Genomic DNA, 138,596 nt, shown 5'->3' on the forward strand with positions numbered 1-138,596 from the left:
GGACTCGTATCTAGCGGGGCTCTTTTCTAGGTAGTTGTGCTCATCAGATCCACCTTAACCTCCCATTTTGGTAAATTTGTAACAATAAACTTTGTGTAATAATGCTCTCAATTTTATAGTGGTACAGTCAAGATGACAGATAAAGAAAATGAAACAATTTTTTTCTTCTATTTCGTGGAAATTCAACAAAATTTAGTTTTACAACAAATATTCGGTGAATATATATTATAAAATGTAGCCTCAAAATATCATCAACATCTCAAGTTTATCAAAACTTTTAAACATTAACAATTCCCCCAACACTGATCCGTAGAGTTAACTTATATAATCTAATTAATGTATATAATACTTAAAATTTGCTGGAGGATTTAAATTTAACTCGGATAAATTCAATACGTTACCTTTTAATTTTATCAAGTGTCTTTGGCATCATAGATCTGAAAAAACATGACAAGCGAAAGACTCTCAAAATCTACCCTGAAATTTTGGCTGCAAGCAACGACGGTATGTTTGGTGAAGAAAAGAAATTTCAGTTGATGATAGCTCCTCTTTCAACAACAATGTACACGATCACTAGCTAATATTTCTTGGTAATTTGAGCATCAAACTAGGTTATAATTACAAAAAACTGACTAAAAATAACCCAATATTATAATCATAATGTACATCTATTCTGTCAAATATAACAAGAGACAAGCACTGTGATACAGAGAGAAGATAGAAAACATCTCAAATTTTAAAAACACAGATAGAGGAAATACAGTTCTCTATTATCGAGTAGATATTATCATGTAGTTCCAAAAACAAAACCCCTCGGATAAAAACGTTTTCAGAAGAGAGAAAAAGTTTTCTAAAGTTTAAAACTCAACCGTCTAGGTCTGTTTATTGTCTGTTTTTCAGATCAAGAGATTTTAATATGCAAAACAAACGATGTAATGTACCTTGAAATTGCTGCGATTAGCCCGGAAAACATTAAGCCCAAAATATTGCACCTCATGAAAACAATGCCTGATTCCAGGAAAAACAACAAATTTAACTCGGCGAAATAATATAAATCTTGCTGTTGAATACTTAGGTACCGTGTTTAATGGAAGTAGCAAAGTGATGTTTTGGAAAGTAATTTTAAGCTGACAAAATGAGAAGGATAAGATTTTCTAATAAAAGCTAGCATGAATTTTCCGCGTTCCGAACAATGGAAACGGGAACAAAATTTCAATGGGATAAGTTATCGGATAACCTAGTGTTACAAAGCATAATTAAACATCAACGAAATTTTCGGGAAAAATTAACCATCATATGGACACAAATATATAATAAACCTAAATTTACAAATTCAACGTATCATCATCATCATCATGGTATATAACATATCAAATGTTCTGTTTCTATAGCTGTTTCTATAGCAGGGTCTCAGGATGGGATAAATTCTCGGGGTATGAAGACTTTCTGCCCGCACGTAACGCATCTCATGGTACAGGTAAAAGTTCAGTGCGTAAACACAATCCGGCGTCCTGGGACCGCTGTTTCTCACAGTAATATTAAAGCATCATGAAACAAAATGTCGGATTATTCCACTAAAACACACGTGCAGACATGTTACGTGATGTCCACGTGCAGTCCACGTGCAGCCCAGCACGGCTCAACTTATCTGAGTAATCTCTCTAGCTTCTCGGGCCAAAAAACCAATCAAACTGACGGTAAAACATCGCTACATCATCGTCACGAAGCAGGGCAAAGTTCAACTGGCACATTTTTGATTCCTCTTCAGTCCTCAAGTTTGATAAAACATCTATTCTATAACTAATAATTAAATTAAAGTACCAGTGGAGCTTTACCTATGGTATAATTTATATCACTGCATCGTGATCGACGATTCGACGCGAATTATCAATAATATTATGTCAATAAAACTAAAATGTAATCGTCCCCAAATGTGCGGTTGCTACGCAGCGGTCGGCTACGGTTACAGCAAGCTTTCTTCAAATCAATGACGTCATATCTTGATAGCGTGACGTCATCACGAAATCGTTGCTGCGCATGCGCGGCGTTGCCATGGTGATGTTGGAAGTGTGGGCGTGCACTTCCGGTTTCTACTTCTGAATACAGCCAGCTTTCGAAAATGATATTCTCAGGTACTGTCTGCCAGCCTCTGTGATGAACTGAAAGAAAGGAATGAGTTAGAAATAGACGGTCTATCCATTGTGTTGTGAATGATATAATTTTAAAATGCAATTCAATTGAGTCGACTTAGTTATTTTACCACATTGGATTGAAGGCGTTTCCTTTTCAAAATTATAACCGCCATTACTTAGATACTACCAACAGTCATCACTAACAACTTTTATCTCAGCCATCTCAACTAATTGATCTATCTCAACTTTCTGAACTTTCTCAACTATGAACTACCATATCAATATCTACAACTAACCTCCTTGTTGTGGAACTGCACGAGACCGCAGATAGCGGAACTGGTGTTGGTGAACTCAAGGAGTGCCATCTGTTTGTCAGGACGTTCTGAGGTCAGGAACCGGAAGTTCACAATAGTTCCGCAACTCTCAAACATCTTCTTCAACTCTTCTTCCGTTACTTCCGCCCTGAGGGTGATAACAGAGGTGAGAAATAGGAATGCTAAAGAAGAACTCTAAAAAGGAAGACTGGCAAGTTTTCCAAGCGATTCATATGTATAATTTGCAAGTGTTTCTAATAATAGAACTATTAGTATAACTAGACGTCAGGAACTTACGGGATATTCGACAGGTGAAGACAAGGGCTGGGTCCATAAACGTTTTCTCGAACTTTCTGGTTCGGTTTCTGGAAATGAAACATTTTCTAACATGTTTAAAATCGACAGCTTACTAATCAAGGATCTCTCATCAACAAATTTCTTAATTCATCAGGTTTCTATTCCAAAATTGCTGGATTCTATTTCCCAATTTCCTTACCCTAAATCTGTGGAGAGGAGAATCAGAAAAGTCTTTCGTGAGATCTTGTGCTTCGTCCGTTGGTTTAGGCATCTGGACCTCCATGTAGATGGAGTAGGAAACGTAAATCTTCTTATCTCCGCATACAACTCCATTCAGTGATAGAAGAGCTGGAGAGATGTATAATGTTACTTTAGCTGGTTGAAAACTATTATTTCTCAATAAAACTATTTCAATTTCAATCCCAAAGAACCATAGCCCATAGGCAATAGGCATAGAAGGGTAAACCATAAATAAATAACGTAATAATGGACACGGTCAAGTTGACAGACCTTGCTGGGCAGAGATAGGATCCTGCATTTGTACCAGAGCAGTATCAGGCTTCTTGTAGAGAATCTTGACTCTCCTTACATCACCGTATACTCCTGCAAACACGCCAAAATTATACTGACTGTTCCGCGAGGTTTTTAATTTTGTGGGTGGTAAAATTTAGCAATCTTGAAATTTGCTGCTCAATTTTTGGTGAATTGTGGTATAATGGGAACACTGGCACAGAAGAGCCAGGTTTGATGATTTTATCAAGATTTAACCTCGATTTAAAAGAATTGTCGACACAATCAAGATTTGGTCCTAACGTTAATGTTACAAGAAAGGAAAGAAAGAAGAAAGACGAAAGTTCTTATCTTACCAAATAGTATAAACAGTGCGTCGGGCGAGGCAATCTGAAAGGAAGAGAAGATATATAAAGATATAAGATCTTAATCCAGCAGAATTTAAGTAAGGGTGACAGTAACCGGGATGCATGCTCATCGCTAGAAAGCAATTGGTCGGAACTTTCGTCGGAACTTTAAAAATTGTTCAGTTTTAAATCTCCATAAACTATGCAGTTTAAGGCGTATTTTATGTTTGAGATGTTAAATATCACGTTTTCGGAAGTCTCGCTTACGGAGATTTAAAACCGATCAATTTTTTGGATCAAACTATCGACCAGTCGTTTTTTACCGATGAGTATACATCTAGGTAAGTCTCATTTTAGCTCTTGTGCTCAATTTCTGTCGTTAAATTAGTTTTAATGATTTGATCTAGCAAGGCAAGCATTTCATTATGATTAAGTCAAATACAGCAACCAAGTTTTTCAAGCTCATGCATTATCTATTGAATGGGATTTCAACAGAATATTATAACCCACTAGAAGCCATGCATCTAAAATTATTCAAAATTATTCAAAATTATTCAAAATTGAGCATTTATCAAATGCAAATGCGCTTGCTGATCACAATTCCAAATTTCAAGATTTAAAATATATTCGGCAATTTGAGCTGAAAAAGCTAAGAATTTAGGCATTCTAGCAGCACAATAATTGAGGGCCTTGGACATACATAGTATATACTATATATTATATTTATCTTAATTTCGTAAATAAGATTGGAGCTCAACTAGAAAGTAGCTGTACACGAAAGCGGTGTGTTACGATTATAAATAGCAAATCACAGCACGATGGATGATCGATTGAGAGATCAGATTATTTGTTTCGATATTGATCACATATCACGGTTCATGACAAGACTGCAAGGTAGTATCACATGTACAAGTAGCGAGAAATAGACATTGATACTGATGGGAAGCGACACACGTGCACTTTAAACAGCGTGCACGTGTTTAAAGTGCACGTGCAGTACGTCCCCACTAGTAGCCTCCTGATAGTAAGTCAGTGTAATTGAAGGAGAGGTTGGTAAGTATGTGTGTTGAGTACTTACACATTCGGCTAGATTACTGACGAGGAGGACGGAAGAGATGGAGTATCCTAGTTGAGGATGTGGAGGTAGCTGAGCTGCTGTGATAACTGGGAATTAACTTGTTACACATTTATTGTTAATAATTACTTTTAAGCCGGAAATAGGAATCAAACTTGATGTCTGTCGACGCAGAAACCTTCCCTTTTGAAGGAAAAAAGACTTTGAAAAATCACCATTAGTAATTGGTATCTATCACTAACATATAATATAATAATCTCTACTATAATCCAGAGAATTCTTTCTGTATGTGGTATGCCCACGTGCAAATCAGACGAGAAATAGGAAGTTGCATAGCAACCATGGTAACGGTGTTAAAAGTGCACTTGCACGTGCAAGGATTTGAGAGGGGCATTTTGATCGTTTTTTTTGTTATTAGGTGGTGTTCAGTGCGAGCAATATTTCAATTGGCTGTATGTTCGGTTGTGATGAATATTTGTTGATGCTATAAAAACTGACTACCAAAGAATACTATTAGCTTCCTCCCTGTGACCACGGGCTTTCTAGTAATATATATAATCACTATATCAATGTATACTTACATTTAAAGTTATTAGGCAGTATCATCTTATCATAGTTCAGTGGCGACAAGGTGGGGGTAGTGATTGTACTAGGAGTGGTAGCGATCGTCTGAACTGGGTTTGAGGCTGCGGCTAAAGATGGGTAGGCGGTCAGCTGAGGCTGGATCATCTGTGTGTATTGGAGTCCCTGGAGTCCCTGGAGTCCTTGCATTGCACCTGGGGTCTGCATTGGACCTGAGGACATTGCTGGGTTATGCATTTTTCAAGATTTAGAGATTAATAAAGCGGAATGAAAATGTTTTATATAAGTCAAACTCTCCAACAAATTCAAATTAAAAACACTTGGTGACTCACTGAAGATAGGAATGTTGTCCATCCCCAATCTGGGAGTGCTCCTCATGAACTGAGGAGGTTCCTTGGTGTAGTCCCGGGCCTTGTCCGAGTTACTCTTCACGTCCAGGTCCTTCATCTTGGTTTCGGAGAGTCGGAGGGTACAGCATCCTGAGTACACGTTCTGGTTGTTGAGTGACTGGAAGGATAGTGAGCGGTTATTTTCATGTTAGGTAAATTATCAATTATTGATAATTTATTAGTTTATCTATTCACACATCGAATTAAGAGTTGATACTAGGGAATAGACCTGTTACCGGTTATAAAACACATTTCATCCGGCTCAGTGTAGTGGCAAAAAATGTATCTGCAAGGCTATAAAAAGATAAAAGTAAAGAAGGCGCAGTACGCATGTGCCATGCAGGGATATCACGAACACACTATATTGTTTCCGTTAAGACCTGTCAAAAACCCTGTTTAACAAGGTCAACGTGCAAAAAGTACGTGTTTTCAGCTTCACGGTTTTGTTTCAAGTTTGCTTTTACACTTGTTGACATGATCGGAAAAATTACCAGGATTATGAATAAAAACAAAAAATGTATCGGGATTTATTCATAACTATTTGGGTGTCACCTTGTGCCGGGAGTAAAATAAATAAATCAGATTAAAATTCTTCTTTTCTTCTGAATTTTCAGAACAATGATTTGCTAGCGAGTAAAGAAGTCCAGTAAGAGGTTAGGTGTTAAACTTAGTGGAAACTAGAAGCAGAGTAAATGCAACATTGTTGTTACTTACGTTCAGGGCAGCCATCGCTGAGAGCTGGTCCACATATTGGACGAATCCTTGGAACTCTGAGTTCTTGTTGAATGTCACGATCTTTGCGACAGGGCCGAACCTACGGATATTCACTTATTATATTATATGATATCAACATCAGATCATATTCACTTTTAAATATCATTATTTTACTCTGATTAAGTTACTCGCATTCTTTAATTTGGATTGATTATGTACACAGATCTTATCCATGTAAAATTACAATGTGTGGTAAAAACCTTGAGAATATCTGATATAGAGTATCGAGTGTAACACTGTAGATGGCTCTCTCGATGATGAGATGGAGAATACAACCCTCTTGTAGGGGTAACATCTGAGCGGTGGAGAGGGCGGAGGAGGAGACTATCTGGGGGATTGCAGGGGGCATGGCGTTCGGAGTCTGTGCTCCCGGATCTGGAGAAGATGGAACTGTTTGAGGGTTAGAACTGGAATGTGGGAAAATAGCGAGACTTATGGGGATGTAAATGTGGTTAATTCAGTTTGGAATTTAGAAATGGAATCAAATCAGGGAATTTCATAAGATGATGTTACTGTGATCTATTGTGTGATAATAAATTAATGATAGGTACTCACAAGAAGCCAGTGCGTTAAGGGCGGCCTGGGTGGCACTCTGGGACTCAGCATTTGTCTTCAAGTGACTGTGCGTTGATAACTGTATGAATACGTGCTTGTTCCTGACAATGGCCGGCACGTAGTTGTGGTAGTTCACGAACGCTATTGCCTGAGATTCCTCCGCAAATTCTATGAATGCCTGGAATGTATAGAAAATGCTAACGACAAGAAAATGGTGGAGCGAATGGGATAAACGGGGGCGTACCGTTTTAGCACCCACTGACAAGTTATTAGGGGAATAAGTAGTGAATGGGGCCGGGTTGGGGGGTAAGGTTTCAATTATTAGGACCCGGCCTCAAGCTCATTAGGTTAACACCCCCTTGTCATAACAATGTTACGGAAAGAATTTTTCGGGGATGATTATTAATTGGAGAATGAACTGATAATAAAGGAAACGGAGGTATGGAATGTAGTTTCTAGTTCTAGTGGTCTTTGGTACCAGGCTCTATGTTCTATCAATAGGCATGTTTAAAGTTTCATTTATAGCGCATTTAGACAAATGACACAAAGTTCGGATATTTATGCCGGATAAGGACAACGCATGGAAATTATCCAATATTTTGTAGTACTAAAACTTTGATTATAACAATGAGGGCCGGTGTTCAGTTGGAAAACGGATTGAGATGTCATTAAAATTAGTCTAACTCGTTAGCTTAGTCCCACCTTAGTGGGAGACAGGTTGGGGCATCACGTAATAATTTAGAAAGGCACAGTTTCATACAGAAATAAAAATGAATAGTTTGCTAAAAAGGGCTTTCCCCTATCAGAAGCTACAGTTTCCCATTTAAAAGGCTCCAGCACTGACCTGTCCCTTTTGTCGCATGATAAGGGTATTGATGACAGTCCCGAACTTCATGGCCAATATACACAGGTCCAGAGCGGATATGTCCTCCGGGGCATTCCGTACGTGCACCACTTGGGTGGGTTGGATCGATCTTTGCATGTCCAACTTCAGCTGAAAACATTGAAAACGTCAAATTACATGAATTGGTATTGGTGAGTTTTTTGTGCTTTGATGATAGACCGTCCTATGAAGATCGAGTTTGGGAATGCTGTAACTGAGTCAGTGGACAGGAATGTAGCTGTTTCCGCCACTGCTAGCGAGTAAAATAGCAGAGATTCGTACCGGGCACAATAACACGTATATTGAATAACACGTACATTGTCATGACCCTGACCGTAGACATAATACACGTCATACAGCTGGGACGGTGTGTCATTAGGTTGGGGATAGTGATCTGGAGTCACGTGGTAAGTATCCCGGGGGTCCTGGTGTGGAGCGACAGGACGGAGCTGGTAGCTGCCAGTCTGGGGTAGAGAAGTAGGAGGAGGGGTTGGGAAGTGTTCCATAGGATGTGTGGGAAAGTGTTCCATAGTCGGAGCGGCTGGGAAGTGCTCGATAGAGTTCATGTCTCGTCCGTGAAGAGGAGGTTTATACTAGAAAGATCTAAAACAAAGAGACTGAAAAAGTGAGGAGAAACATTGAGAGCTGGAGTGTTGACTGGAGATAGCACGTGACGGAGAGAGACCAATCAGAGAGCTTGGAGCTCATCACGTGACTTGTACTGTCCAATCAGGGGAGAAGAACCCCGACTTGTCATCGAAAATGTAGATTTGTGTAATGATCAGTGATGATGATGATAGTTAGTTTAATATTCTCTACATATACAGCGCTTGGCTGGCTGTAATGCTGCAGTGGGGTCGTATGAGTGCTGAGAAACTTAACAAGTTTAATGTTGGCTTCACCTAGATTAGAGCTACTCCAGTGACTGCACGTGTAAGCATCTAATTTATTCAGTACATGAAGTCAACTTGATCTGTCGTTATGATTACCTCATTATCTTCAAAGTTTGAATGTTGCAAATCCAATTATGGAAATCCTATTAGAGAACCATTAACTTTATCTGATTATTTAAAATTAATGAAGCTAAGACTTGTAACTTTATGATTATAGCGATTGAATATAAAATACATAATTAAAACGGTTAGCCAATAGATTAGATTACGTAATGGCTTATGATAATGATATGTTAAATATGTTAAATATGTTAACATTACTAACCTTTTTAGCCTCATTAGTTTCAGCTGGGTCTACATCAAATGAGACATTGGTCTTTCTGTTGACTATCTCTATGACCGGCCCTAGAATAAAGTGACATCATTAGTAAACCGGAAAAGTTAACAAGTAATAAGAGTCAATGTTATTCTAAACGTTTCTAAACCGTTAGACTAATAATTACGATAAGGTAAACTTGCAAATTGCGTAGAATTAGTTGCTAGAAATCAGGTCAAAAGTAGCAAGAATTTACGCGGGCTTCGTGTGTGTCAAATAATTCTGTTCGGCAGAAAGCAATGTTGAAGAGAAAAATGTGAAGAGAAAAACGCGATGAAAATCAGTGCACAAGTTCGGTGTGGAGGAGGACACAGTTGGAATATACCCGCAACTAAGTACCTCGAGATTTCAAACGAAGGAGCTGAGAGTAAATAACTCAGATTTGAGTGTTTCACGAAACTTAGCCAAGTGAGAAGATTTCTATGTCGCTCCTCCTCCGGTTATACACACGGAATAAGAGAGAGAGAGAGGGAGATAGAGAGATAGAGAGATAGAGAGATAGAGAGAGATAGATAGAGAGAGAGAGAGAGAGAGAGAGAGAGAGAGAGGGGGGGAGAGAGAGAGAGAGAGAGAGAGAGAGAGAGAGAGAGAGAGAGAGAGAGAGAGAGAGAGAGGGGGGGGGACGAAATAGAATTAGGAATAGAGCCCAGTCAAGGCTCATGATAGTAGACAGCAGCAAGGTTTCAAAGGTAAAAGCATTAGGGTGACTGAGTGTGAAGAAGTATAGGGCTTATAGCTGATGCTCATGAATTAGGGGTAAATATCTAGGATATTTGACGGTTAAACACCGCCTTGGGTAAACAGATTACGATCTTGCTGAGACAGACTTGAAAAATGCTTAGTTCCAATCCGTGCATCTAATAGGATTAATTTTCTGTTGTAACCCTATTTTTCCTCCACTTTTACATTTTTTGCGTAAAACAGATATCTGTCTGTCTAAATTCGGAAGAAAAGATGTTGTCATAGTTGTTGCGTTAGTCGTGAAGACTGCACTAAGGATGAAAGGACTTGATGAAATATTTAGATCACGTGACACGCTCAATACCACGTGATACGTACAATTAAAGGAAGAGCAGCGAGTATGGAGTAAGAAAGATAAATAGAGGTGTCAAGAGCGAATCAGCAGCTGGAGGTTCCTAGGTCCGGGCAATTTAAATCATGCATTTGTTGTTGACTGTGAAAAGGTTTGTCATATCTATGCAGTGTACATCAGAAAGTTGCAAGACGATCAAATAACTCTGATATCACATGAAAATTTGCAGTTTGTCAAACACAAAAATATAAAATAAGCATAGAGCGGGACCTAGGAACCACCTGAAAAGAGATACAGTCTTCAAACTGATAGTAAGTGTTTGGGGTGAGATTGCAAATATTAGAGGCTGTATATTCAGGTTCAGCGGCATAAGCCTACCATTTTGTGGGGCCTGGTCCTCGGCAATGAAATAACACTGCATGGGTGCACTTGACACAGCCGGCATTGACGGCACACCGCCCCCTGGATAGAGCAGGGGTCCTGCCAAGTTACCCAGATTTGGAAACGTGCCACCAAAACTTGGCACTGTGCCCAAATTTGACGGCATGATGGTCGGATAAGTCCAGCTCATTATTGTGTGTGTTCTAGTGTGCGTCACTTACTGAAATAAAGCAGCTCAAGATACAAAAGACAATTTAGAAACTAATACTTATTATCTTTACTGTTCAGTGACCGAAAGATTTTCCTTTCAACATGGTATCACACAGGTTCCCGCAATTCGCATTCTTGAGTCACACACACACACTCACACACTTTCACAAACGCTTTGTTTCGTGCAGACTCAGTGCATTGTTCTACCTGGCTATCTGGCTACATGAGCCTCATTAAACCAATACTGGTGCCAGATCGTGGAGCTTGACTCTTATAATAATACACGCAGCGAGCTCACCGTGATACACTGATTATTATAACTTGAGGGTCAGAGAGTGGGTCTGTATTCATGAAAGTATATTATATATATACATTTTTTGACATAGAGCTACTCGCCACTTATGTCCAGGATCATTATAATATATAACGCCGGACTTCTAGGCAACGTGCTTGGTTGTGGGATAATCCATGAAAGTAAGAGAACAGATATTGTTGGTACAGACATGGGAGATGCTGAGTGGCGGTGGGGTTAAGGTACGTGGCGGTGGGGTTAAGGTACGTGGCGGTGGGGTTAAGGTACGTGGCGGTGGGGTTAAGGTACGTGGCGGTGGGGTTAAGGTACGTGGCAATTCTTACAGACTTATTAAGTGATTTTGACTAACGGTACAGCGGAAACAAGGTAAAACCTGCAAAGTTTATCACTATTAAAAAATAAAAGCCCGCCAATAATAATTCCGATATTAATGGCCGCTGGCTGACGTGCAAAGGGCAACTTGATATAGCGGCGATTAACAACCAATACAGCTAACTGGATCTGTGACAAGGGCAAATTTACAGTGTTGTCAGAAAAACACACCACCCTACAACCGACAGCAATACCCTGATCGAGTCTAGCCGTCTAGAACGGGATTAACTGGGATAGAAGTTACAGAACATGCGAGGAAAAGTCTAGGATTAAAGTTGAGAGGGAGAGAGCGAGGGAGAGAGCGAGAGAGAGAGAGCGAGGGCGGGCGAAGCCCCCCTTATGCTCTTGGTCTGTCACCACCCCGCTCCGTGATAAGAATCTATTGTAACCCCGGGTGTACATTCACTGTACACTGTACACCCCGTATTAAAGGCACATTCGTGTCAACAGAATGTAGTGCTGAGCTCAACTCCCTCACTTTCTAATATTCGCACAATTAAAGATGTGATATGCGTCTGGGGGGAGTTCTCTCTCCTGCGAGCTGCTAATATAATCGGAGCTTCTTCGGTACGAGACTTTATGTCACGGATATTAGCAAGACTTCGTCGGTTCGTTATAGTTGGGTGTCACTCCGATATGTTTAACCAATCCTACCGATATGTTACGAGTTGTTGATAGAAGTTGAGCGAAGACTACACTTGTTAATACTGGGTTTGGAGCTATGAATAAATGGGGTGACTGGAGCGAATGCCATGCCATATGAAAATAACTCTATACGAGCAGAATGTTATGACAATGCTGGTAGTCATAGTGCGACTCATTGCAGACTGACGAGGTAAACGGCTCCATGTTTTCAGTAATTATCAAATCATAATGACCACAGAGACCCTCACCACCCCTCACCAAACGGTTAAAAGATCATCATAAAATCTAATTTCTGAAAATTAGGTCTCAGAATTTGCACCTAACATGTTGGTTCGTGATCGTGAAATTTCCATACCTAATGACCTATGTTGTTGTGTTGTCGCTGATGAGTAATTACATAAAGACATAACCAGTGAAACAGAAAATATTCCCCCGCATAGATCTTTATAAATATAAGTGAATTCTAAGGCAAATAAAGAAATATAATCACGGCTAACGAACTGAAACCCTCTTCGAAACTGTTGGTTATAAGGACCAGCTGAATGAATGGCGCTCAGGAGAACAATGCCATGATGACACAGAGGCACAAGAACGATTATAACCGGTTATAATGCAACCTACATAATGTTTATATAACTACTGCAAAACAAAATACAGTAAAAATAAGAGTCCGAGAAAGCTCGGTATTTGGAGAGTAGGGATCTCTTGGGTGTAATTAGGTCGGAGATCATGTTACGAGGCATTACCAATGATCGGAGGGAGAGAAACGTTGTATATGTGTCAGTGTGTGTGTGTGTTTGTGTGTGTGTGTGTGTGTGTGGAGTTATGGCAGCTGCATTCCTCAGCTCTCATTGAACAAGGAGCTGTCACGTGACAGGGTGAAGGCTTCTGATTGGCCAAACAAAGGGATTACCGGCATCGCTAAGGAGCGAAATAGTGTCGCAATTATATGCAAGAGAAAAAGGTAATCGACTGGTCCTGACTAAGGAGGGCGTAATCTGGACCTATAATTTGTTCAACCATATGTTGGAGAAAATTTGGGCACGAGGATTTAGATTCTTTATTTTGACGGTCATTACAGTGCTAAAGATCAGTCCGAAGTCAAATCCTGGGTTGATAGTCTGGCATTACCACCAAATAGCACTGTATTAAACAACCTTGAGCAATAACTGGGGTGGCCCCCTCTGTTCTATATTTAGAAAGTGCCACAGGTGTTCTGATACTTTATTTCCGCATATCGTCTGCACATGGTTTGAGCGTGGATAAATCAGAGATGCGCGCCACTATGCGCGCACCTTAGCAGCATGTTCTTAAAATTACAGTTGAAATGTCTCCACTAAGTTTCAAAGTCAGCGCCATACGTACAGTACCTCACACTGGCAACTCCTTCGGCCAGTACAACCGCTAGTAATCTAATAGTAGTTCAAGAAGGGAACAGGCCTAATTTCTAGACGCAAGACGTACATTATGACCATATTGTAGACAATTGTAAATAAAGACCGGGCTAGCCGAGGTCAATCTCTCAAGTGATTCGTAACATAACAAACCAAACACCAAAATTTATCCCGACTAGATTTAACCAAGTCTAAATACTAAGCTACCCTTCAGGAGAGTGTAAGTAGCAGTAGCTTCTACACACACACACAATCAAACTCTCTCTCTCTCTCTCTCGCCCTCTCGGGGTGGGAGCCCCTTTTCACAGCAAGTTCACATGTCCCTGTAGTAGTACTACGTGCAACAACCCTGCTGTAAGCCACACAACCTCCCCTGTGTGTGTTGACAACATTTGCCCTGTTCACAAAGAGTCAACTAATTTGGCGACAGATTCACTCACATGCCTTACATGTTATATAATCTCACATCATCACATCTATCTCGTAGCAGCATCAGCACTACGAGAACCACAATATATAATATATATTATATATATTATATTATATCGCCAGGCACACATTTTGTTAATGCATTTTAAGTAAGATCGATATGGATGTCGTGTTATAATATAAAAGCTAAATCGGTAAAAGGCACATTTTATAGCCTTACAGAAATTAGACCGTGTGATTTCCAACTACATATCCTACCTGACTGGAGATATTTTCAACAAATCAACAGGTTCCCCCTATAAAGGTCTACATACCGTTAAATGGAAGCAAGACAAGGGCTTAACCTAGCTCACATAGTATAGGGCAATGCTTTGTAGTGTCCCGGTATTTGGGCTATAGCTGGATATTTTATCATGTTTGGAATTATCTGTCATGTTTCCTAATTTTACCCGATAAGAAATTGTCGCAATTCCTAAGACGAGGTATAGTCATAATATATAGGATATTTTACATCGCCAGAAAATATACACCGCCAACGTACAGATAGTTCATAGTATTTGTAGATATTGAAGTAGGGAACTCGGCAGTCGGCTATTACTGTAAAAAATCTCATCATCAACAATCATCATCTTCCAAAAACTTGTTAAAAGGGCCTCAAAGATTTACAAAGGAAACTGCAATCAAATTTATCAAAATCTTTAGCTAAAAGGAGATCTTACGTAAGGAAACAATCAATAAACCACATAATTCGTAACACCTCGGCCACACCGATACAAAACACTGGAGAAACAACACTGACTTTAAAAACAAGCAAACCTACGTAATATATTCCAAAAAGTATTTACGTTAAATTATGTTGTTTAGCAAGTTGTATGATTGACTTGAAATCTCTGCTTCAGATTTGCTTTCAAAAGTCAAGCATGAAGTCGTGTAAATTTGTAATGCAATGGAAATTTCCAGCTCAAACAATAGTCCGCGGTAAAAAAAGCAGTTTTACTTGGTTTCCGGTGCTCGTGCTGTTTTTTTTCCTTTGCTTGAACTTTTCTTGTCAGAGAAAACTTAGACTTCCTCAAAGTCAAAACGAAATCTTACACTAACTTTAATCAGTAAGTAGGTGCTGATAGCGCATTCCTCGCGAGTAGTACGGGTTTGAATCCTCATCAGATCAAAGAAAATCTCAGTTTTTATAAACCCTTCCTCTCCTCATAAATTCTTCGCAACAACAAAAATTGATCCACGGACAATACCAAATTTGAGTTATATGGAATTAGACAGTGAGTCAGCTAAGCTTTAAAACTGAAGTCTAAAAGTTAAAACAGATGTCTAAATCATCTGTAGAGCACGCTAATGAAGCTGCTGATTATCAAACCAACAAATACCAAGACATTGTTACTAAGAGCAAATCCTTACACAAATCCTCAATCTGTACCAAGCACTGAAAACCTGGCACGATCCCCAATACCGGACCATCTTTATGATCGATTATAATATTATACTATCTGTATGATCGATTAAACATTATTTGGCTTTTGAGACGCAGGTACCGCGGTACCTATGATAAACTGATACATTGTATTAATGAACACACTATGATAATTAGGCATGATAAATTAGCTATATTCTTGAAGATAATGTATAGTCATTAGAATCAGGTGACTTGGAAATTCATCAGATTGGCATAAGAACGTGTTGGCTGGGATTAAAGTCTATTTATAAGATTCTTTTGCTAAAGCTTTCATCTTTATCTTAGGACCCAAATCATTGCTAAATACCGAGAATTAACGGGAGAATTCTTTCTGCTATTTCAGTATACAATGAACGACAACAGCGGACTAAAACGTACCTTTTAAAGCTAAATCGTTATCAGACTTTGTACGTGCAGCCTCCATTTGAAACGTCAGCAAAATTATTCTTAAAAAGGCAACAACAGCACTTGAACCAGGATCACAATCACCACAAAAGAGTACAGCACTATTATATAGGAGATATTATCTCATCAAGCTACTGCTGTCACCACAAAAGACTTCCCACAGATCAGGGGGACTCTCTCACAGTCTCCTCAATTAACAGCGTCATTCGAAACTGCTACTATCAGTGAGGCGGTAATTGGGTAATTAATGATGATAATTGGATCGTTATCGGGTGGAGTTTGAGTTTGGAGCTGGATTTGTGGTCTTTTGTGACCCGTAGGTCGCTGTACTGGATTTGACGTATGTGGGGAGGCACTTGTTAGAGCTTTAGAGGGAGTTGCAGGTCGGATACATGACTTTCCTAATTATCAGAGGAAATCGTAGAATTTAATGTAAGCACAGAAGTCATGTTTTGCATACTCTGCTCGACACGATCAAACAGACGCCACCACCAGGGGACACAGATCCTGACTCTGCAATTAGTACTTCTACAATTATGTATTTTAAAACAGATATAATTAGAGACCTTGACACAAACATCATGTACATCTTCGATCCGAAACACACAGTCCACTTCATATTCCTACGCTGGCTTCTCACATTTAAATATCTCTCGGGAAAATTTTCAAAAATCTGACTCATGTCGACTGATTGGACGGAGGCGATTCGTAACTAGGCCCTGCTATCAAATTCTTTCAACAGGTTTCAAGAGTTTAGGTTTCCCTAGAATTGGAACGGCTTTGTACCAAGCGAAAAAAAACCCGTTTGTGTCAAACGAACAACTTTTAACATCGGAAATTTATCAGGTAGGCACACGAAGACATGAGGTAGAGATTTGCAAAACCCTGCAGAAATGTAGGAGGTAACCAAACCAAGATAAATTAATCTTATGTTCTGTTACAACGTAATCATGTGGGGAGGATTACATCATCACTGAGCTGGGAGAAACACCGGAAATAACGTCAAAATGTACGCCGGCACGAGATTGGAATGAGTGGAATATTTGAAATACCTAGAGAAATAGGATGTAAAGTGATTAAAATAACTAAATGAATTGGATATTCAAAATAGCAAGTAAAGTAATTCAACTTATTTAATGAATTGCAGTAGTGGCCAGTAACGGTAAGGTAGAAAGTTTGTGACGGCTCAGCAGTGAGGGAGTGTGATCGTAATAAAGATGTGCCTTTTTTAATAACTAAATTGAGAAACTTCACGGCGATATGATTTCAATTCACGAACGCTATACATAAACCCCAACATTATTTCAATCCTATATCTACTGCCAATCATAATGTATTCCTCTTCAAATCATAATTTCTTACCAGCACAACCATCTCAGATACATCACAGAATCATGAGCTCTACGGAAAGCAACTCCTAAAACCCATATAACGTATTATCCGCGACATGTACCGAGGGTGATATGTCTAACCCCACTTTTAAAGTCGGTAACAAGTCATTCCCGGCGACAACTTGCGCTGGAAGCTGTATAACCTGTAGTTTATTGTAACAGTTGACTTTTATGTAAGCTTTACTTATGAGTAATGGGACAGGGAGTGGGAGTTTGAAATGTTAATAATATTATAGTAATTTTACTTTCCGGTTCTACACTTTTATCTTGAGAATATGTTATCTGCACTGTTCGTGTTGTAGGGAGCATGTCTTTTTAAAACAAAGGTGAGCCGCCACCCTACCATGGCAAAGTCTGTCAAATAAATGCGAAACAAGTACAGTTAAGTTACATAAAGTTCAGTATATTACAGTTAAGTACTAGCAAGTACAGTTAAAAATAGTACTAGTTCTGAGCGGCGGTACATCGCAACCACATCCCGACCATCCGTACTACTCTCTCTCTCACTCTAACCGGATAATAGTTAAATTGAAACTCAATCTCTTATTAGATCAGAAGGCTGATAATCGCTAAAAACTCGATTTCCCCGACAATATAATGGTATTAGCTGGTGTCTGACGTACGACACACACTACCCGGGGGACCACTCATGTCAAGTTCAGGGGTTTTATTGGGGAGTGGAGGGGAAATTGAGTTGTTGTTAGTTTTGGTTTTGGTTACACGAGTGCATCGTTTAGGAGATTTGGGAGAAACGAACGAATCTTTTTTTTTCGTGGCTGTTTATAAAATTTTGCGGTTTAGCAGGTTGCTGCGTGTATGAATTAAAACATAGAAAAGTGCGAATTCAAGTTTTAACTGTCAGAAACAACTGCCAAGCACTCCAGAAGCAAAACTTCTGTTTGATCTTTTCGATTACTTTCACATAAAAAAAATCGTCCATGTGAAAGCAGGAGCCAAAAATCGAGCAAGACTATTCAAGGAAATATCGATGAATAAAATTAGTGGGAAAAAGCAAAGCTAGTCAAGAGTTACAGTATTTACATAGGTGTTGCTGTGTTGGCCGTGATTTTTCGTGAATTACCTGAGCCTTACAAATTCCGGAAACCCAATCTGAGAGGATATCAAAGAGGAGTCTAATTGTATGCGGTTTTAGTTCAACTATGCAGCACTTTAATACCATTACCAACTTATCGGATGCCCCTATACATATCTCTGAATAATATTATATTTTATGCAACATATCAAAAGACTAAGGATCTATAGGGCAATCATCAAAAGCAATCGAATTTGAAGATTGCTAGAAGTGTTGATTAGAGTTGAGGAGTTTGCTTTTTGTGAGGATGAGAATTACGTTTAGGTACACATGCAGCAAGGATTGCTTTGTTGAAAAACTGTCAGGATAAACATTGTGATTGGTGCAGGGTCAGGAAACGGACTGACGATAAAGTTTATGCAATGTTTGTGTTGACTATAAATGTTGTGCACGAATAATCGTATCAGGAATACGAAAAGTAGAACTTAGAGGATGTAGTACGACACTAATGCCATGAAATGTTGTCATGGAAATAAATAAATATATCATGACTACTACTATCATAGTAGCTTTTAAATTTTTTTGGTATCCCATAAAAATTGGTCTGCGATAAAACAGGCAAGGACAGCGGACTTCAAAGAATCGTGTGTCTGTTGCAAACTTTAATATCAAGTTTGTAGGAATGATCGAGTGGTAGTATCAAAGTAATGAATGATGACAGCATAATTAATTGCGGATCCTTCAAAAAGCGGGCCCACATCGAGTATCTTACTAAAAATATGATTTGAGAGCAAAAAAAGTTGACTGAACTTTTGGCTCGGTGACAGAGAATTTTTCTGTTGCATTCATGTGTTCATATTAAAATGGACAATGTTCGACAGCACATGTAATGTTTTATGAAATGAAATGCCGAGTAGATACCTTATACAGTGTTCTAGATGCAATTTCAATTGATTCCGGGCACAATTTTCTACTACTATTATAAGATATAACCATAGGATCATGTTGTCCACAAAGGTGAACACAACATAGTTCCACTCGTCCACTGTTAATGCAATATCAATCTCAACTGTATCGTGCAAAAAAGTCTGAATCATCATTTCTTTCAATCAACTGCACAAGTTCTTCTTTGATTGTAAAGCAATTGTGGATTTACCGACGTTTTCACGACTCTGACACTAATGCACTGTCCGAAATTGTATTAACTTTTGTTAAACTCACATCGCTCTAAATTAGACTGACTCATCGTGCACATTTTTGAAAGCTATATATAACTACATATAACCGTACATTTTAATTTTCAAGCGGATGAATTTCCATAAACAAGATATTTCATTTCCGATTCATTTTCTCTGACGGCAGGAAAATAAGGAATCAAATAACAAACCAATCAGAAGACAGATAACTGCCACGTGACATGCTTCAACCAATAGGAAGAGAGGACCAGATGTGCGCGGGCCAATAGAAAACAAGGACCAGATGTAAACACTGGAGACAATTATAAGGTTACACTGGACGCTTATCCCATCATATTCCAGCAACCAATGATTCGCAGTAGATCCAGGGACCAGCAATCAGCATATCTTGCATATTTAGCTACCAGAATATCTTGCATATTTCTTACTTAGTTACTACAATTAAGCTCTAGATCTAAAGATCTCTCATGTTAGAGAAACTACCTTTTACTACTCGTAAACATATCTTGCGAACTCCATGCATATCATGCTACATTTTGAATTCATAATACATTTAGTTAGTCAATAGATTATCAGCTGTACATTAGCATGTACTACTACACTAAATCTTACGTATAGAAGTGAGAGTACACTATCAAATTCCGACATTTCTCAACAGGAACTGACATGAGAACATAGCTTCCAGCGGCATCAAGCTCAGGAACATATTTAAAGAAGTACCAGCAATGTTCTGACCAAATGCCGGAGAGAGAGGCTGTGCTTTCCCTTTGAACGGGTCTGATAATTGTGGAAACCTTGCTAAGCACCCCATTTAATGAAGGTGGAGTCAAAGCGATATAACTACGAGCCGGAGTGTGAATCTGATAGCTGAGTAGGGGTTCTCTTATGGAAATTATTTTAAATCATCTCTCCAGCCATTGGTCGGTCTCGGGCAGTGTGACGCTCTGATTGGTTTTCAAGAGTCACGTGATGTCAGAGCTTGATGTTGATTGGTTAAATCGTTTTGGACGCGGCAAAAATTCCACTTGAGAGAGATCAGCTTTAAATCACTCACGTTTTCAAGAGAATTGAATTCCTGAATAATTCCGATTTTGCCGAGGTCAACCTAACGGGGTTTTCTGATGTATCTGTGTTGAGTACATTAATAGAACATTAGATAACTGCACATTGATCACCACAAAACTCAGTAATTATCACGTGGGTCACCCCGAACTAATGTGGGTACATTGTACAATGTACAATGTATAATGTACAATGTACAATGTATAATGTACCTTTGTCAACTTGTAATCTGACTGCCAAGGGTGGCTGCTTTTACCTCAGTCCACAAAATGAAATAACGGCAGAATGAACCACTGGTTTCTAGTCAAACGTTTCGGAAAGCTCTCGAGAAAAGTTTAGTCGGATTGGGTTTACTATCAGGAAATCAGTTACATTAGCGAAAACATTCACTGGAGAAACTGGATGGGCAACAAATTACGACGAATCCGCCAGAAAGCAGGATTTCAGCATTTAAGTAGGGGTAAGTACTAAGTACTAAGAACAAATTGTTTAAATATACCAAATTCCTTAAATAAACCAGCATATCCAGCGAATTACAGGTCACCCAACCGGCACCAACCCCTCATGAAAAACAACGGAACGTATCCTGAGTCCCGGCTCCGTAAGTAAATGTTTATGAATCTCTTTGACCTGATTAGCTCTGATAAATGACGATGTCTCTTTGGTTGAGAGAGTAGCGGTTCCTTCCTAAATTGATATTTTCTTGTAGGCTATTTATTTACTCAGATTCCCAGGAATAATTTAAGATTTTACATTTCAGCGATAGGACCCAGATTTTAGAGAAAATGTAGCTCTAAACTCCTCTCGTAGACTACAAGGAATGATGTTTAATGTAATGAGAGTCTACACCCACCTGAGTCTGTATTCCCGCCCACAAAGCGCACATATTGTATTAAGTAAGAGAGTATAGGGAGAGCAATGATCAGGGGTAGAGAGAGATAGAGGGGGTAGAGAGTTACACAGATTGACATCTCACGTACACTGCCTCGGAGGCTGCTTATTCAACCTTTTCAACTACAATGGCATGCTAAGTACATGCTAATCATGTGGTAATGTTATGCTGGCATAATTATGCTAATTGCTAATTGTGCGCTTGATAAATAGAGTTATAATATTCATAACATACTATAAATATGTTTATTATAATATATGCCAGAATATAATATATTTATAGAAATGAAGCCCCGTGTCAACACAAAACAATTCACTAAAACAATTCACGACACAACTGCCGTAACAAAGTGAAAATTAGCGGGAAGTTGTGGTGAAGTGAACGTTCTCCTCAGACTCACCAACTATAACAAGTCTCACACTAACAGGCTAAAACACAACCTTTAAATAAACCCGCTCCCTGCTCAATTACCCTTGTTACCTCACTACAAACAATACCCGTTACAAGCTAGATAGAATTCCTGTGTCCTCCTCTCCCTCATTCTTTCCTCGCATTCCCCGGGGAGACAAGATTCTGTGTTACAATAATTCTCTTTGTGTGTGTAGTTATTGACCGGCTGAGGTTTAATGTGGCTAAGTTAGTGTGTGTAGTTCTGATAGTGCGGACTGGGGAGGCGCCCACTTGGAGTGTACTTAACAATGGTATCAGATCCTTAACTTTATAAACTTTCTAAACATGGCTACAAATTTACAAATGTGAAAATAATTTTAGAATTGCGAATTAGATACATGACGTTTCATCATGTCGAAAGAACAAAGATCTTAATGGATTCAAGCGGCTAATTTTCGAAAATTACGATTCGCTATATTTTATCTAGATTTATCTAAATAATACCGAATAGTGGAATTTCCAAAACAAGGATTTCAAAACTACTCTGCTAAAGTTTCAAAATAAACAGATATTTTTCATAACAAATTGGTCGGTTTAACACATCTAGCACGGTGTTTTCAAAACATGGTAATTCTCGAGGGAAAAGACACCTGTTGAACTGATAAGGATTTGTAATGGATACAACCAACGTTGCCAAGGAGACGGCCACAGTATTTTGATCTTCTGAACATGCAGACTTACAAGGCTACGACCGTGTAAACAAATAACACACTCTACCTATGATCTACTGTAGATATATCTATGATCTACTGTAGATGACAATGTGAGGGTGGATGGCAATATTATCCAGGCTCCGGACGATTGACCAGAAAATTCTGCAGCAAAGCAGTTGCAGAAACGTTCTGGAATATGACGTTTGCGGCATGCTTTATTGCAGTAAAAATGATAATCAGGTCTCCCAAAATTCACGAAACATAAGATGAGGCATCGCTACCTGCCAATAATAAAATAGCCGTGAGTGTGACCGCTGTAGCCATGAAGATAATAATGTATAGATTATAAGTGTTCTCGAAAGTAAAAGTAGGGTCTAGATCTTCAATCATATCATCATCATGTGTACACATCTCTCCAATGTCACACCCATAAGAATATTATTATTATGTGGTGGTAGGATGCAAGGCGTCTCCTTCGTAACACCACTACATAACTTTAAAACATTTCACAAAACCCTGATGCTTTGCAACCAGCTGCTTGCAGGACTTGTCACCCTGCCAAGTTATTTATCCAAAGAGTATGTAACTAAGAGTGGTGTGTACCCGCTTATATTCTATGGTATGTACTATATGTGATATCGTGGGAAAGAGAGAGAGAGAGATAGAGGGAGAGCTGCTTCTTGATTGAATGATCGCAACATTCCAGGGCTCCGTCACTTACCACAGTAATAAGATCAGTGAATGTGGTGGACAGTTGGGGGAGAGGGAGAGCCGTGGTCGTGCGGTTCCGGCCCCGGTTCTGTGTTATCGTGGTTATGAGGGTCACAGTGAGTGGAGCCAGTAACGTCAGGTATACTGTGAAGTTAATGGTTTGGTTTGCCCACAAGCTTTCATGCAAATCTGATAGGATAAATTTTGTGAATTCTTATCGGAGCAGATTGCCGGATAAAAGAAATTTAAATCTCGTAAACCGATACATTCGCAAGGAATACTTTGAAGAATCAAGCTAGAAAACCAACAAGATCATGTGAAAACTCTATGAAAGTAGGTAGGGCATATAAATAGCTTGCTTATCAGTGCTTACTTGATGCGTTCACAAAACATTCTCACTTTAAAACTTCAAGCACGACGCAAAAATAAAATTTTATTCATGCAAATTTATATCCTTCAGGTATACAAAATTTGCACGAGTCGCAGAAGAAGTCTCATGCCTCAAGATAAGCCTGGGTAAATTAGCAGAAGAGAAGAAATGTATCCAGGAATTAGGAAGGTGGGATAAACACAGAAACAAATTTTATACCGGTTTCCAGTCTACCGTGAAACTTTAGGACCACTAACAGTCTACAATTGTGGGATTGGTCGGCTAGTTCTAATGCCAACTGTCTAATTCACTTGCTCTGAAGACCGCCTTGAAGACAGTGTGGACCGGGAATGTTTTATAAAAATCACTATCTCAATATCGACTGGAAATAGGCCAGAACTCTACAAATCCTCCACTGCACTCTGGGTTGAAATTTTTCAGCTGTATTCGGTAAAAAAAGATGGCTATAGCTAGTTTCAAGGTAAATATCGTAATTTCGCCAACTTTGACCAATGAGTGACCACAAGTAATCAGTAATGCAATATCCACCATTATTCAGAAAAAGTTATAGTCAGTACAGTTTCAGATTAGGTCCAATAAAACTGCATTAGTTTGAAGAGCAGGTCGATCAGAGAAAATAAAAAAGGTTTTAAGTACTCTGTCCTCAGAACATCTTTGTACGACTTTAAATCACTGAAATTATTGGTTCCCACATTCATTCCCAAATACCGTGGTTCCTTCACCTCTCCCCCAGAACACCTGGAATACTACTGGATATAAGTACTAATTCTCTGATTGAATTAACTCTCTCGAACTGATATTATTTCAGTCTCCATAGGAACAACGACAAGAAAGTAACGTTCCCCTTTACAAGCGCCAATTACGAGCCAGCAAGCAAAAATTCCCGAGTAATTGGCCCGACAAGTAGAGGTACATTAGACCAAGCACCTCCCCTATCTAGCTGAGAGCTAGTCACGTGACTGCTATATTGTACTCTGGAAAGTTGCAGCACTGGTTCTGACGGTGGAGGAGCGTGCATTCATTGCAACCACTAATTGCTAGCACCAAGGTGAGACGTTGAGAACTTTAAGATGAAATAAGGTTGAAGACAGAAGTCGCTGGGAGTAGAACTAGAACTGGACCGTTGGGATATAATAAAGATGTAAATAACCGTTAAACTGAAATGAAACGAACGACAAATTTCACAAGCTTAAAACTGACTGGTTTGTGAATACTGAGCACACGGTAATTGGATGTTACTCGCACGTCAATGTTACCCGTATTAATATTTCTAGAAACAGATGAAGGGGAGTTGGAGATATTGTAAAATCTAATCATCTATGGCAGATGAATTGGAAGAATCTCTCCTGGTGTTAAATCAGAAAACAATCATGATATCTCATTATCAGTATGATCATTACCCACTGTATGTTATTAAAAGTGTTATCAGCAGCTGTAGACACGTGGTATTAAAACACAGCGACAAATAACCAGCGCGCCACTTACATGTGAGACAGCAGGATCTTGTAGAGCAACAACTATAATTCAAGTACTTAGAACTGAATTACGCGCTCTAGACTCTCCCAAAGACAAGGTCAAAACATTTGGTGGCAGTTAGAAGAAGGGGGTGTAGTAGGGAGAGTCTAGATGCAAACAGGGCCCCATTGTCCTAAATGTCCCTGTGCTCTGTTACATGAATCAGGGAGCAGGTTCTAATAGCGTGCCTAATGGATGTTTCGTTTAATTTGTTTTGGGCGACCTCAACTTCTAAAGTTAGCGTTTAGGTTCAGGTGTTGTTGAAGGGAGCTGACAATGAGGGGGGAGGTGTTGAGTATTCATCAGAGTGGTGTAATCTTAGATGTTACGCTTGATTACAAAGAGGTTACCTTGTAGTACAGTGTTTGAGGTATTACGCAACAGTGCAGTGAGACAGGAGTAACAAAAGATCTAGATCTAGAGATGATGGGTATTCAATATTCATAGCGGACACTAACATTGCTGTTACATTAATGATACTTGCAGGAACCCGTCTAATCCTAAAGTGGTGTCAAGAGACAGCAATATTCATCTATTTTGTGATTTTTATGCTCCAAAAAGCTATAAAAGTATTCGACCAAGCCAAAACGTTTCAATGGTATAATATCTCTCACGGTTTTCACGGAAAGTTATGTTAAAGTTGATACGACATAATATTGTTGTGGTGTCAGTAAAATGGCAACAGATATAATATATGCTGACGTAGTGGAGGTGGCAAAACACACTGGAGGGTTGAAAGAATGGAGATTAAAGAACTAAACGGTCATGGTTATTCAAAATATTCACGTGAGCAACGCTGGTTAATAATCAGTATGAAACAAGTTAACTATGCGTCGAGAGGAAAAGCAAAACGGTATGAAGGACTCCAAGCTTCACAATCAAGTGAATGAAGATACAAAATATAGACAGGCTATGTAGGAAAATAAATCTTCTATTTTGGATGGTTCAATAGATACACTCCCCTCATTATTGTTGCTATGGGATTGTAATTGCGGTTACTAAGATAAAGACTCTGCATTGTATAATGCTCACCAAATAAGGCGTGTGAATAATTCAACTTATTCAGTGTCAGTTATAGCGGTGGCGGCGGTTCAGTCAGGATAGCAGCCGATCCATCCATCCCAGTGTTCAATCCAACAATAACCTACCGTGACACGTGTTTCTATGACAACCAGTCACGTGATGAGCTCCAGCCAATGAGAACCGGAGTAGTGGGGTCTATCTATTGTGGTTGTAATAAGGTAAAATAACTGTATGTCAAGAGTACAGTGCGCTTCAACTAATGATATGATTTGTTAAACTGACACGTGGGCGAATCTTTGGCCTCTGATTGGTCAGTGAGAAGTCACGTGGGCAAATACTGACCTGTGAGCGGGTGAGCGGGTAATTCAACAGAGCGGTCATTTTAGCGTGGTATCCCTTGTGTATACGGTGTAATACTGCTGTAAAGCCCGGCTTTGTTTGAGAGATATTGTGAAAAGTGTACGTGACAACTGGTGTATCTTCCGACTGGAATGACGGTTATTTCGGCATACAACAGTTGATGGGATCAATAAACTAGGCAAAAACTCATTAAGCAAGCTCATTACAGCTCCGCTTAGTAATGCAAACAATAGTACAATGTGTAACAATGATATAAGGAGACAAGACAGAATCCAAAAAGTGGTAACAACCTCTGCAGTACCACGTCCACAAAGAGTCGGAAAGGACTGAAGAGCTGAAGTATTGATCGGAAATGATTCGTATTTCACACTTTCATTGATCGATTTAACTGTGACAATGGATTCAGCTGGGGGCTCGCCTAGTCGTCAATCAAGTCTCAGGAATTTCAAAACGCATGAGTAACGACAAGCTCAAATATCAGGCTCTAAGTTATTTTGAGTTGGATTAAACGAGGTTTATTCATCAGGGGCCCTGTCTTTCAATCTTTCATAACCAAATATATAAACTTCACGCTTCGCAAACTAATAAGTTAACAGATGAATAGATGTTTCACTTTCAGCTTGTATATTTCTTACAATCCTGCATAGCCGCTCACCTACAAGCTTTGGCAAAGTGCAAAATGCATACGGTTAACGGTAATTACCAAACGGCAACTTTACAACCGAGTAACACAAGTCTTGACATTGTCCCAGGAGAGATTGATGCAGTTTCCCGGTCCCTATATTATTATTTCAGTGACTGGTCCTACCGTAAAGCGAGCATTGGATTTCTACCCTGCATTGTCCCGACCTCCACTTCAACAACCCGGACAATGTACTAGACACAAGTCAACACTAGCTCTCCTGGACGAACACCTTGAGCTAGACTAACGTTCAGCTCTACTACCCAAGAGGGTGCTAGTTGCTACCGGGAGGGTGCTACCGGTGCTACCACTTTATTCTTTTATTATCAAACACAGTGTTTTCAAGGTGGCGTGTTATAGTGATGCTAGCTTGGAGAGTAACCGCTAGGTGGGTGGCCACATTATGCCTGCCTCTTATATAATATGATACAATGGAGCAACTTGGAGGGGTCTTTAGTTCGAATATCGACACATTTCTCCTTTGATGCAGATGAAGTTTGGGGTTGTGCCAGCAACTACATGATATTATATAACCCTTAGTGTTATCGCATTGTGTCTTTTAGAAACAAATGACATGATCTTTCCCTTTGATCAAAACTCGGAGAAGTAAAACAGGTCATTGTGTTTTACCTAAAACTCCATAATTTTCTAACACGATGGCTATAACTTGTCTTTAACATTGTGAGGACAGATCGTGCAAGTTGGAATAGCGAGTGGCGTATGTTCGCAGTTCAATATATCTTCTAATTTAGAACCCAACCAAAGCTTCGTGTAATCAATCTAGAATTAATTAATTAGACCCCATTCTTTGAACTACCACTCACTCACTCATTGTCAAGTTAAGTAGAGAGGGTAGCCCAGAGCCCTGTTCATGATGTACCCTCTAAACTTTACACTGTTGACGTAGACAACACATAAAAAAAAGGGTTATTGTAGAACATATTGGAATACAGCGAAATAGAATTAAATAATTTGCCGGCACTACTCTGAACGTAATTAGGGGGTAACTGGAGGGTAACTTTCTGGCGGTAAAAGCGCCGGTAGAGAACCGGTAATGTGGCGGTAAATGCGGTTCGGGTCTTGAGAAGGATCGCGGAGTCTCTATTTAACTAGTCGTATCAGTTTAGGGAGTCTACCGCGCAATTACTCTGTTGAAGTTTAATCAAGTACTACATCAGGTCTACGATATATTATATTATCAGGCAACATTAAAACATTTTTACTTCTTAAAATCGGTTCGAATATTGATGATCTAACATATTGTTGAAGGCACTGAGACTCTTCACTCCACAAATAACTTATGTCTGTTATAAATATAAGCTATTTTCACAAAATGTTGACAACAGTTTTTTTACACTACTCACTAAAACTAAGATGAGCAATGTTAACATAATTATGTCTGAAGTTAACATAATTATGTCTGACTGTGAATGTAGAGGTCATTACACTCTGAAAATGTAGGATAATATAAACCTCACATCTCCCCGTCTCGACAGTATATAATATGTCTCAAGACTGAAGCTTGAGCAGAATTAATTACCATCTCTGATGTTGTTATGGGGATGGTTGGTTGGCATGGTAGTTACTATGGGCATGGCTGGTAGCTGCTTGAATGAGCTTCAGGGCTGCTCTATTAATACAGCATGGTGTGTATACACTTGTGGACATGTCTCCAATAATGTTATACGACGTAGGACCTGACCGGCTAAATGGTAAATAGTATCAGGGTCATAGATTTACTTTTGTGTTTGGCGGATAATTCACATGGCGCTCATACGTAAGACGATAGGAATGTACAGGTCAGAGACTAATTTTGGTTGAAGTAAACTTATTTTCACCACTATGTTTTCACTTTATAGACGTCGATTCTTTCAACACTGTTTGTTCACGTACTTTTCCCATGACAAAATAAACACGGTCAAACTGACCATTATAACTCCCCTTCTATTCATGGTGTGTCCGAAGTGTGTCCATGGTGTGTCCATGGTGTGTCCGAGGTGTGTCCAGTCAAACCCCACTGAGTGTCATGGGGTATTCTATATAGTGTACATTAATAGCCTCGTATCTGCTTCAAGCTGAGACCCATCTTAAATACCTTCCAGAAGACTGCAGAACTTGAGCATTTTTTGAGGGACATTTAGAAAACTTCTCATTCTTTGTTGTCTACTATAAACTGTAAAGATGGATTCCTTTGCTAATTCCATAAAGAAGAAGCCAACGAGCACCTGCTTTTTAACAACTGCCAGCAAGTTTTAGTTGCGGGCTCTTTATTCAGGAAAAGATATTGGCAGAATAAGTATCACCGTTACGATGTAGTTTATTGTAGCGGAGCTTTATCTTGTCAGCTCTGTATTCAGCAACCGCAAAGCCGAGATGGCGGTGTAACTATCTGACTTGCTCCTTTCAACATCAAAGTTCTAATGTGTTGCCAATAGACACGTTTACATGGTTACATGGATATAGGCGGGCCTGATTGAGGGGAGAGGACAATGAAAACAGTGGTTCGAATAAAGCGCTGCTCACATGTTCTTTAAAGCACGGATCACGTGATCTAGAATAGTGTCACGTGACACGCAGATACAGTGTAGGATTGGTCAATCCGGGTGGAGGTGAGGCGACCTAAAGTTGATCCGGTAATTCGGGCTTTGTCTAGGAATTAGGTGTTGAATAGCCCTCGATCAATAGAAAGCAAGATGTGTAGTCGATATTTAATGAATCCGATAAATCGTTGACAAAATATGGGTGTGAATGTAAAAGATTTCTATAGAACTATCAGTATATTGTCGCTGGGATGACACAATGAAGAACAGCATCAGATAAACCTTGCTGCGTGTGGCTATATCTGTGTGGAGCAGTCTAATTAAAATAAAGAGGGACCAGAGAGACAATATTTATATATTCTCAATGGAAAAAGGGGAGATTTAGAAAAAATGATTATCGTAGGGGATACTACGTCTACAAGTACAAAGGATAAATAAATATACAATAATTTATCGATTAATAGCCCAAAGATGACAGTGTGCAGAGGCGCAACACATCAGATAGTTACAACAAACAAGTGTCTCGCACTACTCCGAATATGTAAATGAGTACACCGGTCAGAGGCAATGAAGAGACCGGCCCGAGCACGCAACACGACACCAAACATGTCACCGTTATAACTCCCTTCCCGTATATATTAGTACTATATGATATAATATCTTGTTATTAAATACGACACTATCTCCTCAACATCAGATTTATATCTTTGTCTAGTCTGTTCTACTTGGTTTAGTACCCGTTTTGTAGTGTACTGTGTGCCGAAACTCTAGTTCAAGTACCCCCAAATATTGAAAACGGGTGGGTTTCTTAACAATTCCTGCCCATGTCAGAAATGTAAAGTAATTGTACCATGTAGGTGGAGTATGTAGTATTTTGTATGTGTTTTGCCACATCTAGGTAGTAGGTACTGTCTACCCTGTCTGCACCTTTACTCGTGACTCAGTTCCTGGCACCCTCATGCACCCTGAATTATATTATACTATTGGATATTATTCCTTATAATTATCACCCTAGTCCCTATCTCTTCGTTTATCTTACTAGCTCTATCTCTCTTCCTGTACCAATGTGGGTTCTTGCAGTTACTAAAATGATGATATAAAAACCCCTAAAACCGTTCTTTTTCCCCACAACTTTCTTTTCAGGGATCCACCCCAAGCTTTGCCCTCAGTTTCAAGACTACCAGAATAATCCCTGAACCCAGATTCTCACTTCATTACATCATAACCACTCAGCAGCAATGACCCTATATTGATATTCTGACATCTCCCATCCTATCTTTGAGAGGTTCTAGTTCTGTCAGCAGTGTCTCTTGTTTCTCCCAGTGATGACATGTTCCGGTCAACCTCTCCGTCTGCGCACGTGGGCGCTCTGTTCACCACCCCCAACACTTTGAACCCCAACTATCATGTCATTCTCTCCCAACACTCACACATACTGGTACCTAGTACATGTGTGTAATGGGGCGTGTCAATGTTTGAGAACTTGAACTGAAGTTATATCACTGCACAAGTCAGGAGTATGGATAGGTTTCAGCCAGACATTTCTTTAGAGAAAACATAAAATTATGCATTGTTCTCGTGTCGTATGTAATAAGCTGTACTCAAAACTCGCGAGCTTTTTTCTCTTCTTTAAAAAAAAAAGAACTGATTAGAGATGTTTCGTACTTCAATGTTTCATCACACTAACACTTGACTAACTTCAATAGACCAATTCAGAGAGTAGTAGTAGTAGTAGAGCTCCTATATATCTGTCAACAAATGCCTCTCTCCTTCCCCGATCAGAATGAATCATACCATCACTATTTTTCAGTGCACTCTAAATCTTATCCTGATGATTTATACTACATTTACGCAGCGTACTTATCTACTGTTTTCTCTTTCTACACTCTTAGAAAGACACTGTTTTACTCTCTTTCTTCACTTTTACTAAGACTAAACAATGCGAGCCCCTCATCGTGTCCTCATAGCACTAACTCTTATTATACCACCTGGAAACACGATCCACCACACCGGCCCAACCTCCTAATAATCTGCTTTTTAATAACGGTCCTTGCAACTAATGCAACAGTATATTTATTCAATTTAGTCTGCATTTAGCAGAGAGAGAGAGAGAGAGAGAGAGAGAGAGGCGAGGCTGTCTTAATCTCTACACCTAGCTCGGCTAAGGCTCTTGAAAAATGTTAAGATCAGGGATTGTGTTAAGGTTTTATCGTATTAGTGCGGGGATGACGTGAGGGTTTGGTCACGTGGGGTGCAAGATAGAGAGGTTATAATTACAATGTGGAGCTACCTCTGAGAGTGAATCTACTGGTTTCATGATAGTACCAGGTACTTTCCCTGAACTGCAGTAATGGTTATTAGTATCTGCCACGGAGATTCAATCTTTCAATTTATATATTAGAGCTTCTTAGTGGAGAAGAGAAGCTATATAATTGTGAAATTGAGCTTTATGTGATCTGAGAAGCGTCAAAAATATAACCATTTACCAAGGGTCTAATCAAATAATTGGGGAGAAAACCCCGCGCAGTTCGGGGACCTAATTGTAGCTGATTATACCATATAAGGCATGATTGTTCTGGAGGTCTACAAGGTACTGAGTCTTGGAAACACGGACTTCTCAATAGTTAGAGGGGACGGCGCTCTTCTCAGCAGAATGATAAGCTGTTCTTCCATCATAACTAAATATAGCACAGGGCAACATATTCTCTCGCCGTATTAGTCAAGAGGTACACGGTTATTGTTCTTTTGTACAGGGATTGTTCATGGTATTGTCAGCACTTTCCAAGTTACATACCTCTAGTATTGATAGGTTACAGGCAACTGCAGCACCAGTATTACCGGCAAACGCCGCACTTTCATAAAAAACGTGAGCACTACCCTGCACTACCCTGGTCGGCTGGTCAGGCGGGTAAAACGTTTTTATATTCAGCACTTCAGTCTAATTCCCCCACTTTTTGAAGTGATCCCCTCTGCAGGCCTTGAGGGCACGACGACATTCCAACAGTGGACACCCAGCTAGCGCCTCTATCTTCTCTACACCGCACTACACGCCAGTATGTAACAGCTAATAGCTGGCAGGTACGCTCAGCTCCGTAAATCCCGCCTCAAAGCAAGTTCCAAACCCTACATAACTAGAAACATTTCTACTGTTTCAGAGCTCTCTCAACCGGGCAGCAGTTCAGCACCCTCGACATATCCCGAGCCGAGAAGTAGTGCTTCTACACCCCACCATGTGATAAATGTCACGGAGCAGGAGCGGTCAACTTAAACCGAGCTACGCGAAACATGCAGTTCCGGCAACAATTGTTGACACAGTCAGGATTTGGTGTTGAAAAGTTCGGTCCGGCGATACTCTGTGACCCGTAATATTCTATTTCGGATGGAAGATGCTATACAAGAGAGTGCTTTATCCTCATAATTTTATATAAAACGGAAAATAAATTTTTATTACAGTGGATGAGGAGGAGGAGGAGGAGGAGGAGGAGGAGGAGGAGGAGGAGGAGGAGAAGGAAGAGGGGGCACCGTTCAGTACAGACGTCTGAGTATGTTTCTAATTTCACATATTATTCCCAAATTAATTTGGGGACGTGATGTACACTGAAACAATCCTAGGGTTGAGGTCAGGACCATAATGTTTAATTATTGGGTTTGAAAGAAATAAAGGATCCGACGGTAATTTTCTTTCGAGTATTTTATGAACACAATAACACACTATCAATACTTTTAATCGCATCATAACAATCAGGCAGTTGCACAGCCCATTACCCCAACTTGTACACACACACCCCCTCACTCATTACACACTAATCACTCTCCATTACACCCTAATTAGCTAATTAAACCCTCATTACATGGCTCAGTCAAACCACCAGCTCCCGGACTGGGTATCAAGTTTCGTGTGAGTTGATATGAGCACTATTGTTTATTGACTACCACTGGTCATTAGGGGTCACACTGCTTGTGTGTGAAGGTTTGTGGGGGAATATGTTATTTACACGTACATTCCGATCTTGAGCCACGAGGTGGAGCGGAGGGTGACAATTGGAAATGAAATATTAAAAAGTAGCGAATATTAGCATCTGGTTTGGATATTGTGGCAGTATTAATTTGGGGTAATGGTCGATGCAGATCCTTAGTGTTCAGAGCTAGGAGCTGTATATATATATAATATAATAATATATATATGTAATGTTGATAGCAATAACCATTACATATGTCTTATAACTAGTCCAGTATTAATAAGTTACACAGTCAATGCTAACTCAACAAAATAGAATTATAAAGGAACGTTTAGCTGGTAATAACTTAATATTGTTGTCGACAGCGTTCTGTAGCTTTGACCATGACTTAACAGCGTAGCTATTCGGTTGAATGTTCTGTGTGCTGATAATATGCAACTACATAGAATGCCAATACCTGGACTAGTCTAGATGATGCATACTCATCTTCATTTCCAGATTCCTGGAGAAGTTGTTAAATAGGGGGGCCGACTACAAACTCTCAGACTAAGTTAAACTACCATTGAGTGGGAGAGAATGGTTTTAAACTATGATAAGCACCGTTCATGTCACACACACACTCTCACCGCCTAATAACGAGCTATTCTACGTGATTGACGACACACAACTATAATATCTCTATTATATAACTGCGACACTTAAAAGTATACTACTACTTTACTTGTTAAGTGTTATAACACTATTAATACCACAATCAGGATATACCGACTAGATCACACACCCCCCCTTTCAGCGGGTATCTGAACTGTTAAAATCCCTACAACACTTTCATTATGCAGCTTTGACCCCTTTGTAATCGGTTATAAAAACAGTACAAAAGGATCATCCGCAGCGTTTTCAACGTCACACCAAAAGTAAGTTCTCACACTCCCGCCACATGATCAGTGCCATTCTGAGTTTTAAATACTTATCAAGTGTTAGCTAGAGTTTTATAACGTTTTGGAGTAGACAAAGCGTGTGCATTTTAACACTGTACTGCTTGCCATTCGAGTGTTTGTACATCTAGCATCTCTAATACAATTTTAAAGGAGTACATTTGCATGTTAGTTGATCATGACTTGGAATGGTGGTAATTTAGTGCATATTTTTCTGTTTTATCCAGTACAACGCGATATAGAGCGGAATGTCTCCCGCTGTAGATAATATGTAATACATCCACGGATCAATAGAATTATCGGAATCTGAAGTAGTCCAGTTATCATGTTCTTAAAAGGGCATGCATTTGCAATTCACAGTGATCATCATTGCCACAAAGCGACAACCCTCGGAGTACTCAGTACATGTTATGACGGTGGAGGCATCACGTTACAACCGTGTACCACGATGGAAATCCGACTGGAGCAGGCCTAACTGAAGTTTCGTCAGAGCAAGCGCTTGTATTGAGCAGAATAAATCATGCATGTTATTGCAAGCATCGACTAAACACCAGTTTCAACTGCGCTCACTTTCTTACAGCCGTGGTTAAGATAGAGAGCATCTTGCTCATGTAATATATTTTACTCTTACAAGTTATATTATATCACTTATTCTGTTTATAATTGCTAAACAAAAACTGGAAATGCCAAGAAGAATTATCGTAATTATGATAACGTATTATACTTAGTTACTTAAGATTGTCATCAGTTATTAAAAAGATCTTGGATACAAATTTAAGTCACATAATAAAATAGAAATTTGAAATTACTCACCGAGATGCAGCGACATCAATGTTTTTGTATCTTCCTAAAATGAGGGGTGTTTATTAAGTATTGTAAGTTAAAATGAAATGAGGTATTTAAATCCCGATCATATGATTAACCAACAAGACAAGGAAGGTGATTGACCTTGTCAGAGCCGCTGACTGTAAGAGATGTGTAAATGCGTAAACGCAAAGTTAACACAAAAACAATAAATCCATACTTTAATGTTTCAATACAAGACTTAGACAATACAATAGATCAAGCTCTAAAAGTATAAGAAAGATTATCAGAGATTATAAATGCCTGTGAATTTCCAATTTAAATTGTACTGACATATAATAAACTTCAAATGAAAATCATTCCAATATCTATTAATAAATAAATTAACATAATAATATATTTGTCGATATTAAAATTCATTGCGAGTCTTCATTAAAAGTGGATTTAGAAACTTTTAACTGGTAGAAAACTGATCTTTAAATTGGTTTTTAAAAGGATATTTAAAATAATTCTTCTTCTCAACACAAGTGAGTAAAACATTTGTACAAGAGAACTGCAGCAGGAATAACATATTTCTTCGCATAGTCTGGCGTTTTATGGAACTTTCATATGAATTGAAACACATTTAAGCTGCAAAAAAGCTTGAAAAAATAAGTCAGCAGATACTTTGACACTTCATAAAAGATCCTAGCAAGAAACCATTTCAAACCTTACAAATATCACACAAACACTACAAACTTTAAGTGTCACAAAATAACAAATCAATCGATCATCATAAAACTTATTTAGTGCTGATGCTCTGGTGTACATTGTCACAATATGTTAAGATAATAATAAGATTCCACACCACTCGAAGAGGATAAGAGAGATTATATTTTGCTTTTTCTTCAGAAAACTTCTTACATAGGTTTTTGGCCATGTTGGTTAGTGGAAATAAAATTGAAAGCTTATCTGCACTGAAGCCAAGAGGGAAATCGACTCATAAATATTATACCATACAGAGCATTTTGTTCTGTGCAGCCTCATTGATTACCCATAGTTATACAGTTGTTAAAGTTATGGCGATCACTCTTTTTAATAGTTTAACCTGAATTGATTGTTTGATCGGCCCTACACTCTGTGCACTGATTAACTCTCATAGTACATCTGACGTGTTGTCATGGTAACATGAATTATTTGTTACTCGTAGTATGGTACAAAGATAAACAATTTTTAATCTATGTTAATGATTCAGTGATTAACATCCCGTTGACTGTTCATCGATATGGTTGGTGTGTACCATTATAGTACGTGGGTTTTCTATTCTTCTATTGTGTTCTATAATCAGTAATGTTGCCCTGTTCTGCATCTTAAACCAAAGGCAAAAGCATTATGATTTTCTTGTTAATTTGCAACTTGAGTCCGAAATCTTTTACTTTTATTTGCTGTGATTGTTGGAAACTGTGAAGTTTTGGAAAAATGCCCGCTTGTGGATATAAAACATATCATACTCGCCTCGCGGGCAGAATTTCTTAATATAGCATTTTGGCCCCACGGCCCCCGAGCTATATGAAGAAATGTCGTCCTCGGTCTAGCGCCCTCGAGGACATAAATAATATATTGCACGCATGGGCTGCGTTGATATACGGGTATCGGCCTTACAAAATGACACGAAAAAGGAGATGGCTCTGAAATGCACAAAAATGAGTTTTGTTCATGTTTTATTATCCAGATAGGTAGTTCAACAGGTATATTTTTCTTCCCGGGGGTTGATTTGATTGAAAAACCGTAAATTTTGCGATAAAAATTGTCATCTTTGAAATCTTCCAAAAAAGCATGCCTTACAAAATGACAATTTCGTCACGGCTGTCATTTTTTAACAGCAGCCTATATAAAATTTGATTTCACCTAGGACAGTTAGATAAATATAATAGATTGAAGATTAGAATAGCTTTTACAGGAAAAAGGATGATTAAAAAAAGTTGGGCAATTTCGCGTGAGATAGTGCCTTACAAAATGACAACCCAAAACGGCATCACTTCAAATCCGATTTGGGAAAAAGTTTCATTATTCTTTCACGTGTCTTACTGTTAGATATATATGTTGTTTATATTATACCAGTTCTGTTTTTACCAAAATATATTTAAAAAGGAACATTTTTTATACTTTGAAAAAATTTAAAAAATGTCATTTTGTGAGGCGTTAAAATCATTTTTTGTTTTCATACTTGAACACAGTATTTGGTTATATTTGATATTTTCTATGACTGGATAGATCACTTTTCAGTGTTTAGTTAACGTTTGACATGTTTTAGGAGTTGTTATTACTCTCTGCTTTCACAAAATAGAAGCTTTATTTCGTTGAGTTTTAAAATCAGAGTTTGAAATCAAAGAGTTTGAAATCAAAGTTTTGATATCAGAGCTGCACTTTTGTAATGCTACTTGATTGTTAACTGTCAGATTATGATTATTTTTAACTCCTTCTTGTATTGACTGTTTCTGATCCATTTTTGATGATGAAAATAATTCAATCTGAAACATTGTCATTTTGTAAGGCTTTTCGGTGTCATTTTGTGAGGCATTTTGATCAAAATTGATGATCAAACAAACACATTTAGGCTCATCATGAGCTTACTGGGTTTAAGAATACCAATAATTAGGCAAGGGGCATCCAATATAAATATGCCATCTTTGTATCATAAAATAAAACTGTCATTTTGTGAGGCATAACACTGTCATTTTGTGAGGCTAGGTCATTTTTTTGTCATTTATTCTACCAAAGTCACTAAATCAGTTTTTTTATTTGACCAGAGTAGTCTTTGATTGACATAAGTCATGGTAGTACCTGGTTTTCTGGGGTTAAATTCAAAACTTTGGTCTCCATTCTGGGTAACAGTTAGGCGGGGCAATGACTGAACAGCAAAAACGTCCATATTTATGTAAGAAATATAGATTCTATGTCATTATCATTCCTTGGGAAGTGTTAATTAATGCTTTTTCTTTCATACAGTAAAAGGAATAGGGTTCAATGTATAGGGAACCTAAGCTACAGCATGGTCTATGTGGGCTGTCATTTTGTGAGGCCTGTCATTTTGTAAGGCCGATACCCGTATATATATATATTATATATACAATGTGTAATGAGGTCTGATCGTCATCTTCTTACAGCGTTCGATGTCTGTGTGAAGGTAAAATGGTGATATCCTCTGGATCAGGCAGAGGTTGAGTGTTATCGGGATTATTATTTTTTTAGTAGTGGAACAGCAATACTAAGGTAATGGGACTACCGCAGTAGTCCCATTACCTTAGTATTGCTGTTCCACTACTAAAAAAATATACAATGTGTATTGCGAATCTTACCATAAAAAGCAAGAACTTTGTTTTCAAGATAAAGCATGTTAAACTATGATACATAAGACAAATCAAGAAGACATCAAATTTTTTTCAATAAAAAACAATAGTCCTTTCCAGTGGCGTAACATTGCCTGTTGGCCCCCCCCCCCCCCCCCCCCCCCCTGCTGAAAAAGCACCCCCTGTTTGGTGCATCCTCCCCTTTTGGCGCCCCTCCCTAAAATTGAACAAATTAGTAAAATCTCTTAAAAAAGTGTGTTTCTAGAGCAAAACGCTAGCACTGTAGATAACTTTTTCGAAATTGTCCCACATTCAAACGACGATTTAGAGCCCCCTAAGATGCCCGGCGCAGCAGAGTTGGCGTGGCCCTTACGCCACTGGTCCTTTCAAACCTAGATTCTTAGCTAATTTCAGCAACAGGCATCCTGACCTGTGGAGAACTTTGAAGATCAGAAAGCCTGAAAAGAAAAGAGGTATGAATGGCTACAAGTAGATAAAGACAGCAGGCTGGAAAAAAGAGACTTCTGCGCACAGGGGAATCAGAAGATGATCAGTAGCCCAGAATACCGAACTGTGGACTGTAAGAGATAATCTTTACCTCATTCTTCAAAAGACAAGCTTTAAGAACTCTTAGATAATATGTTTATATAAGTTTTGTCTTTCTTAAATTTTATTGCCATTACAATTAATATCATAATAGATAAAAGTAAACATCCGATAATAAACTTGCTAGAACCAGTATAGCCCAAGATGCTTTACTAACAAATAAAAAGAACTAGCAGGTTCATGGTCCTTCGAACGCGCATACATGATAGGCCATACCGATCATGTAATTTTTCATTTTAAATATGAAAAATTTAAATAATATCAACATTCAATAAATATTTTATCATATAATTTTACAGATAAATGATGCTGGGGGACTCCAAACCCACAGCACTTCGTCGGGTAGTTGATGCAACTTTTACAAACAAGAGCCACTTGCTATGAGGTGACTTAGCTACATGGGGTCACCTTTTTTAATCAAATAAAACCGGTGCCGGTTATATATGATTACCACTAACAATAGTAAGACCTCTATAGAAGTACAGCAATAGCAGCAAATCTGGGGAAACTTTGAAATACACCAATTTGAAGCATTTAACCCCCCCTTAAAAATCAAAGATTATGAATTTTAGTAATCTGATCATTTACATAGGTCCAAAAATGTCATAGCTTCATGATAGTGCAACGAAAAAAATCTCAGAACATTTTGGTGCTGAGTTAGGTGGTTAAGTAGTCGAAAAATGACTGATTTGTTAGTGGACATTTTTTATACCTCTAACACCCAAACCCTTACTACAGTGAAGATATAAGTACTACAGTTAATATTGATGGTCATTATTGAACAAAAATGGTTCATTGACACATAGTTGAAGAAGGAAATTAAAAAAATTAATAAATGTGGTCTGTGGAGTGGTTTATTTGTTTATGTTATAGTGTACGCGTGCGCGCGCTAGCGCGTACTTAACCATCTGTAGGCCAACATATTTAGTCTAGGCTTAAATTCTTTATATATTATGTCACCACTATGGTGCCCAATACTTTTAGTGAAGGTTTGATGTAGAACAGTTAACCACCAACTGTGGTATATCAAAAAAACCATGTTTGTACGCGTGCGCGCGCGCTAGCGCGTACTTAACCACCTGGTATGGCACAGCATTGAAATATCACTATAATTTCAAAAGCAGAGGTCACCATTCAGGTGCCCAAAACTTTTGACTATGGTCCCAATACCATAAAACCTTAGATGTGGCCTCAATGTGGTTAAAACATGTTTATTTTGGACTTTCGGTCAACAGAAGCCATCACAAATTAACCATTATTCAGCAACCTCCGAACTTTTTGTGCCTTATTTTGTTTTGATATTTGATTATGAGAGATAGCTGGAGGATAATAAGTGATTTTAAAGATAATGCAACAAAATGTGTGGCCGTATGGTGGTTAAAACGACCAAAAACACTAATTTTGGTCAATTTTAGACCTTTATTAACCATGATGGACGCAACATAGGACTCAGCAATGTTTCTGGTCATATAAATGAGCAGGTAGTTATATCTAGATAATGTAGCATGGCCAGCTATAGCTTTACAAAGCTAATATGTGCTCTAAAAATGGTTAATTAGTGCAAATATAGGGTATTTTCGAGACATTTTAACCACCTTAGCTGCACATTGATCGGAATGCATGAACTTGGGGTCAATTATGCATTTGCAAACAAATATACACTCATTTGGATAGCAAACCATTATCTGAAGTTCATATTGTGGTTAATTTTCACTTTAATAGATGCCTTGTTCAACAGCCTAGCAAGTAATATAGCCCTTTTAACCACTTTTATGACAACATTTCTTGAAAAATTTTATCAAGACCCTTCAAATGTCCTTTGTTGACCATAAAATGTCGACTAAAATCATTAATAATGTTTTGATTGGTGGTTAACAACAAATTTTGACATTTTAACCATCTTTTTAGCACTTTTTACGAATATTAACAACCTCAAATCAACCATACTATTAAATTGCACATTTGTGATAAAAAATTATCATCCATGCACAAATGAACAACCACCACTATACATCTATAATCGGAGCAATATTTATAGCTCACCGTTCATCTTCAATTTAACCACCATTAGGACCACAAAATGCCCCCCATGAGGTTTGAAAACTTTTGTGATAGTTGCACCATGATATGATCTCAATATAATGACTACTCAGTTCATAATATCATACCTCAAAATGGTGGTTAACCCTAAAACTGGTATTTTAACCACCATAGTGGCCACATAGATGACCCATTAACCACAATTATTCAACATAACCGTACTGCAGTGTTTTGTGCACCAGAAAAACATCACTCCAACATTGAGATTAACCACAATGAGCTGCAACATAATGTTGAAGTCAACATACTCAAATTGTGTGAAAAAAGTCAATGTCCACCAAGTTTCCCCAGATTTGCTGCTATTGCTGAGTAGGATGTCGGTTTTTTACCACTTCCTTAACATCAGGAAAAGAGGGCACTGATACAATGGCAGTCTCCCAAAGGTTCCTACACTATCTGGCTCGGTTGCTACAGCAAATCCTGGAGTGACAATAATCACAAAGCAAGTAACCGAAAGACCTAGCCCAGTTTTATCCTGGTGAACAGTTCAATGAAACAAGAAATTTAATTTTAGCACATTTTACAGAATCAACACATTTATAACGATGAAAATATAATGCTCATTTGGTGTATAACTTTCTGTCCTTCACTGCTAATTGGGTTGTAAACGGAGAGGCAACTAACAGGGCAGCAATGTGCGGGCCTGAAAGCTTTTGCACACACCGAAACGTTAGTCTCAGTTACCTAGGGTCGTATGATTGAGCATATGGCGGAATGAGCGACGACCATTAAGGCAAATAGCTAAATGTTGGGCTCTTAAAACGGTGTTGTAAGCTACACTCAGGCTAATAATAACACAAAAGATACTCATGTCTGCCATACTTGTAGAATCTGGCGAACTCTATACTATATATTCACAGCTCAGTTATTCAGTTAGAGAGACAAAATTATTTATGATCTATCAAGGATCACTCAATGAAACAATAAGTTTTTTAACTGGTGATACTCGTAAAATATTTGTTCCATATATTGGACTGTCGACGAGTCCAACTAGGCGCGCGTCCTGGTAGGTTGTAAACCTACAAAGAATGGACAACTAATTTGTAATTTTTATGTTTTTATTTCATTTAACCTTTCTATTCTAGCTAATAACGAACCATGGCGAAGTAACAAGTCACTAGGTTCCTTACTCTGCACTGAGAAGGACATTCAAAGAAGGAGAATCCTAGCTGAGATTGCTTTTAAGAACTTTGGAAAAGTATGGTTGTCCGGTAAGAAAATTTCCCTTGAAAGAAAGCTGAGGTTATATGATGCTCAAGTTGTATCTGTATTGATTTACAACTCAAATAGTTGGAGTCCTAAGAAAGCAACCATGGACAAAATGGACACACTCCATCGTAGACACCTCAGGTCCATTTTAAACATCAAATGGCCTAAAGGTATGATAAGCAACAAAGCATTGTATGAACGGTGCAAAGTTGAAAAGTTATCCAAGCGTATTGAACACCAGCTGCAGTGGAAGATGTTTGGACACATTCTCAGGAGTATGGATCGAGAACACCCCAGCCCAAACGGCTCTCTCTTTTGCAATTTTTTTTTCAATGAAACAAGAAATTTAATTTTAGCACATTGTTACAGAATAAAAGGATGTAAAACAATTCATAAATTATAATGCCCTTTGGTGTATGACTTTTTGTCCTTGACAGCTAGTTTGGTTTCGGAAGGACAGGTAACTAACGGGGCAAGGAATGCGCGTGCCTGGAAGCTTTTACACACCAAAACGCTAGTTCAGTTAAGTTTATCATTTATAGAGACAAGGCTCAGATTAGGACTAGAAGAAAAATTGTTATCAGACATTAGGGGTTTTGTTTATAGTTGTTATTATAGGTTGCAGTCTTGTTGTGACAAAAAGTCTACACTAAAACATGCTTTAGTTTATATTGTGTAGTTCAAGGATATAAAATGCAGCTTCAGGGTGGATATTGGAGAGCTGGCGAAAGATTTTGGCCTTTGTATCAATGGTTATAATAAGCTAATAATATCTTAAACTATACAGTGCTAATTAAAAATTTATTTAAACTTCATTGTTCATTCTCAAATTAGATTTTATTGAATCAGATAATTTATTCATTGGTATATTGGGGAGACCTAGAATGAACTTGTTATCGGTTTTAAGAAGTGATTTAAGTAGTAGAAATTTGCAAATGGACAACTTGCATGAATTTTGTATCACGTTGTGACACCCACGGTCGTCACACCCCTTTATCGTCCTGACGATACTTGTATCACGTTGCGACCCCCACGGTCGTTTCACTATGTGATACAGGGGGAGCCGCGCACTTCGTGCGCGGCGGGTCATACAACGTATGACAAGACGATACAGGGGAGCCGCGCCCTTCGTGCGCGGCGGGTCATACGACGTATGACAACATGAATTGAACGAAATTAGAGATATAGCTGTATGCAACAGATGTTGGGTTAGTGGTTCGCGCTCAGCCTGTTATGTCATTCCGCCGAATCTCTGTTATGTCATTCCGTGGTAGGTTTACAACCTACCAGGACGCGCGCCGAGTTGGACTCGTCGACGGTCCTCGTCCAATATATGGAACAGATATTTTACGAGTATCACCCGTTAAGTCATTCCGCCGAATCTCTGTCATTCCGCCGAATCTTTATGTTTATGAACATAATAGTCTGAGGTCCCCAGGTAAATGTTGGGAAAATCTTTTTCAAGGGTACAGTTTGATTGACAATGTCAATCCGTCGATATCGTTGCTCTGCGAAGCAGAGCAACGATCGACGACGTGCTAATTCGATGCGAAGCAAGAATGCTAGTTTGCGCGGCGCGTCGAAGCGGCGAAGTCCTCCAAGGGTACAGTTTACTATACCGCATTAAGGTATTTTTAAGAATCATTTTTGTCGGTAAGATCCTGTTATGTTTTATAATAATCATAATAATTCTTTACCTGGGGACCCCAGTGTTAAGAGGCGTACTCGGGTTTCAGCACGACAACTTACTTAACGGCCTATTTAATGCTCCAATTTTCCATGACTTCTAGAGATTATTTATTTATTATATTTCATTAAATTGTGATGGTATTAATTTAACTACGTATAATGGGCTCCTTTTAACTAGAGTATGGAAATTCAAGTTCCGATATTATGGAATACCTCCCGGTTTGAGACTCACTCAGGGCACAGTTCAAACCCAAACTCTCTTTGTACGGATACATTTTTAGGACAGTAATTTCTATTGTAATTATGGACTTCAGAATTTTATGCGAATTTGTATCTGGAAGATAACCAATTAAAACAAGTTAATAAAGGGTTGTAAAATAATTGGGTTAAATAGGACTACAATATTAATTTAACTCTCATATCTCATAACTTAGTGTTAATGTCCATTTACCCCAATAATTGAAGTAGTAGCGAATGTGGCGAGGGTGAAGCGATTAAATAGGATGATTCACGAGGTCGCTGTTCCGGTTCTCTCTCTCTCTCAAGGAATAAGAATATAAAGTGGCGATCTGGTCTTTTCATATAGTGGAATGTCAACTAGAACTGAACCATCTTGCATGGTCATCTCGAGGATCTAACATAGTGACGAACGGTTCTCGAGGAAGGAGGGGGGAATCAATGAAGCAATACGACTGGTGGAGCTTAGGTGAGGACAGGCAGAGCAAGTGGGGTGGGTATCACCGTCATATTGCCTCAGGAAAGGAACTCCATAGCCTAATAGTAATTCTGGAAGGATCTATCGGGAACAGGTAGTACTAGTAGTGCGAGGAATCTGATGAGATATTATGTATATTAACAGCATATTAAGCATTATACGACGGAAATTGACCTAAGTACGAACTAATCTTTAACGTCAACCTTTTGATACGAATGCAATCAATGACAATAACATGATCAAGAACTTAATCTAAATTACGAACCTATAATAGAAATGAGTAACATGTGGAGAGAGAACGGATACAGCAGAGCAAGACCCCGGGCCATGATAGGAACAGGTGAATGCAGAAGGCGAAAGGCGGAAGGCGGCGAGCAGCAGGCGAGCTCCCCTTTTTGTAGACTGCTGGTTGACAGGTCTTTGGGGAGTTGAAGGGGGAGTTGATTCTCATGGCACTCTTGTAACACCTCGGCTAGTTCGTCAACACAATAATCAAAAATCAATGCTGTTAAAATAATTGTAAGTATTCTTTTAACTATAAGTTCTAATAAATTTGAAACTTTAACAATCTTCAAGCCACTACTTTTCCCACCGGGAACGTCACAATTCCAAATAACTACTAATTTACAACGGCTTAAAATACTAACTACAGCTTCACGCCGTGGGACATTGCAACCCTACCGATAAAGACTTCAAAACTAATCTGACTACCAGTCTAGACCGACTACCAGTCTTTTAGTAAAACTATTCTATAAATTACTATAATTATAATACAGGCCGTTAGATATTGCAAACCTGAGATATTGCAAACCTGAGATATTGCAAACCAGTTCACCCTCAATTCACTATACCCCTACCTAACATCTCCCCGATCGAAATTTAATGACGACCCCGTCATATTATAATATATAATTTAAAGAATCCTTAGTTACATACAAGACGTTCTAAATAATGAGAAAGAGTAAAGAATAAGGAATAAATTTTGTCCGTATATACTTCCATTTCGGTACATTTAGATAATACTTTGTTAAATTGTCTAATAATTTTTTAAATTGTTTAATAATTTTTTAAATTGTTTAATAATTTTTACGATACATTAATTAAATACATTTATCGGATCATACCCTTACAAACAGCTAATAGGTAACTTAAATTAAAATTATAAAGTGTCTATCCTTAAGGTTTCTTCACATAACTCTACTTCAGCGGTAATTACAGCACAACAATTAAAAGTCTGTACTCCTCCCGATAGAGAGACCACCGTGTCACAATACACGTTAAAACAAAATTTATAATTTAAGCTTGTTATCAATTTATAGTGTTATTATCGTTTATGTTATTATTATATCGGATCTTTATAGAAATAGGAGGTTTCGACTGTTTAAGCTCACTCACATAGTGTATACTTCATAACTTAAGAAATAATTGAAATAAAATTTCGACCATTCTACTTTTTATCTTCTTACTTACTTATCTTTATTATTATTATTATTTATTTTTTTACTCTTTTTTATCTTTTTTTTTTTATACATTAAACCATACTATAATGATTCTACAATTACATGTTATGATCTATAAAATTTCTATAGCACATTTTCTCGCAAAAGCACGACAAAATAAACTTTCAAAAAAAAATTAAAATACGAAACTCTACATTGGCTATTCTTCGATCAGCCGTTTATATCTTTAATTCGCGCAATTACTTAATCAATAATACATACTTCTTAATTCGAATACTACAACTCTTAGCTAAACTACTTGACTTTTAAAATATAATACTACTAAGCGGCTATACTTCGATCAGCCGACGGTACTACTTCACACAGCATAAACAATTCTAACACAGTGCAAAAGGATTTGCTGCTACAAAGGGCAATGTTTCTAATTTATTTATTATCGCTACAACATCTGCACTTCTAAGTTCTCTCAACTTGTTCGTAACTTTTTCGGTATTCTGCGGAGAATAAAAATAATCTTAGTAGTACTTACATATTTCTTCATAAATCTATAAATGCCTAATGCAGTAATTAATGTGCAGCCACCAGCCATATTTCACAACGTAAATTACCCCAACTTCAACAAAATTTGTATCCCTTATTTCCCAGCATGATTCCACCATGCCAACTTTAACAACATCACTTCTATATCAAATCACTTCTCTATGTATCTACTTCATTTAAAATATCTTCCCTTCTTCTTCACGTCCGCATACCCTATTACACTAAATCATCTTTATTTTTTAAAACAACAAACCCTTTATCAAATCTCCCTCTGTCTCATCATAATTCAAATATCTTCTCTTTTTCACGTCCGCATACCCTATTACGCTAAATCATCTTTATTTTTAAACAACAAACCCTTTATCAAATCTCCCTCTGTATCATATCTTCTCTTCTTCACGTCCGCATACCCTATTACGCTAAATCATCTTTATTTTTAAACAACAAACCCTTTATCAAATCTCCCTCTGTATCATATCTTCTCTTCTTCACGTCCGCATACCCTATTACGCTAAATCATGTTGCCAATCTTAGTTTCAAAGTTCAAAGGGTCGTACTGAATCCGAAGTGTTTCTAAACACCAAGAGCTCTTTTGGCAGTATCACAACACTCAAATAACAGATAAGAAGCCCATCTACTAATTAAAACTAACACCTTGTCAACAACCATTATAGCACCTCCTCCCAATAAACTTCACAAGATCTTCTAAACCCCGTATCCCTTAGCCGGCTAATAATTTATACTGCAGTTTGATATATCTCCCCATAATATAATTGTCTCACATTTCAAAATCTCATAATAGCATAATCTCATTATCTCGTAACATCATACATCTCTCGCATCATTCCCATCTTTATCTAATTATACGGCCGTATATTTCCTATAATATATCACTTCTTTCTCTTTAACATCTTCTTCTCTTACTTCTCATTATAATTACATCACTTCTTTGTCTCTTCTACCTACTTCTCTGTTGTGACTTCATCATTTTATGGCTATGGCTGCAACAACTAATATCAATGTAAATAAATAAATTGCACTAACGGTGCACTAACAAAACAAACTAAGGTTTGGTGTCTCTTCCAGATTTTTTGAAAATTTTGCTAGAAAATTTTGTACAGAGAGAGCCGCATTAGGGCTACATTGTTAAGAGGCGTACTCGGGTTTCAGCACGACAACTTACTTAACGGCCTATTTAATGCTCCAATTTTCCATGACTTCTAGAGATTATTTATTTATTATATTTCATTAAATTGTGATGGTATTAATTTAACTACGTATAATGGGCTCCTTTTAACTAGAGTATGGAAATTCAAGTTCCGATATTATGGAATACCTCCCGGTTTGAGACTCACTCAGGGCACAGTTCAAACCCAAACTCTCTTTGTACGGATACATTTTTAGGACAGTAATTTCTATTGTAATTATGGACTTCAGAATTTTATGCGAATTTGTATCTGGAAGATAACCAATTAAAACAAGTTAATAAAGGGTTGTAAAATAATTGGGTTAAATAGGACTACAATATTAATTTAACTCTCATATCTCATAACTTAGTGTTAATGTCCATTTACCCCAATAATTGAAGTAGTAGCGAATGTGGCGAGGGTGAAGCGATTAAATAGGATGATTCACGAGGTCGCTGTTCCGGTTCTCTCTCTCTCTCAAGGAATAAGAATATAAAGTGGCGATCTGGTCTTTTCATATAGTGGAATGTCAACTAGAACTGAACCATCTTGCATGGTCATCTCGAGGATCTAACATAGTGACGAACGGTTCTCGAGGAAGGAGGGGGGAATCAATGAAGCAATACGACTGGTGGAGCTTAGGTGAGGACAGGCAGAGCAAGTGGGGTGGGTATCACCGTCATATTGCCTCAGGAAAGGAACTCCATAGCCTAATAGTAATTCTGGAAGGATCTATCGGGAACAGGTAGTACTAGTAGTGCGAGGAATCTGATGAGATATTATGTATATTAACAGCATATTAAGCATTATACGACGGAAATTGACCTAAGTACGAACTAATCTTTAATGTCAACCTTTTGATACGAATGCAATCAATGACAATAACATGATCAAGAACTTAATCTAAATTACGAACCTATAATAGAAATGAGTAACATGTGGAGAGAGAACGGATACAGCAGAGCAAGACCCCGGGCCATGATAGGAACAGGTGAATGCAGAAGGCGAAAGGCGGAAGGCGGCGAGCAGCAGGCGAGCTCCCCTTTTTGTAGACTGCTGGTTGACAGGTCTTTGGGGAGTTGAAGGGGGAGTTGATTCTCATGGCACTCTTGTAACACCTCGGCTAGTTCGTCAACACAATAATCAAAAATCAATGCTGTTAAAATAATTGTAAGTATTCTTTTAACTATAAGTTCTAATAAATTTGAAACTTTAACAATCTTCAAGCCACTACTTTTCCCACCGGGAACGTCACAATTCCAAATAACTACTAATTTACAACGGCTTAAAATACTAACTACAGCTTCACGCCGTGGGACATTGCAACCCTACCGATAAAGACTTCAAAACTAATCTGACTACCAGTCTAGACCGACTACCAGTCTTTTAGTAAAACTATTCTATAAATTACTATAATTATAATACAGGCCGTTAGATATTGCAAACCTGAGATATTGCAAACCTGAGATATTGCAAACCAGTTCACCCTCAATTCACTATACCCCTACCTAACACCCAGGCTATTTATATGTTCGGCGGAATGACGGGCTGAGCGCCGCCCAGTAAAATAATTTTAGGTGAATAGAAAGGTTGGCATCGTCAATCAAATGAATGATTGATACCGCCAATCAAATGCATGCGAATAAGCACAAATTTTATTATTTCTGCAAATTCAAAGATGTGAACTTTTATTTGGCCCAAAACGAAAAAGTTATTTTTACGAGGCGCGACAACAACAAACATTTTGCAAAAAACCGGACGTCTCTAGCTCTTTTACTTTTGGAGATAGGCCCCAGCCAGTAATGTTTCCTGGGCCGGTTTATATGCATATGCACTGCGCAAGTAATCAGTGATGGCACAGGTTTTGTATTGCAATAGACTACTGTACTAGTACGCGTTGTAGCGCCATGCACTACTGGGCCGCGCCGCGCATATTCTCTCAGCCACATATCCGTAGATCGGCGAGATGCACCACTGGGCCTCGCCGAGCTAGGAAGGATTGACATTTGCTCTATCCAGAGCCCTCTCGCCGATCTACCGAGAAGAATTATTTGATGCGCGGCGCGACCCAGTAGTGCATCGCGCTACAAGCCAAATATATACTTTAATACTTTCAACACTGCTATATAATGAATAATTTGAGAATGACTGTTATAAAGGTATATTTTTACCGACATTTGAAGTCAAAGCGTTGTTTTACTGACAGTAGTGGCTGACTAATAATTTGATTGACGATGTCAACCCATCAAAATCGTTGCTCTGCGAAGCAAGAATGCTTATAGTTTGCGCGGCGCGTCGAAGTCCTCCAAACTAACAATATATTTATATGATATTGACAAACGTTGCATGCCACTTTTCGCGCGCGTAACATTTATCAAATATAATAAGTCGTCACTTTTTTATATTTTTATCAAGAAACTTATTTTACTTTGGTGTATTCCAACAGCCACATTGTTACACAACTGCAATCAGCCAATTACAGCTAAAGTCGAAGCCGAAGAATTTATTTGGCCAGTGACGGTTAAGGTAGTGTATGGAAGCGCATGTGTGTCAAAAAAAATAATGATACACATGCGCGCTAGCAGGTTTATCATGTAAATCATTATGTGGCCCATGTGTGTCATTTCAATTTGAGACTTATTACGTAAGGGCTGGGAACCCCCAATTCGGTTTTCTATGATAGATATTGTCATAAGCTAGGCCTAGAGGTCATCGAAAGTCGCACAAAATGACCCAGGTTCATAGAATGAACGGAAATGAACGGAAATGAACAGAAATGAATTGTATCCCAAAATTGCTCATAATGGTTCAAAATTGGTCTGAAGAGTTTGGTTGGCCCTAGGACCACCCTATGACATGGATATGACATGGTTATGACATGGTTATGACATGGTTATGACATGGTGATAACATGGTTATTGGCTATGACATGGTTACAACCAAAACTCCTTCAGACCAATTTTGAACCATTATGAGCACTTTCAGGATACAATTCATTTCCGTTCATTTCGTTCATTCTATGAACCTGGGTCATTTAGTGCGACTTTCGAGGCTTAGTTTATGACAATATCTATCATCAATCATAGAAAACCGAATTGGGGGTTCCCAGCCCTTACGTAATAAGTCTCAAATTTAAATGACACACATGCACCACCAATTGATTTACATGATAAACCTGCTAGCGCATGTGTGTCAAAAACAAAAGTGACAGACATGCGATACCAGGTTTATAATGTAAATCAATAGGTGGCGCATGTGTGTTATTTCAATTTGAGACTTATTACGTAAGGGCTGGGAACCCCCAATTCGGTTTTATATGATAGATAGTGTCATGAGCTAGGCCTAGAGATCATCGAAAGTCGCACAAAATGACCCAGGTTCATAGAATGAACGGAAATGAACGGAAATGAACGGAAATGAATTGTATCCCAAAATTGCTCATAATGGTTCAAAATTGGTCTGAAGAGTTTGGTTGGCCCTAGGACCACCCTATGACATGGTTATGACATGGTTATGACATGGTTATGACATTGTTATGACATGGTTATGACATGGTTATGACATGGTTATGACATGGTTATGACATGGTTATGACATGGTTATGACATGGTTATGACATGGTTATTGGTTATGACATGGTTACAACCGAAACTCCTTCAGTCCAATTTTGAACCATTATGAGCACTTTCATGATACAATTCATTTCCGTTCATTTCCGTTCATTATATGAACCTAGCTGGGTCATTTTTTGCGACTTTCGATGACCTCTAGGCCTAGCTTATGACACTATCTATCATAGAAAACCGAATTGGGGGTTCCCAGCCCTTACGTAATAAGTCTCAAATTTAAATGACACACATGCGCCACCTATTGATTTACATGATAAACCTGGTAGCGCATGTCTGTCACTTTTGTTTTTGACACACATGCGCTATCAGGTTTATCATGTAAATCAATAGGTGGCGCATATGTGTCATTCAAATTTGAGAATTATTACGTAAGGGCTGGGAACCCCTAATTCGGTTTTCTATGATAGATAGTGTCATAAACTAGGCCTCAAAAGTCGCACAAAATGACCCAGGTTCATAGAATGAACGAAATGAACAGAAATGAATTGTATCCTGAAAGTGCTCATAATGGTTCAAAATTGGTCTGAAGGAGTTTTGGTTGTAACCATGTCATAGCCAATATTCATGTCATAACCATGTCACTTTTGTTTTTGACACACATGCGCTAGCAGGTTTATCATGTAAATGAATACTAATAGGTGGCGCATGTGTGTCATTTAAATTTGAGACTTATTACGTAAAGGCTGGGAACCCCTAATTCGGTTTTCTATGATAGATAGTGTCATAAACTAAGCCTCGAAAGTCGCACTAAATGACCCAGGTTCATAGAATGAACGAAATGAACGGAAATGAATTGTATCCTGAAAGTGCTCATAATGGTTCAAAATTGGTCTGAAGGAGTTTTGGTTGTAACCATGTCATAGCCAATAACCATGTTATCACCATGTCATAACCATGTCATAACCATGTCATAACCATGTCATAGGGTGGTCCTAGGGCCAACCAAACTCTTCAGACCAATTTTGAACCATTATGAGCAATTTTGGGATACAATTCATTTACGTTCATTTCCGTTCATTTCCGTTCATTCTATGAACCTGGGTCATTTTGTGCGACTTTCGATGACCTCTAGGCCTAGCTTATGACAATATCTATCATAGAAAACCGAATTGGGGGTTCCCAGCCCTTACGTAATAAGTCTCAAATTGAAATGACACACATGCGCCACCTATTGATTTACATGATAAACCTGGTAGCACATGTCTGTCACTTTTGTTTTTGACACACATGCGCTATCAGGTTTATCATGTAAATCAATAGGTGGCGCATGTGTGTCATTTAAATTTGAGACTTATTACGTAAGGGCTGGGAACCCCTAATTCGGTTTTCTATGATAGATAGTGTCATAAACTAGGCCTCAAAAGTCGCACAAAATGACCCAGGTTCATAAAATGAACGGAAATGAACGGAAATGAACGGAAATGAATTGTATCCTGAAAGTGCTCATAATGGTTCAAAATTGGTCGGAGTTTTGGTTATAACCATGTCATAGCCAATAACCATGTCATAACCATGTCATAACCATGTCATAACCAATAACCATGTCATAACCATGTCATAACCATGTCATAACCATGTCATAACCATGTCATAACCATGTCATAACCATGTAAGAAAAAGGCGTCATAGCCATGTCACTAGCTGACCACTATGATTGCATTAACAATAAAGCGTTATTCTAAAAATAATTATGAATTACAAACGAGAAAACACGTTTCCTTTTTTATTATTCTTATTTTGTAAATGTGCTGTAATTATTTTGTAATTTTCACGCAGTACAGGCAATCACGGACAAAAGAAACGATGTTTTATATTATTAGTCTTAGAAGACTGACATGATCAGCGCATCAAATAATGTTTTTTTCTTGATCGGCGCGATGCACAATTTATTAACTGGGCCGTACTGCCAGCTTACTGTGACATGTAAAATATTGACGTTGTTTTTTATTCGTTCGTAAATGATAAACGGTTGTGGGTTGCGGAATGACATTGAAAAGGCACAGGCTGAGCGCCGCCCGGCCAGTAACACAAACATTTCGCTTCGAAAAGAAAGTTGTTCGTGTTACTTCGAAAAAATTTAGACAAGCATCATCTGTCGACATACCGGCGAGTTCAATTTCCAATCCTTTCTTTAACGGGTGATAGTATCACTGATACTTGTAGTCGTAAAATATTTGCTTCAAATATTAATCAGGACCGTCGACGAGTCCAACTCGGCGCGCGTCCTGGTAGGTTATAAACTTACAAGTCACGCGTCGCGATCCTCATTTGTAATTCATTTCGCCCCCGCTATACCGTGGCGAAAGCCACGATACGACCGCGCAGCCCACAGTTGTAGTGCGATGCGTTACTGTGCCGCGCCGAGCTGCCATGAATTGACATCGTCAATTAAAGCCCACAGGCTAGATCGGCCCACTGGCTAGATCGGCGAGATGCGCTACTGTGCCGCGCCGAGCTGCCATGAATTGACATCGTCAATTAAAGCCCACAGGCACAACGAAGGGCTGAGGGTAATTAATTTACCGGATGGTGTAGGGAAATTGGTAAAAACACGACTTCGATTTTACATTAATTGTATAAAATTCTAATTTCAGGTAAACAAGCAAAGTTTGTTTTCAATTATTACATATAACTATTAGTTGACGGATGTTACTCGTTTGGATTTTTCGATGCGAAGTTTACTCAGCCTCAAGCCTGTCATTCCGCCGAATTTATATGATTATGAACATATAAATATAATACAAAAATTAAGTGCAAGTAAGTAAGTAAATATTTCATGCTAGGCATGTAGCACCCATTACGGTATGGGTAACCACTAATATAACCATCCATTGAGTCTTTGCTTTTTCGCTTTGCATAGCAGCTCAGCGAGGTCCGCAGGGCACAGGGGTGCTGGGTGCATTTTGCCTATATCTAACGACAAACAAGGTGGCCTTACAACGAGAAGCATTATTACTATTAGATCGATGCGCAGCAAGCTTGCTAGTTGCTACGAAGTATCCCGAAACGGGTTAGTCCATTATCTTTTCTAACAATAAACACATTTTTGGCACTTGGCAGTTGGCTTGATACACGAATAATTGCATTTCGATCTTCGCGCACGAAACCAGGACACAGAAGCTTGCCTGTCATGCGTCGGCGTACACGCTTCAATATGCAATTCTTGGTAGCTGTCATGCTACGCGCAGCAGGCAGCTTCATTCCTCCATAGCTCCATTGTCCAATGAGTATGTTTATAAATATTATAGCTTGTAGCACGATCCGTTACTGTGCCGCGCCGCGCATTCAATTATTGATTATTCTTCTTGCAACGCTAATTCGGTGAAATGTGCTACTGTGCCTTGCCGAGCTGCGATGAATTGACATCGTCAGTTAACATTATAGCCTGTGCAGCAACAGTACACGCGCTTTAACCTAACCATGTGCTTTCGCGCCACTGCAGCGTGCAGGCGCGCTCGTTTCACACGGGAGGCGATCGGCGGAGAGGAGTTTAAAGATAAAATAGAGATAAGGATAAAATACATATATAAATAGATCAAGATAGCGATTAGAATATTGAATAGAGATTTTACAGCAATTTTACAAAAATGACACACATGGGCCACATAATGATTTACATGATAAACCTGCTAGCGCATGTGTATCAAAAAAATTTTTGACACACATACGCTACCTAGGAAGCGCATGTGTATCATTATTTTTTTGACACACATGCGCTTCCATAAATGACATTAGCTTAACGGGTGATACTCGTAAAATATTTGTTCCATAATATATATTGACCGTCGACGAGTCCAACTAGCTCTGCGCGCGTCCTGGTACTGGTAGGTTATAAACCTACAAGGTATTATTATTAGAAGCTGGAAATGAACTTAGTCAAATTGTGATAAGTTTTGTGCAGGGATGAGTATGGTGTAGATTAGAAACTTTAGTTTTTATCACAACGGATTTTGATTTGGGATTTGTAGCGCGATGCGTTACTGTGCCACGCCGCGCACTCAATGAGGCTTCATAGTGAGGCTTCTCTGGCTAGATCGGCGAGATACGCTACTGTGCCGCGCCGAGCTGCCATGAATTGACATCGTCAATTAAATTTGGGATGGGATGAACGTTTGTTGAATTTTAAACGGTCACTAGGTACGTAGCGCAGTTGGTTAAAACTGAGAACGCCATCTTTGCAAATCGTAAGGTTGCGAGTTCGAATCCCACTGTCTGCCTAGTCGTGGGGTGAGCGTCGTTGACGTTCAGCTAAGGATCCTGAGTGGTATATGTTGTAGGTTTACAACCTACCAGGACGCGCGCCGAACAGATATTTTACGAGTATCACCCGTTAATGGTATATGCAGCCCCCCGGTCTACTCAGCCGACTACTCGAGAAATCGGGTGTAAGGGTTAAATGAGGATCAGCTGCACATTGCAGCAAAGTCTCGGGCGAAGAAAGTATGGTACACACTACTTTAACCGTCACTGGCCAAATAAATCCTTCGGCTCCCTGTAATTGGCTGGTTAGTTGCACTTGTGTAACAATGTGGCTGTTGTATTACACCGAAGTAAAACTAAAATAAGTGTCTTGATTTAAAAAATTGTGCGGTTTTAACTTCATACGCTTTCTTAATATAATTACACATAACTGTTTTCTTTGTTCTTTGTTCTTGAGTCATGAACTCACGAGGCCAGGGTACAAATGACGTTCAAATTAAAATATTTCAAAGTTATTAGTTCACCAAAAATTAACATAATGTGTACTATGATTTGTAACAACCAGTCTACATAGCTATATGCATTATGACCACATAACACATTTCAATCAAAAATCATTTCCATTCTTCATCTGGACGTATTCCAACATCATCTGGACGTATTTCAACATCATATGGACGTATTTAAACATCATCTGAACGTATTCCAACATCATCTGGACGTTTTTCAGCGTCATCTTGAGCCTCAGAAATGAATGATGTTGTATTTATTGGTTTCTGCAAAATAACATTCAGAGAAACCCTTTCCCCTCTGGAACTTGATACCTCTCCAGGCACAGTAAGGTTGATATGGGTAGTTCTTGCTTCTGGTATTTGCACAATCTCATCATTAACCCTCGCGCTAGGGATAAAAGGTAGCAATTCTCTTATTCTGGTACAAACTCTGTTCCAAAGTCCTACGAATAATCTCAGCCATTCTTTAAATTCAGAGTGATAAATAATGGGATTTATCAAAGAGTTAACCGGTAGAATCACTATTGAGCAGAAATCATAGTAACGGGAAGCATCAACCACCATCATGAAATGTAGGAGCCCTATGGTAATAAAAGGAATCCAACAACAAGCGTCAGACAGGATTATGATGCTTATCTTTCTCTGTAGAGCTGTGTTCATCTGGGTTGCATATCTATTATTTGAGTTGGATCTGGAATAACCGGATATGATGAGCACTATGATGTAGCATATGGTGATGATAATGAAGCAGAAAAAGTTTATAAATAGAACGGAGAGAGAATACACTTTTTGGGGATCATCTTCAGTGACAAAGTATTTAAAAAGGCACACTCCTGAGTTCCCGTAAAAGCCTATGCCTCTCCCTTGAACTCCTCCATGATCATTGGAGAACATCTCTCCTATGAACCTTCGTATCGTTTCCCATGACATGTTAGGTTGCCCATCATTATATCGTAGTCTAATTTTACCTTGATATTGCTTTATCACATCAGCATGGATATTTTTATTGATCATTCCAACGAACAGTGTTATTTCTTCGTAGCTTAGACCGTTTATGAAGAAATCTTCCAACTGACTCATTATTGGTATGACACTGAGAAGAACTGAAATGAGGAGTGTCAGAAGACAAACAACTGCAGTCAGCGTAACCCACTTCTTGGATAAAATGTTAGATTGGAAGACATGACCTATACGGTAGACTCTGTAAATACTCAGGGTTGTCATGGTGAAGAGGGATATCTGGGACCCTACTGAACTTAAAATTCCAAGAAATAAACACTCAGAAGCACCCCTCCACTTAAATTGTTCTTTACAATATCTCTCTCCTATTATGTAGTCGGCTATTGCAATAAGGAGGAGATACGACCCGACTAACAAGTCCCCAAAAGCAATCAACATGATCAAGAAGTTGTCCCTAAATACCACAGAGAATCCCCGCAATCGAGTGAGCTGTGCCCCGGACTTGATAAGAACTAGGATGTTGATGACTGTAGATCCTACCCCGATAAGCCACGAAGCAGTTCTCAGATGAGCGCTGGAAATAATCCGACGTTGGGCGTTCTCACACTGATCTCCACACTCGTCACTGAAATCTACACAGTTCATGATCCCGTTACACTGCTTACTTAGAATGAGTCTCTCTCCGCTGGTCACACAAGTAAACTGATTAATACACCCGTCTTCATCAGACCCATCTCCACAGTCATCAGCTAGGTCACAAACCTTGTCCCTTGCAATGCACTTCCCACTTTTACATGGGAACACGTTGTCGAGGTACTGTGAGTGTGAACCTGGTTTTGGTGACACCTTGATGATTTCGGACATGCTGCTTGTTTTGTTTCTTTTTAATGTATTGGTGGTCTCAAAGCTTGCTTCCAAACAGTCACTTATACCGCCATACTTATACATACATTGTACACCTTCTTCAGTACACAAGTTGTTGCATGATGCAAACAAATATAGGTTGCCATATAAAAATGAACAATGCCTTTTTACTTCTGAATGAATTATATTTTTCATTTTTACGCCGATTATATCAACACGAGGAACTTTTTCAGCACAGCTAAAAATCTGACTGTACTTAAGGAGGTCGGGCACACACGGGGGCACGAATATTCTACCAGCATGAGTAATAGTGTCCGTCCACCAGTTTGCATAATCTCTACTGATGTAACACATGGCCTTCTCTCCCTCAAAGTCAGACACGTGGTCGCACAAGTTGTTCATGTTCAAATACCTTTGATCCTCCGGTATGTTGCTGATTTTGAGCATTTCACTGCAGGTTGATGTTTTAGCATCCCATCTTTTTCTGTTTTCTTGGCCGCATTCTTGAAAGAAGTCCTTACTCTCATCTTTACCGTCGATGCAATCATGAACTCCGTCCATTACAAAAGATTTAAGGAGTGGAATAAACTTGGTATCATGATGGTAATGGACTTTGCGCTGACATGCAATGTTTTTATATGTTGTAGCATTGCAGTCAGTTTCGTCCACTCCTAAAGGACAATCATTTACTCCATCACATATGGAATGGTTATGTATACCACAGTGCTCATTAGAAACTGTAGTAAAGTTTGTGCACTTCTCATCCATACCATCATCACAGGTTTCACCCCTACCACAGATCAGGTATTTGGTGATGTTCGTATTTTCCCCGTTCACTCTGCACATCAGAGCTTCGTTTATTTTGCCCAGTTGACAGTTCATTTGTTCCTCCCACTTCTCACAAGGATGGTATTCTCCGCCGTCAGCAAATCGGGGGTTGGTGCACATGTTAAAAGGTGGAACGTATATTTCCTGCGAGCTAATTAAAGCGCTCTTACAACGAATACCTTGGTCTGGACCGAGGGTTCCGCCTGGATCCTTGCATCCTTTTTGATCCCATAAGTTTACTTCGCTTTCAATACATGTATAATAAGGATGAAGCCACCAACTTTTAATCCAGCTTGGCTTAGAAAAGTTTACTATTTGTCCTGTTGAATGGTTGCAATATCCATCATCTTCATCGAGGTAGAAGAACCCCCCTCCACAGTAGAAATACGACTCGTCGCATCTCACTTTCTTCAGAACATCAGCAGATACGCTGATAGAAGAGTCCAGCGTGCACGGCTCGCTTCCGTTCAGCTCCTCTTTACAATCCCACTCATCGGCTCCATCATCACAATCCTCCTCTCATTACATATGTACCTGGTCGGGAGAGCTGTTGAGGGGCCGCTACTTGTGGGGCAGATTACCATGCACCTACCCTTGTCTGCATTGTTTCCATCTACTCCGCACATCTGAGTTTTGTTGTATCTACAGGTTTTTGTCAGGTTGTAACAATATTCTGCGGATTTTGGAATTTAGATACATTTGCAAGACTGCAAGCTTGACCATTTGTTAATGATGGAATCGACGATAACTTCGCTTTTGCAATAATATTGTAGCTATTTTATTTTTACCTGTGGTGTCGTTCGTGAAGTGCGGGTTGGTATTACAAAGAAACTTTTGCTGTATCTCGTAATATTCCTCCTCAAATGGACACTTGAAATAAACACGTTTAGTTTCTGAGACACACTTTTCTTTCAGGAAGCCTTCCTCGTTTGCAACGTTACATTCTGTACCTGGGATAGTTTACTATTACTTTATTTTAACAATTTTAACATATTTTACCTATTTCAAATTTTAACAAATTTTTTTGCCAATTTGTCCAAATGCCAAACAAATATTCAAACTAGGACGTTAAATTTTGATGTAAAGGCCTAGATCAAAAATCCGGCTTAACATAAAGCTGATTTTAATTATTTCAAGTAAAAATATTTTAAAATGCATTAAAAATCAATAAAAACCCATTGAAACCGATTAAAAAAGTTGATAGAACCTTACCATTGTACTCATCTCTACTTTTGTTGGTACAGGAAATATGCATCGCATCACTTTCAAGGCAGTAAGATTTAGGTTTCCATCCTGACAATTTGCAGTCGAGAATGTCTTTCGTTCCATTTTCGCAATTTATATGATCCACGTTAAATTTAATCTTCCTGTAAATTTACGTTTATTTGTCCTCACTCTTCATTGGTCGATTGAAAGGTTGATCGAAAAATCGGTTTAAATGATGATTGAAAAATTACATATTTTGTATACAAATTCCAGATTCTCTCTCCCAAATTTTAACCAACCTTATCAATCAAATCCTAAATACAAACACGGATTGTATAGACCAAGATACATGTACATTTAAATGTTAAAGAAGTCGGCTTTTGAAAAACAAATATCTGAAAAACTGTTTGTAAACAAACTAATATACTAATATACCAGACAAACCTCTCTAAGGGTAGATTAGCTGTCCAGAAAGCATACGCTTCATCAAAGTTTAACGACTGACAAATCAAGTCTAATTCAATGTGTGACATGTTCATCCAACTGTCACAGACCGCTCCCTGAGCGAAACCCTCCCCACTGATAAGAACAAGATTATCTTCTAACTCCCATTTATAGAAGATCTTGATGGTGTTCGGTCTTCCGCTGAAAATTTCGCAGATGAGATTCAAGCAACATTTCATGTGCGAAAATGGGCGAAAATGGGCGAAAAAGTGTGAATAAGTGGGCAATGTCATGTAATTGTGGTATTTAATTACCAAAAGTACTGGCTAAAAATGAAGGATGTCAGATTTATCGTCGGCAAAATACACAATACATATAAACCATTTAATGGCTTCGCTGGAGCATCGAAGCGTTTGGCAGAAACATATATGGAATGCTTTTCTAGTAACCTGTCACTGGCCTTAGAAGTATTTATAGCTATAGTAACCTATCAACCATCCAGTAACCTAGCAACTATCTAGTAACCTAGTAACCAGCTTATAACCTAGTAACCTAGTAACCTGATATCTTGTAGCCAAATACCAGGACCTCACAAAGGTTTAGCTGAACAATCTCCCGCGGATCTGGCGGAATCTCAAAAGAGACCACTCTTCCTGTTCTGTTGCATTTCAGGGGAATCTCCATTTCCTTCTTTGTGGTGTTGTCTGGAGTTACCGTTATAAGGCTATCTTCACACTCCACTCCATCAACCTTCACCTGGGATATGTTATTTTAGGTGTCTTTAAAACTACATCAGCTATAGAGATATGAATCTCATTAAAAGATTGAATCTAGTCAAGATGACTTCGATGAAATAAGTTTAAATAGCTAAATTAGCAAGTACAGTTAAATTAGTAGTTTAGTTAAAGTATAGCTAAACTAATATAGTTACTGTATGCAATTAGAGATTTGTTTACCCGGGTCCTGTTAAGTTTGAGAGGAGATCCCAGTCGGTTGTAAGCAACAACTCTAGTCACGTGGTATACTTCCAACAGGTCAACCCTCCACCAGTCCTGTACTGTGTTAGTAACCTTGGTATTCAGGTCGTCGTTGTGGGTACACGTCCTGTAGTCAAATATTAGTGACACATTGTGGGTACACGTCCTGTAGTCAAATATTAGTGACACATTGTGGGTACACGTCCTGTAGTCAAATATTAGTGACACATTGTGGGTACACGTCCTGTAGTCAAATATTAGTGACACATTGTGGGTACACGTCCTGTAGTCAAATATTAGTGACACATTGTGGGTACACGTCCTGTAGTCAAATATTAGTGAAACATTGTGGGTACACGTCCTGTAGTCAAATATTAGTGACACATTGTGGGTACACGTCCTGTAGTCAAATATTAGTGACACATTGTGGGTACACGTCCTGTAGTCAAATATTAGTGAAAAATTGTGGGTGCACGTCCTGTAGTCAAATATCAGTGAAACATTGTGGATACACTTCCTGTAGTCAAATATTAGTGAAACATTGTGGTTACACGTCCTGTAGTCAAATATTAGTGACACATTGTGGGTACACGTCCTGTAGTCAAATATTAGTGAAACATTGTGGGTACACGTCCTGTAGTCAAATATTAGTGAAACATTGTGGGTACACGTCCTGTAGTCAAATATTAGTGAAACATTGTGGGTACACGTCCTGTAGTCAAATATTAGTGAAACATTGTGGGTACACGTCCTGTAGTCAAATATTAGTGACACATTGTGGGTACACGTCCTGTAGTCAAATATTAGTGACACATTGTGGGTACACGTCCTGTAGTCAAATATTAGTGAAACATTGTGGGTACACGTCCTATAGTCAAATATAAATGAAACATTGTGGGTACACGTCCTGTAGTCAAATATTAGTGAAACATTGTGGGTACACGTCTTGTAGTCAAATATTAGTGACACATTGTGGGTACACGTCCTGTAGTCAAATATTAGTGACACATTGTGGGTACACGTCCTGTAGTCAAATATTAGTGAAAGTCAAATATTAGTGACACATTGTGAGTATAATACGTCATGTAGTCAAATATTAGTGACACCTTGCCAACCACATAACTTTTTGTCGAAGCAATGGATACAACTCTAACCGCAAAATATATTTAGTCTTTTTGATATTATAAAGGGACGAGACTCATTTTTAAGTCAAATTCTATGGCGAGACTAAGAATCAGTAAAACAAGTGTATCATGCTTATAGATTCGGTGTTCTTCACACGAGGTGCATTTAATGATTTTAATCGTGCTGAAATTAAATTAAAATTAAATACGTATCTACAATCTAAATAACTAACGAATTCCAGTAGGTAACGTTCAGGTCACCATCAACTGCTCTCCAGCTGTGTCCAAACCATGACGTGTCTGACTGAGCAGTCGGTTTCTTGTGCGACAATAACTCCTCCTTTTTGTGCGACAATAACTCCTCTGATCGGCCTAAGATAAGATAATATAAGATAATATCGTAATTCGTAATCAAAAGTTGAACTTTTACTTTTATCGTCGATGATTTTTGCACAATGTGTTTACATTTAGACTTGTCAGATGTCTAGTTTTACGGTTTTTGTTATTATTATTTCATTTTTAGTAGGGGCTTAATTTAGCCATTAAAAACTATCGCTGATAACATAAAAGTAATCATAAAGTTTTCATTTTATCCTCATTCAGATATTGGTAATAGTAATAATTCTGCTTCGAATTATTTAGTTTTACCTTGACTGGCACAGATCGAGGTCAGGAATAAGATGATTGACCTTTCCAGGAATTTGTATTTCATTCTGATCAAGGCACGTTTATAATTATATTAAGTAAATCTTAAAGTCTTAGATACAGAAAGAGCTATCAACCTAATTTTAGAGCTTCACAACTAAAACAGAAAACTACAATTTGTAGAACTAGATATAGACCTTGAACACGCTTGAAGTTGAAATAGTAGCTTTGATGTTAAATAATGAGAAATCGAGCTTCATATGAGGCAAATTACGATAAACGATGAGCAAGTCGTTCGCAAAATTTGGCCACGGAATATATGAATTAAAGGAAGAGCGAAATTAACGTGGCACCAGCTGTAAAGATTTTATAAAATGCCGACCGATTTAAGTTTTTTATACTTCAAACTGCAATTTCGCAACATCAACTAATTAGATCATAGATTGTCAGGGATTCGCTTGATAATAACTCCCGCAACATCGAAGCCTGAATTCCCTACCTTAAAATTAAAGATCGGGTAAATTCATCGAAGCCTGAATTCCCTACCTTAAAATTAAAGATCGGGTAAATTCTTTGTGTCGGCAGCTGTACGGAGCGAGGGTTGACAAAATGAATATTGTCTGCTCTCTTAACTACATATTGCGGTACTATACGGTAAAAATACTAGCTATACTATATCTATAGAAAACATACTACCTATATGGTGCAATTCCAGATGGTAGTCGAATAAATCGGTCAGTTCTGATCGTAGCAGCAAATTTTAAAGACACAAAGAGCAATCACGTTTCGAATCAGCATCTGGCACCGGCCACAGAACTTTATATTTAACAGATACGTGTTATTTCAGTCACTAATGTCAATGACTGCTTCGGATCGAGGATGTTCCATGATTTTATAATTATGGACCATTACAGTTACTACACCTAACTTCTAGCGCAAATTATTGCCACGAGTATCGACAGATTTCACCTAACCATGTGCTTTCGCGCCACTGCAGGCGCGCTTGTTTCACAACAAGTAGCGCGCGCTACTGCAAGCGCAAGGGCTCTGGATAGAGCAATCGACAGATTAAAGAATTTTAACAAATTTTGGAGAAGGTTTCAAATGAGAAAACAGAAAAGGATTTAGCCCGGAGACACGTTTCTCACTCTTATTGGCATTGCTTTTGCCACGAGTTTAATACTGCCGAGTGCTGATAGTGATAAAGATTCCAAATTGAATTACTTACGCTCGAGATACAAGATAATCAAAATCTAAATATGATTTACTCATGATTTGTGAGTATCAATATCATCAATTAAATGGTCAGCATGTGTTGATATCCACACTTCAAATAAGACTATCGAAAACCGGTCACGAGGGCGGAAGTCACGACACCCGAAGTTAACCATCGAGGGCGAAGGACGATCACGACACAAAAGCGAAAATCGATCACATGACAAAAGGGCGGAGGTTTCCAAAAATTACATTTTTGAGCATTTAAAATATAATTTCAAATTTGGAACATTACAGTAACGTTATTCAAATTATCTCAAACAAAAAAAATATACTGCAAAGCTTTGTGTTTTGATCATATGCAGATGATCGTGGCTGCAGTGATTTTGATTGTATAATTTTGATTGGGCAGTGATGGTGATCTGAATAAGAAAATGTTGGGATGCCAGCCTGAGCCAGTAATGCATTAACACTAACTTTATCAAATGAACAGCCCACTGAGGAGTAGTTAGTGTTATATTACTGGGCCGCGCTCAGCCTGTCATTCCGCCGAATCTCATTATGAACGTACATGATAGCCTTCACATAGCCATGTGTATACGCGTACTGCGTGACGCGCTTGTTTCCTTAGTGCTTAGCTTTGCCGCCTACGGCGGTCGCGCGCTACTGCAAGCGAGAGGGCTTTGGTTAGAGCAAATGATAGCCTGAGGTCCCTTGTATCACGTTGCGACCCCCACGGTCGTTTCACTATACGGCCACGGCGGGTCATACAACGTATGACAAGAGGTCCCCAATATAACTATAAAGGAGTAAGTGAGCGCAAACGCGAGAACACTAAACAGCAGTACGTTGTACGTGAGGGCAGCACAAAACTACAAAGTTAACGGGTGATACTCGTAAAATATTTGTTCCATATATATATGAGTAAGTGAAGTTACTTACCTGAGGACCCCAGGCTATTATGTTCATTAAATAAAGATTTGGCGGAATGACAGGCTGAGCGCGGCCCAGTAATGAAGTTACTAAACCAGACAAAATTGATAAGCGCTCGATTTTATCACATAATTTCAAGCTGCAGAGAGATTTTACGACGCGCATAGCTCAAGTGACTCGATATAAGCTTTCCTATTGGCGCAAACTTTTCAGCCAATCAGCATCTACGGCACTTTTCTGCCGTAATTGACTCGTATTTTGACCTACCTTACTGGGCCGCGCTCAGCCTGTCATTCCGCCTAGTCTCTATTCTATGTTAATGAACATAATAGCCTGGGGTCCCCAGGTAAGACCTACCAGGACCGTCGACGAGTCCAACTCGGCGCGCGTCCTGGTAGGTTATAAACCTACAACACAAAAGTACAAAACGGTTGTCATACGTTGTATGACCCGCCGCACACGAAGTGCGCGGCTCCCCCTGTATCGTCACCATAGTGAAACGACCGTGGGGTCGCAACGTGATACAACAAAACGGCACACATGGAAAAGATACAGAAACTAAGCCTTGATTCACGATGTCAATCCTTCGCAGCTCGGTGAGGCACAGTGGTGCATCTCGCCGATCTACCGAAGATTGCGAGAAGCATTATTTGATGCGCGCGCGACCCAGTAGTGCATCGCGCTACAAACTAAGCCGTGCGCATTTTAAGTTATTAACGGGTGCGTGATACTTTTAAAACATTCGTTTGAAATATCTTTGATTCACGATGTCAATCTTTGGCCTTTGCAGCTCGGTGAGGCACATTGTATCACGTAGTGACTCCCACTGTCGCTTCACTATAGTGACGATACAGGGGGAGCCGCGCACTTCGTGCGCGGCGGGTCATACAACGTATGACAAGAGGCACAATGGTGCATTTCGCCACAAGAATATATGTAATTCGATTATGCATAATGGCAGGCAAAATGCAGCGATTTCATTGGACGAGAACAACTGTTGGCAATGTTTGACTACAAATGGCAGCATTTGAGCGAAAACCTGGTTTCGGCCCCCCCTGTGGTCAAGCGCGTGCTACTTCGTAGCAGTAATATATCGAGATCAGAAGAAAGCGGCGCGCGCGCTACTCGAAAAAGATTTAGACGAGTATTATTTATCAAGCAAAATTACTTTACACAAAAAGTTAACGGGTGATACTCGTAAAATATTTGTTTTAAAATTTGGAGGACTAGCATTCTTGCTTCGCATTGAAGCAAGACAAGATCGAGCAACGATCTGGAACATGGAAGGGTTGACATCGTCAATCAATTTCAAAATTAGAGACCGTCGCTACAAAAGCGCTACAAAATCAATTCGTATAACTAATAAGTCTATAAATTGCCTTTGAATACGTATTGCAAAATATTTATAGGAATCTCGATTGGCGCATGTTATATTATATCTCCACCGCATATTATAGTGTAGACTTTCTGTCACAACAAGACTGCATGCCATAGTGACAACTATAAACAAAACCCCTAATGCTTGACCATTGTTAATGATCTGGCCCGGCGCGCGCTACTTCGTAGCACTTGCCATTTGGAGAAGAAAGCGGCGCGCGCTACTTCGAAGAAATTTAGACGAGTAACATCCGTCAACCCTAATGCTTGCTATCAATTTTCTTCTGGTCCTAATATGAGCCTTGTCTCTAAAAACTCATTACCCTGGATTCTTTTTGACGTATTTTTGTAATAGGTACAAGTCCCTAATATATCTGGTATAAAGGTCCTGCTAGTTATATAATATAAAATATATTTATGTTTGCTTTAATTGATACTAAATAAAATTGTTGTTTTCTTGAGTTCGGTGACCAGGTCCTGGGTTTAGCTGACGGTATGGTGCGGTCGGTCATGTGGGATCTTTTTTGTTTAAACATAACACTGTCTTAGCTAGGCTACAAGGTGAGAGGTACAACATCTTGCTGTTAAACATGGCTAGATAGTGTAGGGCTGTATACGATTCAATGCTCAAGCATCGAAAGGTAGGAGATCGGAGCCAAGGCAGGCCCTCAGGCAGAGAATCTTCATGCTATCCTCTTGTTGGCCATCCAGGCCCTGCTTCTCTTTTTTTTTATTTTTAAAAGCATCAGAAAACACAGGATCTGAGGCCTGAGTGAAGGTATGCCCTAAAACTAACCTGAAAAAATTATGCAGTTTGGGTGAAGTAGTTGCATTTGGGTGCAGTTGTAATACGACCTGGGCAAAGTTGTTATTTTGGGATTTAGGCTGATCTGGCACCCTATTATGCTGATTGGGTGCCCTGTTAACTGTGTGAGAATTGGGCTCAATCAGGTTTCTAGTTGCATGGTTAAATAATAATCTGTTTTCGCTCTTTTGAGTGGGTTGAGAAATAGTTGTCGGTATGGTTAAATATTCATTTAAACGAAATGATTTTGGTAACAGCTGATAATCAAACTATCAACAATAACCTGGTATCAGTGCAGGAAAATGTGTCACAGTAGGACCTGATGAGGATTGAACCCAAGATTGAGTCCCATCAAGCCCCAATTTTCAGGAGGCACCTCAATCAATAGTGACAGTTAACTGGTGGTAGTTAAATCTTTATTTGACTTAACTTGATGTCTCTATACAAATAAAACTCGTTATATTTCATAGCACTTATGGCAAGCAGGGACACCCCAGATAATACAGTGGAAGTGGTGTCCGAGTCAGCTGAGGATGATTTGATGAGTCAGGCGACTTTGTTTGATAACATCAACTACATGGGGCGTGCTGTCATTGGTATGCCCCTCATTCTTGATGTGTCTGTAATATTTCTAACATCAAAAATTGTAATGGACGAGTTTCAGAACTGTAAAAAGTTACATACATTATATATATTTTGGATGATACTGAAACTCTATTCACAAAGTTATAGTATTTTATTTTAAATCCTGCAGAATTAAGTTAAAATTCCAACTACAGTTTAATCTAATTATGAAACTTTCTGTAACAGTTAACACAAATGAATATTTATTTTAAATGGTGGTTCTAAAGTGTTGCAGAATGTTTCATGTTGCGATGGCAATTCCAGTGTAAAGGAGCTCTATCTTATGAATATGTATGTTTGGAATTCACATCCAGCCCAGGTTTGTACTGCTAACCAATAATAAAGATAATCTTCCTTGACAATAATTCTTTACAGGAGCATCAGTGAGTAACGTAGAAGCAAATGCCATCATAGGCGAGTTACATGAATACAACACTGACAGCAAGGTAACTCTGGCAATCCCTCATGATCCTGAGGGTTTTGTTCGGATCCTAGATGAAAAGAAGGAGGATCTACACTCTGATCCAGTAAAAGCGGTAAGGACTTTAACTAGATCAGCTCCTTTAGCAAGTTTAAATTAAGTGTTGGATCATTGGATCATGTTATTATAATATATTATATTTAAATAACATTACAATTTCATATTCAATACTGTTCTAAACTTTCTTGAATATTTCATGTTATTTGTTCTCTTTCAGATATTGTACTGTACGAAAAGTGCCAAGCTGCCCAACTGCTTCGCTTTTACAAGTGGCAAAAAGGGTGGGGGAATGTATTATTGTCATGCCTTCAAGTGTAAGGACAAAGAAATTGTAAGTATTGGGGGGTATGACTCGCAGTGTATGCCTCATATTCCATGCTTTTTCTTCTTATCTCACGAATAATTTACTCAGTCCACTATTTCATTGACGGTGCTACCTTTAATTTCGATTAACTGCATGGCTTACTAATACTAAATTGTACTTAGGGCCGGTACTAACATGGTTGCGCTTGATATTATCTAGATCAAATAATTTATAAATTTAACGAAAAGAGTTGTTATTAGTCATTATTACAATCTATTTTCAGTGTATGAGGGTGCTGAATTGTATGGCTACAACATTCAACAGAGGTCTTGAAAAGGTGATTATCTACCAAGCTGCTATCTTGGATGATCGAAATTTCAATGTTGTATACTGTAACTTGTAATTTACTGTCTTGAAGATATTTTGAAGGCCAAAACATAGTTTTGCAGCATCAAACTTCGAAGGTCCCAACTTTCATTGCATCATTTCACTCTAAGGTTTTTTTTTTACAAATGTCTCAGACCCATAGCTAGATCTGTGAATTTTAGGCAGACCCACTCGACAGCGGCCAAATTTTGCGCATTATGAGCCCCAAGCCCGATACCCACTTTGCCTCCCAATTATATTATCATCTCGTAACTTCATAAAGAAGGTTCCGTTATTCATTTAAAGATTAAGTTTTTTCGATTCTGGGCACGTAGCCCGACACGACACGTAGCCGGGGCGAAGCTCCTTTGGTTGGCTAGGGAGAGGGGAAGGCGCAGCCCCCCAGAAAATTTTTGAGAAATTATGTGTTTTAGACGACATTTGGCATTAAAGAAATTTGTAGGACAGTAATAATCAGACATCACAATAATACAAAGTTGGGAGGCTAGGGGGGCGCACCCCCCGGAAAATTTTTGAGAAATAGGGTGAATCAGACGACATTAGGCATTAAAGAAATTAGTAGGGTAGTAATAATCAGACATCACAATAATATAAAGTTGGTTGGCTAAGGAGGGGGGGGGGGGCGCAGCCAATAAGAAAATTTTTGAGAAATTATGTGTTTTAGACGACATTTGGCATTAAAGAAATTTGTAGGACAGTAATTATAATCAGACATCACAATAATACAAAGTTGGAGGGCTAGGCAGGCGCAGCCCTGGCCTTCGGAAAATTTTTGAGAAATAGAGTGTTCCAGACGACATTTGTGGGACAGCAATAATCAGACATTACAATAATACAAGGTTGGTGGGCTGGGGGGCGCAGTAATAATCAGACATCACAATAATATAAAGTTGGGGGACTGGGAGGGGGGGGCGCAGCCCCCAAGAAAATTTTTAGAAATTATTTGTTTTAGACGTCATTAGGCATTAAAGAAATTTGTAGGACGGCGATAATACAAAGTTGGGGGTGCAGCCCCCGGAATATTTTTGAGAAATAGGGTGTTTCAGACGACATTTGGCATTAGAAATTTGTAATTTCAGACATCACAATAATACAAAGTTGGGGGCTAGGGGGGAACTCAGTACTTGTCACATTGAATTGAATAAGTACATATTGTATAGTGGGATTTGGGAATAATTTACGAAATGCTAAAGTCGATTGCCTGTTGGGGGGTGATGCAACGTCAATTAATGTCAGTATTCCATAAAAACCCCAAACTGACATTGACATTAATTGACATTAATTGACATTAATTGACATTAATTGACATTAATTTGTCTTGAAATTTGAGATTATCATTATTCGATAAATATTCAAGATATTCACGTCTATGTAAGTTAGACCGGTTCAAAAAAACAAAATGTCCTTGAATAATTATGAGTATGTTCTTATCTGTTGATCCTTAGGTTCAAAGACCTCCAAAAAAAATTTCAGCTTCCAACTTTTCCATCTTCGGTCCCCACCGGCCACGCCCATATTTTATTGGTTTCTTATACATGTAAAATATCTAGAATCGGCTTTTTTAGTATGAAGGAGTAATGTTAGCTGTTTAAGATTCGTTATTCAAATATAAATGTCATGAAGGCATTTCGTTTAATGTGGGTTTTAAGTTCTGATGATGTTGAGAACCACGCCCTTGGATGGCCACGCCCATTTAAGAAAATTAAATTTCGGAAAACCGTATTATTTTAGTTTTATTGTTTAATGATCTGAATTTTTTTCACATTTCACATTTCCATATGTGATAGTAGTGAATAAATTGACGATATAAACGTTCTAAAGTGCTAAAAATATGGTAGAACTACATAATCTCTGGTCGAAAAATATCGTGTCAATTAATGTCAGTATTCCAAAATTTTGCAAAACTGACATTGACATTAATTGACATTAATTGACATTAATTGACATTAATTGACGTTGCATCACCCCCGCCTGTTGTGTCGTTTAATCAAACAGTCATAAACACAGCCCACTTACTAGGCGACCATGGGGACTATTTTTTTTGGGGTTCAATTTTTTTCCGGGGGTCTTCCCCTTGGCTACGTGTCTGCATTCTAGTTGCCAGACCCACTCTATTAGAGTGCAGACTCAACATTTTGGTTGCCAGACCCACTATTCTAGAGTCCAGACCCACAATTCTGGTTGTCATATCTCCTATATTCTAGTTCATAGACCCCCAATTCTGGTTGACAGAGTGAAGAATTACCATTCTGGTTGCCAGATTCACTCTTCTAGAGAGGAGACCCACTCTTCTAGTAGGTATAGAGTCAAGACCCACTATTCTAAAATGCAGACCCACCATTCTGGTTGCCAGACCCACTCTTCTAAGGCGAAGACCTACCATTCTGGTTTCCAGCCCCACTCTTCTAGAGTGTAGACGCACCATTCCGATTGCCAGACCCACTATTCTTGAGTGAAGACCCACCTTTCGGGTTGCCGGACCCACTATTCTAGACTCTAGACTCCAGACGCACAATTCTGGTTGCCATATATCCTATATTCTAGTTTAGACCCCCAATTCTGGTTGACACTTGACAGAGTGTAGACTTACCATTCTGGTTGCCAGACCCACTCTTCTAGAGTGAAAACCCACTATTCTAGAATTCTTACCCACCATTCTTGTTGCCAGACCCACTCTTAGCTAGAGTGAAGACCCACTATTCAAGAATTCTGACCCATCATTCTTGTTTCCAGACCCACTACCCTAAGGTGCAGACCCACCATTCTAATTGCCAGACTCACTCATCTTGATTCCCTTGATTGCAGACCCACTATTCTGGTTGCCAGACCCACTCTTATAGATTGCAGACACACCAATCTAGTTGCCAGACCCACTCTTCTAAAGTGTAGACCCACCAGACCTATTATTCTAGAGTGAAGACCCACCATTCGGGTTGTCCAAACCCACAATTCTGGTAGCCATATCTCCTTTATTCTAGTTTATAGACCCCCAAATCTGGTTGACAGAGTGTAGACTTACCATTCTGGTTGCCAGGCCCACTCTTCTAGAGTGAAGATCCACTATTCTAGAATGCAGACCCGCAATTCTGGTTTCCAGACTCACTATTCCAGATTGTAGACCCACCTTTCTGGTTTCCAGACTCACCCTTCTAGGGCGAAAATCCACCATTCTGGTTGCCAGACCCACTCTTCTAGAGTGTAGACGTACCATTCTGATTGCCAGACCCACTCTTCAAGGGTGCAGACCCACATTCATGTTGCAAGACCCACTTCTAGATTTCAGACCCACTAAATTCTAGCTGCCAGACTCACTTATAGATTGCAGACCCACCATTCCAGCTGCCAGACCCACTCTTCTCAAGTGCAGATCTACCACTCTGGTTGTCAGACCCACTCTTTAAGGGTGCAGACTGCAGACCCACTCTTCTCAAGTGCAGATCCACCATTCTGGCTGCAAGACCCACTTTTAGATCGCAGACCTACCATTCTAGCCGCCAGACCAACTCTTCTCAAGTGTAAACCCACCACTCGGGTTGTCAGACTAACTCTTCAAGGGTGTACGTACACCCACCATTCTGGTTGCCAGACCAAATTCTAGATTGCAGACCCACCATTCCAGCTGCCAGACCCACTCTTCTCAAGTCCAGACCCACCACTCTGGTTGTCAGACCCACTCTTCAAGGGTGTACGTACACCCACCATTCTGGTTGCCAGACCAACTTCTAGATTGCAGACCTACCATTCCAGCTGCAAGACCCACTCTTCTCAAGTCCAGACCCACAATCGGGTTGTCAGACCCACTCTTCAAGGGTGTACGTACACCCACCATTCTGGTTGCCAGACCAACTTCTAGATTGCAGACCCACCATTCCAGCTGCCAGACCCACTCTTCTCAAGTGCAGATCTACCACTCTGGTTGTCAGACCCACTCTTTAAGGGTGCAGACTGCAGACCCACCGTTCTGGTTGCCAGACCCACTTATAGATTGCAGACCCAACATTCTAGCTGCCAGACCCACTCTTCTCAAGTGCAGACCCACCACTCTGGTTGTCAGACCCACTCTTGAAGCCTGAAGGGTGCAGACCCACCATTCTGGTTGCCAGACCAACTTCTAGATTGCAGACCCACCATTCCAGCTGCCAGACCCACACTTCTCAAGTGCAGATCTACCACTCTGGTTGTCAGACCCACTCTTTAAGCCTGAAGGGTGCAGACCCAATATTCATGTTGCCAGACCCACGTCTAGATTGCAGACCCACCATTCTAACTGCCAGACCCACTTCTAGATTGCAGACCCACCATTCTAGCTGCCAGACCCACTCTTCTCAAGTGCAGACCCACCACTCTGGTTGTCAGACCCACTCTTCAAGAATGCAAACCCACCATTCTGGTTGCAAGACCCACTTTTAGATCGCAGACCCACCATTCTAGCTGCCAGACCAACTCTTCTCAAGTGTAGACCCACCACCCTGGTTGTCAGACCCACTCTTCAAGAATGCAAACCCACCATTCTGGTTGCAAGACCCACTTTTAGATCGCAGACCCACCATTCTAGCTGCCAGACCAACTCTTCTCAAGTGTAGACCCACCACCCTGGTTGTCAGACCCACTCTTCAAGGGTGCAGACCCACCACTCTGGTTGTCAGACCCACCATACTGGTTGCCAGACCAACTTCTAGAATGCAGACCCACCATTCCAGCTGCCAAACCCACTCTTCTCAAGTCCAGACCCACCACTCTGGTTGTCAGACCCACTCTTAAAGGGTGCAGACTCACCATTTAGCGGCCAGACCCACGCTTCTCAAGTGCAGACCCACTATTCTGGTTGTCGGACCCACTCTTCTAGAGTGAAGACTCATTATTCTCGAATGCAGATCCACAATTCTGGTTGCTAGACCAACTTCTAGATTGCAGACCCACCATTCCAGCCGCAAGAACCACTCTTCTCAAGTGCAGACCCACCATTCTGGTTGTCAGACCCACTCTTCAAGGGTGTTGACCCACAATTCTGGTTAACAGACCCACTTCTAGATTGCATACCCATCATTCTAGCTGCCAGACCCACTATTCTCAAGTGCACACCCACCACTCTGGTTGTCAGACCACTCTTTAAGGGTACAGACCCATCATTCTGGTTGCCAGACCCACTTCTAGATTGTAGACCCACCATTCTGGTTGCCAGACCCACTTCTAGATTGCAGACCCACCATTCTAGCGGCCAGACCCACTCTTCTCAAGTGCAGACCCACCACTCTAGGCAACAGGGGTGAATAATATCAACAAATAAAGATTGTTTAATTTTTGCAAAAAATTTCTCGTCATGTGACAACCCTTCCCAACCCCCCTCAACCCCCTACCCCTCCCCCCTAAAAAACTCATCGGATTTTTGCTTCCCGCGAACATGATTTTTCCTGAAAATTTTTGTCAAGCCAGATCTGTAAATCTATCAAATATGTAAAAAAAAAAACCTTATTTCACTCCAGTCTCCATTCTCCAAATACATTGCCTCTTAGTGACGTATCTTGCTTAAAAACAGACAAGATTCAACGTCTTAATACTTTGATACTGGATTTAAATTTAGAGGATATCCTTATTATTTTATGTTTCGAATAGTAAATTAAGTGGAGTCATGAAATGAATTGAATATTTCAGTACTGAATAAAAAAAAGGAGAGGATTACAAATCTCATACAACTACGTGATCGGACGTAGTACGTGTATTATAATACGCCTAGTATGTATCACGTTACACGTACAAGGGAGAACGTGTCACGTACAGGGGAGAACGTGTCATGTACAGGGGAGAACGTGTCACGTACAGGGGAGAACGTGTCACGTACAGGGGAGGTCACCTGAGTAGTAATCTATCACGTGACCCAGATCTCGTCTAGTTTGCGGTTAATCATTTGCCTGAAATAAAAACCATTTATATTGATTCTGTTGATGAGAGTGCGTGCGTGATCCGAGAAAAGTTTATTAATGAAACCATTCGTGGTCACAATTTGTATCAAGTCAAGTCTCTATACAATTTAGTAGCCACTAGAAAAGAATACGTCAACATAATATACAGTATTATACGATCATATAATATATAGCCAGATAGATAACTGATAAGGAATAAGGATGAATCCTAACACTTACAGCCAGGGCACCATTACGGGTCTTCAGCAAGAAGATAAAATCCCTACCAGTTGATATGATACAATGCAATGTTAGTAGTGCAGTTTGACAGTGATCTTCGTTAGATTTCTTCCTTTTGTAGCTATTCAGTAGTTAGTACTTACATTTTAATTTCAAAAATATATCCGTATATGAAATAGCGAAATATTGCTATCATTTTTCTTGGAACATGACAACTTTGGAAGTTGTAGCGGACATTCTTTGATGAGAGCAGAGGAAGCATTTAAACGTTTGCAATCTAATTCTCCCTGGAATGGTGTACTAGTGGGCACCTTGTTTTGCATGGGGGTCTGTTCAGCTGAGGTAGGCAGTGCACGTTTTTACGAAGGCAGAACATGATCACTCACAAATTCTTACTAGATAATTATAATTAGATAAATAAATTCTAACATTTATTACACGCTTCGACATTAAGATATACCCAATGAAGATGCACACCTAGCCTAGGTCATTCCAGCGAGATTAAGAATGGAAATATGATGCACTTCTTCTATATCAGTTCAGAATTTATGGGCAAATGTATTAATATCATATGGGTTCAGACATTATGGACAAATATTAGGAATATCATTAAAAGCTATATGGAAATAAAATTACAAGAATAAATTAACAGCATGTGGCTTTATTTGGCCCCTCTATCTATAATTTGTTTGAAATGAGAAACGATCGGTTATTTTTGTTGCTGTGAATATAACGTTAATCAACAGATTAAATGTATCACGTACACTATACACTGTGTATAGTGTAAGTGATACTCTATACACACACATCCCACTCCCATCCCACTCACACCAGTACACTCTGTCTTAGTCCACTCTATCTTTGTTTTAAAGCAGTTTCCTCCGCAGAACAGTATCTCAGACACACTGCACTACGAGTTCGATCTGTCCCTGGAGATTCTGGAGGAGGATGGTAGTGGCTCACCTGTTCCTGTCCCCCAAGATAAGGTACGGAGACGATTTACACATGTATTTTGAAAGATCCTGCTAAACAAACATTTCGTATCACTTATATAAATAACCCCTTCAGCCTTCAGGTAAGGTACGAGAGTTTAACTTAGGAAGGTTTAGTGATGAGACACAGTTAATAAACTTAGGACTGTTGATATTTACGCGATGTCAGTGAAATAAAATACACACAGATATCCATATTAATTATAGGCTGCCCTGTGTAAGTGTAAATGATGACCAATAAAATCTTGTCTAGTATACCGTTTCCAGACATGAACAATGAACATTTTGATTTTACCGGCTATAACGAAGCTTAAACCTGTCAGTAATATCACTAATATTAATTATTACATGACTGTTTTAAGATATTTAGCTTGAAATTAATCCGTGTTCAATTTCCATTAACCTCCAGTTCATTTCATCAAATCTTGCTAAATGGTTTAGATTATTACTTTAAATTGTAGCTTCGTTATATTACTTATGTTTGGTGAATCTCTGGCAAAGCCTGTGACTTTGGTCCTGATGGATGTCCAAACAATTAGTTGTACACCAGGCCAGGTAAATATCTTAGTTAAGAACAGTGAAGATAAGGAAAGAGGGAGGTAATAATAAACCACCTATAAATCTTGGGAGGGAGGATGGGGTTCTGGGTGTAATATATGGGGAATTCACAAAATTTATAGTATCAAGAAAATTACCCCGCACCCGAACAGATTTAAATCAACATACCTATTTGAAAGTAATATAACATACCTATAACATACCTATTTAAAAGTAATATAACATACCTATAACATACCTAAAACATACCTATTACATATAACATACTATTGTTATGTGGTCATGTTGTGACTGGGGATGTTAATTTTGTAAAGCACGACGCCTTGAGAAGTCTGTTAGAGAAAGGTCCTTCTTATAAAGAACCTAAAACGATTGATTTTGATAAGAATTGTAATTCGGTAATAGATAATGTTAAAGAAATCTTAAAACCTTGGAGTAGGAAAGAGAAAATCGATAGTGCATGTTTAAATGGTTGGTTTAATGAATTTAGTGATATTGTTAAGAAGAATACTGAAGCTCTTAAAATGAAATATCCTAAACAGCTTAAACGGAAATCTGTGTTTAGTAATGATAAAGCTTGTGAAGAATTAGCGTTTATCAGAAAGTATTTTGTTTTATGTCCGGTGGACAAAGCAACTAAGAACGTCGCTATTATTTGTAAACATTATTATTTAAGTGATATTATACAAGAGTGTCAATCTAATGAGGGTATTGATGATGTTAGTGGGGAGCATGAAGTTCGTGATATTAACAAAGATATTTTCAAGTTCATAGAAGACGTTGGGATAAAAGTAGATTCTAATATTGATAATTTACCTCACATGTTTTCGAGTCCTAAATTTCATAAGCCAATTTTAAAGTTTAGGTATGTTATTTCTTATGCTAATTGTAGTATTAAGCCCTTGGCAGTAAAGATTTCTTTAGCCTTAAAGGCTGTTTATTCAGAGATCTGCAGATATACTAACATGTTGTTTAAAGTAACAGGAGTTAATAGGAATTGGGTCATTTTGAATAATAAACCGATTTTAGAAGCTTTAGATAAAATTAATGATAATAGCTTAGCGAGAAACATCCAAACTTTTGATTTTTCTACTTTATACACGAATTTAGCCCATAAAGATATCAAGGATGCTCTCAAGTTTACTGTTAAATTAGCCTTTAGGAATAGTAAAAAGAAGTTTATAGCTGTTTACGATAAAGGGTCTGCTTGGGTTAATAGCTTTAGAGATGGGACTGTGGCTTTTGATGAAGTTAAGTTGATTAAATGTGTTGAGTTTCTACTGGATAATTGTTACTTTAAAGTAGGAGAGATCTTATATCGGCAACATATCGGTGTACCTATTGGAATCAACCCTGGTCCATATATTGCTAACTTAACACTTTGGTATTTTGAGAACAGTTTCCTAGACAGTACGTATAAAAGTAGATACTATATTGTAAAGAAGTTAAATAATACTTTTAGACTTATAGATGATATTACTACCCTTAACTCTGATGGTTACTTAGAGGAATATTTTAAGTTAATATATCCAGACTCTCTTACTCTTAATAAGGAAATTGAAGTAGATAGTGCCGCCAATGTATTAGATCTTGATATTTCGATAAATAGCGAGGGGAAGTTTTCTTGTAGAGTTTATGATAAAAGGGATAAGTTTGGTTTTAAAGTGGTCAAGTTTCAACCTTTGATGAGTAATCAAGCTAGTAGTGTATTATATGGCACGTACTGTTCACAGGTTGTGAGATATTCTAGGATCTGTAATAACGTTGTTGCTTTTTCTGATAGAGTTTTAAAGTTTTACTGATGATTTAATTGAGTTGGGTTTTAGACGGGATCGTCTTAGTAAAATATACTTATCAGTGGTAAAGAGGCACGGGCTAAAGAATAAGTTTGGTATTGGGTGTGGAAATATATTAATGCCATAGCTTGACCTATGGCATCCTTTTCTGATGTTGCAAAATATTTGTCGCACGTGTTGAATTTAGTTTTATAATAACTTTGCGGCGGCGCAAATCGGAGTCTTAGAATTACGCGGGAAATTACGCGGGAGTAATTGGAGTTTGGGGCAGTTCGTTTTATGACGTATCCACTACGTTTGCTTAGTATACTTTGTTCCTACCGTTTTATTACATTTTTTAGTTTATCTACCTATCACTTTACAGTATACATATTTAATCTTAAATTATCATTTTAGTGGAACTATGTAAAAGGGGATCGTTGCTAGCGTTAAAACTGTTTTAACCCTGCCATAGTCAGTTGAAAGTCTGATAGCATATGTTCCGTTTGATTTGACCAAACTAATGCCTTTCATTGCTTTATACCTATCAAAGTAATATAGAGCCTGATCTCAGCAAAGTTCAGGTGTTGTCTGGCTCGGCCCTGAACAACAACTGTGTCTCCCACCAAGTTTCCACAGGGAATGGTATAAGTCTGATCTTCTTCAGAGTTAGCGTTGGTGTTAATGACGTCTATAGTCCCGCAGCTTTTTATCTTCACTGCTCCGAGAAAGAGTTCAATTTTTTTTTCGAAAACAATTTTACAGCTGAATTAAAGTTGTCCAAGAAGCTTTCTCTGTCTCGAACACTGTCTGTATTCTTCAATATTGCCATTTACAGTTAAGCCATTTACAATTAAGCTGACTTTTAATGTGAATAAACTTCAAGTTCAGATTAATGACGCAGATGGCTATTAATATTTTACCGATAATTTTCCTAGTAAGAATTATTTTAAGTTGGTACTTACGTGACAACGTTAGAGATGAGGTTATAGTTAAAGCTCCAAATAGTAGGCACTCACTGTAGATAGCATTTCATCTTCAGATAACAGTGCATCCTGTCCATCAACATTCATCATTCTTAGAAAACAGCATGATAAGTCTACAATCTGTTTGCCTTCTTGACGACCGAAAAACAATAATCGATTTAATTGGGATGTTTCCGTGTCATACCATCAACGCAATTCCAAACTATACAATTTAAAATGGCACATAAAGCTACTAAGAGGGGTAGACACTGTAAAAAATGGGTTCGGATAATTAGGGCGTAAGACACGTTTACAACTTGGTGTAGCAACTCAACCAATCATTGTTCTCGAAAACGCAGAGTGCGATTATTTTACAGGAAAATACTTGTTCTCAAGAAGGCTAACGATCGATTTAAATGGTGCTGAAACTGTTCCGTATAGTAGCATAATGGCTTGTGAGTGGTTCGGTGGTCAAGATGCCAGGTCTATTGTCCAAATTTACCGTGGGCGCCGCATAAACCCAACAATGGTTGATGGCCGTCATTTTTCATCGATCAATTGAATGGGGCCGCGGCCTGCGCGGGGGAGGGGGACTTTAGGGCGTGAGACTCTCATTTCCACCCTCTGACATTATCAAAGGCGTATTTGAGATCAGGAAATTGTCTAATTCTTAGCGGCTATTGTTATAACTTAAACTCTCACTGCATAATTCAACAATATTCCATCGCATCCCCGGATAATAAGACTCTTAGGGCCCATAAAGCAATCCCACGGAATCTATTTTAATATACTTTGATTATAAAAAAATTTTTTAACTAATCTGGGATTTTTCTCCTGATTGGTGGAATCAGATTGTTATAATTATTTAATCTGTTGCACATCAGTTACACACGATGTAGATATCTGAGTTAAATAGAGTGTGGTCAGGGTAGGTGGGATGAAGTTGAAACTATCATCCTGGGTCAGGGAGGAGGGAGGAGGGAGGAGGGAGGAGGGAGGAGGGAGGAGGGAGGAGGGAGGAGGGAGGAGGGAGGAGGGAGGGGGAGGAGGGAGGAGGGAGGAGGGAGGAGGGAGGAGGGAGGAGGGAGGAGGGAGGAGGGAGGAGGGAGGAGGGAGGAGGGAGGAGGGAGGAGGGAGGAGGGAGGAGGGAGGAGGGAGGAGGGAGGAGGGAGGAGGGAGGAGGGAGGAGGGAGGAGGGAGGAGGGAGGAGGGAGGAGGGAGGAGGGAGGAGGGAGGAGGGAGGAGGGAGGAGGGAGGAGGGAGGAGGGAGGAGGGAGGAGGGAGGAGGGAGGAGGGAGGAGGGAGGAGGGAGGAGGGAGGAGGGAGGAGGGAGGAGGGAGGAGGGAGGAGGGAGGAGGGAGGAGGGAGGAGGGAGGAGGGAGGAGGGAGGAGGGAGGAGGGAGGAGGGAGGAGGGAGGAGGGAGGAGGGAGGAGGGAGGAGGGAGGAGGGAGGAGGGAGGAGGGAGGAGGGAGGAGGGAAGATGGAGGCGGGAGGAGGAAGGAGGGAAGAGGGAGGCGGGAGGAGGGAGGAGGTTTTAACCAAATTTACCTGAATATTAAATACCTTTATTATATAGTGGGGATTTATAATATAATACTAATAATTTATCCCGCAAATATTCAACACCAATTGAAACTTACGGATTGGAATTCTATAGATCCTAATCTCAGCAAAATGCAATTTGTTTTCTCCCTGAACAACAACTGTGTCTCCCACCAAGTTTCCACAGGGAATGGTATAAGTCTGATCCTCTTCAGAGTTAGAGTTGGTGTTAATGACGTCTATAGTCCCGCAGCTTTTTATCTTCACTGCTCCGAGAAAGAGTTCAATTGTTGTTCCTGCCAGCCTTTCGAGGCAGATATCACATCCAAGCCTGTTCACTATCTCAATCCTTGACACTTCTGATTCCGCAAAATGCACCTTAACCCATGGAGCTCCTGTTTCATAAGAATGATAGATAGACAACACGTTCCCGTCCAAAATATTTGTTGGGGATCCATTCGGAGTGTTCGAGCTTGCTTCAACTTCCGTCACTTTAATTTGGTAGTCTGAAAGGGAAGTCGTTAAGTTCTGAATAATTTTACAGCAGATTGGAGAGAGACCAAGAAGGAAACATTTTCCCTTTCCCTTTTCGTGGAAAATATATTCTATGCTTTTTAACATTTCAAGGCATAGTGATGTGATAAATAAACTTCACGTTCAGGTTGGGAAAGGCGATCTCTAATCCCATATTCTTGTAAACAACATGTTGAGTACTTACGTGATAATGTTAGAGACGAGGTTATTGTCAATGCTCCAAATAGTAGGCACTGTAGATAATACTTCATACTCTGACATAATTTAAAAAATATTAGATCAAATATGTTTGCTAATTTTTAGCCAAATTTATGACAATTTAGCTGATATCTCAGCTAAATTGTCATAAATTTGGCTAATGAATTGTAAATATATTTATGTTTCCAAAAATACGTTTTTTCTTTCCGGCTATTAGCAAGTCGGTCAATAATAATGTACTGGAATTGTAAGTTATACCAAAAAAGTATTATATCTACAATCTCATAATACAGCAAACTCTATTCGTGTTGGCAATCGCCTATTTTCTGGATTCTGTGGTTATCAAGTAGTCATCTTTATAGACCAGAGACCTAGTGTCTCTGTGATGGAAAATGGTTCGGTGCTTACAGAGTTTTCAGATAAACGTCTTGAAAAATTGCAGTGAAAATATAATTTTGATCGAGAGAATAACTTTTTTAATTGGAAACATCTTAATAATGATGGTCTGTATAAGAGCAGCAAAATAATAGCGTAATTACTTAGTACTTTTTAATTCCGAAAGTGTGGACAAAATGGTGAGAATATTATCGAATCACGTGAGCACTTAGCTTGAATATATTTGTTATACTTAGTAAACTACTAGCGGTTATAATCGATCACACGTTTACTTAGTCGGCTTATGACTAATCAGACTATGTCTATGAGACAATTTACGGTTGAACTTATGTTTCAATTTACCTTAGTTACAATTATTAGCATTCGATATGGCTCTCTCTACAATAACGGGGATAGGACACAAGGGCGGTAATGTTTTGCCTTGAGCTGCAGGATTTACATGGCGAGCCCGGAGCCGGTGAGCCAACTTGCACGATCATGTTATCCAAGCCGAAAACTGTGAGCGTGAGCCAAGAAACGTGTATCTGGACCCTAATCCTGTGATCCATGAGGTTGTGACTTGCAATCTAATGATCCGAGAGTAAGATCCAGTGACCAGCGAGTCAAGCCTTAGATCCAATACCGAACATTTGAACCGCTGAGTCGAAGAAGTAGCTAGTGAGCCAGGATTTACAGGAAGTAAGCAAATAAGTCACTTATACGAGCCATGAGTTGGAGCCGGTGATCCTGGATTAGGTTTATGAATTATAAATAGCAATCTACTGACTTCAAGATTCTAAAATTCAAGGTGACAGGGAAAATACGCAAACGAAAAAGCGTATATCAATGCTCAAGCTCTCACCCGTTAAATGCTGAGAAAACAGCTTACTGAGTTAAGATACTGACCTCTGACATTATCAAAGGCGTATTTGAGATCAGGAAATTGTCTAATTCTTAGCGGCTATTGTTATAACTTCAATTCTCACTGCATAATTCAACAATATTCCATCGCATCCTTAGATTACAAGACTCTTGGAGGCCATAAACTACATAACTTAATAATTTACAATGATCAGCACATTAGTTGTCCTCGTGGCTGAGCTAGCTTTATTATGAATATTTATGGTCCAATGAGCTGGGTAAATGATGAAAATAGGATTCAAAGAATGGTGTCTAAATTCTAAGTATTCTGCTGCTTTGCTCGGTATGGTAATGTATGCTTCATTAATATGAGTATATGAGACACTTTAGTATCACATTTGGGTCACAAAACCATCAATTAAAACCATTACCACCGGCCGATTTAAAAAACATTAATCATTTGGCCTCGTCAGAGTTTTGTCGAAACTATACGGGGAAAACCAGTCCCGTAACTCTTACCGAGCCAATTCCAGTTTACGGTACTAATTTAGCACGCTGTACTGATACTGTGTGTTGTTAGTGACAATCTAGTCCAAATCTGGTGTTTCTATCTGCTTCCTACGCCTTATTAGGGCTAAATAAAGAATATGAGGTGGTACGTAAATCTGGCCCCGCTATTAACACGCACTCTCACGTCACTGTATAAACACGTTATATTTGATACTGTGTGCGTTGTTTTGGTTTCGTATTGTACACGTAATTTACTGAATATTTGAGTGATAATGCCTACGGAGTGGCGGGTATTAAAATTAATGACATTTATATTTGCAACAAATTGTAATATCTACCATGATATATTAATACAGTGTTAACGTAAGATTATACTAAAGTTTATTATAGAATGACATGAAAACAGTGAGAAGTACTCTCACATTCTTGACTTTCTCTGCTCATGCATAGCTTCTTTTCGGGAAGGGTTGCTCCGTGAAATGTTTTGGGGATAGCTTTGCGGATAATATGATATGTTGTATTGAGGTTGTACATTAAGAGTCTTAATGTACAACCTCAATACAATAATAAAAATTAAGAGTAACACAGTCTTAATAAGACTGTGTTACTCTTAATTTTTTCTTCGATATCCACAATCAAGGCCTTTTTGAAGGAAAGATATCATAAGTCCTCCTGTTCTTTAGAATGTAAGATTTCAATAAGTTATGTGTCAGTCCTCCTCCTCTACCTCCTCTTCCTCCTCTACCTCCTCTTCCTCCTCTTCCTGGGTCCTCCTCCTCAGTCCTTCTCCTCAGTCCTCTTCCTCCTCCTCCTCCTTCCTCCACCTCCTCCTCCTCAGTCTTCTGCAGTCCTTCTCCTCCCCTTCCTCCCCCTCCTTCCTCCCCCTCCTTCCTCCCCCTCCTTCCTCCACCTCCTCAGTCTTCCGCAGTCCTCCTCCTCCCCTTCCTCCCCCTCCTCCTCCTCCTCCCTCTTCCTCCACCTCCTCCTCAGTCTTCCGCAGTCCTCCTCCTAGCCTCCTCCCCTTCTCCTCCCCCTCCTCCTCCTCCTCCCTCTTCAGTCTTCCGCAGTCCTCCTCCTCCCCTTCCTCCCCCTCCTCCTCCTCCTCCCCCTCCTCCTCCTCCTTCTTCCTCCACCTCCTCCTTCTCCTCCTTCTCAGTCCTCATCAGTCATCCTCCTCCTTAGTCCTCCCCTCAGTCCTCCTCCTCCTCTTTCTCCTCCTCCTCCTCCTCCTCCTCCTCCTCTTCCTCCTCTTGAAGTAGGGATTTAAGACTTAGAACTATGTCTTACGGAACTCATATTCTTGAATTAATGTCCCCTGGCACAAAGTCTGTGTATTTTCCATTCGGTGATGGAAACATAACACGAATACGTGAAACCACACATGCACAGGATGGCACCACTCCTCCTCAGTCCTCGGCCTCCCTAGTCCTTCTCAGTCCTCCTCAGTCCTCCTCTTCCTCCTCAGTCCTCCTCCTCTTCCTCTTTCTCCTCCTCCTCCTCCTCTTCCCCCTCCTCCTCCTCCTCCTCTTCCTCCTCCACAAGTTAAAGTAGGGCTTTAAGACTTAGAACTATGTCTTACGGAACTCATATTCTTGAATCAATGTCCCCTGGCACAAAGTCTGTGTATTTTCCATTCGGCGATGGAAACATAACACGAATACGTGAAACCACACATGCACAGGATGGCACCACTCCTCCTCAGTCCTCGGCCTCCCTAGTCCTTCTCAGTCCCCCTCCTCCTCCTCCTCCTCCTCCTCCTCAGTCCCCCTCCTCCTCTTCCTCCTCCTCCTCCTCCTCCTCCTCCTACTCCTCCTCCTCCTCATCCTCCTCCTCCTCCTCCTCCTCCTCCTCCTCCTCCTCATCCTCCTCCTCCTCCTCCTCCTCCTCCTCCTCTTCCTCTTCCTCCTCTTCCTCCTCCTCCTCCTCCTCCTCCTCCTCCTCCTCCTCCTCCTCCTCCTCCTCCTCCTCCTCCTCCTCTTCCTCCTCCTCCTCCTCCTCCTCTTCCTCCTCCACAAGTTAAAGTAGGGCTTTAAGATTTAGAACTATGTCTTACGGAACTCATATTCTTGAATCAATGTCCCCTGGCACAAAGTCTGTGTATTTTCCATTCGGCGATGGAAACATAACACGAATACGTGAAACCACACATGCACAGGATGGCACCACTCCTCCTCAGTCCTCGGCCTCCCTAGTCCTTCTCAGTCCCCCTCCTCCTCCTCCTCCTCCTCCTCAGTCCCCCTCCTCCTCTTCCTCCTCCTCCTCCTCCTCCTCCTCCTCCTCCTCCTCCTCCTCCTCCTCCTCCTCCTCCTCCTCCTCCTCCTCCTCCTCCTCTCCTCTTCCTCCTCTTCCTCCTCCTCATTCCTCCTCCTCAGTCCTCCTCCTCAGTCCTCCTCCTCAGTCCTCCTCCTCAGTCCTCCTCCTCAGAGCTCCTGTTTCATAAGAATGATATTGAGTCGACACGTCCCCGTCTAAAATATTTTTTGTGGGTGCAGTCGGATGGCTCGAGCTTGCTTCAACTTCCGTCACTTTAATTTGGTAGTCTGAAACGAAAGCCACGCTAAAATCTAGATCGAAAACAATTTTACAGCTGAATTAAAGTTGTCCAAGAAGCTTTCTCTGTCTCGAACACTGTCTGTATTCTTCAATATTGCCATTTACAGTTAAGCCATTTACAATTAAGCTGACTTTTAATGTGAATAAACTTCAAGTTCAGATTAATGACGCAGATGGCTATTAATATTTTACCGATAATTTTCCTAGTAAGAATTATTTTAAGTTGGTACTTACGTGACAACGTTAGAGATGAGGTTATAGTTAAAGCTCCAAATAGTAGGCACTCACTGTAGATAGCATTTCATCTTCAGATAACAGTGCATCCTGTCCATCAACATTCATCATTCTTAGAAAACAGCATGATAAGTCTACAATCTGTTTGCCTTCTTGACGACCGAAAAACAATAATCGATTTAATTGGGATGTTTCCGTGTCATACCATCAACGCAATTCCAAACTATACAATTTAAAATGGCACATAAAGCTACTAAGAGGGGTAGACACTGTAAAAAATGGGTTCGGATAATTAGGGCGTAAGACACGTTTACAACTTGGTGTAGCAACTCAACCAATCATTGTTCTCGAAAACGCAGAGTGCGATTATTTTACAGGAAAATACTTGTTCTCAAGAAGGCTAACGATCGATTTAAATGGTGCTGAAACTGTTCCGTATAGTAGCATAATGGCTTGTGAGTGGTTCGGTGGTCAAGATGCCAGGTCTATTGTCCAAATTTACCGTGGGCGCCGCATAAACCCAACAATGGTTGATGGCCGTCATTTTTCATCGATCAATTGAAGGGGGCCGCGGCCTGCGCGGGGGGAGGGGGACTTTAGGGCGTGAGACTCTCATTTCCACCCTCTGACATTATCAAAGGCGTATTTGAGATCAGGAAATTGTCTAATTCTTAGCAGCTATTGTTACAACTTCAACTCTCACTGCATAATTCAACAATATTCCATCGCATCCCCGGATAATAAGACTCTTGGAGCCTATATTCCCATAAAGCAATCCCACGGAATCCTTTTTAATATACTTTGATTATATAGTTCCCCGTTAATATGGTTGACGATTTTTTTCAGGCCCAAAATTTTCAAAATTAAATAAAAAAACTCTTAAAGGCCTATGTCAATATTCTGTCTAAGGGATTTCTTCGAAATGATCCATATAACATACCCTGAAAGTTTCAGGGTAAATGCTCAAAAATGTAGGAGAAAATAGATTTTTAAACTCAATTTTCAGGGCGCGATTGAAATTTTCTCGTGCAATACAATTACACATGAGCGCTGATGAGACCTTTGACTGGCGATAAATTTGGCAATCGGCTAGGAACAAAATCAATTTCGAGAGAAATTTTATAAAGACCATCCCCCGTCCCCGTTAAAGATCATAATTTTTCTTGAGTAAATTTTTGAACTAATCTGGGATTTTTCTCCTGATTGGTGGAATCAGTTTGTTATAATTATTTAATCTGTTGCACATCAGTTATACACGATATAGATATCTGAGTTAAATAGAGTGTGGTCAGGGTAGGTGGAATGAAGTTGAAACTATCAATCCTGGCTCAGGGAGGAGGGAAGGAGGAGGAAAGAGGGAGGCGGGAAGAGGGAGGCGGGAGGAGGTTTTAACCAAATTTACCTGAATAATAAATACCTTTATTATATAGTGGGGATGTATAATATAATACTAATTATTTATCCAGTAATTATTCAACACCAATTGAAACTTACGGATTGGAATTCTATAGATCCTAATCTCAGCAAAATGCAATTTGTTGTTTCCCTGAACAACAACTGTGTCTCCCACCAAGTTTCCACAGGGAATGGTATAAGTCTGATCTTCTTCAGAGTTAGGGTTGGTGTTAATTACGTCTATAGTCCCGCAGCTTTTTATCTTCACTGCTCCGAGAAAGAGTTCAATTGTTGTTCCTGTCAGCCTCTCGAGGCAGCTATCACATCCAAGCCTGTTCACTATCTCAATCCTTGACACTTCTGATTCCGCAAAATGCACCTTAACCCATGGAGCTCCTGATCCTGTTTCATAAGAATGATAGATAGACGACACGTCTTCGTCTAAAATATTTTCTACCGGAAAGTCTGGTTTGCTCGAGCTTGCTTCAACTTCCGTCACTTTAATTTGGTAGTCTGAAAGGGAAGACGTTAAGGTCTAAATAATTTTACAGCAGATTGGAGAGAGACCAAGAAGGAAACATTTTCCCTTTCCCTTTTCGTGGAAAATATATTCTATGCTTTTTAACATTTCAAGGCATAGTGATGTGATAAATAAACTTCACGTTTAGGTTGGGAAAGGCGATCTCTAATCCCATATTCTTGTAAACAACATGTTGAGTACTTACGTGATAATGTTAGAGATGAGGTTATAGTCAAAGCTCCAAATAGTAGGCACTGTAGATAATACTTCATACTCTGACATAATTTAATGAATATTAGATCAAATATGTTTGCAAATTGTTAGCCAAATTTATGACAATTTAGCTGATATCTCAGCTAAATTGTCATAAATTTGGCTACAAGTATATGCCTCACAGAATGGCCAAAAAAAGGAAGGTCTCTCAAAATCACAAAACACACTTTATCCCAGTTTTTATCTCATAAGAAGCTAAGTTGACACTCATATTTTTCTTCCCGGGGGTTGATTTAATCTCATAACTATTTTTTCTTTGAGAAAAATTGGCCGGAAAATCTTCCTCCAAAAAAACATGCCTCACAGAATGGCCAAATCTGAAATTTCTATAATTTTTTGATGGAGATACTTTTTAAATTTCTATCACCACACGTTGTTAGAAAACCTATTAAGGAATGGGGTAATAACCTAAAACTCACGAAAAAACTGAGCTGTGAAAAATTATTTCACAAAAAAGAAAAAATGCCTCACAAAATGACCCAAAAAAATGAAAACGAGAAAATTTTATTTTTCTAAAACCTTTGGCTCTTGTTTCAGGCATGCTGCTGGTATAAATATGCCTTGTTAACACCCCCATATAGGTGAAATTTCTTAGAACTGAATAAAAAGGGCATAATTTCATACACCAAAAATGGCCATTTTGTGTGGCGTTGTTCATATTCCCTGATTTCATGATTTATAACCTTCATTCGGCTGTAAAAACACTCCATCTGGGGTGTTATTGTATGATAAATAGCTTGTGAATACTTTAGACTTATTGTTTCATTGAATAAAAGGAGTTTTAAATTTTGGCCATTTTGTGAGACATATTTTGGCCATTTTGTGAGGCGTTTAGCCATTTTAGCATTTTTTTTCTTCCTATATTGAACAATGTTCGTTTTGTTTGATGAATACTATTCTTTAAACATCTTCTGTCATACTGGTGCCAGAAGTTTTCACCAAAATGCAAACTTAGTTCAAAAATTTGAAAACAAATTTTTTGAGGCATATTTTGGCCATTTTGTGAGGCGTGTAGCCATTTTGGCATTTTTTTCTTCCTATATTGAACAATTTTCGTATTGTTTGATGAATACTATTCTTTAAACATCTTCTGTCATACTGGTGCCAGAAGTTCTCACCAAAATGTAAACTTAGTTCAAAAATTTGAAAACAAATTTTCAGTGCTCAAAATTTCTACATAAACAGTCATATTTATGCCAGAAAATGTGGTTCTAGTTAATGATTTCACCACAGGAAGTGTTGCCAGAAGACCTTTGTTTCATATGGTATCCACAAAACCTACCAGTCTTATATAAAAAATTAGTTACAAAGACATTTACAAATTTGGCCATTCTGTGAGGCTAGCCATTCTGTGAGGCATATACCCGTAACAAATTGCAAATATATTTATGTTTCCAAAAATACGTTTTTTCTTTCCCGCTATTAGCAAGTCGGTCAATAATAATGTACTGAAATTGTAAGTTATACCAAAAAAGTATAATGAAATTTTCATATTATATCTAAGTATCTACAATCTCAGAATACAGCAAACTCTATAATTCGTGTTTACAATCGCCTATTTTCTGGATTCTGTGGTTATCAAGTAGTCATCTTTATAGACCAGAAACCTAGTGTCTCTGTGATGGAAAATGGTTCGGTGCTTACAGAGATTTCAGACAAACGTCTTGAAAAATTGCAGTGAAAATATAATTATTATCGAGAGTTCAACAACTTTTTTAATTGGAAACATCTAAATAATGATGGTCTGTATAAGAGCAGCAAAATAATAGCGTAATTACTTAGTACTTTTTAATTCTGAAAGTGTGGACAAAATAATGAGAATATTATCGAATCACGTGAACACTCAGCTTGAATATATTTGTTATACTTAGTAAACTACTAGCGGTTATAATCGATCACACGTTTTACTTAGTCGGCTTATGACTCATCAGACTGTAAGACATTTAACGGTTGAACTTATGTTTCAATTTACCTAAGTTATATATATTTTAACGGCCAGGTAGCGCAGTTGGAACGGCCAGCTTTGCAATCGTGAGATTGCGGGTTCAAATCCCACTGCCTGCCTGGTCGTGGGGTGAGTGTCGTTGACATTCAGCTAAGGATCGTGAGTGGTCTATGCAGCCCCCCGGTCTACTCAGCCGAATACTCGAGAAATCGGGTGTGAGGGTTAAATGAGGAGCTGCACATTGCAGCAAAGTCTCGGGTGAAGAAAGTATGGTACACACTACCTTAACCGTCACTGGCTAAAAACAAATCCTTCGGCTTCCTGTAATTGGCTGGTTGCACTTGTGTAACAATATGGCTGTTGGAATACTCCGAAGTAAAATAAGTGTCTAGATAAAAATAAAAAAATTATATTATTAGCATTCGATCTGGCTCTCTCTACAATTACGAGGATAGGACACAATGGCGAAGGACACAAGGTCGGTAATGTTTTGCCTTGAGCTGCAGGATTTTCATGGCGAGCCCGGAGCCGGTGAGCTAACTTGCACGATCATGTTATCCAAGCCGAAAACTGTGAGCGTGAGCCAAGAAACGTGTATCTGGACCCTAATCCAGTGATCCATGAGGCTGTGACTTGCAATCTAATGATCCGAGAGTAAGATCCAGTGACCATCGAGTCAAGCCTTAGATCCAATATTACGAACATTTGAACCGCTGAGTCAAAGAAGTAAGCTAGTGAGCCGAGATTTACAGGAAGTAAGCAAATAAGTCACTAATACGAGCCATGAGTTGGAGCCGGTGAGTCTGGATTAGGTTTATGAATTATAAATAGCAATCTCCTGACTTCAAGATTCTAAAATTCAAGGTGCCAGGGAAAATACGCAAACGAAAAAGCGTATATCAATGCTCAAGCTCTCACCCGTTAAATGCTGAGAAAACAGCTTACTGAGTTAAGATACTGACCTCTGACTTTATCAAAGGCGTATTTGAGATCAGGAAATTGTCTAATTCTTAGCGGCTATTGTTATAACTTCAATTCTCACTGCATAATTCAACAATATTCCATCGCATCCCCGGATTATAAGACTCTAGGGGGCCATAAACTGCATGACTTAATAATTTACAATGATCAGTACATTAGTTGTCCTCGTGGCTGAGCTAGCTTTATTATGAATATTTATGGTCCAATGAGCTGGGTAAATGATGAAAATAGGATTCAAAGAATGGTGTCTAAATTCTAAGTATTCTGCTGCTTTGCTCGGTATGGTAATGTATGCTTCATTAATATGAGTATATGAGACACTTTAGTATCACATTTGGGTCACAAAACCATCAATTAAAACCATTACCACCGGCCGATTTAAAAACATTAATCATTTGGCCTCGTCAGAGTTTTGTCGAAACTATACGGGGAAAACCAGTCCCGTAACTCTTACCGTTTTCTTTAAGCTGTTCCCACACATACACAGATTTATTGAGATTATATATTATATAATATAGATATAGAAAATGACAAGCTTGCAATCTATAATATGCATTCTCAAAATCGATCCAATTTGGACGTAAAATATCTGTGCCTTGTTGAGAAACAGGATTGCAACATATTGAGCTAAAAGAAATAGACCACTGCACAGAAGGTAATCTCTAAGCTCTCTCGAGATCCTCGAATGTTGGGGATGTATAATCACTTCCTCTGCACTGGAATAAAGTTAATAGCGATTGTTCTTTTTGGTATTGTCATCGCTCATATCGATGGCTAATACTAAGGGGTAGTGATTACATATATTACGTAATTGCTGAGGGTGACGCAGTTACGTGAGTGAAACTGATTGCAAAGCTGAGGGGGGACCGCGAAGGGGTTCATCAAAACGTAATATTATGTGAACGAACTATAAATGTTAAATGCTTAACAACTACTTCAATCAATCAATAAAAATGTACAAAGTTCGTCTAAAGTATGTCTAAAGTACGTCTAAAGTACGTCTAAAGTACGTCTAAAGTACGTCTAACCACCACATCCCCCACTCAGGATACATTTAAAATGAGGGAACGTAAAAACCACCACATAGTGGTGACAGTGACACAGTCCAACAGCTCAGCTCTGATATTGGAGCGGTGTTGTGGTGTGTTCCTAGCTCCTGGAGACAGCAATGATCCTGACAACTACATGTTACTAGACATGCCTCTTGGTTCGTATTTTCGTTTTGTAATACTTGTTTTAAAACGGTTAATTCATAATTAACTTTGACATTAGATAGTTTTTGGCTGATATTTTGTTCTTACTCGGTACCCTCTAGCCTAGCCTATCAAATGTACCAAATATCCCTAAATCGTCCAAGTACCATTAGTACCAATTAGGTACATTAACCCTGATTATGTTAAAGCCCTGACGTCCCTAACCCTCCATCCTCCCCAGAAATGGAGATGGGAAGTAGCTCCACAGGACCTCTGTACGTGATTAAGGGGGTCTGGGATCCTGTATCTCAGCCTTGTCATTGGCTCACTGGCGAAGGTAAGGCTTCGTTCACTGGAGAGGATATTATATACGTCTTCTTTGTGCAATTTCCTTTTATTTTCAGCGGTAAAGATCAGCTCCTTGCTTCTAAATCTTGGACATGCTTTTGATTTCCATGTACTGTGAGCGCGCGGGATACTTTGTATTTCTTTAATCCTCATTTCACTAAACATATCACAATGTTTTATGTTACTTAGTAACCAATGAACTAGCATGTAAAATTGGCAAATCCCATGCACTAATCACACATCCCTGGCAAGTCACCATACTTTAAAACTGAGTGGAGTTGGGTTAAAAACATATAAGAGATACGATGATTTAACTTGTAGAAGCTTTCAATAAACATGTGTTAATCGTCGTCAGCTGAATGTGATGTGGTGGACAATGCTTATATGTGATTGAGTGGTGTCAGGGATGGAGGGTGGGGGAGGTGTGGGTGGGAAAGTGAAAATTACAGTACAATGTCAATAAAAATTTAGTCTTCTGTTGAGGTTGAGAAGGAAATGCCAGATGGTCTGGACTTTAAGGATTTGGCAATTTTAGGAAGAATGGGGTCCCAGAGGGAACTACATTTGGGTGCGCGGTCTGTTCTGTTCATAGCTGGTTGTCGTATTTGTATAGCTGCGTGTTCTGTGAGGTCAAGTTGGGGGCGTGAGGTGAGGGATTTGAGGACTTCGATGTTGTTCCAGGAGATGGTGTGGCCGGTGGTCAGGGCATGATGTGCAGGGGCTGATTTGATTCTGTCTGTGGATTCGTCGATGGCGTTGTTGAGTCTGTAACATCGTTCGTGTTCTTTCATGCGGTGGACCAAGGGTCTGTAGGTCTGTCCGGCGTATTTGGAGGGGCACTGTGAGCAGGAAATTTCGTAGATGGTGTTGGGAGTGAGGTGAGTAGGGGGTGTGGTCTTCGTTTTGGTGAGGAGGTTGCGGAGGGAGGTAGCAGAGGAGTGGGTGACTTTGATGTCGTGTTGTCCGAGTATCTTGGAGATGGGTTTGGATAGGGAGGGATGGAAAGGAAGAGAAACACTAAGGGCATGTTCACGGGTCTGTCGGTTGAATGAGGCTAGGGATTGGTGGCGAGAGGGGTTGGTGAATTTCCGTTGTACTTCGTCCATGATGGTGGTGATGCGGTGAGGAGGGAAGCCGTTCTGGAGGCAAACGTGTCGTACTGTCTGGAGTTCGTCGTCAAGGTGTTGGGGTGAGCAGATGTTGTGGGCTCTTCTGGTCAGTGATCGGATGACTGCGTTCTTAGATGAGTTGGTGGTGCAGGAGGAGTACTTGGTGTAGAGGTTGGTGTGGGTGGGTTTTCTGTAGACTGATGTGGATTTGTCAGGGTGGATGAGAACGTCAAGGAAGGGTATAGTTCCGTCTGTAGAGGGATGTTCTTGGGTAAAGTTGAGGTCTTCAGTAAGGGAGTTAAGGAATGTAAGGAAGGATTCTGCGTGGTTTCTGTCTCTGAAAGATCCAAGGCCGTCGTCAACGAAATGGGAGTAAGTGTTCGGAGGGTCAGGACATGAGGATAAAGCTAAGGTCTCGATTTCAGCAAGACGGATTTCAGCTAGTTCAACAATGAGGGGGGATCCCATTGTACCACCTTCGTCTTGGGAGTAGAAGGAGCCGTTGAATTCAAGGTATGAGTTGTCAAGGCAAAAGTTGATAAGGGAGCCTATGGTGGTGGTGGTGACATTGGAGGGAAGACGAGAGGGGTTCTGTTCAAAGGAGGAGATGACAGTTTTGAGGGCTAGGCGCATGTCACAGGAGGTGTACAAGGATTGGACGTCTAAGGAGGCGTGGTAGTGGAAGGAGGGATTGAGAGAGGAGTCGAAGCGATGTTTGAAGTCGGAAGAGTCTTTGAGGCGTAAGGGGTTCTGGGCTAGGGGTTTGAGGAAAGATGCGAGGACTTTGTGGAGGGCTTGGAGGGGGGTGTTGTAGAAGCTGACTACGGGACGGATAGGTGCGCCGGGTTTGTGTATCTTAGGTCTAGGTTGTCCGTAAAGTTGAGGCCATCTAGGATGTAGGTTGCGCATCTTGTGGTATAGGTCGGTCGTGATCTTCTTGTCGGTGTGTAGTTTCTTGAGGACTTTCTGTAGTTTAGTGGTAACGGATTGAGTGGGGTCTTTCGTTAAGAGGGTGTAACTACCTGAGGATAAGTGGTCGGTAACTTTGGTTATGTATTGATCGTGAGTCAGTACAACAGTGGCGTTGCCCTTATCAGCAGGAAGAAATTTCAATTCAGATTTCTTAGATTTTAAAGATTTAAGAGCGGTACGTTGTTGTGGAGTCAAATTGTCGGTGGTCATGTCACGTTTATTGTCAAATTTAGATAATACAGAGGTGACCTGATATGTGGCTGAGGCTTCCATGCCTTCTCCTAGTTGTTTAGTGATATTCTGTATGAGGGGAGCCAGGTCGGGGGTAGGATCTGAGGTGGGTGTCGGGACGAACTTCAGTCCAAGGGAGAGGACGTCAGTTTCAGCTGTGGAGAGGGTCTGTCCAGAGAGGTTGATCACTGTTTTGGCTGTGGTGTCTTTCTTGGGGGTAGGTGAGGTCTTGAGGAGGGGACCATGAAATGTGGGAGAGGGTATGTCGAGCGTTTTAAGAGTGTCGTAGGGTGAGAGGAACGGGGTGTCGTATTCTGAGAGTAGTACCGCGAACTTCTTTTGGTGAGTAAGGAGTTGTTTTCTGTGGGTGTATGAGGATTTTTTGGTGTTGAGGTGTCCTAGTTTCTGAAAATATTGAGGGGTTATGAGTGATTCTATGTGTCTGAGGTTGTGCTCATAAGTGCGTTTGTGTTGTGCATATTTGAGGCGATAGTGGTTGAGTCTTTCAGTGATGAAAGATACTTTACATTAAATCCGGTGAGTCTGGTCTCAGACTAAGGTTAGGAATGTTAGGTACGTGATTTGGTATATTCAGACTAATAATTGGGTTGTGTATTCTCCGTGATCCGTTCATGAGTCTAGTAATAGAATTCTGCTATTATAATTATATAATAAATCATACTGAGTAGTAATAATAATATATAATGTGTGTACTGAGTAGTAGTGTTCAGTATGTTAGCTTTTTGAGCTCCGTGTCTTTTAGATTGTTTCATACGAGAATACATAGTGTGCATAAATAAGTTAATTAGTAGTATCCATATAAAATTGATTGATTCTTTAAGCCTTGGATTTTGGAATCGTCTTGAAATTAAACGTATTCAATAACAGTATTCTGTACACGGTATATTTGGCACAGCGTGATTACAAAACTCATTCTCTCATACACCGCTAGAAGAATTTAGCTTGTTTTACTTCGTACCAGAATATTGTTAGTTAACTAGTTAATTAGTTAACTAGTTAATTAGTCAATTAGTTAATTAGTTAATTAGTATGTAGTATCAATGTTTAATTGACTATGTACCTAGTCTGTAGTCCTTTATAAGTTGAGCGTACATCGTGGTACTGCACTACACAGTGTATTTACAAAGTCTCTTAGATTTCAAGCTAAGGTCTACTATATGTTTACTAGTACTATATCAAGGATCTATCTCTAAAATCTCCGCTCCACTCAGTACTTCAGTAGTCAACCTCTTAAGTTAAAGTGAGTGAGAGACCGCTGTGTAGTCTAAACCGCACGCAGTCTGTATCTGTACGTGGTGTATCTGGGAGAGTTTGTGTGTTATTACCCTTCCTCTTACATTACACACTGTTTTTCTGCACCTGTGCTGTAAAACACGTAATATTGTCACCTCTTCACCCAGTCACCAATTCAAATTAATACATCCTCTTACGTGACCATTCACCCTCTTTCTCGCCAGCCAATCAGCGGACCGTATTTAAGCGGAAAACCAATCGGATTAGTGCATCAGTCTACACTACTTACTTTGATAGGGTGGGCAATAGCTCATACCCACCGACCACAGTTCACATTGCTGCACCGTTACAATCGCTTTCTTCAGAACCGAACGTACCATTTGGGTGTGGTACATTTTTGTTAATGATCTCACTTCTTTTCTGATTGTTTATGTAAAATTCCACGCAGACAATTTATGTAATCGTTCACTAATTTACTTGATTGTATTTGTTCGTGATTTTCGATCTTTCTTAAGTACAGTTTAAAAGTTTACAGTGTGTTTTCTTTCCCTCAAACTCCGCGGTAAATCGTAATTTCGCTGCGTACGCCATATTATTGATGAACCCAAACTGTTTGTTGGCACAGTGCCACATTGTTACTTTAATTTGGCTTTGGTAGATCTGGTACTGATGATCCTGTGGGGATAATGCACGTGAAAGTTATTTTGTGTAGTAGCATGTAGTCTGACAATATGTTGTACGCAAGGTGACCCGGTAAGCCTTGTATTTGTGCACATAATGTTCTTGCTATTGTGCTATGTTACATGGTGTACACTGTCGAAGTGTTATAATTTTGCTAGTCAGTCTTGTGAAATGCTGGTTACACCTGGTTTCGTAATATCTTTGTATCCACTTTGTGATTTTACTGCTTGATTTTGATTTATTCTGTAGATTGGGTCGGGAAGGGACTGTAAACCTTATTTTGCATTAGGTTTCAAATTTCGTTTAACCCGGTTATTGTCCTAATTATAATATTATGTAACCGTTTATTGTCCTAAATATAATATTATGTAACCGTATTCCTTGGATGAAGCTTTTCCATCCCAGTACCCATAAAATGCTCACTACTAAATTTCGTATTATTCATTTAACGGATTCATTTAGTAGTCATGCGTTAATTTTTACACAAACAACAGTCACAATGACATGAACAACAACTTTGATAACTTGATAAGAAAAGTTAGAAATTTAGTGCCAAACTTTTTTGCATCATGTGTATATAGTAGTAATTTCTAATGCTGCGCCATAAACTTTTAGTTTCACCTAATAAAGTAATAAAACTGACCGTTTCCCACTGCAAGGTACAAGATCAGTGACACTAGCTATAGATGTAGTGGCATCAGGTGTACTGGATCCCATCAGATTCGAGCGTAAAACACAGTTCAAGATTTACCCGGAAACGGAGAGGTTCTTCCTGGCTTCCAGATATCTCAGCCAGCAGAGCTACACTGTCAAACTAAAACTAGTGAGTATTATAAAATTAGTGAGTATTATAAAATTAGTGAGTATTATATATATAAACAAGGAACTGAAACAGAGGGGTTCCGTTCAGGCCCTTCACACTTTGTTTCTGTCTAGTTCTAATGTACCGTCACAATAGTGACTTTAGTATACTGCAGAAGCCAGATGCTAAGAATATATCAGATATGTTTAGGGGTTTGTTTTGAAAACATGTGGTATATTGCTTTTAGATTTTCTAAATCTCCTGAGAATTTGTTCCGCATTTTTAACATTCCTGGTATGTTTTGTTGTGATTTAAACATGTTTGTAAACTCTGCCTTCGACGTCTGCACCTAATTAATAATCCATTTCCCCAAATCACCACGTTGGGAATTCAGAAAATAGTCACAGTGAAACCTTACAAAACACTCTGACACTTGTAATGATATCACAACACAGTCGTAGAGAATTAGAAGAAATCACAACATAATATCCGTCACACGAGCAGTGATGACAGGATACATTATCGTTCAGGGTAATTCAGGGTAGATTTAGTTACTTTACTTTGGTTACTTTAGTTGCGCTATTCACAGGGTACATTTAGTTACTTTACCTTGGTTACTTTAGTTGCGTAATTCACAGGGTACATTTAGTTACTTTACTTTGGTTACTTTAGTAGCGTAATTCACAGGGTACATTTAGTTACTTTACTTTGGTTACTTTAGTAGCGTAATTCACAGGGTACATTATATAGTTACTTTACTTTGGTTGCTTTAGTTGCGTAATTCACAGGTTACATTTAGTTACTTTACTTTGGTTACTTTAGTTGCGTAATTCACAGGGTACATTTAGTTACTTTACTTTGGTTACTTTAGTTGCGTAATTCACAGGGTACATTTAGTTACTTTACTTTGGTTACTTTAGTAGCGTAATTCACAGGGTACATTATATAGTTACTTTACTTTGGTTGCTTTAGTTGCGTAATTCACAGGCTACATTTAGTTACTTTATTTTGGTTACTTTAGTTGCATAATTCACAGGGTACATTTAGTTACTTTACTTTGGTTACTTTAGTTGCGTAATTCACAGGGTACATTTAGTTACTTTACTTTGGTTACTTTAGTTGCGTAATTCACAGGGTACATATAGTTACTTTACTTTGGTTACTTTAGTTGCGTAATTCACAGGGTACATTTAGTTACTTTACTTTGGATACTTAAGTTGCGTAATTCACAGGGTACATTTAGTTACTTTACTTTGTGTACTTAAGTTGCGTAATTCACAGGGTACATTTAGTTGCTTTACTTTGGTTACTTTAGTTGCGTAATTCACAGAGTACATTTAGTTACTTTACTTTGGTTACTTTAGTTGCGTAATTCAGGGTACATTTAGTTACTTTACTTTGGTTACTTTAGTTGCGTAATTCACAGGGTACATTTAGTTACTTTACTTTGGTTACTCTAGTTGCGTAATTCACAGGGTACATTCAGTTACTTTACTTTGGTTACTTTAGTTGCGTAATTCACAGGGTACATTTAGTTACTTTACTTTGGTTACTTTAGTTGCGTAATTCACAGGGTACATTTAGTTACTTTACTTTGGTTACTTCAGTTGCGTAATTCACAGCCCGGTACATTTAGTTACTTTACTTTGGGCTACAGTGAACCTGTATTTACTGATAGGCAGGGTATAATACCGTACTACATACCTGTCCTTGTTAAATACCTGTGTACTCGTTAAATACCCGTCGTATTCTGTAATGTGCTGCAGTTTGGTTTGTTTACGTGTTTGAAGTATTTGTATTGTCTAGCCTATTTTACTCTGTAATCTGTGCCAACCATCGGTAAATGTGTTTGTAAATTAGTGTGTTAGATCTCTGTAACCTCATGGTCTGCACCTCTAGATATTTACTGTTATCTTTATCGTTTTAATTTGCAACCTTGAAACAAAACTACTGAAAAGTGACTACATTTAAACAAGTAATCTGTCCTAGAATACAGAAGACAAGCACAGGAGATTCAGTCTAGACAGTGTCACAGAGAAACCGATGACGTCATCGCCCGGACGTCTCAAGTCCCTGTTTGCTGGGTTTGGGGTCGGGGATGATTACTCGGATGATATGACTGAATCCGAAGGTTTGTTTTAATAGTAATTATAACTGTATTGTTACGTTGGGTATCGGTATGGCTCACTATTTCTGCTGAAATGATTCAGTTTGCAGTTTGCAGCCTTGACAACCGTTATGCTGACTATTCGTAGCTCTTTGTTGTTTGTGGGCTCAGCTCATCAAATTCAGCAGAAATAGATTGTTTTTATTTTATGATTTCTCTGCTGAGCCAATATATGTGAGATCAAGTTATGTCCAAGTAACTGTAATCAATACCTAATACCAGGTTACGTTGATTGATTGATTCGTAATTAAAAAGGTGGTTAGAAACTTATAGGCCCAGGATTTCGAGAAGTTTCCCACAAATATGGAGTTTAGTTTATTAGGCATCCCTAGAAAAGTATGGTCAAAATTCTTGAACATTTTTTTGGATATATTTTTAATTTTTCCCTGTCTTATTACGCCATGTCCCCAACATGCATCGCAAACTGTCGAGCCAGAAAATGTGATTTTTTGGCTTTGCAGATAAAAAATCACATTTTCTCCCATAACTTCTAAGGGAAGCATTTTAGGGTGTTTTGTTGTTCATAACTCATATATAAATGTGCTAGTTGTGGTTATTTTGCACCCTTCAAAAAGTCACTAGCACATTCCTATCAAAATTTTAGAAAAATCAGTAAATATGAAAAACGAAAAATCTGCCTAAATTTGTTGTTTGGCTTTGAAGTCCAATAGATCTGAAGATGAATGAGGAAAAACATTTTTGAGGGCATCAAAAACTGCGCCAGAATTCAGAGAACAAGTTCATGTCAACCATCAAATCAATCCGATCTTCCCTGACTGACCTTTTGGTTAAAATAAGTCTGAAAAGGACAATTTCAACTTTTTGACTTTTTTTAACTTTAAAAATTTATAACACACCTTGAAATAGATGTGAATAGTCGGCGTGCAAAATTTCAACCCAATACCGCAAGAAATGATTAACTTATAGCCTCTCCACGAAACAAATTGTGTTTTTCCAAAAATTCCACTCTAACCAGTACAGGAAATGCTCGATTACAAAAATGGGTATCCTCAAAATGATTTTTTTGATGTGGAAACAGTGCGCTAGATGGTCACCGAACTGCCTATGAGGTCATTTGGATTGGACAGATTTGGTGTACGCCCCCTTAACACAGCCCTGTCAAAAGTAGATTATGATAACGTGGCTCTGTTCAATAATTAAATCGTCAAGTTGAGATCGGATATATCAAGTTTCTCTCTCTCTCTCTCTCTCTCTCTCTCTCTCTCTCTCTCTCTCTCTCTCTCTCTCTCTCTCTCTCTCTCTCTCTCTCTCTCTCTCTCTCTCTCTCTCTCTCTCTCTCTCTCTCTCTCTCTCTCTCTCACACACTCTCACTCTCGTCACAACATGGCAACCGGCCTGTTGTTTGATCTCAGACAAGAAACCGTGCCAGATTTACAGTCTACATATTAACAGAGTAAAACTGGTTATAATATAATTGCATAGTGAGGAGTATTTACGACACTCTTATTTCCCTTATATAAGGGAATATTATAGAAAATTAATCGCAAAATCATTTGAACAACTTAAATTAATGCCTTTTTTATCCTACAGACGAAGAACCATTGATATCTGGAAGTGGGGATGGTATCGAGGAGGCGTCGGAGGAAACACTCAAAACATGGAACACGCTGCTTGATAGTTGGACTGATTACTGTACTAGACCTCCAGAGCTGGTCAAACTTGCCAGAAAAGTGAGTTACTTTTGGATTATGTATTTTGGTTAATGTTAAACTTAATTGGTTTTAACAGTAGAATTTTTTGTTGTTAAAACAGTTACAAGCATACCACCGCAATGTTTATTAAGTTAATTTCGTGATGTTTCAATGTAAGAATGTAAGAATGTATGGCATCGTGTAAAACTATCACTCTATGTGTAAACATCCGGTGTGCCAACTATTTAGCATCTCTCTATAACAGGTTTTCTTGGATTATAGGCCTATAAGGACCTAGGTCAGCCACTGTGTGCTCGGTGTCCCTCACCTGGTAGTAGCAAGTTTTTTGTATTATGTCTACGAAGATCTGTACAAATATGGGTCGACATCCATAGTATAAGTAGTTATGCAAATAGTGGGAGAGCCTGACATCGATCGTAATTACTTTCTGTCCGGTCACAAAATTCTTGTATCGACTGCTGAGCGCTAGATCCAAATTAATCACTTGTTATGAAAGTGCTCTCCGCGCGCGCTCAGGCTCTTTAATTTTTTGTTAATTATGTAATGTACGTGATCAGAGATCACTTTCGTTTCAAAATGTAAACACAAGAATTATAAAACTGGTTTGCTTGATTGATGATTCTGCATAATTCGGTTCCATTATTGAAAAAGCGGTTATTCAATTGAATTTAGATTGAAAATATAAACGAAAAGAACTCAAATCTTTATTTTTCTCATCTTGTATTGAGTTGTATAGTCTTGAAAAGATTTTAGCAACAAGAAGGAAAAATAACTTAGATTTATTGCAGGGCATTCCAAACAGTCTACGTGCTACAGTGTGGATGAGATTAGGGGGACTCAAGGAGGCTGACATAGAAGAAAACTACAAACATTTGTACGACGAAAGCAGACTACACGAGTGTCCCCACGAACAGGTGAAATACTATTAATTTTTTTTAACTTACCCGGTATTTTGGCAGGTGTTAAGATGAAGTGTTTCATGTCTAGCCAGGGCTGAGATAAAGATAGATAATGAGTTGTCTGTATGATAAGCTGTTCTAAAGTGCACTATATCAGGGTGCCTAGCTAACTCTGATGTTGAGTTTTAATAATATGGGAGGGGGACTTGCTAATGAACAAAAAGCACACTGTTCCATGATGTAGAAGATATTTCAAGTTATTTTGGTCCTCATGTTTGCTTACATTCTTATTTTCAACACTGCTACTCTTCATTAGTTGACTTGCAGGCAGCAAAGTATGGTCGATTAGAACATGTGAAAAATACCCGTTTTTGAATGCTCTAAAAATAAACTCAGTTTGTTTTTATAAAGACGCCCTTTATAAAGACGGAGCCTTCAAATGGAAAAAAAATAAAGACGGTAAGGCTTCAAAATTGAAAAATTAAAGATGCCACAATAGGTCTCAAAATATGTAGATCGGATGTAATAAAGCACATCTCACACAATAAACTTACTTCTACCAGCAAATTGAAAGACGGGTTGCGATGAATTAAAGACGGCGAAGCCTTCAAAATGGTCAAAATTAAACCGCTGAAGCTTTCGCCAAAATAAACCGTATTTATTAAAAAAACTGAGTGTAATTGTTAGCCTTGAACAAGAATTTTGCCGCTGTTACACCACGCACGATCAATTTTCCCTACAATGTACGAGTACCATTGGCGTTACCATTTAAAACGATTGATTCAAGTGGAAGTATAGACCTAAGCTTGCGTCCGAGGGGCCACCCTCGGATGTAAGCATGTGACCATTACAAGCACCATTGCAAGCACGTGACCATTGCGTTTTATTTTATAATCACGAGTGCAAATTGTTTCGACTGTCGTTTCATTTTGTTGATGTGTAGTGCGTAAATTATGATTATGTCACGTATTGCAAAACGTACCCATGTGCCGTCCCGCAATATTTATTGTCGCCCTTAAACATTTTCTAGTGGCCTAGTCAGACACATTTTTTACTCAAATATTTTTTCGCCCGAACGTGGGCGGGATAATAAAGAAATCGGGCGTTTTTTATTTTAAAAACACTTCAAATTCGGGGGCAGTCGTTACGCCACTTATTGTATCCTTAGCCAAAAATTATAATTTGTAACTCCTGCGTATTTATCAATATATCAATTTAAAAAATGTGAAGTCTCCCGCCCTACTAAACGTATTATATTCCGTTTCGATTATCGCAATTGTCATAATAAAAGTATAATTATTAAAGTATAATTATTATATATTTATATTTAACATTTTAAGTATACAAGCGTGTTTGTACATTGAACAACAATCTTCAGGGACATAATTACAATTAAAATTGCATTTAATTGTAATTATGTATCTGAAGATTGTTGTTCACACATCCACATGAAACTTTTAGTTGAACGATAACATCGTTTACTTTGTCACGCTTATAGAAAGCTCCTATTCATTAGTTTCGAGCTATTAACTATATATATATATATATAGTTAAGTATTATATAAGTATGATAATAATACTCAACTACTGTGTATGTTACAATGATGAAAGGAATGCGGCTCATAAACTCAAATTTCTAAATGTACTTATAAGTACACCCATGCTGGCGGTGAGTGCTACTGCATGGTTTTTAATTGCTCTGCTAGTGTTAAATAAGCCCCGTTATTCTCGAGGTCGTATTAGCAAGGCTCTTTGTCTTTGGGTGTACTAATTGTTTTCATTCGTATTGCGAAATTGTATAATTGAATTTATTGTCATGGCTCCATTTTGTATGCAGTATGCGCGGATTGAATTTTGCGTACACGGCACATGGCAGTGAGCTGATACATGGTATTTCAATACTAGTGTCTAAATTTGAAAGTTTAATCCCTGTTTTAATGAAGAATCAGATCTCAAGATCTGTTCAAAGGCACGTGTGAGACAGAAGAAGGTTTTTACCAGTAACTCAAATTGCAATATACAAGCTAAACAAGGAAAAAGTTGGTCTAACCCGTTAAATTTTGAGCGGTTTTGAACGTTTTGACACAATTCTTGAAACACCTTGTAGAAGTTGAAATTTAATACTGCCGCGATTTTCTGGCCAGATATGCGTAATTAATTAGGTGGCTCATCTCATCTTCACAAAAATAATCATGGTTCGTAGGGAGTTACTCTAGATTTTCTTTTTTTTATGCACTCAACAAATTCTAGATTTATTGCCTTTAACTAGTAGTATTTAGATAATAACCCGGAATCCGGATGTGTACTCATTATTTAGTTTTAAATAACACGCTGTCATACAGTCCCCACTTGCATCAACGTCAGCCATTTTACCACATTGAATCTGTCGTGGTAATGCAACCGTCGGAACACAATGTAATATAACACTCTCCTCTTTTCACTCTTCGCATACATGCCTCCTGAAAATAGAGTGTCATTCAGACCAGCAGAATTGACCACCTCACCTCATGGCACGTGGCAGATAACATTTAATAACAATACACTGTGCTGTGTGGTGTTCTGTGACTCGGTCTGTGTGTTCTGTGACGCGGTCTGTGCAGGCCCCTCCTCTACTGGACTCTAACTTCCTCCTCCTTAAAAGGGCTAATATTTTTTGCCTTTATCTCCGAGTACGAGTAATAGCATTGTGTTCGAAACCGAGCTCGATTTGCATTTATTTGGAAACATATTATTGCACTTTTCTAGGTTTGCTCGTTCTAGGCCTGCTCGTCGTACAGTTGTTGTTGTGCTGCTGTGTTATAGTAAAGGTGTAGTAGTGTTATAGTACAGGTGTAGTAGAGGTGTTGTGATAACACGTTATTCAGGTGGTGCCCACGTGACACGTGACTGGCATTATGGCGGACCATGATGTATCTCTGAGCAAGAAGACGATCGCTTTGATGGTGTTGTCGTGTATTGTTATTGTTTTTCTTCTTCGACCCTCGAGACATGTTTCAGATGCTCCTTCCATCATTACTATTGAGGAATCATCTTTAAAGGATTCTCTCGGACCGATTTCAGAAAAGCAACCCTCCGATCCCTCTCGACACAAGTATGCAACAGAAATTTCTTCTAACCAATCAGAGCCTGGTCCACCACAACACAAGGACATCTACCTTGTCCCCCCTTCACAAGAGTGGATAAAGGAGCAGTTCCAGAAAGCGCTATCAGAACTGCATCTCAAGTACAGTCCTGACAGTTTGTGGAGCTCTTGCGGACCTAAAACTTATTACTTTCAGAAAATAAACACAATTTTCACGGGAATTCCCAAAACCGGCTGCACACATTGGATAGAATCGCTGCTGCGTGCTGAAGGGGATTTGACAAGAGAACTCGCTCCTAGCCAGATGAAAAAGGTGCACGGCGGTATGTCAGAAAGACACAGAATACGAACTATGAAGCGAACATACAATGACACAACATTCAGAAGCGCTTTCAGTTTCATCGTGCTCCGGAACCCCTGGACGCGAATGGTATCAGGTTATCGGGATAAGCTGTCTGGCGAAGATTCGCCTGGTGCGAGTAAAAGAAGTATTGGTATTCAAATAGTTCAGCAAATGCGAAATATCAGTGTGTCCGTTGTTAAGAAGGAGGAATTGCACCCAACCTTCGCGGAATACGCTGCTTGGCTTGTTAAATACAAAGGCGCAGTCAACGTCCACTTTTCTCCTCAAATCAAAACCACGTGTCTTCCACGTGTAAAATACGACATGGTAATACCTCTAGAGTATACAGGACCGTTGGGAGGTGAGATTCTGAGGAAAATAAACGCTAGTAACACGTCAGTATTGGGTTCCTATGATAAGTCCTCTGACCCGAGGCTTCAGAGCTCGGCTTTATATGCTAAGGAGTGGCTTTCTGTATTAGACCCAGACCTAGTGGAACAACTTTACAGTGTTTATAAAACAGACTTTGAGTTATTGAACTATAGTAATTTTAGTCATCCTGACTTTCCTTTACCCTTGTATAGTGAGGTATAGGTACTCTAGTTCGACACGTACCGAAGTTCGACAGGGGTGATTTCTGGCGAACTTAAGTTGTCAAACTAGAGTGCGTGTCGAACTAGACTCTAGCATGCGCTAATTGTATAGTGATTAGTGAATATCATTTAAGGGTATGACGTTGATTTTGATAATTTATTAAAAAATGTTTCGAAACGTTTGTCACTAAAATTAAATTTGACATTTTGAGTTAACAGTTTTTTCGTGATCTTTTTATTCGATCTAAATAAATTGGTTAGTTAAACTAACCAGCCTCATAGTAGATGTAACCAGGGTAACTGATACCAGCAGCTCTCCTCAGAGCCTCGTAGTTTTTCTTCCAGAACCTGTGCTCCACCACGCCGTCCGAAGATATCACCTAGGTAACGACCTATCAGCTAGCAGTAATCCAGTCATGTGACATAGATCACAGCACAAGATTAAATTCACGTGACATTAACTAACCTATCTCAGTGTAAGAGATTGGAATCAAGATAAAATAACGACAGGAATTAAACAGGAATTAAACAAAATTGGGTCAAACGGCAGATGCCGTGTCTGACCAATACAGGAATAGAGGGTTTAATTTTCAAAACTACTCCAATGTAAAGAATAACCAAACAAGGTGGTAAAAGAAGATAGCCATGCATAAGAATTAGCACAGATAGCACAGTCGTATGCAGAAAAATCTCAGCCAAGAGCACTCAACAATGACAAAGAAAGTATCATACAATGTCCACCCACTTATCAAATACAAAACACGACATTCATTCAGTATTTTTCTTCGGGAACCTCCGTTCATCGACCTTATTTAAAAAACGTCCAATGTCTCTAATTGATGTTGAGTCGTCGAAGATTTCTCCCGGTTCTTCTCTCATTACTAACAGGTCCCTCGTTCGTTGATGCAGGTTTTTGCGTAGGTCTTCGTATAGGGGGCATTCGTAGAGGATGTGATGCTCATCTTCTATCACTGGATAGGCCCCTGGTAGCTCATAGAGAAGATCTAACAAGTCATCGTCGCTTGAGCAGCAATGTCTGCAGGCCCGATGTTAAACCGCTTTTTGCCGTAGCGACCAGTTTCAACGTAGCGACCAGTTTTCAACGTTCATAACGATAAAAAGTGGTGGTTCTTACCTTGACCCACATAGGGTCGTAGTTCACTATATCCCCCGTGGGAGTGGTCCATGGTTTACCAAACCCTCCAACATACAACACGTGATCTTTCACTGTCATCCACTCTCCTTTGAACCCCTGAAAAAAATTGATTGATAATTTTCAGCACCATGATGAGAGAAAAACGGTCAAAATTCAACCATTTAACGATTCTATAACGAGGTCTGATCGTCATCTTCTTACAGCGTATTTAACGATTCTCCTAGACAAAAATACATATTATATACCGTATCGAGGCCGTGTCGTTGCCAAACCTAGTCTCCCAATATTCCGTAAACCAAACATAATTATTTGTAGAGATAAGGTTTCCCCGAAAGGAAGGAAATGTTATAATACATATTATCTCCAGTCATACATAATATTATCTACAGACACATTCATAATATTATCTTCAGTAAGGTGGACAGTGCGCAGTCCATACACACTGGCCTGCCGCTCTGACCAGTCTATCAAGTGCCATCGTCAGGTGCACACTGATCTGTCTAATGTCTATACCTTAGTATATTATCTAGTATATATATACGGTGGGGGGGGGGGGGGGGGCAAAAGTAACGTTACATGCGTTGGCCCTTATAGCTCAGTCGACAGTCACTGATTGCCCGATTTTGGCGAATGAGTAGTGGGTGGTGAAGCTGAGAGACTGGTCAAGAAGCTGGCCAGTAAGATGGAGTACCACACTGGCCAGAGGTACTCAGACGCTGTAGGATACATCAGAAAGCGCCTTCGCTTTGAAATCCTTAGAACAACAGTGATTTCTCTCCGTGGAGACAGGGGTGCAAGAAAAAACATTGTTGATATAAACAGTCTAGATCTTAACTTGGAGCCACAAGGCCAAGGGTAATTTTTGATTGTTAAGGGAATTTTTTGAATTCTTTAAGGGTTGATTTTATATAGGGTCATTGCTATATTATGTGTATATTGTTTGAATAATTTTATTATTATAATTAATGAGTAGTTACAGCAGACCTCTTTTTAATATTTTATTTCAAAATTCAAATAAACTTTACATCAATGTATTACAGTTACATTTACAAAAGACCACAACATCTCCCATGAGGAAGAAAACATGGAAAATGAAATACACAATCAGCCACCTTCTCGTGTCGAAATGCTACAGACAATTCTGAGTAGTCATAATTGGTTAAATGTATCATTATACATTGTACGTTAGTTAAGTTTATCTTCTAATCCTCAGGTGATTATATGGGATTTGAACCGGACATTTCCTGGAAACGAATATTTTAAAGAAGGAAATGGCGGACAGCAGCAACTCTATCGAGTGTGCAAGAGTTACGCTGGATTTGATCAGGAGGTCAGTAGGATTTATTTGTTAAATATATTCAATGTTATTTGTTTGTGTTGATTAATTGGTTGATGAATAGATGTGGATACTGGCGGGGAGGTGATAATTGTTTGTTTACATTATATAGAATCCAAACTTCAGCTCGAAATTGAGTCGTATTCTTGAAAAGTTGGACAAATTTGTTATTAATGAATACCAAATCCATCAACGTTTGTTCAGTAATTAAACAATGTTAAAAGTGATGTTACAGGTTGGGTACTGTCAAGGCCTATCGTTCATAGTGGCAGTCTTGTTGCTTCATCTGGAGGAAGAGAAGGCGTTTGCACTCTTTACGGTTATCATGCAGGAGTACCAGTTTAGAGATATGTTCAAGAAAGGTGGGTTATAAAACATATTGAAAAAATTCTAATTTCTAAAAATAGATTTAAAGTTATTATTTGAGACATCAGGTTGCTGCTTGGTAAAGTACTTTTTATTTTATTGTTTTATCGACGGATTGTGAACATAGAGTCATAATTATTTCCTTGTTTGGGCAAGTTCTGGAGATACTTTGTGTTAGACCATCATAATATTTCAAGTGACAACTGACACTAGAATAATTAAGAAAGAAAAAAACAATTCAAAAGTAAAATCTGTCCTAAAAAAGAAAAAAACCGAATCATGATTTATATTTTTGAAAAGTTTTATTTGAGATTAAACTTCGTTTAATTTAAATGTAACACCCCAGTTCCATGGCCGGATATTATGCCAAATTATTAGACGGAGATCGTCTACTGATATTTCTCCGGATATTTCTCCGGTTTGCAGTTCCACGACCGGAGACCATCTACGGTAATTTTGTTGATTCTGTATGATTCTGTATGAATGAATCTCCGAGAAATTCCCGGAGAGCTTCATCTCCGTCTAATACAGTAGACGGAGCCGGAGAATCATCTCCGGAGATGATCTACGGGAAATGGACCTCCGTCTAATAATTTGGCATAATATCCGGTCATGGAACTGGGGTGTAAGCGAGTTGAAACCCCTGCTAAATAATATTCTTATTGTTTATCTCATTATGTTGGTTTGGCTGCGATCTTGAGGGTAGAATTACTGCTCTGGATAAACTGCTCTGGATAATCGCGGAGTTCTTTAAAAGTGCAACATTCCAGTTTCTGAGGAACGGAGGGGTTCACAATTAATATAATTGAAATGGCTCCACTTTATGGACCCATGAGATGAAAAAGCGTGATTCCCTATTATCTTGATGAACTTCCAGAACCAAGTCTGATCGTTGTTTAATTAATTTTGAATGTCTTATCGCACAACAATTTCCTGAAGGTCTTCGTTGTACGTGTTTCCAGGAACGTAACACAAATTCTGTTAAGATCTGGAACGGATTCCGTTATCTGTTCATTCTGTTATATTTTATCATTCCTGATTATCTTGTGTTTCTACTACAACTACGAACTATACATCAGTATCCCACTAATTATATACCCCTAATTAATTAAATATAATGTGTATGGAATAATTAATTCTACCTATTATAAATTGAGCTTCGATTAGGTTTGACAACTCTTACGATGATTGATCGGACACAGTCAGCGTCACCATATGCTTTAGATGAAGAAGATAGAGGATCAAAAGATGAAACCATCGGCGAAAATAATGCTGAACAAGAAATGAGTCTCAATGATCTTCTCCGGGGATCGGGTTTAGGAAAAACCCAACTCTTTTTGTGGACCTTAGTATCTCTTGTTACCATGATGCAACTCTCTGTTTATTTTCAAACCGCTATTCTAATGCCCTATCTACACTGTGAATGGGACTTAAACTCCGGTCTTGAAGCGGTGATTGGATCTTCCTGCCCTGTATTTATAACCGTCAGTGGAGTTGTGGCTGGAAATCTTGCTGATAAATTTGGAAGAAAAATGGTCCTCTTGGTAACAACCGTTTTCTTGGCATTTGGCTCCATCGCAATTGCTGCTTCACCCAACGTTTGGGTATTACTTGCTGGCAGAATTCTGCAGGGAATATCTATTGGCATGGGATACCCTGTAGCTTACATCTATGCTGCTGAAATTACAGATTCCAAGAATAATGAGTTAGCCATTTTGTCGGTGGGGGTCGGCGCTCAGTTCGGTGGGGTGTTTATAGCCTTGGTATCATACTTTGCTCTGAATGAGATTGGATGGCGGTATCTGGTAGCAGTAGTTTCAACTCCCTTACCTTTCCTCATCATTGGTCTCATCCTGGCTCCAGAGACTCCACGCTTCTTGCTCGTCCGTGGTAAAGGCGAAGAAGCTTTGCAGTTGTTAAAGAAGATGTACAAATGGAATGGGGTGTCTTTTCCAGAGAGCTGTTTGTCTATTAAAGCGGCCAGTCTCGAAAAAGCAGGAAGGTTCTCTCGGATATTTCATCGTGAATTTAGGAGGCTTACCATACTTCTCACAATTATTTACTTTGCAAACCTTTACATATACTTAGCATTCGCGGCATACCTTCCTCTAGCCTCAGCAGATACCGAAGAGCTGCCAAACTTTCCCACTTTGAATGAAACTTCGTGCGGTGAAGTTCTTGACAGGAAAGAGATCTTACAAAGGGGGGGGGGGGGGTCCAAGGGGAACTTTGGGGAACTTTGGGAAAGTCCCCCAAGATTTCTGAAGTTCCCCAAAAAAAAGTTCCCCAAAACTCCCCAAAGTTCCCCAAAATTCCCCAAAATTATTCAAAATTATTCAAAATTATTCAAAATTATTTAAAATTATTCAAAATTTCTCTAATATACATTAATACCCATTAATGTTAACATGTATGTTATTATAAGGTATAATCTTAAATTACTTGTTGATACTTGCAGCATGATAATTTTTTTGGCATGATAATTTTTTTGGGGAACTTTGGGGAATTTTGGGGAACTTTCTGAAGTTCCCCAAAAAAAAGTTCCCCAAAATTCCCCAAAATTATTTGTTTCATTGATAATTTTTTGGGGAACTTTGGGAAAGTCCCCCAGGTTTCCTGAAGTTCCCCAAAAAAAAGTTCCCCAAAACTCCCCAAAGTTCCCCTTGGACCCCCCCCCCCCCTACAAAGTTTCATAGCTTTTTTAGGGGACGTTGTAGGTTGTGTCATGACAGTGTTTTTGGGGAAAAGGTTTGGAAATAAACTCGTTGTCGCTAGTTTTGCTGCTTTGGCCCTTGTAACCACCGTATCGGCTGTTTTTGATTTAAATGAAATCTTCAAAGTCATTTTTAGCATGCTACTTCGTCTGTGCGTGACCGGTTCACGGATCCTTCTCTGGTCGATTTCCGTGAAAGGATATCCGGCTGCAGTTAGAAGCACAGCTACATCGTTTATTCATGGGATTGGAGAAACAGGTGGGACAGTCGGCTCATTCCTCACGTACCTGCTGTATCCAATAAGCTCTGTATCTGTGGTCAGCTTGTTTGTGGGGATTGCAGGGGTACAACTGCTGGCAACAGTGCTTTTGAATACTGGAAAGAAGGACAAGGATATTGTTTTAGCTAACCCGGCTGTTATCGCCTCTGACAAGATAAACTTGTCACTATATGGTGCTGTCACTATATAGTGCGTTTTGCACACTATATGGTGACAAAGATCAGTTGTCATTATAAAGTGCTTGTCACTATATAGTGTTGTCACTATATAGTGCGATTACCACTGCCTCTATGTAAGACAGGCAATTGCTAATCATATGACGATGCTGTAATCTTCGGTTTTGTTTTCTTAATTTCTCTGGTTTCTGTTATACTTCTTTACCTCTTATTTTATTATTTCCAACAATTAGTAAGTTTGGAACCACGGTTACTTAGACGTTGTTAGAATTTATTTAGTTATAATTCAGGGACTCCGAATAAGAGCATATATTTTTATCATTTTTGTGCAAACTTTTGTGTTTTGCTGTTTTTATCCTCTCGTTCACTTCAAACTATAAGATAAAATACTAATTTCAAAATAAAAACTTTCAAATCAGTAACAACCGGGGGGATTCAACCAGTCATGCCGAATCCCCCCGGAATATCTATAAAATTCATTCCTTCCTCTGCTGTATGCTGGTTCGTGGGACTAACTGAGAATGCTGTTACAAATCCAGCCCCGAGCAACGCCCACCACGCTATCAAGCATTCTTGGTAGCCTCAGCACGTCAATAAGTTCACTGACTGTCTGCCCACAAACTGTTTCACGTCCTGCGAGAGAGAAGGAATTTCACGTTGGAATGTTATTGGGTTACAGAGGAATGCGGAATTAGAACTGATATATAATGTAAACTGTTCGGAATAGTTACTGTAATAAGTTCAATGCTTCGGTGATGATATCTTTTCTACTTACGAATTAATCGCCAAATTTGTAAAGTGTAAAAGTAAAACTTACCCAGCTGCTTTAGTTTCATGTAGATCTCCATCACAGTGCTGAAGTATCCTTGGAGACCATCAGGCCTGTCTTGAATATCCCGGACAGCCATCGCTGCGGCCATAGCAACCACCACGGAGAGAACGATAAAATATTTCATTGCGTTTTGAAAAATTAATAAGATTAGCAAACTAAATGATCTTGAGAGAATGTGGCTGAGGGAAACATTTAGGTGGTTTAAGTAATGACAGGAATGTTCTTGGTAATCGTAAGGTGTCAATCCAAAAGAAACCCATTTGCTCCTGTAATTTTTATCGAGCAGACGATCTTTGATACAAATATCTTTGATGTGCCAAAACTAGAATACGTTATTTTTCACATGTTAATATGTCTTCTAATTTGTTGGTTTGCCAAGGTTTAACCGTAGCCAGGTGTGTATATCTGTCCCACTTAATAGTAAATATCGCCAAGTTAGATTCGACTGGAATGTTCCTTTAAAATTATATTTTGACTACAGAACTACAGCATCCCACGCATTATCTAACTGTATTATTTTATACGATATAAATAAATAACCAAAAACTCTGCAGGATTTCAGATGCTGCAACTCAAGTTTTACATTTTGGAGAGAATAATCGAAGATCAAATGCCAGATCTCTGGGAACACTTCCAGGTTTATTATTGAAACTGACAGATTGGTTTTGAAATAAACTGATTAAGACATGTAATCATTTTAGAATGTTTTTCTATTTTCTATTTTAAACGTTATTCTGAATCATTACATTTACATGATCTGATGTAATGATTCAGAATAACGTTTAAAATATAAATCATTCAATAAATCGCAGAGTTTTACATTCTTAAATATCAACTTTGGAAATATAACAGACAAGTTCCTACTTTACTTCATATCATCTTCCCCAAAACACCTCTTTACTCCCCAGGAGCATGAGTTGAACACGCACATGTACGCGAGTCAGTGGTTTCTCACCTTATTCAGCGCTAAATTCCCTTTAGGTAATTTGCAAATAAATAATATTATAATATATATATATATATATAAATAATAAACTGCCCACTAGACACTTGCATTATAAATGGTCACTTTGAATCTTGATGCTTTGGTCTCTCTAAAAACGTAACATTTTCATGATTGTCTAATTGGTGTGATTTATTAAAACAAGGATTTCAGCTATGAGTACAAGTAACTGTACAAGTCTTTCTAACATTTCATCTAAATATTTAATTTTCAGCTCTGGTGTACCGAATAGTTGACATGTTCCTGACCGAAGGTCCCGACACACTATTCAAAATAGCCGTGTCTCTGCTAAAGTTGTCTAGAAATGAGCTGATATCACAGGATTTTGAAGGTAAGGGATGATATGATGCGCTTTAAATCGCGCATTTCTTGTGGAGTAGACATTGAGATGTTATTTCACGCGTTTTTAAAATCAACTGTCTTTTATTTTACAATCCTCCATTGAACTATGAAACTCAGTTATAAACCATGTTGAAATCAACTGAGCAGGAGTGAATTTATTATGACCCTAGACCAATCTTCTCACCTCCAAGTTTCATTGAGTAATTTCCAAGATTAAAAACTATTTCATAGCGTGTTACTTTCAGAAATGCTAAAGTATTTCCGAGTGTCTCTCCCCAAGAGGTTTATGAATAAGAAACAAGGTCACAAGCTACTTTCAACCGCTGCTTCAGTAAAGATTAAACCCGGCAAAGTGGCTGTGTGGGAGGCCCAGTTCCATAAAATCCAGGTTTATCTTTAGTTTAGATTATATTATATTGTATCTAACTCATTACCATTAAATTAGCTATTTTTGTTTTTAAAACTTGTAGAACTTGTATTTAGATAAAACTTGTAGAACTTGTATTTAGATGAAACTTGTAGAACTTGTATTTAGATAAAACTTGTAGAACTTGTATTTAGATAAAACTTGTAGAACTTGTATTTAGATAAAACTTATAAAACTTAGGTTGAAGTGGCAACTCACTTTAACCTAGAAATAGACGTCTACCTTTGTACTCTTTTGTTACGCCCAGCAACTTTTTATGCAACATTTTAGTATTTTCTAAAGAACCTGCTTCAGGACGAGAAGCGGAGTCTAGAAGATCCGGTCAGAAGATTAGAACACGATCTGAAAAAGTCCATGGAGAACAACCACAGGTACTGCTAAGTGTATGATCCCCCCCCCCCCCCCCCCCGCCCCGGCCCCCCCCGGCCCCCCGGCCCCGCTCACTCCAGGTCTCTCTGAGCCGGGGGATTTCTTATTTCACTTTTGAGTTTCAGCACTAAATATCCTGACCCCATCTTGATAAATAACTTAAAATCATATATATTACTTTAGTCGACGTCAGCCAAGGAAATAAGTAGGAAAGAACAATATATTTCTCAATTTTGGTGCGAATTGTAAACAGGAACGACTAGTACCAAACCGTGTTGCCCCCCCCCCCCCCCCCCCCCCACTAATAACAAACCGTGTTGCCAGGCTGGAACAGGAGAACGACATGTTGGTCCAGCACCTAACTCAGAACCAGGTCAACATGAGACATCAGCTGGACGAGCTGGAGAAGCGCAACCTGGTACTCCTTCATTTTACTCCTTCATTTTACTCCTTCATTTTACCTGATTTTATCTTGCTTCATTTTAATCCTTCATTTTACCTGCTTTTATCTTACTTCATTTTAATCCTTCATTTTACCTGCTTTTATCTTGCTTTTATCTTACTTCATTTTACCTGCTTTTATCTTACTTCATTTTACCTGCTTTTATCTTACTTCATTTTACCTGCTTTTATCTTACTTCATTTTACCTGCTTTTATCTTACTTCATTTTACCTGCTTTTATCTTACTTCATTTTACCTGCTTTTATCTTACTTCATTTTACCTGCTTTTATCTTACTTCATTTTACCTGCTTTTATCTTGCTTTTATCTTACTTCATTTTACCTGCTTTTATCTTACTTCATTTTACCTGCTTTTATCTTACTTCATTTTACCTGCTTTTATCTTACTTCATTTTACCTGCTTTTATCTTGCTTTTATCTTACTTCATTTTACCTGCTTTTATCTTACTTCATTTTACCTGCTTTTATCTTACTTCATTTTACCTGCTTTTATCTTACTTCATTTTACCTGCTTTTATCTCACTTCATTTTACCTGCTTTTATCTTGCTTCATTTTACCTGCTTTTATCTTACTTCATTTTACCTGCTTTTATCTTGCTTTTATCTTACTTTATTTTACCTGCTTTTATCTTACTTTTCTCTCATATTTTGATCGAGAATACAGATTACATAGTCAGCACTCAATAGTTGTCTGTTAACTGAATTTATGAATCAAATAATTTTTGAATTGGAATACCCCCATGTTTGTGCTTGGTACAGGAAACAGTTCACCTAGGTTTCACGTACTGTTATTTATCATCCAAAATATGCAATAATATAAATCGGGGTCAAACAAAATGAATGATACATCGTATGAAGTTCATAAAGCTGACGGCCTTCAAATACAGGACCTAAAAAGAGATCTGACGAAGATGACGTCATCGTACCACCAACTTGAAGATAACAACGCGGCCCTCTCCTCCGAGATCCTGAGAACTAAGAACCTCTACCACTCATCCCTTATTGAGGGGGACGATGAGAGAGCCAGACACCAGCTTACTATTCAGGTGCTTGACTGAGTTTTTACGTTTTTACTTTCTTAGATGATAATCATCATTAAATGATTTTTATGACATTTTTACGGTACTGATTGTTATTGGTGAAGAAAAGGATTAAATCGTAATCGATGTCAATTCTGATCATCCGAGCGGGGGTGGTTGCCAGGCAGCGGGGGTGGTTGCCAGGCAGCGGGGGTGGTTGCCAGGCAGCGGGGGTGGTTGCCAGGCAGCGGGGGTGGTTGCCAGGCATCGACAAATGAGACTATTAGCAACACTGACCTGTTATATCCTTACTACAGGAATACCACACCATGTGTCGATCAATAGAGGAGAGACACGAGAAGGAGAAACAGGAGCTGAACCAGGAGGTTATAGAGATTAAAGCTCAGGTCTGTGAAGACTGATATTAGACAGCTGATCCGTCACCATTTCTCAACCTTTCCCTAACTTTATGCAACCTAATGTTTGGTCCAAGATTATATTTCATTGAATTCTCATTAATTCGATTTTTATATTCCTAAGTTATTTTAAAGTTTTCTTGAATTCAGTTTAAATATTTGTCAGGTGGGAGGGAAAGCGATAGACATTCCATCGGAACAGAGGCTCCGTGAATTGGAGATGGAGTTAGCTAAAACAAAACTCTGTCTGGTGAGCAGATGATTGAGCTTACATATTTAGAATTAAAATTTTATCAGGAATGATTCCAAAAAAATAGCTTTTTAATTATTCTGCAATCTGCATGTCATTGTCTTGACCCAAATAAGAAATTCAGAATTTCAAAAATGGTCTTCAAGCACATTACATTTGTCAGAAAACAATAGAGCTGCCACTACTTTAAAATAAAGGGAACATTCAGGATACGTCCTGTACTCTCATATTGAACCTTTAATCTAGAATTATGTCAATGATTGCTGTCTGCCAAATTTATCAAATAATTCTCTTTTTATTATTAACTAATTGTCTAAATATCTTGCAGGTTGAAGCGAACTGTAAAGCTCAAGAATACGAACACAACTGCTCGACGCTTCGCGAAAAAGTCAAGCACTACGAAACGGGGGTTATACATCAACTGACAGCAAAGCTGAAGAGGTGATAAACTCCCACGTGTCGAGTGATGTGACGTCACATGTCGAGTGATGTGACGTCACATGTCGAGTGATGTGACGCTACATGTCGAGTTATGTGACGTCACATGTCGAGTGATGTGACGTCACATGTCGAGTGATGTGACGTCATGTGTCAAGTGATGTGACGTCACGTTTGGTCATCTTGAGCGCTTGTTGAACTTTATTGGTTTACTTTTGCAACCATAACAACATTTTTAATAGAGTTCAAATCGACCTACGCTACGGTTTGGTTGATGTGAATAGTACTTTATTTCCGAAAAATAAGGAAATTGTTGGAAATTGGAAATTTCTTGAGCCGGACTCAAGACACCAATATTTGATATCAGTAGAAAAGAGTGATTTAGATTTTTGGTTGATAATATTTTGGATTTTTGTAATAATTGTACAGTTAATAATAAAGTTTCCTCGACAACTCTATTCTAATGTTTAGCCAAGTTCTTATTTTAGTTTCCAGTTGCTAATTGGATATGCTTTTTCGTCATCCCTGGACTATTCATTTGCATTTGGTGAACAAATTTAAACATAAATTATAGATAATTCACAGGTAACTATTGATTGATTATTAGTTATCACTCACAGATAAAAATTTCTTGGAAACAATATTAATCATAACATACGCATGTTGCAGTTTATGATTAAAAAAATCGGTTGTCTTAGTTATCGCCACTCATATTGTTTTGAATTTCACTTACCCTTTGAATAATACAGCTTAACAGTAACTAACTTAACCAATAACCATGGTTGTACCTTTAAGATTCAACTGGAATTTTTATTGTCAAAATATTTTGAGTTTAAATGATGATATTGTATAATTGTGAATTTGTTTATGTTTTACGGCACATTATTACCACATATCCAACTTGTTTTTACTTAGTTTGAAATTGGGAAACAATGTTACGAACCAAAAAAAGTTACGAACCAAAACGCTCTGCTTAACAACTAGGTTGATGTATTTCTTATTACGTGGAGGGTCCATTAAAATATTCCCCCTCATAGGGTGGTTATTTTTCAAAGCTGCGTTGAGTTGTTCCTAAGTAACTGGCTTAGAAATGTGGACTGAGTTCATTATCACTCTAAATGGGTCGAATGTTACAATTTTAATTTTGACATTACAAATAAAATAAACATATTGTTTGGAAAACTGTTAAGACATAACAATCAATGGTAAAACAAATGGTGTTGCTGTGGCATAACGAGAGCTTTGCTTGCTATGACCGCTCGCGCATATTCATAAAAGTCATTTAAACCTGGGATTAGTAAATGTACCCATATTCTCCCTAAGTTATAAATGCCTTTATTTAGCAGAGTTGAGTCGCAGTAGCGTAGCTCGACACAGTCAACCAACAATACAAAATCCAAGAGAGCAGGTAAATTCATCTGGAACAGTGAACTGCCTCCCTCTCTCCAACACTCTCCAGACTCCAGAGCTTCTTTAGCTCTCTCCCCTAGATCTTCTCTGCTGCGCTCTCCAGGCTCACCCAGCTCCCATTTCAACAGCAAAACTTGGCTGTGGTTGTGTTTGCATGCGGTCATCTGTTAGAGCCCCTTTGCAGAACCCGAGTTGATTTGGAGTGTCCGGGCAGGCTAGACTCGTGAATCTGACCAGGCGCTATAATAGGACTAGGAGTATATAGATGAGAACAGCTTGCCAACATTACTGGCAACAGCAAATGCTCTGTAATTATTTGGGTCATATATAGTTATACTGCCCTTTTTGTGCAGTGGAGTCACGACTGAAGTGCTCCAGGGGTAAACACCAAATACGAGGCATTGGTTGAACAGGTACAAGATGGCGGTCTGCATGTTCGTGTTTGAAGACTTGAGGAATTCGTTTCGGTCCTCAGACACCACTTTACCTCTTTTGAAAGAGTGTATGCAGCTTTGAAGTTCCTCAGCTGTTATATTTTGGTCGAGGGTTTTTGAGAGTTCCGACAGCAATTTGTTCCTTTTCATGCCGTCCTGAAGTTGCTGAATTCTAATTTCCTTAAAGAATTTACATAAGTTAAGCATGCCAAAGATGTCCAGCTTGCTACTTTCTGTCTTCAGCTCCTTGAGATTCTTGAATCGCCTGATTGACGCCTGATTTAATGTCAGTACAGACTTCTTCTTTTTTTTGTAAGTTTCCTGTGAGGCTGTGAAGACGACGTTTCTCATAGTACGTGACTCTAAGGTATTGACTCGAAGGGTTTTTGCCGCAAGACTTGGCCAGTCGATTTAGTTCCCGCTTGCTGTTGATGCACGAAGCATCAAACCAGGGTGCCTTGGGCTTCAGCTTCATGCGACTTTTCTTACGTCGGTATTTCTGGTGGTTATTCCTATTTTGCTTGATATTTCCATTCGGAGTAACCTTGTCAGCAACATCATTGAGAATCTTGACAATATCTTGACTTATGCGTTTTATGTCTTCTTTGTTCCTAGAATTCCTTCAATTCGGCTTGCGAACTGGGGTGTGTTTTGAGCTATAATATACGATATAGCGGAGTGGAGTTGCTTAATTTTCAGACCCGTTCCATTCATGCTTTCGGGGTGCATCTTTTAGAGATTCGGTTAACGTATCTGCGTTAGAAACAACACTTTCGTATTTTAATTTACATATGCACGGCTTGTGGTCAGAAAACTTGGTGAGATCCATGATACGAAATGAAGACACTCTTTCACGGAGGTTAGGAGTAGCAGTACAGTAGTCTACCACGCTGCTTCCATTGCATTATAGTTAACGGAGGTGAATTTCCCGAATATATCTCCTACCAAAGGAGTGTTAGTGGGTCTGCAAGTTGTTCTTTGCAGGTTGTGAGTATCCTAGCAGGGATCTATCCGTCAGGTGCGGCAGAACAGGAATCCAGTTCTCCTAATGCTTCAATGATAACTTGTCTAGTGAAGCTTAGTTCGTTGAATCAAGATTTCAGTCCCTGAGGTAATCCTTCTCATACATTCGTCAATATCAGCACTCACGGGGTTACTAGATCTGGTCTTCTGAAGACGCTTGGCATACGACTACGAGGAGAAGTATTTCTGGTTCTTTTTATTGCGTCGACTGCCCGGAGTTTTTCTTGTCAGCTCTCAAGGGTCCCTTCCTGTATGTAGTAACAAAGCAGTAAAACCTCCGTTTCCAGTCTGGGGATAAGACTCGAGCTAGGATTCATTTCCTGTAATGCCCGTATCTTAGCATTCATCTTCCTTCGTGTTCTCTTCATGACATAATGATAAACGTGCGTATTTCCTCTTCTCTTTCTTGAGGCAATCTCAGTTGCACTGATCTCTTTCTTTGGGGGAGAACTCAAATGTCATCTGGAGTACTGTCAGCTTGAAAAATTCGAGAAAAGAGTTCAAGTCCTCGTCACAGAGTTCCCAGAGATTTACTTTTCCTTCTTTCTGTCATATTTAAGACAAGCTGAATTTCAACCAAGCTATGGTCTGATAAAGATCCACTTTTACTTCTGTGACATACCCGAAACATTTGTAAGTACAAGATCCAGGGTGTTCCCTCCTCTTGTCGACTAGTTTACGACCTGTGTTAGAAAGTTACGATCTATACACTCTATAAAATCGTGATTCTGACACTGGCTTCACTGCTTAAATTTCCATGTCTCCAGTCTAATGTTAATTTTAATAGTTAAAATCTCCAACAACGTAGATGTCTGGCACCATTGTATTTTCTGAGATCGTATCTATTTTGGCTTTCAGTCTGTCTAGCAGGTTCTTCCAGTCTGAAGTCTCTGCTCCGGGAGGCATGTAGACAGTATAAGAGGACGAAGACATTGAACACCTCTTCTTTGAGAGTGTTGGAAAGAAATGTTTACACTGTTGGAAATCTCACCGTAATAAATTTTCCAGACAAGGATGATCATGTACCTCTCGCGGAGGCGCTGTAGGGAGTAAAGATCAAGCTGCTTCAGGCGCTCCCACTCCCAGTAGCTAAGATGCTTGTATCATGCTATTTTTGCAGTGAATGAGCGTTGGATCGACTCAATCATGATTATCATGTCACACTGAAGGTGAGGCGACCAGAGAGCACAACAATACTCGGTAATAGAGCAGACGTATGTCTTGAAAAGTATCACCATCGTGTCTTTGTCTCTGGTAGAGAAAGTTCTCAGTACCCATCCAGCTTTGCTCGCTGCCTCAGAGGACTTTCTTGTGATGTGTTGACGCCAGGAGAGATCACTGTCAACATACACACCGAGATCTTTCACGACATCTTAAGAAGATATCAATGCACCAGATGGTAAAATGTAGAGTTTCTTTAGCTCAGGGTTCTTGCCATGCTGGAGAAGTTGGAACTTACTTTCGTTTAGCTCCATGTTGTTTGCTACTGCCCATCACACTACTGCACAGAGTCTTCCTGCAGAGACATTTGCAGTCGGACGGGGAGCTGATGTTTTCGTGGAGCTTGGAGTCATCAGCAAACACTTTTACTTTGCAATATTCTACAACTAGGAACAGGTCGTTGATATACAAAATAAATAGCAGTGGGCCTAACATGCAGTGCCCTGTGGTACCCCACTTAGCACCATTATGACGAGAGATTCAATACCATCTACAGCAACATGTTGGTTTCTTCCACTGAGGAAGCTTCCCAGCCAACGGTGGGCGTTGCCCTGGATACCGTACATATGGAGCTTCTTCAGAAGTATAGCGTGGTCTACCTTATCGAAGGCTTTGCTGAAATCAAGATACAGAATATCAGCATTTTCGTCACCATCTAAGTCATCCATGATGTCTTGGACGTGGTGAAGAAGTTGAGTAAGACAGCTAATTCTTCCAGCTTGAAAGCCGTGTTGGTCGTGGTTGATGATGTCTTGAGCTACAATTTAGTCAACCAGCTTAGCACGGACGACCCTCTCGAACATCTTTATGAGGTTGGATGTTAGAGATACCGGTCGATAGTTGGCAGCAATCGACCTTTTTCCCTTCTTAAAAAGGGGGATAATACTCTGGTTTTTGAATTTTGTAGCTTTTACACCAGAGCTTAGCGAAGCTTTCCATAGCTTGGTTGTCACAGCAGCTAGGACATTTCCACATTCCTTGAGGATTAGGACTGGGAACTTGTCAGGTTCGACTGCTGAGAAACGATTCATCGCTTTGATGCTGTCGAGGATATCTTGCTCGTTAAAGTCGATGTCTGTGATAGAATGTGGTTGCTCAATGACCTTGGACGTCCGAACTTCGGCTAGATTTGCCTTTTTGGGGTCACTGAAAGCACTCGCATATTGCTCCTGTAAGATATTACCCATAGTGGCTGGATCAGACTGGAGCTTGTCATCACTATCCAATAGCGTCCGACGGATGCAGCAGGGGTTTTAAACCTCTCTGCGAAGGTATAAAAGGCCTTAGGATTAGTCTTGATCTTACTTAGAGCAATACAACAAGTTCTTGGGATTTTTGAAGATGCTGCGGCTTGACGATTGTGGCTATGTGAAGGTGCGTGTTTCTTGCAGATCTGCACAAGGATCCCTTCAAACATATCCCATATGCAGCATCTTGGCTAGTTGAAGGGTTGCTTAATGTCGACCAGTTTACAGTAGTGAGTTCCTTGTTGATCAAGGCCCAGTCAGCAGCATTGAAGTTGATGTCGTCAAGTGCTGTGACAGGACTGTACTGTTTCCTTGCTGGTTGCTCAAGTAGGAACTACGGGTGGAGGAGAGTACAGGTCACTATGTCGTGGTCTGATTTCTCCGTCTTTGACACTGATAAACCGTGGATTAAGTCAATGTTGTTGAAGAGGATCTGGTCAAGGATGTTTTTGTCCTTCCTAGTGGGTTCGTCGACTAGCTGCTCTAGGAAGTTTGAAGATATGAACTCCATAAAGGCTAGTCCCGAGTTCGTGTCGGAAGCCGATTTGCTGGAGTTTGGTTTGATCGACTTACTGGTTACTGGACCAGTCTACAAACGGCAAATTAAAGTCGCCTGCATTTGCAATGTGGAGCATTTTTATCTTGAGGCGGCTTCAAAGGGAGGCGTGGATTCCAGTGTGCACAGAATCTGAAAAATATTTCAATTGTTATTTTGAATAAATACAAAAAAACGGCTAGTTATTGGCAACCTTTTGAGTAAAGCAGATCCGCTCTCAGAAACTCTCCATTCTCCCAGAACAAGCAAAAACATGTTCACCTCAATAAAAACGAGCTTCAGAAAAAAAGCTTTCACTCGTCAAATCACAGGAAACTGAACAGCATTCAGCAAATGATGATAATTATAAATCGCAGCGGCCCAATTTACAGCTTGATGAGATTTGCAGCTTGTTGCTGCAACTTGGCTAACGCCACGCGGTGTCAGTGGTAAAACACCAAGTAATGGTCAACTTAACCAGCATGTAAAAATGTAAAAGCCTACAGCCACATTTTCTGTGGTTACTAATACTATTTTTAATGAATTAAACTAACCAATGGAAACAGGCCAAGAACTTCGTCTTTGCAGCATTTAAAGTTCTCTTCAAAGACGAAAGCGCCGCTCGTCCTCGGATGGTTATCCTTTTGCGCTTCTTTACTTTCTCTATTTTCCTATGGGATTCAACATCCCGGGTGTTGATGATCACTTCTTCCTCTCCTACATCATCCTCCGAATCGCTCACGGCACCTGGCAGAAGGGTGTGCCTGCAATGATTTGATTAATGATCATATTATTGGTGTAATGCAAATGCTTACTAACGTATCATTAAAATAAACCGTTCAAATGCTTACTGATATATCATTAAAATAAACCATTCGATTCTGCAGCAAGATCAAATTCAAACAAACTAATAGATTGATGTAGATTAAACCAATATATTATAAATATTTAAAATGTTAGGCGATAAAACGTGGCCCTCTAATCTATAGACCTTCGCATAACAAAACAATAAACATTTACCTTGATGTTGCAGACATCGTAGATGTCGTAACGTTCGACATAGTCGAGTCTGGCCTGAGGCCTAAATACTCTTCAAGTTCGTGAATCTTTTTCCATTCGTTTGCCAGGTGCTCCTTTTTGAGTTCCACTATAGGTTGTAATAGTATTAGTTTAATGAGTACAAAATTCGATCAAGGATTACTAAAAGCTACTACAATTTGAAAGTACGATAAATTTCAGAATTCAACAATTTCACATTGATGATAATAAAAATGAGAATGTAGCTTAGTACCTGACTCTTGGGAACTTTTTGCCAGCTCTGGGGCTGTTCTCTGCCTCCTGGGATGGGCAGACCTTGGTCGAGGTGGTTTGACGCTGGTGAAAACAGCAGGTCTTCCTGTCGCCAACACAGGGCTGTTGATGGGTCTTCCTTTGTTGGCTGTGCTTGTAGTCTTAATCGGTCGACGGAGGCGTTCCAGCAAAAGCTGAACACTGAGCATTTTGAAAACCATGGTTTTCTCCTTTTTTAACTTGTCCTTTTTCCTGCTGTTTCCTTTTTTCTGATTCTTCTTGGTCTTTTTTGCTAACGTGTTATGAATATGATAATGATAACTGAAGTTGCACGTGCTGACTGCACAACTTGTGAACATCGATGTGTCCTCATGGCAACGACCGTCGGATGTCGTTGGCGTACATGCCCACGTTCCTGAATAGCCTGCGCAAAGTTATTTTGCGAGATATTCTATATGAGGCGGCGCGGCGCGCTCGGCCTGTCACTTCGACATCATAACATCAGCTGTTTCTCAGAAACTTCAACAACCTGTGCTCTCATATATCAGCCGCAGCAAATTTAGGTAGGGGACTGATTACTGGTTTGATATGATGCATATATATGATGCAATATTTAACGGGTGATACTCGTAAAATATCTGTTCCATATATTAACGGTTGATACTTGTAAAATATCTGTTCCATATACAATATATTATATACCGTCGACGAGTCCAACTCGGCGCGCGTCCTGGTATAAGGTTGTACAAACCTACAATGCAATATAAACTCTTTTAGTTTGTTGTGTTAAGTAACTATACTTATAGTCGGCTAGTATTATGATAAAGAAAGTTACTGAATTGTGAATTCCAATCTGTATTTCAGAGAGAAGTATAATGTGTGATACCGGACCAAGTTTATCCTAGCTGTCACCCTATTCTTTGCATTAGAAGACGTATTTATTGGTATTTGTTTCGGACCTAATTTAATTTAACTGGAAATTGCGTGAACGGACGTAATTCTGAACAAACATTAAAATGATCAAACCTGAAAAAATCCGACATTTTTTTCATTTTCATATCAATTTTAGTAATCTTGAATCTTCTGGCATATTCCAATTCAACTTTAAATAATGTTCATATTATATCTTAATTATTTGCACTTGCAAAGAAAATATGCTAACACATAAATAATGTAACTACTAAGTACTAACTATTCAATCCATTTACAATTCCACTACTATGTCTATACTAATGTGCGATGACTTTCCTCAATACTGATAGATCAATTGCGAAGATAATATAAAAATGAGAGTGTTCCCGAAATTCCAGTTTATATTTGAGAATCCATGTTGTGGATCTTATTTTTCACATTGCAGATGGTTTTTTCTTCATAATTCTACAACTGTTGTCGTGACCAAAGTTGGCATGATATTAGGAAGTCTCATTGTCAGGGCCCGTAGACTCAGAATCAATCTTCCCCTTAAGCGAACTCGAAGGTTTCACAATGACAGGCCTGAAAAAGACGATTTAGTTTTATTGATACTGGTAAGGATGATGATTAATCAATGAAATCATTTTACACTCGACTGTCACGTGACTTTTTTAACCAGTTCTCGAGGTGGTCCTGAATAACTTTTCGAAACCCTAACCCTCTAATCTGATCCCAACCCTAACCCTAACCCTAGCAATCTAGCATACTCATAGATCGCGACTATGGGATTCGCCCTTCGGATGCAGCAACGCGCAAAAAACCTTAACTTGTCCTCTGGGACATGATATATAATAATATATAATTATAAATAAACTTAATCCAGTTCATATATTCGAGCCCAATCTCTGCACCAGGGAGAGCCATGATTAAATTTTAGAATTAAAGGCGGACGTAGAATTTTAGTTTTACTATGGAGGACCAGGTGGAACTGTTGCCCAACAAACAAACAAACAAACAAACAGACATAAATCGCTCTTGCTTAAAGTTAATGTTACCATTGCAGTTTCTGTTATCATTCATGGTCGATGATAAATTACTCTACACTCGACTATTACTTTGAGTACTTCCATAGACACGTTCTTTAGAGGGACGATTTAAAACCCCAACCCTTACGATAAATGAGACCAACTTTTTTAATTTTATGATGTCAAGTCCAAAGTCACATGATTGAAACAGTTTTTGCTGATAACTCACGAAGGGAGTATTTTAACCCTAACTGTCCACAGGAGGAGCTAAGTGCAAAGAAACTGTCACTAACTGCTACAAACTGCCACTAACTGCCACAAACTGCCACTAACTGCCACAAACTGCCACTAACTGCCACAAACTGCCACTAACTGCTACAAACTGCCACTAACTGCCACTAACTGCCACTAACTGCTACAATCGCGCCCACGCATTTGCGCGCGACAGTAGCAGTTAGTGTAGGGGGTGCACGATAAAAATAAACTTGCTCGGATTTTAAAAATTTTTGTACCACTGTTTTCTAGAGACTGTGAGAATTTTCACAATACCAAATTTGTCATACCTTTTTGGAAAGATCAGTGAGTTTCGCCTAGGTGCCATATTCGATGGTGCGCGGCTTTTGGAGCAAAAGCAGCTGTAAAAGTCGCGTAATTTGACCAAATTCGTCCAAATTTGACCATTTTTGTCGTATTATTCGGATATATCTTCAGTTCCTTAAATGGGATCATTCTGGAAATTGGCGACGACCTTCCAATAGGGCTTTCACAACTGTCCGAAAAATTTGGTGGATATCGGAGTTGATATAGTGATCAAAATGGGGCAAAATACGCTGCTTTTAGCTGTAACATAATGTTTGATGGTTGGATATGCTTTAAATTTTTCGGACACTTTCCTTGTAAGTCTATGAGTAAGCTTACCAATTTTTGTTGCAATTGGAGGTCGGGAAGGATACTCAATATCTATTTGTTTGAAGAAAATTGTGCTGGCCGAAATTAGCGCTAAAAAACCATCCTACAGTCGGCACGCGCGGCTCACTGTCGATAGCGCACTACCTAGTTAGTGGCAGTTAGTGGCAGTTAGTGGCAGTTAGTAGCAGTTAGTGGCAGTTTTTATGCGCGTCGGGATTTCAAATCGAGCGCTCATTAATTTTTATAATAGCAAGTCCGCAGCGTTTAGAGCTGCATTGTTGATTATTGGGCAGCGCTCAGCCTGTCATTCCGCCGAATCTCTATTCATTAATGAACATGATAGCCTGAGGTTCCCAGGTAACATTTTTGACTAAACCAGACTGTGCACGTTGTGCTAGAAGTAGATGTCAAATGTTGCAGATAGCGTATACGTTTTTTAAAACTATGTTTTAATTTGATTTGACTTGACTTAACTTGTAGTAAACGGTCGGCCGTTTTACAACACGGCAATATGACTGCTTGTGTTAGTTTCGACACTAAATATTTTGTTCTCGCTGCATGAGTATATAAATGTTTGATATGAATTATGAAATGAGAAGTCGTGTATTATGTAATATAATAGATTCAGAAGACTCGTAAATGTGCAAGTATATGAATATTTATATTATATCATATCCATTGAATTATATTCATGGGACCAGCAAAAGCTCACAGCTAACAGCATTTATTTTTATTTATGATAAGATGATAAGTTCATTATGAGCAATTTTTAATTTAGTTCGTATCAGGCTAGGAGTCTAGTAATCGAGTTTTATTTGTTAATAAAAAAAACTTCTCTACGGTATTAGGAAAACTGCTGTGATAGACCGGAGCGCAGCAAAAAATTTAATAGCTTGTCCTGGACCGAATTCTACCAAATATTTACTACAAGTATGACACTTTTCGGATTTAGAAGGGTGCTGTCCAGACTATGAGTATGTTAACGGTGCGCGGTGATATCATTGAAGCTAAAGTCGGCACTAAAAATTAAAGTAAATATACCTCACGCCACACACTAATTGCATACGTTTGTAATTTTATTGTCTCTTATCAGCTTGCTTATTTCTCCTACCCGAACGCCTAACGGAGAGATTACTTTGTTATTTTACGTATCTGACAGGTAAAAATTAATAACAATAAATTTCACCTACTGAACGTATTCATAATAGAAAAGTTGCTAGTTTGGTTCTCCACCGTGCAATAGGATCTGTTTCACGTTCGGTTCACTCTTTAAGATAAAAGCCTCTAATCGATGATTTTGCCCTTATAGCTTAGTTGTACTTGTAGTGAATTCGTACGGAACGTTCACTAAAAATAGTTTGTGAACGCGTTCGCTAAAAGATTTTAACGTTTGGAACATAAGGAACGTTAAAACAGGGCCTCCACGGATTAAAACAGTTTTGTGCGGAGAAAGAAGTGAAGAGAGTACGAAGCCAAAGAGTTCTCCGACAATTGTTCCAGCCAGCCTCACCGCAGCAACGCCAACAGCAAGCAGGAACTTATCCTAATCCATGCAACCTATACAACGCTGACCAAGAATGGACACAGGACATGCCACGGTACCACTATAATATTTGCTTTGATTCTCCGTGATACTGATAGCACTAGCAGTAGCAGAATTTGCTGCTTGTAATTCCTGGGCGTTGCTAAACCTGTCATTCCGCCCTATCTGCTATAGACATATTTTAATCGCCATAATATGTTCAATGTTAAATCAATGTGTTTAACTTAATAAATGCAAAAGCCTGAGCGAGGTACCGTACCCAGGTAAATTGATCTTTGCAAGTTGAATTTGCGTTTCTGAAACCACTCTCTGCACTGGTAATTGTATTTAAAAGGGAACACAAAAATGATGAACGTGACCAAAATTATTCGGATTCCCCGCGCGACGCGATAGCCGATAACTGATAAGATTCTCTTTCAGCATTCAGTTTCAGTTAATTCTGGGTAATTCGCGCGTAAAATCATATTGGCACGTGTGCGTTCCATGTTCTCAGAATTAGGCAACGGTAAGTTTATAATCTTTAACTTTAACTGTTTGGAAACAGGTGTTGTTATTTTATGCTGGGAATCCCAAAAAGTGCTTGATCGGCCAGTTCATCATTGTGTCTCGCTAAATACTTGGCTAGTTTCATTATGCTTCGACTAATCATCACTGTTGGCTTGGGGATGGTATTCAACTGTTGAGGGCCTACTGTAACAGCCATTAATACGCTTATAGTTTTCAGACAGCTACTAACCGATATCCAATGGGTCTCCAGCCATAGATTTAGAACAATATAGGCTCAACGGTGGCTCGGAAAAGTATAATCTTCATGGTATGGTCTTATATAGGTATGATTTTGGTCTATTAGAACGAGCTTTAAGTGAAATATATCCTCCAGAGATGATTATGAATAAAAATAATACTTCAGTTCGTGAAACTGACTTTTTAGATATTAGTCTTACTATCACTATCAATATTTATAAGGGAAAATTTTTTTAAAAACTTTACGACAAGAGGAACGATTATAATTTTGATGTCATTAATTATCCCTATTAGATGGGAATAATCCCAAAGGCCAGTATTATGGTAAATTTATTAGTCAGTTAGTTCGTTTAGCTCGTATTAATAGTTCTTATAACCAGTTTTATTTTGGATTGTAAAAATTTAGTTCGTAAACTTGCACGACAAAGTTTTAATATTGCTGCACCTTGCGCAAACGGTTTGAAATCTTTGTCGACAAGTATTTTAACATTTGGGGAAAATTGGGATTAATTTTACTTCGGAATATGTATTTTAGCATGACGTGTCATTCTTTTTTTTAGTTCAGTTCGTTTTCCAATTTTTAATCTTAATTTAATTTTCAGTACGTTTTACCTAACAAAATCATTTTTTACTTTTAGCTAGCATGAGAATGGTTTTCAGATTGCATTAATGAACTGTGCTATGAGCTGGGTCCCAAGTCCAGACGCCATTTTATTCTTTGTAATTTTCAATAACCTGTCTAGTCATTGACTACTGATTTATGAAATCACTAATCCTTTCGATTTCTGTGCCACTAACTGCCTTGATTTCATCAGTCCCTATATTGATAGGTTCATGCGCAACTTTACCTAGTTTAGCCGTCATTAATTAGGTACAGACCACTAAAAATAGTTGGTGAACGCGTTCGCTAAAAGATTTTAACGTTGCACATAATGGTAAAGGAACGTTAATCAGATTTAAAATATCAACACGTCGACACGCCATCGTTTTCCCCGCAATTTTACATGTTCTAGATGAGTTAGGAGAGTTTTAGCGCGCATGCATGCACGTTTCACTTTTCAGGCCCTAAAACTCCGCTATATAGTGTTTCTGGATAGAAGTCGACTATTTATGCTCAATTCTCGAGCCGATAATAGTCTTGCTTAGATTTTCAGACAATAGTCTTAAGATTCCAGTTGGTTTCATTGGTGTAATTTATTACAAATATTATCTGTTCGCCTTAAAGTTAGCAAATTTTGCTTTTCGCAATTGAAACTATAAAAAGCGATATGATTAGTCTTGCCAACAAAAGGTGGCTCGAGCTCCATTCCCCCCTACATTCAGCTAGGGTTTTGTGTTCACCCGGCTTATATATCAGGGATTTGATCAACACACGAATCAGGATGTCTGGAAGGAGTTTCGGCAGTATCGAGATAGCCCGACCACCAGATCATTACTGCATAATGAACAGTATCCCCTGAATCAAGCAGGGTTCACATCATCCCCTGAATCAAGCAGGGTTTCACATCATCCCCTGAATCAAGCAGGGTTCACATCATCGCACGCGAATTTCAATCAGCGGTGGGTCAAGGCTTATTAAACGATTAAGCAACCTTACGGGAGGCGGTGGGTCCATAATTTTCGTCCATTAGACAGAAGAGTACCATGTCAGGAATTGGAATAGCTGTTGTTGTTGTTGTTGATGATGGCAACTGATAATACTTCACCAAAAACGAACGACTTATATACCACATTTTAATCGTATCATTTATTTCATTGGCAATCAATTTATTCTACTACTTGGAAGGAGTTCCAAGTAGAATCGTTAGGTATTCGTATACTTATAGTATAGTTTTATTATTACACGTACGTGACCAATATTATTCCCCGCGCGATGTTAGTACAAATTAGATTCTCTTTCACTTTGATCAGTTTCTTTCAAAAACAGATTCGCGCGTCAAATATATTTAGTTTGCGCGCTTTTGTTACTCCCAAAAGTTACGTCAAATGCAATTCTGTGAATTGCATTATTATAAATTTATAGTCATAGGTAATAGGCTCCATGTCATTGTCACAGGTCTGGTCACCGTAACCTGTTTAACTTAAACTGGTTGGAAAACGCGGATGTGTTATGAAAAATAATGTTTATCGCTTTGCCATTCGGCCGGTAGAATTAGATCAGAAATTCATGCGGATACCGATAAGACGATAAACAGTTATCGAATTTTATACCTTTACCTAAGGCTAATGGTGATGCAACGCTAATGGAATACCTTGATCAGAAAGAAGTAAGAACTTTTGCTTTTGGCAAATCTAACAACCACGGAAATTTTCAGCGACATCAACGCTAAATTATCGGAAACGATTTTCACTTCAAGATCTACTAGAGAAAGTAATGACATGTCGGTGGGGATCGCGACGTGATACAAGTAGTATAGTATGGTATCTACCTTAAGTTATGAACTGCTGAAGGTAATTCGTTAGAAGGCTTACATCTCGATCCCGGGGTGCGGATAGAAGAAAAACATTATTTATAGTCTTGGACACTTATAACTAGCTGATAGCACAGACTACGTTTTTGTTAGAAGAATTAGGGGTCCGCAAAATATGACAGTCAGGATAAGTTCTATGTCTGTCATGTACAATATATTATTATAGGAGAAACACTATTCATGTATAGAGAATATGCTATAGAAAGATATCATGTATAAAGGTAAGTATTATACTTATTGGTAGAATTGTGGAACACAACAAGAAAATTGAGAATAATCTTGTGCGAGGGTAGGGACCCAGATGGCGTTTCTAACCCAAATAAAACTTTAAGGAGACTTCTCATCAGTAGCCGCACCTCCTAATCGGTTTTCTGAACTGGAATTATATGGGCTTCCAGACGGCCAGACCGAGTATTACCATCCATCCTTCTAGAGTTCATCACAAGTAGCACCCACCTTGAAGATCTTTGACACCCAGACACACCCCATTGGCGAACAAACTTTGGATATAATCTTACATGCTCCCGAAGGAATCCCTGTTTTATGGTCTTTCTCCTCGTCACCAGCACTTTCGCTAGAGTCACCAGCCCTTTCACTGGAGTCATCAGCCCAATCATTGAAGTGTACAGAAGTACAGTTGTGTGTTAGATCAATTTCTTGGTCTAACATTTAATACTAATTCGTGCGTAAAATCAAATTCGCACGTGTGCACTCAATGCATTTCTGGTCACGTACCGGTAACTTTAGTCTTTAACTTAAACTGTTTGGAAAACAGATGTGTACATGAAATATATTAATGTTTATCAGCCGGTAAAGTATTTGGAGGGAAAAATCTCACATACACCAGACGAAAAATTTGAATGATTGGAGTTACTTTTACTTATCATGTCTAAATATTAATAAGGTTTACTGGCTCAGTTTTTGAATGTATGGGAATTGAAAATAATTTCACTCGAATTTCGGACAGATCTTATACTAACTTGACTGTACTTGTAGCAAACCGCATGACGTTTATTGATCATCAACTTTCAATAGTTCTAAAGGTATTTTCATCCATAATTAATGATGACACATATATCTGTTTATGCTCGATACTTCATTCCGTGTACTATACAGTGTACACAATTACGTAGAGATGCTGTACTGATAGACATTGCGGATGCTGACCATTATACGATAATGAGACTAACATATTTTTTCATTAAATACCTAAATTATTAGCATTTAAAATATTTTCTGCTGACACGTGCATGCACGCGCGCTAAAACTCTTCTAACTCATCTAGAACAATGTAAAATTGCGGGAAAACAATGATTGCGTGTCGACGTGTTAATATTTCAAATCTGATTAACCTTCCTTTACCTTATGTTCCGAACGTTAAAATCTTTAGCGAACGCGTTCACAAAACTATTTTTAGTGAACGTTCCGTACGTTCACTACAACTAAGCCGGGTGTCTATCAAAGTTGAATACTCATACTTTGACAATGACATCATATTGCGGACCCTAATTCTTTCCTAACAAAAACGTAGCCTGTGCTATCAGCTAGTTATCTGTGTCCAAGGACTATAAATAATGTTTTTCTTCTATCCGCACCCCGGGATCGAGATGTAAGCCTTCTAACGAATTACCTTCAGCAGTTCGGTTCACGTACTGTAGTGCGACACTACTCTAGTGCTACCATGTACCCTAGTGCGAAACCTCCAAGATCGACACTGTCTCAGTAGAGTACGCTACCTGTATCGTAGTGCGACACGTACCCTAGTGCGACAGAGAAATTTTCAAGGCCGACACTGTCGCACTAACAGTGCGCTACCTGGACTGTAGTGCGACACGAACTAAAGTGCGACAAAACACTTTACGCAATAAAAATTTGACTTTCCATTTTTAAGTTTTAATGACAAGAGTGTAGTCGTGTATGAGTAAATATGGGGTTAAATATAAAATCAAAGATTACAATCCACGAAGATTAGGTCCACGAAGATTAGGTCCACGAAGGCAATAGCACCGATCATCTTAAAGTACTTCCGTACTGCTGAGTTCTCTGCGTTGTATTCGGGACTAGGTCATGTTGCTGCATCTTCCTCCAAAGGGCTTGCTTGTGGTGGAGAAAGCATCCTCTCTTGGTAGTATAGAGGTTGTCTCAACAGCGTTTATCAGGGCTCTCTCGTAGTCACTCATGACAGATGAGGGTCGACTCCAAAAGCAAGGAGCTCATCCAAGAGGGCTTCATAATGTCCAACAGCATCGCATTAGGTGTTTCGTAAGGAGGTCAGTATCGGAAGCTTTCCGTTTCATATGCTTGCTTTGCTGTGTGGACAGAGTTTGCTGCGGAGTAGGAGGGTGGGAATAAGTCTTCGTACTGGTCACAGTAGTGTCGTCATCAGACTGAGACGTCCGGAGCAGATCTTCCCAGTGGATCGCCAGTAGGTCCTGTCGTCGCGCTTCTAATTATCCAGGCAGAGAGCGGTATCCGTCGTGGATAACGTTTCTTGAACCAGTAGTGCGTCAGAATGGAGGTGATTGAAGAATACATGTTGATGTTGTTCGATGCTTTGGTAGAATCATCGTGACTTTATATATGGCCCAAGAATATGAACTTGTTATCCAAATCGGAGATATACCTTCATACGATACGTGTGATAGGAATGAGGATCATATGCTGCTTAAGAGTTACCCGGTGGATCACACACTGCATACGTGGCTTGAACTGACCCGAAGGAATTGTGATCAGTAGATCACTTCGAAACACGTGATGTGAACCGACGAATCGTATTCGCAAGATCAATTCGAAATAAGTGACGTGAACCGACCCGACGAATCACTTAATGGTCCATAAGAAGGATAGGATGTGACCTGAGCTTGGAAATAAATCAGGATATTTTGTCGCAGTAGAGTACGCTACCTGGATGGTAGTGCGACACGTACCCTAGTGCGACAGAGGGTGTTTTTGTCGGACTTCGCACTAGAGTACGTGTCGCATTACAGTTCGTGTCGCACTACAGTAAGATTACCATTTCTCTAAGTAGATCTTGAAGTGAAAATCGTTTCCGATTTTACTTTTAGCGTTGATGTCGCTGAAAATTTCGTGGTTTTAGATTTGCCAAAAGCAAAAGTTCTTACTTCTTTCTGAACAAGGTATTCCATTAGCGTTGCATCACCATTAGCCTTAGGTAAAGGTATTAAATTCGATAACTGTTTTATCGTCTTATCGGTATCCGCATGATTTTCTGATCTAATTCTACCGGCCGAATGGCAAAGCGATAAACATATTTTTCATACACATCCGCGTTTTCCAACCAGTTTAAGTTAAACAAGGTTAACGGTGACCAGTCCTGTGGACAATGACATGGAGGCCTATTACCTATGACTATAAATTTATAATAATGCAATTCACAGAATTGCATTTTGACGTACTTTTGGGAGTACCAAAAGCGCGCAAACTAAATATATTTGACGCGCGAATCTGTTTTTGAAAGAAACTGATCAAAGTGAAAGAGAATCTAATTTGTAATAACATCGCGCGGGGAATAATATTGGTCACGTACGTGTAATAATAAAACTATACTATAAGTATACGAATACCTAACGATTCCCTTAAAAATAAGGATAATCTATAAAACACTTTGACGTGGGACTGGGAAGCTATTCTCGCACATAACTTACGAATCCAAAATTACTAGGTCTAGAGAAGGTTCCAAAATCAAACCAGCAATGATAAGTTTATCTTATTGAACTTTAATTAACTTTAATTTTGAATCGACACCAATTCAAATTGAACGCTCGAGAGTCTGACAAGAGGCCCCAGCTAGGGCATAGCGTACATATATTAATATCCGTTTAACCTTAAAGTTAAATAGTCTGCCCATTTACGTTCAAGTCAACGCCCGTACGTAAACGTTTGAATGCCTCCGGGCTCCGAGCGTTCATTTTAATGTCCGTTTTTAACTTTAAATGGATACAATGAGATACAACTATGTTGTCGAATTAGACAGTAAATAAACAATAATGAATAAAAATAAGTCACTAGTATAGCAATAAGCAAATAATAATAAAATTATTGCTCCTTAATTCGTGAATTTTTCATAAGACGCAAACTTGTGTTAACATAAATATAATAACATAAATATAATAACATAAATAATAATAAGGTCTCGCTGCTTGTTAACTGTGGGGCGGTTTCTTTTTTTGTTATCACCCAGTCGTACAAGCTCCAATTCGTCTCACAGGGTGAGGCTGATGTCGATTGCGACAGCGCTATTCATTGGAAAACTCTGTAGTTCGGGTACCTCTCAACCGAAGTTGCTCCACCAAGAGACTGGACCGTCAGAATCTTGGCTAAAACTTGAGGCAGCGTCAGTAGAGAATAAGCCTCTTTTCTCTCGGTAGAACGTGTACTGCGAAATTAAAGTATCTTCTTCTTTGTTGCGCCGTCACACCACGTGTCCATGACATCTAGAAACTCCTTCCAGACATCCTGATTCGTGTGCTGATCATATCCCTGATATATAAGCCGGGTGAACACAAAACCCTACGGAATGTAGGGGGAATGGAGCTCGAGCCACCTTTTGTTGGCAAGACTAATCATATCGCTTTTATAGTTTCAATTGCGAAAAGCAAAATTTGCTAACTTTAAGGTGAACAGATAATATTTGTAATAAATTACACCGATGAAACCAACAGGAATCTTAAGACTATTGTCTGAAAATCTAAGCAAGACTATTATCGGCTCGAGAATTGAGCATAAATAGTCGACTTCTATCCAGAAACCTAGGAGAATCAGGGGACATCCTGTTGTCAATTTATGGGAGGTCGACTTTACTGCTT

General features: G+C 39.1%; 4 protein-coding genes across 12 annotated transcripts; 1 reads left to right on the forward strand and 3 right to left on the reverse strand.

Moving 5' to 3' along the window:
• Positions 1 to 248: 248 nt before the first annotated feature.
• On the reverse strand, positions 249 to 35,421 carry LOC134820332 (polypyrimidine tract-binding protein 2-like). 8 transcript variants are annotated; one of them, XM_063830572.1, is made up of 16 exons: positions 35,381 to 35,421; positions 10,539 to 10,761; positions 9,077 to 9,156; positions 7,820 to 7,969; positions 6,976 to 7,153; positions 6,621 to 6,795; positions 6,361 to 6,460; positions 5,590 to 5,764; positions 5,257 to 5,469; positions 4,679 to 4,764; positions 3,610 to 3,643; positions 3,254 to 3,346; positions 2,943 to 3,091; positions 2,744 to 2,811; positions 2,429 to 2,594; positions 249 to 2,159 (listed from the first exon to the last, which is right to left on the reverse strand). In XM_063830572.1, the coding sequence occupies exons 2-16, from the start codon at positions 10,729 to 10,731 to the stop codon at positions 2,091 to 2,093; spliced, it is 1,929 nt and encodes a 642-aa protein (XP_063686642.1). In that variant the 5' UTR covers positions 10,732 to 10,761; positions 35,381 to 35,421; the 3' UTR covers positions 249 to 2,090. The 8 variants fall into 8 exon arrangements, with proteins under 8 accessions (XP_063686642.1, XP_063686646.1, XP_063686643.1 ...); XM_063830576.1 differs by lacking the exon at positions 35,381 to 35,421 and adding an exon at positions 25,039 to 25,072; XM_063830573.1 differs by lacking the exon at positions 35,381 to 35,421 and adding an exon at positions 21,846 to 22,096.
• A 21,221-nt stretch (positions 35,422 to 56,642) lies between these two features.
• LOC134821414 (low-density lipoprotein receptor-related protein 2-like) lies at positions 56,643 to 59,319 on the reverse strand. The gene is made up of 3 exons (XM_063832155.1): positions 58,628 to 59,319; positions 57,970 to 58,294; positions 56,643 to 56,750 (listed from the first exon to the last, which is right to left on the reverse strand). The coding sequence occupies exons 1-3, from the start codon at positions 59,317 to 59,319 to the stop codon at positions 56,643 to 56,645; spliced, it is 1,125 nt and encodes a 374-aa protein (XP_063688225.1).
• A 9,080-nt stretch (positions 59,320 to 68,399) lies between these two features.
• LOC134821153 (rab GTPase-activating protein 1-like) lies at positions 68,400 to 119,901 on the forward strand. 2 transcript variants are annotated; one of them, XM_063831825.1, is made up of 23 exons: positions 68,400 to 68,521; positions 68,925 to 69,085; positions 69,248 to 69,361; positions 69,618 to 69,671; positions 76,749 to 76,847; positions 93,121 to 93,280; positions 93,508 to 93,603; positions 98,521 to 98,684; positions 100,653 to 100,794; positions 102,382 to 102,521; positions 103,292 to 103,417; positions 109,790 to 109,906; positions 110,148 to 110,274; positions 114,835 to 114,917; positions 115,189 to 115,261; positions 115,498 to 115,614; positions 115,871 to 116,013; positions 116,347 to 116,423; positions 116,746 to 116,839; positions 117,771 to 117,929; positions 118,220 to 118,309; positions 118,485 to 118,568; positions 118,897 to 119,901. In XM_063831825.1, the coding sequence occupies exons 1-23, from the start codon at positions 68,401 to 68,403 to the stop codon at positions 119,011 to 119,013; spliced, it is 2,658 nt and encodes an 885-aa protein (XP_063687895.1). In that variant the 5' UTR covers position 68,400; the 3' UTR covers positions 119,014 to 119,901. The 2 variants fall into 2 exon arrangements, with proteins under 2 accessions (XP_063687895.1, XP_063687896.1); XM_063831826.1 differs by lacking the exons at positions 68,400 to 68,521; positions 68,925 to 69,085; positions 69,248 to 69,361; positions 69,618 to 69,671 and adding an exon at positions 76,018 to 76,203.
• A 5,074-nt stretch (positions 119,902 to 124,975) lies between these two features.
• Positions 124,976 to 126,532, reverse strand: LOC134820721 (uncharacterized). Its single transcript, XM_063831296.1, has 4 exons — positions 126,168 to 126,532; positions 125,897 to 126,023; positions 125,431 to 125,640; positions 124,976 to 125,029 (listed from the first exon to the last, which is right to left on the reverse strand). Coding segments are annotated over exons 1-4 (696 nt in total). The 5' UTR covers positions 126,526 to 126,532; the 3' UTR covers positions 124,976 to 125,028.
• Between the last annotated feature and the right edge of the window lie 12,064 nt (positions 126,533 to 138,596).

This window comes from Bolinopsis microptera, chromosome 9 (assembly GCF_026151205.1).
Source record: "Bolinopsis microptera isolate Bmic1 chromosome 9, MBARI_Bmic_1.0, whole genome shotgun sequence".
Lineage (NCBI taxonomy): Eukaryota > Metazoa > Ctenophora > Tentaculata > Lobata > Bolinopsidae > Bolinopsis > Bolinopsis microptera.

Coding starts and splice junctions, on each gene's coding strand:
- LOC134820332 (XM_063830572.1), bottom strand. CDS start 10,731: ATGAGCTGGACTTATCCGACCATCATGCCGTCAAATTTGGGCACAGTG. Junction 5,765..6,360: donor CAGCGATGGCTGCCCTGAAC/GTAAGTAACAAC, acceptor CTATCCTTCCAG/TCACTCAACAACCAGAACGT. Junction 3,644..4,678: donor TCAGTAATCTAGCCGAATGT/GTAAGTACTCAA, acceptor TCTTCCTTTCAG/ATTGCCTCGCCCGACGCACT.
- LOC134821414 (XM_063832155.1), bottom strand. CDS start 59,319: ATGTGCACCAACCCCCGATTTGCTGACGGCGGAGAATACCATCCTTGT. Junction 58,295..58,627: donor TGTGTGCCCGACCTCCTTAA/GTACAGTCAGAT, acceptor CCCATGTAAAAG/TGGGAAGTGCATTGCAAGGG. Junction 56,751..57,969: donor GATTGCGGGGATTCTCTGTG/GTATTTAGGGAC, acceptor AAAAACGTCCAG/ATGATGTTGGAATACGTTCA.
- LOC134821153 (XM_063831825.1), top strand. CDS start 68,401: ATGGCAAGCAGGGACACCCCAGATAATACAGTGGAAGTGGTGTCCGAG. Junction 76,848..93,120: donor TTCCTGTCCCCCAAGATAAG/GTACGGAGACGA, acceptor TCCCCCACTCAG/GATACATTTAAAATGAGGGA. Junction 115,615..115,870: donor GATATCACAGGATTTTGAAG/GTAAGGGATGAT, acceptor TGTTACTTTCAG/AAATGCTAAAGTATTTCCGA.
- LOC134820721 (XM_063831296.1), bottom strand. CDS start 126,525: ATGTTCACAAGTTGTGCAGTCAGCACGTGCAACTTCAGTTATCATTAT. Junction 126,024..126,167: donor AAAAAGTTCCCAAGAGTCAG/GTACTAAGCTAC, acceptor TACAACCTATAG/TGGAACTCAAAAAGGAGCAC. Junction 125,641..125,896: donor ACGATGTCTGCAACATCAAG/GTAAATGTTTAT, acceptor AAATCATTGCAG/GCACACCCTTCTGCCAGGTG.